Here is a 104,705-nt window from a genome sequence, read left to right on the forward strand (position 1 = left end):
TTGCCTGATTCTGATTTGCTTCAAATTTGGAAGGAAATTGCTCGGTTGGAGTCCGCTGACCACATTTAATCTTACATCTATACACGACTGAAAATATACCCTTTGAAGGCCTATCAATCTTTATGCTGTAAACATGGACGCAATGTTTTACGTGGCACATTGCAAAACTCAAAGAATGAGATAGAAATGAATTAAAGTTTAGCAAACTACGGATGGAAATAATGAAAAAATTGACCACAACATTGTTAAAAAGGCAAATGAGTCATTTGAAACAATGGTAATGTCATAATACATAGTTAGCAAGAGACGCGACAAAAGGCTAGTTAGCAATGACAGTATAAATGGCGAAACAAAGTACTATGAAAGATGTGATAAATTTGTATGTTTTACGGTATATCTTTTTATAAACAAACGTTCAACAAAATCAATAGCTGATCATTTATTTTACTCGTTTAGGTACTGTAGGTTATGTATAGTACAGACTGTGATAGTTTCTGGCCTACCGCCATTTTTGGTTTAATTTGGGGGTGGGGGTGGGGGGTGGGAACTAAATGGTAGAAGATATGTGTGTACATTTTTTTAAATTTTCGCAAATACGAATTCACAGTTTATGTACTATTTCATCTCTGACGTAAACTGTTCTTACAACACAAAAGCTTAAACGATATGTTTCCAATCGCATATACAAATTGCAAAGTCGTGGGGATGGACTGTCTACCAGTGTACGAATAGAGATATATATTTTTTTTTTATAAAGACCCCAGAGCCCTCTGTGTCAGCGTTGGGCGATTCCCCATTTCCCACAAACACCCTCTTGTTTAATTAAGATTTCAATGTCTCCGGGGAATTGATGAAAACAAGATAAGACAGACTGTGTGATATGCACACACATCGTAAGCTACACAGATCTATACATATATACATGATATTGACATTCACGTGAATTTCGTGTTTGCACTTGTACTGGTTACAAAATCAAGCGAATCAAATTTTACATAGTGTAGGAAAGCATACGGAAGAAAGCTGCAGATAACATATAAGTTCAGGTCTACTTTTGAGTAGATGATTACATGAAGAGATTCTCGTGTGTATTTATGCTGTTTATTTGCCTTTCACGCAGAATGTATTGTCTTATCATCAGTGCAAAAATAACAGCGTCTATAAATTTATATAGATTTTGTTTCTGAAATAAAGGTTTCACTTTTATAATTAGTGACAAATGGGTTTGCATTAACTTTGTGTATATACTGAAAATTTACAGCACAATGTTGGTAAAATGTCACAAATGTATCACCATATAAACTTGTATATTGCAATAGATACGCGCATGTTACTCTATGTCTATGATGATATGCTGACTGATTATCAGGCATCGGGCCAGAATGTGAACGTGCCTGTAATTATGTAACGCTCACACCTTTACTTCAGAGAGCCACTTTGGGTAAGTTGGTAGAGCGTCGGATTCGTAAATCTAAGGGTCGCGTATTTAATACACATCTAGAGCAGCCCGGGCCATCTGCCTATGTGCGAACATTGTGACAGCCACTTAGTTCACATTGCCTCCGCAGGATATAGCCAATAATGTGTTGTAGTGCCGTTCAAAACAAGAAACCAACAATCCATATGTAACAGAAAATGTTAGAATTTTGTTGACGTATTGCGATAGGTAGATTGATGCAGCTAGTAAATTGCAAATTGTCAAAAGCAGAATATATTTTCTCCAGAAATTAGCAATTTTTGCCCATAACTGTATCACCGAAGTTCTTCAAGATATTAACCAATTTTTTTTCTTTACGGCTCCTAAAACCTTACTACTCCATAAAATCACGAAACAAAGATGCTCTTTGCACTACGAGAAAATCACGTAAACCAAATTTAGAACATTTATTCCTATGTTTTTAAAGTTTTTTTTTTCTCCTCAAATAACTGGGAAAATTCCAAAGATGAGAATTTTTATACGGTAGTTTTGAAAACGTTCGAGTAAAATGAATGTATTCACTGCAACGAAAAAAAAAGAGCTCTATCCTGTATGTTTAAATATGGAATTTATGGACTGAATCGTCTCCATTACCCGGCAAATACCAAACAAATTTTGTACTACAAAACAGTTTTAAGCAGAATGCAGTTAACTTTTAGATTGATTGTAATTACGGGTAATTACAGCAGTTTGATCAGTGGTTCAGTATAAGTTCATACGTTCCCTTGATTGTAAGCATTCAGACGTGAGATAATCGGTATGTCTTTTTAAACGGTGAGACTACAAACCAGTGGTTCCCAACGTGGGCGGTGGAATTACCGATGGGGGCGCTAATGCTGAATAATGATTGTTACGGGGTAAGGTAGGGGGCGCTGAGGATAACCAAAGAGGAGGTAGCCCGAACAAATTTGGGAACCCCTGTTATAAACCATATAAAATGCTTTGTGCACACAATAATGATGGACAAATCACTGGAACGGAGACTGTCGTTTCTTTTTTCTAAATGTATTTATTTATTCACTCTTTTTTGCAAGTTGCCAACGAACCCAGCCGATCTTTAAAGCACTCCCAGGGTTTTCGGAAACACGTTCCTTGTAAACGATCTCAATGTCGTAGAAAATGCTTCCTTTTTGACATTATATTTACCGCGATTACATTTAAGTGACATCAAAATAACAAAAGCTATACTGTCTGAAAATACTACTCACATCGACCAAAACATTCTTTAATTGGAAGATTTCCGGCATTATATTTTTGTCATACTTGGTTTAAACTTGGGTTGTAACACACACACACACACACACACACAGAGTAATAAAAAAAAATTTGAGTGATGCTTCCATAAAGGTTGCTTGTAACAGACGATTTCACAAAAATCTGCAATACAAACGTTCTGCCTATCTGCAGAAGAAAAACACGCCTGTTCTTGGGGCAAATAAATATTTCTTTTAAAAATTATATTCTTCTGTCAAACGTTTCATCCTACAAAAAATAGGTGGGAAATGCGTGGGGCGGGGTCAAAGAGTAAGAGTGTAGAAACTTAATGTCTTACACTATTGTAAGTAAGTCTGTATATCTGTCCCCACCCCATAACAAAGAAAAAGAGAAAAGAATGAAACAGCTTGAATTTGATGATTTTGTGTGTACTGAAACCGTTATGTATCGTAGATAGACACCCTTAACTGTCTCATTTTCATTTTCATTGTTACTAAAGGTGTTTCACTGAATGCAACTCCAGTAACAGACAGTGGCATTAAGTGTATAATTAAATTCCTTATTTTAGTAGTTTATGATCTTTAAGAAAACTTAGGCATATACAGTGGAAATAATGCAATATATGGAGTTGAAGCAGAAACACGAGAGCTATGTAAAGTTATTCACCTCCACCCCCACCATTATAAATGCATTATAATAATATCAATATTTGTCTACTGATTTAAAGTACATAAATCACTTACAAATATAAATATATACATATATATCAATTACTGTACATTTATATGTAATTTTCTTTGGGGTTCCTGGGTGTCCGAAATTGTATTAACGGTTTAAAGCGCTCGCCTTTACCTATCACTGCCATGTCACCTGTCTGTCCGCGCTGGTGCAAGTTTCGGATTTGGCCAATGTGAGTGTGAGAAAGCTTGCACGTAGCTTCCGTGGGTAGGTGGTTCATACCGGTGTTTTCCCAGAGTGTTCCTCCGCCACTTATACTGTCCTCCTTGTATAGCCTGTCGTGTGCTGGAAAATGGATTTAAACCCTAAACAACAATAATTATGATTGATACTCATATAATAAGAAAAGATAAGGGTGGTTGTAATCCAGGTTTTAAAAAACAAAAACAAAAGGAAACCCCCCAAAAAGCAATAAACAAACATAAAATCGTTTAGAAAATTTTACGTTAGATGCGAAATCAAGTAAATTAAACCATGTTCTGTTTATGCATTTTTAAAAGGGTTGCATTATAATCAATCTAGGTGGGTATAGTGCAATTCAATTGAAGACAGGAAAACAAAAAAGTTTAAGATTGTATCCGATATTGCAAATAAGTAACCGTTAATATAAATGAAAGTCATAAATTATTTACCAACTGATGATGCTTTTTTGTTGTTGTTGTTGTGGGGTTTAACGCCATTTTTCAGCACACGATAGGCTATACATGGCGGACAGTATTAATGGTGGAGGAAGAACCCGGGAAAACTCCGGGAAGAACCACCGACCCACGAGAAGCTACTGGCAAGCTTTCTCACATACCCACATTGGCCGAATCCTGGACTCGAACCCACGCAGACAGAGGTGAGATGGCAGTGATCCGTAACGGAGAGCGCTTTAGACCACTCGGCCACTCGGGGCCTCAATTGATGATGCTAATAATAATAATAATAATGGTAGGCCTAAAAAGAATAGCGATAACTGTGACGAAATACCGCAATGAGCACTAGGACGCATTTCGTATGTCCATCGCCACAGTACATAAGTGACGGTATAGATCTCCCATTATATTAATTAAACCTTTAATTTCGATACAAAAAATAGCCCTGTTTCTCCGTGTGGGGTTGTACTAATCCAGATTTAGTGAACAGTTAAACGACTCTGCGATAAGTCAATTTAATTACTGATAAAATCCAATCGTCGTCATTATATTTGAACTAAATAAACGGTGTATATAGATATATTATGTTTAGCTTACGGTCTGTATTATATTTTTTCAGCATTTAATACCTTCTACCTGACATGCCATACTAGACTTGCTGTCGTCCTTACGACAATATATTTTATTAAAATTACTGGCTTTCTTTCTATTAGGCAAACATTTCGTAACACCCAGTCTAAATAATACCATACCTGAAGTGCCTTAGGTGCGACAGTGACTCACTTAGTGTAAACGTGTAAGAGGTAAATACACCGAACTAAAATCTACTCCATTCCTTTACTAGATGCGTCAATCCTGCAGATTAGACTAAGATATTCTTGTATGTCGAGGAGCTTGTCCTAAGTGAAGTAGCCATTATTGTGATTCATTCTGATCGAATTCAAACAAGATTAGATAGCGCAACTTGATAAACTCTAACGTGAATACTCAATGGTTTTACTCTGGTTGGACTAACATACGTTTTAATGTTGCTAAACTCTCTCTCTCTCTCTCTCACACACACACACACACACACACACACACACACACACACATCACATCACAGTATTGATGAAAAAGAATTGTTTCAAGATTTCCAGCATATTACTTTTGCCTCTCTTTGACTTTTGACCCATCATATATATATAATGTTCATTTTAACACTCATAAGCAGACCAAATCCTATCGTAGTAGTCCGTGTCCAACAGAAGTATGGAGTTTCCCATGCATCTGGTTTAGGAGTGAAAGAATAAGACAGAAGAGACAATCTTTTATTTCACTCATATCCTCTTTTGACAAACGAAGAAAATATATTTATGAAATCTGAATAGTTATATCTATCTGCATGTATATATGTCTGTCTGTCGAGATATATATTTATAAGATGAATGGCTATCTGTGTGTATTAAAGTCGTGCTGTAAATACACAACTAGTGGCAAGAAGTACCAAGTATACACAGTAAGAAACTCAAATCTGGATAACACTGGACAACAAATTTTTACAAAAGTCATGTTACTGAAATAAAATTAGTCAATTCTTATCAATTTTTATGTGCTGAACACGAATATGACAGTCAAATTGCAAAATTGGCTCTAGTTTTTTTGTAATCTGCAAGAAATTAATGTTTACATAACGAAATGCATTCCAATAGTAAAAGGTCAGCTGTAATAGCCTACCTATAAAAAATCAAGTCATTGACTACATCTTAGATTTCTTCGCCTGTCTCTTGTACAGCTGTTCGGGAGCATCTCTGAGGAGTGTCCAGCAGTAGTCAGCCAGCATTGTAGTGGACCGTTTTCCCTGGTATCTTTGTTCCATTGTTGCGATATCTTGATGAAAACGTTCGCCGTGTTCATCACTAACAATACCACAGTTGCTAGGAAAGAAATCCAAATGGGAATGAAGGAAGTGAATCTTTAGAGACATATTGCAGCCAAGTTTCTTATACTTCATCAACATGTCTTCTACTAGTTCCTTATAGTTTTCTGCCTTAACATTTCCGAGGAAGTTTGTAGAAACTAGGCGAAAAGCATTCCATGCTTGTTTCGCGTCACCTTCCAGCAAGTTGTTGAACCGGTCATCTTTGAAAAGCTCTCGAATCTGAGGACCCACAAAAACTCCCTCTTTAATCTTTGCTTCGCTGAGTCGAGGGAATTTTTCATGCAGGTATCGGAATGCTGGCAAAGTCCGGTCAATGGCTTTCACGAAGTTCTTCATCAAACCTAGTTTGATGTGAAGGGGTGGTAGCAAGATTTTCTGAGCCTCAACCAGAGCTGGGTGTTGGATATTCTTCTCTCCAATGGCTACATTCTGCCTGTGAGTCCATTCCTTCCTCATGTAGTGCATTTCCCTTGCTCGGCTATCCCACTCGCATAAGAAACACATGTATTTTGTATATCCTTGCTGCAGTCCCATTAAAAGGGCAACTACCTTCAAATCACCACAGAGGTGCCAGCTGTACTTGTTATACTCAATGGAATTCAGTAGCTGCCTTAAGTTATCGTATGTCTCTTTCATGTGGACAGCATACGCTACTGGAATAGATGGAAGAATGTTTCCATTGTGCAAAAGCACAGCCTTGAGACTCAGTTTCGAAGAGTCCACAAATAGTCTCCATTCTTGTGGGTCATGAGTGATTTTTAAAGCATTCATGAGGCCCTCAATATCGGAACAGAATATCAGATTACTTTCCTTTCTGAAGAAAGGCTCCAATTGCTGGTGGCGCTTTTGATATGCAGTAATTGTGACATCTTCTTCTAGAAGATTCCATTGTTGGAGTCTTGATCCTAGCAATTCTGCCTTGTTCTTTGATAAGTCCAAATCACGAATCAGGTCATTTAGTTCTTCCTGTGTTATTCTGTGTGGGGTTGATGATGCACCACAGTGAAAATCTGGATCACTGCATGCTGATGGACCAGGAGAAGAACAGGTCGACTCACCTTTGTCTTCGTCAGATGAATCAAGAGAATATTCTGCTGGAGGTTCTGGAATAGGAAGTCCCTCACCATGTGGAACTGGTCTCAATGCAGACGGAATGTTTGGGTAGACTATTCTCGACTTCTTTCGCTTCGTTATTCCGCCGGAAAGAGGAGGAACCAAGCAGAAGTAACAGTCATTTAGGTGGTTGCTTGGCTCTCTCCACACCATTGGGACTGCAAACGGCATTGATGACCTTTTGCAATTCAACCACTGTGAAAGCTGTGTTGTACATGTAGCACAGCATATATGCGGAGCCCAAGGCTTGTCTTGGTCACCAACCTTGCATCCGAAGTAAAGATGATATGCCTTCTTCACTTGAGAATTGATACTTTTCTTCTGGTTGGCAAATGTCACTTCCCCACAAATATAGCAAAAATTGTCCGCGGTATTAACACACTTTCGAGGCATTACTGTTCTTTATTGTACGTAAATGGATAAAATAATAAGTTATATGTAACAGTAGCTTGAACTGTCTCGCACAACGTCTAAAATATTTTAAATGCTGAACCTATCTGATTGGGCTTTATATAGTACACTGCTTACGTCAGCTTCAGCAGCCGCCTGGCATTAGTATAATAGGCCTACACATGTATAGTACACTGCTGACGTCAACTTACTTCAGCAGCCGCATGGCATTAGTATTGCATTACATCAGAAAATGATGCAATCAACTGTGGATGATGTGAGCATGATGGTATTATGCAATGTTACATCATTATTCCGGATGTTGCTGCAGTCCTACTGGAGAAATTTACACAGTGAAACATAGAAAATGAGGTATATGAATATCTTCAAAACGAGAGCCAATACAAATTTTTCACGGTTATATTCGTGTTCGGCACACCAAAATACTACAGATTAGGGCCTTTTCAAGTCAGTAATGATTTCACTGTTGACCAGTGTAATAAGCCACCCTCCTGGTCCTCTCTCTCTCTCTCTCTCTCTCTCTCTCTCTCACACACACACACACACACACACATATGCATAATCAATTATAGTATATACAATAGCAACAGAAAGTTTTATAAAAAGAAAATGTATGCATGGTAAGGTTTGCACTGCCATAAATGCCCGTGTAATTCTTTTATCCGAGTACATCGGCATGCCAAAAAAGGTCCAAATTGTAATATTTTAACGTGAAGGGAACCTAATTATTCAGCTTATTCCATATTCCTGCATGTACTGTACATTTTGTGTTGGAAATATGAGTTAAGAATAAATCATTTTTTAAACTCATACATTTGGTTCAAAGTCTTTATGCGTGACTTGAATCACCCGATAACCAGCCTCATAAAAGGAAGGAGTGAAATGTATACTCACTCGATTCAAGTAGAACAAAGAAACGCATTTTGATACGAAACTGTTCCATACAAAGGTATTTGAAAAGCATATGAGGAAATTGTGGTGCATTACTCCATGTTAGCAACAATGTGTAATATTATATCATATAAGTATTCGTGAGCAAGACCGTAATTCATTTTAAACAACTGAATTAGTTTATGCTCTGCAAAGTTGATAACCCAATTTCTGAATTGTGACCGGGATGCATTCTTGGAAGAAGCTTTTAACTAGTCGCATAGCTTAAGTTATTTTTTATTTCAGGGATTCTTTTTCTCGCTAACCGCAGTTATCCCAGTATAATCTGTACAGTCAAACAAGAAATGTATATAAAATGTATGCATTTTTTCTAAGGAATAACTATCCAATAGATATTTCAATTTTTCAAATTAACTACTCTTGGACATTTTCGGACAAAAACTTAAGATGAATGTCAGTAAAAAGTTATACCGTAATTATTATGTTGCCATTGTTCTTGACCCATGCCATGTATATGCAGTGTATGGTAGCCATCTGAATTGCGTTTTCGCGTTTAATCTGTGACAGGGATCCATGCAAGTTTTTAATATCCGAATTTAGAATTTCGTCTACTTGATTTGCATTTGCAGCTATAATATATGGGATAGTCAAGCTTAATTCATGTTGTTGTTTTTTTCGTGTACAATGTTTGTATACCAAAAACAATAACTGTCTTTGGACTGATCCATGGGGAGGATAGCTTCTGTCATAATGTACTGAAAGTCTGAAAATCAGGAATTCATAATTCGTTGCTTGTAATGATACATAAGTTTTTAACCAATACAAGAAATTACATTAAATACCAGTATTTCTACGCGTAATAATCAGTTATGCTCATGAATACTATCAAGTGCTTTACGTATATCGAAGAAAACAGCCAAACTTTCATTCATTTGTCCAAACCCAATCAAATCATATAATAAATATATAACATCCAATAGGTTGTAGAGTTTATTTAGTACAACAAATGAAAATTATGCTGAAGAATATAATTATACAAACATTTACATTTTGGCTTTAATATGAAACAATTGTTCCACAACCTTTTCATAATTCTACGACCACTTTTGCAAGAGTCCAAGTTTTGAAAGCTAAGAGAAATATGAAATATTCGACACCGTGGGTACGTGACTGCACATGTAGACCGTTCCGGTGGCCTAGTTGTTAGAGCGTCCGCCTCGGATGCGGGAGGTCGTGGGTTCTATCCCCGGCCTTGTAATACCAAAGACTTATAAAAATGGTACTAACAACTGCCTCGCTTGGTGCTCAACATTAATAGGTTAGTGTTAGGACTGTTCGGCCTGGTGTCATGATGATCTGACTGGGTGGGACATCATGCTAGATGTCTGCGGCATGATGCCCCAGTGCTAACATCACTATAAACTGCCACAGTACAGACATCGTAGTTAAAGCTACGTTAAAAATCCAAATCACACTCACGCTCACTGCACATGTACTTCTGAGTATTTTGAAATTCAGTCAATCCTGACCATGCGTCTTTAATCTAAGCCGATTAGGGCGTTGTATACGTCGCCTTCACTAATATTAAATTGTATCAAGAGTGTGGTACGTCATTTGACGTATGACTGTTTAAGAAATTTGACATATTAATTTGTATGCTTTTCTTTATAAAAAAAAGAAGTAATGAAAAGTCTAGCCCCATTCACAATCAGTGATTCATAAAATATCTTCTTGGATTTATTTAACAAGATTCAACTATGACCTAGATAGGGTTATAAGAAAAATGTTAAATTTGTCTGTCAACCGTTGATCACGAAAACAGTTTTATTCACCCGTTTCGCTATTCATCGTATTTCTTTTCTGACTGTATACAAAATATCCAATGCTGAGGGACTTTTTTTTTTTTACTCGAGCGTTTCGTTCGTCAGTAAAACCATTTGTTTTCTAATTCAGTGAATGTTCATGGCAGATTTTTATTAACCGTATTGCGTGGCACATATTTGCTTACTGCATCCTAAATTAACTTTGTACATTTCTGTACGATTTAATTATATCATCAACTATTGTATTCCATAAAATATATTGGAAAAGTGTATGTGGTCTTGCTTTTTAAAGTAACAATTGAACAATATTAGCTGACTTCATTAGAATGAAATGGGACCAGAATATCAGCACCTAGTAAGAACTCGGCATGACACCAGTTTTATATAAATCAAAATCTCAAGTATTTTCTAAAATTAGTTGCTTCTGGTACAAATCAGTGTAAGATACAACTGTGTACATTATTATCAAGAAAAATAACCTTTTCATTAAAATCTCACATATGGACTTCGTAATCCTGGTAAGTGTTCGGAACACTCTCCATGCTTAATTCAATACTATCCCAGACGATCGATACTTGCATCCTCTTTAAATTTATCTATACACGTTCCTGTCTTTTTTCAGGTGTTTTAAAATAATTTAAGCATATGTATACATATGGATGTTTGTGCTTGGTCTTTATGTTTGTTTGTTTGTCTTGAGACAAAAATCGAAAGATCTTGTATTCTTAACGCGTTGATATTTAACTTTGCCATAAAATAAAAATGCATGTATAGGAATTTTTGTTCTTGTTGAGTTCCGCATTGGCTTTCTGTATTGGTCTTCCACAATCGCATACATGTTAGCATATACTATCATACAGGGTTCATTTTCACATTTGCTGATGCCTTTAATATCCCTTGGACAGATACTAAACCATTTAGTAGGCTTAGTTAGGTTGTATTTTGCTGGCTTAGAATGAGAGTCTAAAATGTATTCCACAACATGGAGCAACATAAATTATTATCGTTGTTTTTCAGATGTAAGTAAGCATTCAATTCAATTAATTCGTCCTCAAGCCTTCGGGTTAATGGGCCACTCTTGTTAACATTCATATAAAAGGCCTAATTGTGATCGAAAAACCGTTTGTTGAAATCAGTAAATTTAAGTCCAGCTGATAAGATCAACCTACATAACATTCAGCATTGTAAATATTTTAAGATTTATCCGTAATAGCTTTATAGCTGTGTGCGTGCGTGATTTGGATTTTTAACGAAGCTTTAACAATTTAGCCCTATCATTACGATGTCTGCAGTGTGGCAATTTATAATGATGTATAGCACTGGGGCATCATTTTGCAAACATTCAGCATCATGTCCCACACAGTCATATTATCCTGACACAGCTGCTAGTACCATTTTTGTAAGTCTTTTGTATGACCCGGCCGAGGTTCGAACCTGCGACCTCTGCATCCGCTTTAGAACTTGTGTATTAAAAATTGTTTAGTTTCCTCTATCCCCGTGTACTTGATCAACATCAGCTTTCTAAGTCTGACTTTAAGATTGAATCAACAATATTACAAAACATTATATTGAGACAGTGAATACATTGACCGAATATAACAATGTTTGCAGAACCTTCCTTTCAACCGCTCCGGTGGCCTAGTGGTTAGAGCGTCCGCCTCGGATGAGGGAGGTCGTGGGTTCGATCCCCGGCCGAGTCATACCAAAGACTTACAAAAATGGTACTAACAAATGCCTCGCTTGGCGCTCAGCATAAAGAGGTTAGTGTTAGGACTGGTCGGCCTGGTGTCAGGATAATGTGACTGGGTGGGACATCATGCTACATGTCTGCGGCATGATGCCCCAGTGCTAGACATCACTATAAACTGGCATATTGCAGACATTGTAGCGATATGAGTGAAAAATTGTTAAAGCTACGTTAAAAATCCAAATCACATCACATCACCTTCATTTCCTTCATATCATGTGGAATAAATTTATAAATTTGTATTACGATGACTCTTTTGTTACTTTATAAGGAAGTCATACATTTATCGGCATGCGGGTTTATATATTCCAAAATATTTATTGATTTTGAACACGCAGTTCAATGAATGTTCGACAGCTGAGAATGAGCTGATATTTTTTTTTAAACACTGATCTCACAAAAATGGACGGGTTCTATTTTCATATAGTACTGGTTCTATGTTCATATAGAACTGAGGTCACAAAATAACAGATTATTTATTTTATATAGTACTGTTTTTGTAAAAATGAGATGATGTTGTTGTTGTTGTAGGGTTTAACGCTATTTTTCAGCACAAGATAGGCTATACATGGCGGCCAGTATTAATGGTGGAGGAAGAACCCGGGAAAACCCCGGAAAGAACCATCGACCCACGAGAAGCTACCGGCAAGCTTTCTCACATATCCACATTGAACGAGCCCGAGACTCGAACCCACGCAGACAGAGGTGAGATGGCAGTGATCCGTGACGGAAAACGCTTTAGACCACTCGGCCACTCGGGGTCCCTAAAAATGAGATGATAAAATGGACAGATTCTATTCTTAAATAGCACGGTGTTTTGTAACACCGAGATGACAAAATGGACATATTCTATTTTTATATGGTACTGTTTTTGTAACAATGAGGTCGCATAATGGACAGATTATATTTTTAATCAGTACATTTTCAAGGCGTCATGAAATGACTCAGAATTCTTCTTATAATGTTCAAAGACTGTTCTTGTCAAAAGCGCCATATCAAAGAAAGCAATTATTCTTATATATACCCTCACCCCCCCTCCAATGCATAGCTGTATAAAAGCGTTTAAACCCTATTAGCCTAGATAGAAGTATGTGTAACAGAACCATTAATACATAACATTTGTATTTTTTAAGGCTTTGTAATCGGCTATCAGGCATAGTTAGTGTCTTCAACTAATATTGTACAGGTCTGCCTTCAGCATTTTACCCAAGTCATTAAAGCAGACAGCTAATAAAACGACTTCAGTATTTTACCCAAGTCACTGAAGCAGACAGCTACAAAAAAGACTTCATTATTTTACCCAAGTCACTAAAGCAGATATCTATAAAAAAAAGAAACAACACAGTAAACCACAAAAATACTCCAACACAAATCATTACAGCAGCTGCTACAAGAAAACAAAAAGACCAAACTATGTGCAGCCGTCACCGCCAAAATTACATTAATCAAGTGATGTCGTATGAAATCAAATGATTTAACCCAGCAAATGAAACGATAAATCCAGATTCAAAATTATGTGGTGTCACATGAAATGACTTAACGAACAAAACCGAATGATGAATTTAGATTCCAAATGACGTGTTATTAAATGAAATGATGTTGTGACATTTTATGATTTAACCCAACAAATTTGAACGATGAATTCAGATTCCAAATGCTGTTTTGTGATATGAAATGATGTAGCATGAAATGAAATGATTGAACCCCAAAATGAACAAATGAATTCAGATTCCAAATGACGGGGTATTAAATGAAATGACTTAGTATAAAACTAAATGATTTAAGAAAGAAAAAAAAAAAATTGATGATATCTGCTTCAAAGTGACATGGTATTAAATAAAATGATTTAGTCTAACATGAAATGATTTAATCTAATAAATGCAATGATGAATTTAGATTCCAAATTTTTTGGTACTGAATAAAATAGTCCGAAGAACTGACTGGAATAATACATTCAGATTCCAAACGATGTCGTATTAAATGAAATGTGTGGAAAATAAACAGTATGACTGGGAACAGCACTACATTGTAAGGTCAAACTGCAAATCAACTAACGTAAATCCAAACATACACAGGGGGCGCTGTTATCCATGATGTATGGAGTTAGCACGCCTAAATGTATAAGCTAGAGAAGTATGTTCAACATTCGTTCAGATTTTTGCAGACGAAACTTGGACAGCCAGGGTGTTTCCATTCATATGATATAAACAAGACCTATATTTTCCAATCAACATCAATTGATTTGATCCACATTTACGAATGTGCGTGTGTTCTTTAACATTTCACCGCCTTGTCCTGCGCTAGCTTCAAAGGTTTCCAAAAGCCTAGATATATTAATTAAGGAGTTTAAAATTTTGATCTTATTTGATCAATAGTAATTAACATATTTGATGACCTGACCTAGCATAGACACAAAACTAACAAGTTGTTTCTCGACACTTTGGAAGCTATAGTCCGGAACAATGGTGAGACATTAGATCCCTTTCCTGTCTCAAACGGAGTGAAGCAGGGCTGTGTACTGACCTAAACACTTTTCAGTCTCATATTCTCAGCCATGCTCTTTGCGGCCTTCAGAGATGGTGATGTGGGAATCGCATCATATACCGAATTGATGGCAAACTGTTCAACCTCAGGAGGCTCCAAGCAAAAACTAAGATCACAACAGACATCATCAGAGACATTCTATTTGCTGATGACTGCGCGCTCAACGTTGGCTCTGAAGCTGACATGCAAAGCAGCGTCGACAAGTTCTCTGATGCTTTGCCAAAGTTCAGCCTTACGATCCATACAAAGAAGACTGAAGTAATGTATCAGCCAGCCCCAGGAAAACCGTATGCTAAGCCAAATATCACAGTCAACGGCTACAAACTGAGCACAGTGAGCAGGTTCACCTATCTTGGCAGCACTCTGTCTCAGAATGTCGTAATAGAAGTTAATGCCAGGATTGCAAAGGCCAGCACAGCATTCGGTAGACTACACACCAAGGTCTGGAACAGAAAAGGCATTAGTCTTCAGACAAAGTTGAAGGTGTACAGAGCGATAATACTCCCTGTACTATTATACGCCTGCGAAACCTGGACAATGTACCAGCGCCATGCAAAGAAGTCGAACCACTTCCACACTACCTGTCTCAGAAGACTCCTAGAAAATAAGTGCCAAGAGAGGATCCCGGATCCTGAGGTCCTTGCCCAAGCAAGCCTTCCCAGTATCTACACCATCTTGATGCAATCACAGTTGCGATGGGCAGGCCATGCAGTTTGCATGCCAGACCGCCGGTTTCCTCCTCCCCCCCTCCAAAAAAAGCAGCTCGTTTATGGCGAGTTTGAACAAGGAAAACACAACAAAGGAGGCCAGAGAAAACGATATAAACACACTCTGAAGACGTCATTGAAGAACTATCTCTTTAGCTATGACCCGTGGGCGCAGACTGCAAAGGACAGGGTCGTGTGGTGCTCTTCAATCACTAAAGGTGTTGCAGCTTGCGAGGCCAACAGGAGAGCCTCGGCAGAACAACGGAGACAGGCCAGGAAATCCCGATCCAGTAAGCCCACGATCAGCGTTGCTAGCATTCCCATGTCCACAATGCCACAGAACATTCAGGGCGCACATAGGCCTCATCGGCCACCTACGCACCCTCAGATCATTTGTTCCCGATAAAACACTGGATGACTAATGTGGTCCTCATCGACTTGATGGACGAGCTACACCCTACATTTTCCAAGCCAAAAATGAACCTTTTAAATGGCTTTATGAACAGTTTTTAAAAATGTTGGTATCCTTACCAGTTTCTAATTTGCTGGTGTCATAGAATGATGTACCTATATTTTTGTAATTTCAAAGGATTTGCATTTTAAAAACAAAAGAATACGTAACAGTTTTAGAAACTCTGACATAGTAGACAAATGAAGTTATAAAATAAACCCGTTTTGAATGCCATCATTTTTACAGCTGTTCTAACGGTATACGTGTATACCAAAGATATAATATTATCTATTGCAGACTAACTAACAACAGTGGTATATGGGGGCGATATCAGGACAATGGGAAAATACATTACAGAACCGTCTGGGCCTGTATACGGACAAGATTTATACGGACAAGGAAAATCCAAGTCAAAAAGGTCTTGGGTCTGTATAGGGACAATGGGGCTTACCAGTAATATAGGGACAATATGAATGGAACAGGAAAAGTGACGTCACGGTACTGAAGATTGGTAACAATGTAGCAAGGGGCTGACCTCAATCAGCCCAAAGAGCGGGAAGAAAACCTAGAACGCTTGGCGGGACACAGACATACATGACCCAAACAACATACAACATACAAACACAAACAACTATACAACCGACTAAAAAAAATATGCAAGAAAGCAAGTTTTTTTCGAGATATATAACACATACATCATATAACATACAAACACAAACAACTATACAACTAACTAAAAAAATATATGCAAGAAAGTTAATCTTTTCGAGGCATATGAGTGGCCCTGAAAAGGACCTTTGGCTTTCTTCTTCTAATTTCTTTTATTCCTCCGCCATCTTATTTTCTTCCCTGCACTATTTGTCTTCTTTTTTCATGGTTTTCCTCCTCCTCCTGTTTCTCCTTCTCTTCTTTCTTCCTCTTCTCATTTTCTTCTTTCTTTTCTATTTTTCATTCCATTCTTTCGTCCTCTTTTTGTTCTCTTCATCCACCTTCTCCTCCTCTGCTTCTTTTATCATCTCCGACAACATTTCCTTACACTTCCTCAAGTTGTTGATTTCCAGCTTCACTCGATGGGGAGAATAAGAGTAATGATCTTCATCCAGTTTTGTTAACATTTGCTCTATGATCCCCGTATGTCTAGAACGTCTTGTACCTTCTTCATTTCGTCAAGTACGGTTTGAAGCCATCATGGTTTATTCAATGTTAAATGGCGCGAATTGATTGATTGATTACTTGGATTTACGTCGCGTGCGACCAAAAGGGCATGTGTGACGGGTTTATTCCCTCACAGCGGAATGCTAAATGTTCCTGGGGTAAGGAATTAGTGTCACATCCCACAGGCGTTTATGTGCTCAAGGAGAACTGCTAATTTAGCCGTCAGGTCGTAGGACTATATGTCCCTAACGGCCTGAATGAAGGGCTTTCATGAGTGGGAATGGGCCCAACACACACTCATGTTAACAAAGAGTTGATTTCAGTCCGTTATTGACTGTACTAGGTGTCAACCCAAGTAGTATGCAACTCCCGTTGCGACTGGCCTCAACGATTACATCACATCGGGACACCTAGCTTTAGGCGGGTGGAAGTTGTTCCACATCTCCGCCGTTATGCAATGTTCGAGAGAGGCAAGAGGGCAAGGAACTCGGCAAGCCAGCCATGGATGTCGTGCACTCACACCAGCCCGTACTTAGTCAAATTTAGTCTGAATGAAGAACGCTTCCCTTCATCTCCTTCAAGCACGGACGTGAAGGAAAACATCCATTACACTCACATCACATATTATTTAATATCCACACACGGGAAGGAGAAAAAACAAAACAAATAAAATTATCCACACACGGGAAGAGGAAAAACAAGCCCAAAATATACTTTCTAAAACCCCATTATATACTATCCACACACGGGAAGAAGAGATAAAAAAAAACCAAAATATACTATCCACACACGGGAAGAGAAAAAACAAACCCAAAATATACTATCAAAACCCCATTATCTACTATCCACACACGGGAAGGAGAAGAAGAAAAAAATATACTATCCACACACGGGAAGAGGAAAAAGAAACCCAAAATATACTATCAAAAACCCTATTATTTACTATCCACACACGGGAAGGAGAAAAAAAACAAACAACCAAATATACTAACCACACACGGGAAGGAGAAAAAGACACCCCAAAATATACTATCCAAACACGGAAAGGAGCAAAACCCAAACCCCAATTATACTATCCACACAAATGTACGCGAACGCTTACAAACACACAAATATACTATTCTCAAACCCCAAATATGCTATCCACACAAACGTACGCGAACGCTTACAAATTAAAAATATACTATTCACAAATCCCAAAATATACTATCCACACACGGGAAGGAGCAAAACCCAAACCCCAATTATAATCTCCATACAAATGTAGGCGTACGCTTAGAAACCAAAAATATACTATTCACAAAACCCAAATATAATATCCATAGAAACGTACGCAAACGTTTACATACCCAAAATATACTATTCATAAATCCCAAACTGTACTATCAACACACGGGAAGGAGCAAAGCAAACCCACCCCAAACATACTATCGACACAGAGGGAAGAAGAACAAACTATTATATGCTATCCACAAACCCCAAATTTACTATCCAAACATGGGAAGGTGAAAAAAAAAACAAATACCAAATATACTGTCAACCCAGAAGGGAGGGAAAACAAACCCCAGATAGTCTATCTACACAAAAAGAAGGGTGCAAAAACCCAAATTCCATATATACTATCTACACAGAGGTGAGAAGTAAACAAACAAGCCGCTGCTATCTACTATCCACACAGAGGGAAGAAGACGAAATAACCCAATCTACACTATCAACACAGAAGGAAGAAAAAAATCCGTAATATGCTAACCATACAGAGGGAAGAAAAACACATTATATACTGTCAACACAGAGTGAAGAAATAACCTATTATGCATATACTATCAACACAGAGTGAAGAAAATAACCCATTATATGCTATCAACAGAGTGAAGAAAACTAGTTTTTTGAAAGCACCTAAGCCCTCACCTACAATAACCAACTCTACCAAACACCCACCCACCCCCCACACACTCCAAAATTCATTGAACCCATTATACTATGGCGTCAGTGTGTGATTTTAGAAACAATCAAGACACAAAATGATAGATGTACAGACTGACTATAGTTGACCCACTTGCATGCCTGAAGTGCGTGCGTCCATTTCAATTCTAACTAAAACATGACCCAGAGGGATAGAGAGAGGTGAAAAAGCACATATTCATGCAGTGTCAATAAAAACAAAATATACCATCCTTATTATAAAAACTCAAGACCAAGGGACACTTACGTTTTTTTTTTCTGTCTGGTCCATTCTATTTACAAGTCAGTATGATATGTCACGTCAGGACCAACGTATCAGCTCAAATTGTCAATTTTTCCATTTCCATCTCTTCGCTGGCATGAGTTCTTTCTCATTTTCAATTTCTTTTTCTTCTGATCCCCTGTCCTCTTTCTCCTCTTGTTTATGTTTCTTGTCTTTTCTCTTAGGGCACTCTGAAGCCCAGTGTCCTTTCTCCTGAAAATGATAACAGGTATCTTGACTTTTGTCTCTCTTTCTTGGACGAAGCAGGTATTCTGGAGACAAATACCCATTTACCTTGCAGATATAGCAAACTCCATCAGCACTAATACTTTCATTTGACTCTCATCCAATCAACGACCAGAAGGGTAAGTTTTGTTGCCACATTCGCCTGTGAATTATGCTTTCTTATGACTCTTAGCAAATCTTTGACCAGCAGGTCGATCTGTGCTGACTCTTCTATCTTCTTGATCGTTTGAGAGTTGAATGAACAATCTTCTGACTCTAAGACACTCTCCCCATATGCAGGGACCTGCTGCGTGTGGAACCTAGTCATATTTTAGTTAGAACTGAAATGGAAGAAGTGTTTTCATTCACGCACGCACTTTAGGCACGCAAGTGAGTAAAATATAGTCAGTCTGTTCATCTGTCATTTTGTGTCTTGATTGTTTCTAAAATCACACACTGGCGCCATAGAATAATGGGTTAAATAGATTATGGAGTGTGTGTGGGGGGGGGTTGGGGGTTGGTAGAGTTGGTTATTGTAGATGAGGGCTTAGGTGCTTTCAAAAAACATTTTCTTCTTCTCTCTGTTGATAGTATATAATGGGTATTTCTTCCCTGTGTAGGGTTAGTATATTATGGTTTCTTTCTCCTTCTTCCCTCTGTGTTGATGGTGTATACTGGATTATTTTGTATTCTTCCCTCTGTGTGGATAGTATATAGTAGGGGTTTGGTTATTTACTTCTCACCTCTGTGTGGAGAGTAGATTTGAGATTTGGTTTTTGTCCCCTCTTCTCTGTGTAAATACTATATCTGGGGTATGTTTTCTCTCCCTTTAGTGTGGATAGTATATTTGCTGTTGTTTTATCTTCTTTCCGTGTGTGGATAGTAAATATGGGGTTTGTGGATAGTGTATAATAGTTTTTTCTTCTTCTCTCTCTGTGGATAGAATATATGTTGAGATTTTTTGTGTTCCTTCCTGTGTGTGGATCCAGCAAGATCTGTACCACGTCTTCCTGGATTTCAAGAAGACATTTGACAAGGTAGGGCATGCAGCCTTGTGGGCGACCATGAGACTGTACAGCATCAATGCCAACCTCATCACAGTAATATAGCACCTCTACGACAAGGCCACCAGTGCAGTATATTTCAACGGCATCATAGGGGACTGGTTCAGAACGACAGTCGGAGTCAGACAAGGCTGTCTGCTGTCTCCCACATTATTCAACATCTTTCTGGAGAGAATCATGGCAGACGCGCTTGATAAGCATACGGGGACAGACAGCATCGGAGGTAGAACAATCACCAACTTACGTTTTGCTGATGACATTGATGGACTAGCAGAATTAGCTAGCTTAGTAGAGAGCCTTGACAAATCCTCTGCAGCCTATGGCATGGAAATTAGTGCAGAGAAGACCAAAATGATGACCAACAAATCAAAGGCATCGGCAGTGACATCAGGGTCCAAGGTACAAAGCTAGAAACAGTCCACAGCTTCAAGTATTAGGGGGCAACTGTAACAGATGAAGGATCGAAGCTTGAAATACTCTCCATGATTGCACAGACAACAGCAGCGCTGACAAAACTGAAGCCCATCTGCAAGGACATGAACATCTCACTCAGCTCAAAAGTCAGACTGATGCACTCACTGGTGATCTCCATATTTCTCTACGCCTGCGAATCATGGACCATAACAGCGGACTTGGAGAAAAGGATACAGGCTACAGAGATGAGATGTTTCCGAAAGATCCTTGGCGTCACATATAAAGACCATATCACCAATGAAAGAGAGACAGGCAAAGAACGAGGTGGGAAGATAACATTTGAGAGTGGACATGCTTGACACTGAGCAACTCACTGAGAAAGACGGAAAATCGAGAGGAATGGAGGAAGCTGGTTTCTAGGTCTTGTGCGGTGCCCCAACGGTCTTCCAGACTACGGGACTGATGATAATGATGATGATGTGCTTAGATAGTGTAGTTTGGGATTTGTGAATAGTATATTTTGGGTTTGTAAGTAATCGTGTACGTTTGCGTGGATAGTATATTTGGCGTTTGTGAATATTATATTTTGTTTTTGTAAGCGTTCGCGTACGTTTGTGATGTGATGTGATGTGATTTGGATTTTTAATGTAGCTTTCTATCACTACGATGTCTGCAATGTGGCAGTTTTTAGTGATGTCTAGCAATGGGGCATCATGCCGCAGACATGTAGCATGATGTCTCACCCAGTCACATCATCCTGACACCAGGCCGACCAGCCCTAACACTAACCTCTTAATGCTGAGCGCCAAGAGTGGCAGCTGTTAGTACCATTTTTGTAAGTCTTTGGTATGACTCGGCCGGTTATCGAACCCACGATCTCGCGCATCCGATGCTGACGCTCTAACCACTAGGCCAACGGAGCGGTGCCGTACGTTTGTGTGGATAGTATATCTGGGGTTTGTGAATAATATATTTTGAGTTTGTAAGCGTTCGCGTACGTTTGTGTGGATAGTATGATTGGGGGTTGTTATTTTGCTCCTTTCCGTGTGTGAGTAGTATATTTTGGGATTTGTGAATAGTATATTTCGGGTTTGTAAGCGTTCGCGTACGTTTGTGTGATAGTATATTTGGGGTTTGTTTTTCTCCTTTCCGTTTGTGGATAGTATATTTTGGGGTTTGTTTTTCTCCTTCCCGTGTGTGGATAGTATATTTGGGTTTTGTTTTTGTTTTTCTCCTTCCCGTGTGTGGATAGTAGATAATGGAGTTTTCGATGTTATATGTAGTTTTTTTTCCTATTGCCGCGTGTGGATAGTATAATTGTTGTTTTTTTTCTCCTTCCCGTGTGTGGATAGTAAATAATATGTGAAGTGAGTGTAATGGAAGTTTTTCTTCACGTCCGTACTTGAAGGATATAAAGGGAAACGTTCTTCATTCGCGCCATTCAACCAAGAAACTTTAGCTCACAGTCTATAGAGCACACATCAAATTTAATCTAGACTATGGTTGCCAAATATACAATTCTGCAAAACAAACACTCCTGAACAAACTTGATGCTATCCAAAGAAAAGCCCTAACCGTCTGCACCGGTACCCTCCCCTCAAGATACTCACTGGAGAGCTTCCACTAAATCTGAGAAGACAGGAAATGCTACTAAGATATGCAATACGATTAGACAAACACCCCAATACGCATCCCACCAAAATTGCCATTGACAAATGTATCACTAATTTTAGCCAGAAACTAGTTCCAAACCCACCAGGTGGAAAACAAATCATAGAACTTAAAAGGTCTTTGCCAATCCCAGAACAACAGGAGGAATTCATTAAAACACCTGACCCAGTCCCCTGGCTACAAGCCAAACCATGGATAAACACCAAAGCAACCTAATACGGGAACAAATTAGAACAAGAAATTATACTAAAATTCATCATTGCAAAGGATATTCAGGACACCTACCCTGGTTTCGTAAAAATATTCACAGGCGGCTCAAAAACAGCTCCCAGAACGGCAGTTGCATTAGTTATCCCAGAATACAGTATCCAAATGTGAACGAGACTACCAGATCATTGCTCTGTATTCACTACAGAGTTCTGGGCAATTATTGACTCGTCGCAATGGATTAAAGAAAATAACATTCAAAAAGCCGTAATTATCAGCGACTCCCTTAGTGTAATAAACTCAATCAAAACTCATAACACTAAATCAGGAGAACTGTTCCTTGCCAGGACCTACCATATACTTAAAGAATTATCCACAAAATAATCAGAAGGTCGAATTCATGTGGATACCTTCGCACATAGGAATTCTTGGCAATGCACAAGCTGGCCGATTCGCCAAAAGCAAGTTAGAGACCCAGTTCATGCCCAACTTAAATATAGCATTACAGAAGGTCAAAGCGTCACAAAAACCTATATTGAAAAAATGGCAGGTACACTGGAACTCCACCCCCAAAAGCAGAAAACTTTACTCAGTTCTAAAAACAGTCTACAGGTCCATTAAACCACCCAAAGTTAAAAGTGTGGACCAAAAATTAATCAGTCGTATAATGACAGGAAAAACAAAATTAGCTGCCAGTTTTGGTAAATTCTTAGGACCCCAACCAGCTAACGTCAACTGTTATCAGTGTCATGCAATTGAGGACATACAACACGTATTCAAAAATTGTAATAAATATTAACTGACAAAAGCAAAATTCATTACAGCCGAAAAAGCAATTGCAGCCACTTATACCTACCCAGACATACTAGACAATAGCAATCCCACTTAAAATTTGACATTCTGTATCGCCCTAAATTACCTAGAAACAACAGAGTTCAAACATAAAATATAAAACCTCAACCTTCCCTGCCAGGCATCTAGCATATCATACCATACCATACCAAACTACTAAACCTAGCACACACACACACATTAAACTAGGTTACAACCCAGAAGACGGGTACCTTTAAAATGTCAATCGTGACCTAAATACTCAGCAAAGGTGACTCGTCTTCTCAAATAAACAAAAACTACCCCACTCAGAAAAAATTAAAAATTATACCACTACTAACCCCCCCCCCCCCAACAAATTCTAGGTCTCAAATCCAGTAGACGGGCGCCTTTGATATGTCAATCGAAACCTGAATATTCAGCAAAGGTGACCTGTCTACTCAAACTATGCCCCCCTCCCCCATTTATTTAAAAAAATCTCTCATCTACCCTATTCAAACTAACCATGTTTCCTTTTCATCACTAAAAACATTAAACAGCAGAGAGCCTCTCTCAATTCAGCAAATTATTAGAACCTTTCTGAATTAACTTCGCTCATTTCACTCATTCTAAATTCAAAATTCGTGCAAGACGTCAACTTCAGATCAACACCCTGGACTCGTCAACGGACACCTTCCTGTGGATCGGTGCCTGCCCTCCCGCCCACCTCCTCTCATGCATATGCCGGACAACAATTATCAGCGTGCAGTGCGCGTATTAATTCCTACCAACAAAAATCATGAGTGAGTGTCGGTTCTAATCTCAGTCATCCACACAACTGGTACTAACTTACTTAAACATGAGTGCGTATTGGGTCCATTTCCACTCACGACAGCCCACCATTCAGATAGCATGGGACAATATGTCTCGCTAACTTACGGCTTAATTAGCAGCACTCCTTGAGTGCATAACCTCCTGGGGAATGTGGCTTTAATTCCTCTCCCCAGGAACAATTAGCATCGTGTTGTGCAGGAATAAACCAGAGGCACATGCACTCCGTGCGAACTATAATCCAAGAAATTAATCAATCAAAATTCGCGCCATTCATTCATTCATTCCATTCAGGCAGTGGACACGGAGGAATCAGGACCGGCTTACCAGGAGTGTTGTCAGGGCGGGAAAAGCAGGAACAACGTGCATTCAGGAACACATAACAAAGAATGTGTCCATAGCACATAATAAGTACAAAAGAACAAGTATTATTCTGCTCGAGTACGACCTAAACGCTGCTGTTAAGAATTCACCGAAACGGACAGAGAGAGAGACGGGAGGAAGCAGTCAACACGTGGCAGCTCACAAAATTGTAGGGCAACCAGTGATTAGATGCGCCACCCGAACCATGTCTGCAACTGTGGAGAAAAATAGTAGCTGTACCGAAGAAAGAAGTAGCACCATAGACGTTTTAAGGGACGGCAGTACACCTGGTAGTCCGCTAAAAAGAAAGGAGATGTAATTCCAGTGATGCCACCGAAGAAACAAGCTATGGAAGTCCTCTTATACCGGAGCTGCCAACCAACTTTCCGGAATAAGCCTGATCCATAATAGCAGTCACAGTGAAAAACCTGGAAGAAAGAAAGATTGCTAGCATTGCCTGAATCTATACGGTTTTCATTTGGCTGAAACCCATTTTTGATAATATCTTTTTATAGTATCCTAATTTGATCTGTTTCGACACCGATATCAAAATTACTATTTTCTTATTTTCTACTATGCGTGATACAAACTATCGCTGATTGATATTAACTAGTTATTGTATGTAACCGCTGTAAACAAAATTCCAACTTTATTAACGAATCATCTTCAAAAAATGTAAGGTGGCTTACACATTATTGGCAGTTTTATTGTCAATTTGTATAACTGGACTAGATTTGAAATAAGTACGAGCTGGGCTTTTTGGAGAGTACACGACAGCAATGGCCTGCTTGCCGAGTCCCTTGCCTCTGGCTTCTCTCGGGGATTCGTACATGGACGGAGATGTGGAACAGTTTCCACCCGTCTGAAGCTTGGTGTCCCGATGTGATGTCATAGTGGCAACCAATCGCTACTGGCGTCACATACTACCTTGGCTGACACTTGTGTTTAGTGTGGCAGACTGAAATTAATTTCTAAACATGAGTGCGTGTTAGGTTCATTCCCACTCATGACGGCCCTTCATTCAGGTCGTTAGGGACTTATTAGTCCTACGACCTGACGGCCTAATTAAACAGTGTTCTGTGAACACATAAATACCTGGGGGATGAGGCACTAATTCCTTCCCCCATGTATAATTAAACAGCCAGCCTTGCTGGCATAAAACCGTCGTACATGCTCTATTCGGCTGAAAACAACGTTAATTTAATTAGTCAGTCAGTCATTCGTGCCATTCAACATTGAAAAACCCAAGATGGCTTCAAACCATACTTGACAAAATGAAGAAGGTACAAGACGTTCTAGACATACGGAGATCATAGAGCAAATGTTAACAAAACTGGATGAAGATCATTACTCTTATTCTCCCCATCGAGTGAAGCTGGAAATCAACAACTTGAGGAAGTGTAAGAAAATGTTGAGGGGGATGATAAAAGAAGAACAGGAGGATGAAGAGGACAAAAAGAGGTAGAAAGAATGGAATGAAAAAAAATAAAAAGAACAAGAAAATGAGAAGAGGAAGAAAGAGGATGAGAAAGAGAAACAGGAGGAGGTGGAAAACCATGTAAAAAGAAGACAAAGAGTGTAGGGGAGAAAATAAGAAGATGGTGGAGAAGAAGAAAAAAAACAAAGGCCCTTTTCAGGGTCACTCATATGCTTCGAAAATATTAGCTTTCTTGTCTAGATTATTTTTAGTTAGTTGTATAGTTGTTTGTGTTTGTATGATATATGTGTTATATATCTCGAAAAGACTTGCTTTTGTATGTTGTTTGTTGTTTGTGTTAAATATGTCTATGTCCCGCCAAGCGTTATAGGGTTTTCTTTTCCTCGCTCTTTGGGCCGTTTGAGGTCATCCCCTTGCTACATTGTTACCAATCTTCAGTACCGTGATGGCACCTTACCTGTTCCATTCCTACTGTCGCTATATTAATGGTAAGTCCCATTGTCCCTATACAGGCCCAAGACCTTTTTGACTGGGATTTTCCTTGTCCATATAGAGCCCCAAGGAGGTTCTGTAATGTATGTTCCCATTGTCCGTATATCGCCCCCATATGCTAGTAACAACTGAAGATTAAAAAAACAAAATACTTTATATTGGTCTTCCTATGTATGATATGTACATTTAAAGAGTTTTCCAAATTAACATAAATAAATTTCTTATTTTATGAAATCCAAGTCACACTCAAATCAAGTTAATTACATGCAAACAAACACATTCTTGTAAAACCAACAAAAACAGTGACATATGATTTTTACCATCAAAACAGGGACAGTTTGTTTTATAAAACATTTGGCAATAAAGATCTGTTTTACAATGCCCTTTATATATACACGTCTTTTGCAATTTATCTGTGGTTCCAAAAAATGTATACGAATTTTTACCATCAAAACGGGGAATCACAAAAATGTACAGTGTCAGACAGTATACAATGAAATTGGGGACATTCCATAAGTATGTAATGTAATTCTAAGTAACTATCAAATTTAACCAAATGCCCCAGCAATCTTTTCACATAGTTCCCTTTCATTTTAACAAACTAAATTTAAATATCAAGTTGATTTTTTTAATATGTTTTATGCAACTATAAGTAAAAATGAATCATCGTAATTACGTGCATTTGAAACATCACACACTCTATTACAAACGTATTAAAATTTCGGTCGTGGATGTGGGTGCTTAGTTATAGATTTCGAAAGAAATAAATACGTGAATAATAAACAGTTCCCTCCCGTTGAGTGTATTATAACGAAAAAAAAAGCACAGATCATGCTTGTCTGTATTACTCCAGTATCATGTAACGGTAATTTGCAAATTATTTTTTGTCTTCACAATTGTTTATTGTCATGAATCGAATGATAAGAATAAAGAAATTTTACAAAAATCATGTATGACTATGAAAGTTCTATCTTCATTTTTTTTTAAATGTAGACACAGTAGAAGTAATATGTAGGTGGAAAACCGTTGAATGAAATTATTTAATTATCTGATTCAGTTAAGTTAGACATTCATAAAAAATACAAAGTTATTATTTCGGTATTAGGTTTAATATATTGGGGACAAAAGACTACAGGTATAGCTGATGAAAAGGATGTGGTATGGACAGAAATTTAAACTACAAAAATAATAATTTGACTATTATTCCAATTGCTTCAACTTGTTGCACGAATGCCGTTTGCGCAAGGATCGAGTCAATTTTTATCTTATTTGTGCTAAAAATGCGTTAATAAATATCCATGGTAATGTTCACTTCCCAAAATATATATTCTAACGACCGTAGTCTCGATCAGTGTTACTTCTAATATAATTTAGCCTTATATTATTATTACCGTTTACTGATCATACACTTTTAAAATATACCCAATGACAATGTCATGCCTTATACACTATTCCCTTTATGTACTTTTACCAATAAATGACCAACATATGAGAAATAAAGCAATATATATACTGTTTTCTTGATTTTTTGAGGCATTGGAAACTGACAGGATTAGATTTTTGGAGACAGTCCTCTTATTAGTTGATTTAAAACCGAGTCAGTACTGAAAAGTTAGAAGCTACTATATAAATAATAATAATAATAATAATAATAATAATAATAATAATAAATCGTTCTATGTCGGAGAGAGAGAGAGTATCCGAAACTGTCTTTACCCCAAGCGTTTACGTGCTATCACTTAGAACTCGCTATGCTGGTTTTATGGGTCTTTCTTTTTACAAACCCTGATGAAATCTATCAAAGATACCTTTCCTTGGTATTTTCACACATCATTGCTAAATATGGGTTTATTCAAGTATATCTGTGCACGTTTTCGTCACAAAACACTCCAAAGGAGGCAACTGTATTTTATTAAAGTATTCATTTCTTTGAAAGAGAAAAATAATCCCCACAGTAATATGTCGCTGAAAACTGGGATTCAATGGCGAAAAAGGAAGAATTATTACATATAGGACTTCGACGAACAATGAGTATGTACGTAATCCAGCAATGTCAGCGAGAAACAACTTGTTTGTTTAGTGTGCATGTTATGTGAGGGTATCAAACATGGTAATTACTTTTGATCAAAAAGATAAAAACTTGTATCTCGTTAATTGATAAATCTAGGTTTGTTGAAGCCTTAATTGGAAGCTCGCGCAGCGCAAGGCGGAGATATGTCAAAGAACACACGCGCATTCGTTAATGTAGATCAAATCACTTGATGCTGATTGGAAAATATAGTTCTTGTTTATATCATATGAATGGAAACACCCTGGTTGTCCAAGTTTCGTCTGCAAAAATCTGAACTGAATGTTGAACATATTTCTCTAGATTATAAATATGGGCGTGCTGCTGTTCCCAGTCAGACCGTTTACTTTCTATACATTTCATTTATTACGACATCTTTTGGAATCTGAATGCATTATTACATTCGGTTCTTCAGACCATTGTATTCAATACCAAATCATTTGGAATCTAAATTCATCATTTCATTTGTTGGATTAAATCATTCATTTTAGATTACATCATTTTATTTAATACCATGTCATTTGGAAACATATTTCATCATTCAATTTTCTTCTTTAAAACTTTTTATTTAATATCACGTCATTTGGAATCTGAATTCATCATTTCATGTATGAGTTTAAATCAATTGATTTTATGTTATGTAAATTAAATTAATAAAACTTTATTTGGAATCAGAATTCATCATTCCTTTTTGTTGTTTTAATCATTTTATGTAATACCAGATCATTTTGAATTTAAATTCATGATTTCATTTGTTGAGTTAAATCATTTCATTTTAGACTACATCATTTTATTTAATACCACGTCATTTTGAAGCAGATATCATCATTTTGTTTTGTTCTATAAATCTTTTAATTTCATACTAAGTCATTTTATTTAATACCATGTCATTTTGAAATCTGAATTCATTATTTCATTTTTGGGGTTCAATCATTTCATTTCATGCTACATCACTTCATATCACACAAAATCATTTGGAATCTGAAATCATAATTCCATTTGTTGGGTTAAATCATTTCATTTCACGCTACACCTTTTCATTTAATACCACGTTATTTAGAATCTAAATTCATCATTCGGTTTTATTCGTTAAATCATTTCATGTGAAACTACATCCTTTGGTATCTGGTTTTATCGTTTCATTTGCTGGGATAAATCTTTTGATTTCATGCTACATCATTTGAAAAATGTAATTTGCGAATTTTGGCGATGACGGCCGTCCATACCAAACTGAGATAAACCATGTACAGCTGTGCTATGAAGAAAAAAAAAAGAAACGGACTGCATATGTGCATTATCGATCTCTGGCTGTAATTCTGTAATGAAGCTGGTCTTCTGACAAATTTGTAATCGAATTGTCCAATCATCTAGCTAAGCCTGTTATTATATGAGTGTCAAGTTCTACAAATCACCACAACCATACCACGGAATTAATAGTGGTACAGGATTCACATCACCTTCAGTTTGAAAATGTTTAATTCCAAAAGGCTCAAACGATGAAAAGCCTGTGCTACAAAGAGTTGTTATACCCTACCTATACATCCCTTGCTGATGTCTTAACTTAAATTCAACAATAAAGAAGAACACAGAGGATAGACCACAAGCGAATGCACCCAGCATAGGTTGGGGGGGGGGGGTTTGCGTGACCCTCCCCTGAAAATTATACTGCATATGTATATATATATATATATATATATATATATATATATATATATATATATATATATATATATATTAGACAAGTTTAATCATGCAAATGAAGCTGAAAATATGTCACAAGATTCTGTACAAAACGCGTAGTAAATATTAGCTTTGGTTTCAGAATGCTTACTATACTAGCTATGCAACTAACCCTCCCGATTGTGACTGACTGACCCGCCCCCTGCAAAAAGATTCTGCGGGCGCCCATGCCCATACTAGATGTAAAACTGATGCAACCTTAACTTTAGTGATCATGCATATAGCCATATTAGCATCCACTGATGACGACAAAACTAATCCTGAAAGTTGTTACATTTATGCGCGAGGAAAGAATTCAGTATGTTTATAAGCTTTAAAGTAACTTTCAGCTTGACTGCATTATAATGCCGGGCAAAATGGGAATAAAGTGCTTGTTCCAAATGCACGCTGATGTAGCCGAGCCTGGCTAGCCTGTGCGGGTATCGAACAGCGACCCACTGATTACCTGTCTGACGCATTACCATCTTAGCTACCGCGGCTGTCAAAAGTATTTTCCAAAAATGAGGGAAAATGATATTATTCTCACAATAATGCTAACCCTTAAATATCTTCAAGCAACTCAGTCACAGGGAAATCCAAGTCCGCGCGCGCGCGAGAGAGAGAGAGAGAGAGAGAGAGAGAGAGGTGGGAGGGGGTGGAGCGGGGATGAGCAGCAATAGAGTGCGAATATGTGTTTGCAATAGAGAACTGGAAAGGAGAAAAGAAGTGATGCACTTCATTCAGTGAGCACAACGAAATAAGATAGGAATAATGGCACTCGGATTAGGGAAGGCACTACGATAGTACATTTTACTAACTATATCTGAGACAGCTAAAGACGTGTGAAGATCAAAATTAAATGTACTGACTGTTGTAGGCGTATCTAATTCAGTTCACGGACAACAATTTCATATATATATATATATATATATATATATATATATATATATATATATATATATATATATATATATATATATATATCGCTGATTTTGGCTATCCTCTTGGAAACAATCCTGGTGGCTCCCATGACGCCTGTAGCATTTCATTTGGTTCTAACTTGCAGCTGTTGCTTTCATTCTTCCAGACTGGTCAAGCCGAACAAGGTCAAACCGAACAGATACAATTATCACGCCATAAATACCTGACGTACTCTCCTGGCGTTTATTTCTTAACTGTGCAACTTTACTAATATCATATTTCAAGACACTGGGGCAAGCTTTTGATTAGAGCAATCTCCCTTATCTTCCATTAATCTGTGTTTGCTGGGAATGCACCTGTGTGAAATTTGTATCAGAAAACCACAGTAGATCACTCATTAAGTTATAAGCCAACGGTTCTTAACCTATGGCTCGTGACCCGAAACTGGGTCACCTTGCTGTTTTGAGTGGGTCGCTGAGCCTCAATAATTTGAACTTTCCTAACCAAGTGGGTTTGTTTATTTTTTTTAAGCAATCGATTGGTCACCAGATAAACACCACTAACCTAATATGGGTCGCCGTCCCCACAAAAAGAATAAGAAATGCTATATGCACTTTAGACTCTACTGATAGTGTGTACTGCAGAAAAGCTGTATTGTAAATTATATTTACTTTAGGCACGATATTTCTAGCTACACAGAAAATAGATGCCAAGAAATATCACCAGACGGAAGAGCTACACTAATAAAATTAATACACATAGAATCGTGCTGTTTTTCTTTTCTTTATTAACAACTAGACTACTTTTATTAACCTCAAAAAATTTAATGATGACTATTTATGTGTTTCTGAATTGATAACTAGGTTTTCAGTAACAAATTACATTGAAAACATACAATTTTATGTCTTTATTTTGAAAATAAAAAATATATAACGAATTTATCAATTGTGGAATTGGAAAAGTTTCCTGATACTTTACAGACTTGGTATTTGTTTGGAATTAGACACAAGTTTCCTGGTATACCTAACATTGGAACGTGTAAGTTCACTGAATCGCAATTAAGACTGTTCATTCATTTTGCTTACACAGTGTTAGTGATATTTTAAAACATCTCGTACCAGTCACGATGTGGAATATAGATGAGTTTGACAGTGATCAGAGTGTTAAGGCCGTACGTTGTGAATACAATCGTAATGTCCCTACAGGAGACTCGTCATTATAAACGTAATGTTGATGTTGAAACAGTTCGGCTCTTACATCAAACACAGTAATACAAATGCAGGAGGAACGTCGTGGGAGGAGTAGAGAGGGGGCATAAGGTTTGGGCGGGTGGTACTGCTGCCGCTATAGCGACAGCTTATATCCGTGTACAACAATGTTAGAAACAAGCAATCCATACAACCTCAAAGTCAATCTACAAGATTTGCTATTTTGGGTGGGGCATCGATGATTACCTGTGTACATATTATAATCCACCATATGACTCAATCTATTTTTACGACCAGTTTGAGACAGTTGAGCAAGAAATTGTAAAAATCATCTAATATAGGTTAAGGGTGTATTATGGGTGACTACAACGTGATATTTGTCTTAATATACAATGCTTTAGACAGCCCTTTCCCCTTTCTCCGATACATAGGCGGTTGCAGTGTAGATGCAAAGTGTATGATGATAACGTCACGCGATGATAGGGAAAAACTTAATGACACATTTTCTGATGGCTATATGTGTCAGCTCACAAATTCTCAGTTGTAGATCACTTGCTGGATTACATTATTAAGTTTACATAATCATATCACCGTTCTGGTAAAAGTGCTTCGACCATGCAATAGTCAAAAGGTTTTTGTTGTTGTTGTTTTCTTTTTTCTTTTTTTAATATACCCATGTATTGCATAAGCGTCTCAGAGTACAGTAGTGAAAAACCTAAGTTGACGAGCTGCATCACCCAATTTTCCTTGCAGTTTTCCTTCTGACGGGATCTGAAATGTAGCCATTTTCTGTTTTCTTTTACAGTTATTTCTGTCCTTTTCGTCTTCTTGGGGTTAATCTGAGAAGAATATGGCATTCTGATATGCTGAAATTGCATGGGAGTTGTAGCAACTTGATACTATTAAACCAAACTGGTGTTGACAATCACGGTAATTTTCGTTCATTTTTTCTTTAATGTTTAGCACACTAAATTGAAAATAAATAATAATGTAGCCGTTTACTGAAACTAACTTTTTATAACATTACTTAAATATAATTTTCCTGTCTCGTGCATGTCCCTGTTGTACCCACTGTGATGTATCGGACTTAAACTAACAAATATATGATTATTTGAAATGTAACCAAACTACGGAGGTGGTTGTTGTTGTAGGGTTTAACGCCATTTTTCAGCACACGATAGGCTATACATGGCGGCCAGTATTAATGGTGGAGGAAGAATCCGGGAAAACCCCGAAAAGAACCACCGACCCACGAGAAGCTACTGGCAAGCTTTCTCACATACCCACATTGGTCGAATCTGAGACTCGAACCCACGCAGATAGAGGTGAGATGGGAGTGATCCGTAATGGAGAGCGCGTTACACCACTCGGCTACTCGGGGCCCCTCATGGAGGTGGTAATTTCTATACAAGTTAAATTTTCTTCATCCAATTATTTTGTCATTATATTTAATCGTAAGTTTTCAAAGCTACTTTAAATGACTGTTCCTGTTATGCTTATCCTTTGGGTCTTACTGAATCAAATATTTTTCTTTAAAATTGTTTATTAAGGCATTTTGAACATATTTTTGAAATCAAAGACTACAAATATTTTACAGGAAAATTATGTCTTTAAAACAATGAAACTTGTTTTTTTTATAATGTCTGACCAATTCTTTAAAACTTCTTTCATTGTTGTAAATGTTTGAATCAAAGTTTGGGAGATATTATTACTGTAATGACGTCAAACAGTATATTAATTTACTTATTTTTGAGACGGCGTAAAAGAAGAAAAAAAATGGGGTATTCATACACGTTCTTCTATAACCAAGGAGGTGTAGGTTGTGTTTAAATGTATTATAAATTACACAATCGAGTAATAGACTTTGCAATAATGGCTAAATGAGGAATATTAACCCTTATGGTGTAAAAAAGGCAACAATGTCCATTGTAATTGCGCAGTATGAATAGGGTCTACCCCGATCCTTTCTCAAAATTACCCTTTGAACCAGAGATGGACTAATCCAAGCGTAATCTTAATTGTTTAAAATAATTATGATAATTGATTTCTTTGTTAAATTTTTAGAGAATTTGTTTTTCGGAAATTTATGCCTTAACACTTATTATTAGCGAATGATTACATAACGAGTCACGATATTTATTACGGTCTCATTTCTGAACACAAGAATGGATTCAGAAGCTCGGTATAGCCGAATATCCTGTATTTTCACGTGTAGCATCTTCACCGAAATATCGTGGATCATGGCATCGTACGTCATTCACACGTGTAGTATATTCACAGTGATATTAGATCATGGATGGCATCATTCATATGTGTACTATATTCACAGTGATAATAGATTATGGCATCATGTGTCATTCTGATTTAGAACTGTATCTTCAAGAGCGGATTACAGCATAAAATGCATTCACATCTAATGCAATACTACACATAAAGAAGATTGTTCCAAGCCAAGCAAAATGTAATGGCTGCTATATGCAGTATAAACGGCTATATCATTGGTGTACCACGAAATCCATACTTGTTTCAGTAAAAGGAAACGAGCATTACGATTTACAATTACTTGCAATTACAGTTGACTACAGACAACTGTGTATTGACGGAATAAGTGAACTCGCTGAAACCCAGGCCGATAAATCAGCCACAAACCTGTATTGATACCAGTTGCCAAAATTAGGATTTGCTCCGGAAATGTTATGTACATATCGCCAAAAGAACCCTACAGCCGACGGTAGCTCAAAAGCCGCGAGAACTACTACTATGGAAGAATGTGAACCAGTCTACAAATGGATGAACACAAAATAAGAGTGTATATGGAATGTAGTTCTAGTATATTTTTAGAACATTTTTTCCTCTCTCATTTTGGTGGTGATAGAAGAGTTTTATTTATGCATTTTTGGTAGGGATTTAAAGGTAATTGTTTATTCTTGAGAATATGAGCTCAGTGTGTAGTTGTTCATGTGTATTTCGGCGAAAGTGCACAGTGAGTAATAAGGCTTTTGTGATGATCCGGAAGTGAAATCTGTGTTCTGTTTACATGCTGCTCTGTTGACAGTCCAGCATCTCAAAAAAGAGCAGGTCAACCTTTGACAAGAACTTCACCGTGAAGTCATCTTTGAAGGTATTTTAGATTAACATATGATTTGTATTGATTGTCACACAGTGGAAAGGTCAGTACTAAGAAACAAATGTAGAGAACATATAGTAAAATTAATTGTGTTCTATGGCCATATGGGTTTGGCTGACTGGATTGATAAGGAAAGTAAGTTAAGCAGGTCTGAAAGGTGCTATGGTACTTTTCGACCAGGAAAAAGCGTGTGACAGATTAGAGCATAACTACATACAAAAAGTATTGGAGAAATTTGGATTTGGAAATTTTTTCCAAAACTGGACTAAAATCCTGTATAACCAAATCACTGCAAGGGTACAGGTAAATGGTGCTAACACTGGGAAAATCGACATGCAAAGATCAGTGAGGCAAGGCTGCCCACTATCAATGCTATGATATGTAATAGCGATTGAAATTCTAAGCATTAAAATAAGACTCAACAAAAATATAGAAGGTATTAAAATCCCAAATATAATAGATGAAATATAAATGTTACAACATGCAAACGATTGCACAAACTTTATAAAATACCCGAATTCCTTCAAACATCTAGAAAAGGAATTTGACAAACTTGGTAGAGCTTCAGGGTCTAAAATGAATCACGATAAAACCGAAATATTTAAAATAGGAAACTGGTGGGGCTATCATTTAGGATTATCCCCACACTTAATCAAGGATCGAGTAAAAGCCTTAGGAATTTTTTTTGGGGGGGGGGAAAGGAGAAGAAAGGGAAAACTACACACTTATGGAAAAAACAAATAGAGAGTAACGTTAATATCTGGGCACTTACGCCACTATGTCTAATGGAAAGGGCCCAAGTGGCCATGACATATATGTACTCCAATATTAATTATATTTTAAAATCCATCGATATAGAAAATAAAATACTACATAAAATAGATAATGATATTATTAATTATATATGGGGTTATAAGACCCATTATAAAAACAAAGAAACTTTATATAGAGCTAATGAAAAAGGGGGGGGGGGAACTAGCATTACTTAGTCCTATCATAATTAAATGTGCAAATATCTTGAATAGAATAAAGAAAATCAACTCGGAGCCTAAATCACCGTGGGAGGGATTATACATTTGTTGGTTCGGGTTTTCAATGAGGAATGGGGGGGGGGGTATATTTACAAAAATAAAAAGTTAACAAAAAAACCAGAGGCTCCGAGAAATTCAAATATATAAAGGATTTATTGGGCAAATATAGAGAGAAGAAAGAACTATGGGAACAGGATAGCAAAAAAACGTACAACTGGATAAGGGAGGATATAACCAAACGCATAAGATGTCAAGTAGAGCAGGAATATATACAGGTAAACTGGGATTGGGCATGGGGGCAGTGGTTAAATTAAGCTCCCTGAAGATACAAAGCTTCGTTTATAAATATATGCATGACACGTGGCTAACGGGAGAGGTAGCCGTTAGGAGGCATATGATTAGGATATCACCAAAATGCCCGCTTTGCAAAAAGGCAAATTTTAGTCAGTATCACACAATGGTAGAGTGTGACAAAACGAAGGAAGAAAGGATAAAAATGATAATATAAATCAGATAGAAAGAGAGATACCGGAGGGATAATATATTATATTTAGATGGAAACTTTGATATAAAAATAATTATATATAAAATCACAGATTATATTACGTGCACTATGCTAGCCTGTGGGCAGGTTATCACAAATGGACGAAACCCTGCCCCTCACAACTATAAACCAGGGAGGGGAGGTGGGAAAGAGGCTTCGGTTTCCCGCCCGCGGGGGCATCTGTCTGGTGCCCAACACCCACCCACCCCAAAAAAAGATAAGGAAAGTAAGATTTTAGTGAAAAGACTAATTTGAGAGCTATACTCTCACAGTAGTAACATTGCTTTTATCGATGGAATTTCAGTCCTTTTACAGACTTGAGTCACTTTGGTACGAAAGTGAAAACACATGTACCAAGCACATGTAGGTCCAGAAAATGCCGCGGCTCATGTGGTTTTCTCTGCACAAAAACCTCATAAAGCATGTGTCTCTAGATATAAATACAGATTTGATCATGAGCATTCATAAATTTAGAATTATTGAGTTTTAATATCACGGTGTTTGCGAGGGTTAATACGGGAAATGAAATTAATACCGTGAGTCCTGAACGTGCAGGTGGGGTGGGTGTTTGATGTAGACTTATCGTAATATTTTTTTTTTGTTGTTGTTGCTATCCTTATATTTCTCTTTTGGTCGATTAGTCTGCTGCCTGACCAACTAACAGAAGAGAGATTAGGAGAGCGGCCTTAGGATACTTTAATATTTAAAAAATAGTCAGTTTTTAAAACTTTATTATAGGTTAAAATATATTTAAAAAACACAAAACATTATATATATTACAGCATGAGTGTGCTTCCTAACGATACAATTTCTGTACGATCTCAACAGGCTGTTGCGACTGTGTATCATTGGTATTGTGAACACTGTAGATAAATCCCATGGAAAGTGTACACATACCATAATGACAACCCAAGTTCTTGTAGGTTACTAGTTAATTCAGTGTCAATAGCATTTTCAAGCACACTTTTTTTCTCTCTTTCGCTACGCAAATTTCAACGTACAGGTTTTATCCATCGCTAAGTTACTGTGATTTAGAAGAGAAACTTTCATTAGATTATTGAATGTTTTGTTTTGTTTCGTTTTTCTTTTCTTTTTTTTTTTGGCTCTAGTGACAAGTGTTCTCAGATACGTTGGCCGAGCCTAGACCTGAACAACGCGGACGTAAGTGAGGATATCACTGATTTGTAAAGGCGCGCGCCTTAGACCACACGGCCACATTCAAATAGCGCGAAAGATTATGTCGTGTCACTATGGCAAGAAAAACTTATTCGCGCTCGAAGTGACTGGTGCAGATAAGTTTGTGCATATTCATAAGAAACGATGAAATCTTATAGGTTATAAAGGAGCCTACCGGATTATCGCCCGTGGCTTGCGATGATGGATTCGGATATATTTTCAGAGACACTTGATGGTGTGGAAAATGTTTGGACACAAAAAGTACTCCCAGAATTGTCACATTAACGTGAAGATTAACAAATATAAGATATTAGTTATTCAGAAAGGTAATAAAGTAGGATATATCGCATATTCTAACTCCAATGACCTTGCTTTAACATATGCGTGTATCTAGGTCATATTATTAATTATAAGGGTATATTCAACTATAAGCGAAACAACCTTTTAAAAAGGACTCGGAAATGCTTTTTACATGAAACATTTTATGGCGTGCTGTCTACATAATAACTATATTACAAACTACTGGACACTGTTGTCAAATTAATAGTATTATATGACTATAAAATATGGGGTGCAGGCTTTATTTCAAGATATATTCTTTGATTTGAGCGTGAAAGAAACTCTTGAAAAACAAATATCTGTAAAGGAAATGCTGCTAATAAAGCCTATAAAAGGCAATTATTGCGCGATATCTCTTCATAAATGATATTAACCTGAGAATGGCTAAATATTGTCAACACCGGAATAATCTACCACCCAACAGAATTATTCTTAAACATTCTTATATCTATGCAATATGAAAATACATTATAGGAATGAGAATTCATGGATATCGGTATGAGAATTCATGGATATCATTTACAGAAAACATGCCTCAAAAATTAAATATTGACAAAAATGAAATGCATAACCATGTTTCGCAATCAAATGTAAAACACACTCTGTTGGGAAATTTTGATAAGCTTTGATGGAATCGAGACTGCACATGTGCCACATATCGAGAGAGCGCTACGCTAATCCATACAAAAGCCACACGGGTCACGCTCTGATTGAACATAATGAAAGCTGTACTTTGTCGCAACGAGTCAGTTTTACCAGAGGCGTATATAACACAGCGTTATATATGTCTTAGTTTTCACAAAAGGAAAACAGTGTCTGTTTGTAAGTCAACTTAGCAAATATATAAACAGATTTTCATGCTCTTAATAACTCCGCGAAAATATTTCTCTTATTTATTGATTGTTTAAATTACCCACTTTCTACTGGGTTGTCTGTAGTCTTAAACACGTAATTAATGTATATATAGTGACAGCCAATAGTTTGCATTTTGAACTTGTGTGTCGAAGAATGAATATTGGCGAATGGATCTTAGGTCGAATCGTTATTTTTCACCGAATGCCATTAATCCGCTAGGGTGTAGTGACTAAATTCCATTTTGAGCACAGTTCACTGAACACAGATTAAACCAGTTGCTATGGAATTTATCTCAGGGATGATGAACACAATTTTGGCATAGTTATCTGGATACGAGATTTGTTACATCCTCGTACAATGGATTTAATTAGTTCCTCCAATGTACATTTCAAGTCCAAAATAAATAAATAAATAAATAAATAAATAAATAAATAAAGTTGATGAGAGAACTGTGAAACACATCTTAACTGTACAAACGGATTTTCATTCGGTTTAAGAGGTCTAATGTATAAATAATCCAAATCTTGTCTTTAATATATATATATATATATATATATATATATATATATATATATATATATATATATAATTTCATATGTATTGAGTTTTGACCAAAAGTTGTATTTGCCACGTATTTTTCAAGTTAAAAACAATTCGTCTCGTTTCTGCTGCATATACCAGTAAATACTATTAATGTGGAGTAGTCCCACAAATTATACACCCCACCCCCATATATATATATATATATATATATATATATATATATATATATATATAAACACATTTTTGTTACTACTATAACTAACCGTATCGGTGGCCTTGTGGTTAAAGCGTTCGCCTCGGATGCGGGAGGTCGTTGGTTCGATCCCCGGCCGAGTCATACCGAAAATGGTACTAACAGTTGCCTTGCTAAGCGCTCAGCATTAAGAGATTAGTGTTAGGACTGGTCGGCCTTGTGTCAGGATAATGTGACTGGGTGGGACATCATGCTACATGTCTGCGGCATGATGCCCCATAGTACTAATATTAGTACCCTTACTCCTACCTCGTGGACGGATACTAACATGAGCATATACGTGTCAATGGAGCAAGCATATAACCCAATAAATTGAGTAGTCCTCTTATTTAATACCGAAGTATCGAAAATCATTGTAGAAATAGTTGTAAAACCTCGTTACCTTTTTTATCCGATATTTTCGTTTAGATCGTCCGCCATATTAGTTCAAATAATCATTACTTCCGTTCTCAGCCTCGTTTGTTTGTTTGCCATATAAGGACATTGAGGCCTTATTATGAAAGGTAAACAAATCGTGGTAAAGATTTGGCGCGGTTTGAGTCAGAAATTCTGCGCATTAAAAGTAAATACGGTTTATCGGCAACTTTGAAATTCCACCAAGAAGCCATTATTCGCCACTTGATTGATATAACATAGCGTAGAATATCCAAATATGGTCTGGCAAGCCTTACGTTGAAAAGGGGTCACGACGAGAGTTTCGCGTAATCTGTCATGGCGGACACGGTGAGGTTAGTGTAACCATGCCAATTTATTTTATCGTGTAACCATGCCAATTTATTTGATCGTGTGAGGGCTTAATAAATTCAAAATAAGCCTAACTTCTTTCACAGCATGATTATACTTATGTAGTAGATTTCTACACTGTTTTTCTGACTTTAGTGATGATTTTTTTTGGTGCTCCATAACATATGGGATCAGTTCGTAGCTTCACCACAACAAATCAAGTTGAGGCTACGACATCGTAGCTATATGCCCCAGTGCTTGACATCACTATAAACTTGCCACACTGCAGATATCGTAGCTATATGACTAAAAAATTGTTAAAGCTACGTTAAAAATCCGAATCACACACACACTATTATAGCTCAGATGAAGATTATACACAATCTCAAAATGATGTGCTACTCTCCATTATCAAAACGCACGCATACACGAGAAAGGGATATTGAGTATAATAGCCACTGGAGGAGGCGGAAGAAGAGAAGGATCATTTGGTTGAGAAGCAGCACTTGACATAAACCAATGGTGGCAATATGAGACAAAGTGACAAAGTGCATATTTACAAGATATAAATAACAATAAATCCAAATATAGTTGCAGCAGAGATATTTTATCAAAATACAAGGCCCATCTGCTTCCAGATATTTACCATTTTATGTTAAAATAGACATCACGTAGTGGATGTTGGTTCAATCTAATAAAAATTCCATTGAACAAACAACAGAAATTTTAAATGAAATTAATAATATTAAAAATCCTCTTCTGATGTGTCATCAACTTCAATATTTAATGCTGAAAGCAAAGTTTATTATTATTATTCGAAAAATGAAAGTAATTAATTACTTAAGTACAGTACTTAGAATTATTTTGTATGGAAATTGAACCATTGTATGACGATGCTTCTCACCGATATGGGGTCGGATTCGGAAGTTTCACAACGAGGATTCAGTTTTCTTTAAAATTGCATCCCTTTTGTTTGTTTGTATTCTTTTTTTTTGTTGATCCTTTTTGTGTGTGCTGAAAAGTGACGTATTCCAAATGGAAAGCTGGGTGGTGGGGGAATCCCTCTATAAATTTGCCACTATCGTGGACAAGTATGAATGGCCGTTCGTCACTAAAGTTTTGATTTATTCGGAACAAAGCTTTCAGGAAAAGATGAAGCGTCTGGTGAAAAAGTTGATTTTTCACGAATTTTTTGTCCGGCATATCATGTCAAAATGTTCATGTAAAAGAGATCCCATTTTCATGTAGAAAATGTTTCAGCTGGCAGAACGTGTGAGCACCAAGATATTTTCCAAGAATAAACTTGTCTAAACGCGTCCTTTCTTCGCGAGAAATGACAGAACTACATGATTTGTATTCTTTTTTTTTTTTTTTGAGTTTGAGAAATTTGGAATTTGTAAAAAAGTGAAATATTTGCATCGACGTGTACAGCCAGTTTTTCGTTGATTCGTTACATTCGTTGTTGCATCCATCTACAAGGTACGTTTTTATTTTAAAAAGTGACGTTCTTCATTAGCATTCAAATTCTTCGTTAAACGAGTGCTAATTTTGTCACTTTTCACGAAAGAGTTACGTTTATTTAACCTTTATTAGTCTTCACCAATGGCATTGCACATTCGGGCAAGTATTCTCCCAAAAGGAGGGTATTCGTCAAAAATGTGTAATTTTCTTCACAAAAAGTGTCTTTACTTGGCGATGTAGGTAAGTTTTTAATGCGATTTTTTTTTCAAGAGACTGATCTTGTTTGAACTATTTTGTCCCCATACAAAAACGCTTAATTTGTTTTACATTTTTTTTTTTAACCGAGTATATACTTTGTATGTGCAACTGGCAACAAAAATCTCCACGAGAGAAAATTGTATACAAACTGCCATTGATAACCATGACTCAACCTGCTACATATGGATTTGTTGTGAAACGTTGATAAATGTTGAATATTCGTTATTGACTCTGTGAGTTTGTTATGGCGGTGCTCATATGTCAAGTTAACCTAACCTATACGAGTCTTCCCCTCAATAACTGTCCTTTGTTGATGCACGCCATGGCAATATGGGTTAAAACTTGGCAGGAAAGAACCGGTTCTATGCTGTTGAGCGGTTACAACTACACAAGGAACTAGACGAACTGTGGGAGCACGTGACATTCAAATGACTCAATACGCAAGAAGGCGGTAGCCAATGAAAATTGGCTTGACAACGATAGACCTCGATCAAAGATAATAAATTGGACTGGTTTACTAATAATTAGCTATTTTAGATCTTAACTGTTTAGTCAGTTTCGAGAACCCGCTCATTCATATATATATCTATATAATGCACTGCGCATGAGCTTTACAATCATATCGGCCACCGAGAACATTTAATTTAGACGTAAAAAGTGTACACAGGAAATTTATTAATGATTTTTGTAAGTTTTACCATTAATCTGCAAAAATTACGTCAACAAGGGAAAGAAGAACAAAGGGCTTAATTGGGCGGACACAGGTAAATTACGCTGAATTTAAAAGACCGCGAGTGTGAAAACATTTAATAATGATGTACCGGGCACGTTGCTTGCTGTCTTGGCGTGGCCATTTTTGAACCAAATCAGCCGACTTTATAACCTTGTCAGTTTTCACGAGAAAACCACCTCCATTCAATACGTTTATATACATTTAATATCGTGTATAATTATTATTTGACTCAATATTATAAAAGAAGGGAACACTCACTGAAATGGTTTTAGGCTGAATCCTCACTCTGGGTGAGTTCCATGGCCTTGCATGTGGGACGTAATTATTTTGGCGCACCTTTAATAATACGTCATACAGTATGAAAACTTTGTTATAGGGTAGATGGTTACACTAATTTTCAACAGGAGTCCGTAAATGACGCCATTTTCAATGAAATTTAAATTTCAACTGGCGTGAAGGAATCGGTTCAGTGAAGTGATCTGCTTATCGGACCTAAAACTGTCATATATAGTGTATATATCAGTGGACTAGCCGGCTGTGATTTTTCCCCGTTTTTTTTTTTACATAGATATCTTTAAAGAAATTAAGTAGTTTTATGTAATACCAGTGTGGATGGACAGACTTCACTGTAGAAACATGGGCAAGTATAATCTAAGTTTACTTGGACCCCATTTTTGATGTTGGGACATTCTGCTCTTGTTGTAGAGCTTGAGACCATTGAGATGTTTGAATTTGCCATCATTATGAGTGGTGCATAAGGTAGCTCACAGGGGTTTGTTACAAAGAAAATTTGGAGTATCCATCCTTGCATCAAGGGATGGGGTTCTAACCTGTAACAATATAGCACAAAGGAAGACACCAGTCCGCATTGCTCAGTAGTTCCAACACTGCTAGTTTATCATAATTGCGTCTAATTTCCAATTTAAGCCAGCCATAATCACGAATAGTTCAATTTTCATAACAGCTCGACACAATTTGTTCAGTCTGTGACATAATGGAGAAAATGCAATTATTCGCTGATTTGGACTTTTGGACAGATGCTGTCTAGAAGTGCCGTTTTGCATTCGGATAGTCTTGGATTTCACCATTGACTGAAAGGTCAGATCCAAACAACCTCAAGCATGTAGTTCAACAATAAGTATGTTTTCAGAATTAACATTGCACTGTGCAACAATGTAACCAGCAATCAGCACCAGATTTACCAAAATCAGTATTTGTTTTTGCCACCAAAATTGAAATGCATCACAGTGTACATTAAAGATATTTACTGCAGACTCTAGGTTGTTCGGATCTTTCCTTTCGGTCAGTGGTGAAATCCAAGACTATCCGAAAAAATATGTCGTGAATCACCATGAACAAAAATACTGCATTTAACTACTCTACTGGTAATCCATGCACTTCTAGTTTTGATGCAGTGCTCCAGGTATTTCACAGTGAAGCTTTTTTGATTGGCAGTAGTTTTACCCTGGACTTAAACCAAACACAACCAACATTCAGAATTTAATCTAACCTATTTTGCTGCATAACTGGATGTGCATACTTATAATTCAAATGAAGATGAGATCTGAAACGGTAGAGAAACTCTGCATAAAAATGGTTGTTAAATTATCAGTCAAGTACTTGAATTACACAAGAACAAGTCTGGAACATCTTATGTTGATGCTGTCAGTGGCCGAACACATAGACCAGATGAAATAATTGGCACAGAATTGGCATTTGGAGGGCGAGATTTCAGACCTCGCGAGTTTGGAGGAAACAAATGATTGTTAATGGTTTCTTCTTTTTTGATCTGACAGAAATATGTGCATATGTCTGTCACAGCTTCTCATTAATCCTGAACTTAAAGAATATAAAGTCGAACAAATAATTAATTATTCAAGATTGAAGAAGATTAAAGTCATATAGCATACAGACCCTTTTGTATAAATTCATTGGCTCTTCTATCCCAGTGGGTATTGATATGGAAAGAGTATTGATGCATCAGTTAATCATTTCACCTCAACCCATTTGTTACTCTTGAATGGAATCGTAATCCAGATTTGCCAGAAGACTGAATCCTATTTGGTCCTAAATGAAAATAGTGCCAATCTGATTCTTGGTTTTATTGGTTTGAGGAGCACTTTTGACATAATTTTCTATATTATGGCAAGAAAATGGGAGGTAAGTGCCTTTCTCTGGACATGTGGATGTGGAGGCAGCTGACCTGGGTTGGTTTAGAACCCACAGCCTGTCCAACACTTGGGTATTAAGGTGCAGTAAAAAGATTAAAGATGTTTCATAGTAGCATATCAGAATATAATTTGATTACAGTGCATGATCATTGTGGACCAAATGTTAAGATCAGCAGTGTGACAGCATATCAGTTATCTTGCTGCCTTGTCAACATTAGGTTAGCTTTTATGTTTACAGTGTCTACACAAAGTTCATGTTTACAAACACTGGCATCTAAGGTCAGCATGGCTATAGGTCATGTGTTGAGGTCAGCATGGCTATAGGTCACGTGTTGAGGTGAATGACCTTTGATTGGAGTGTGGCAATAGCACATTGATATTCACTTGGTAGCTTGTTCAGCAAGGATAATTAAAACACACAAGAAGCAGCTTACAATGTAAATTGCACATTTTGCCGACTTGCTGTTTTACATTAATGTACAAAATCAGGTAGGAAACGAGTTCTGTCTGTGTGGTATCATTTTATAGTGACCATGTTTCGTGTGGATTTTGTAGATTCATTAATCTGGTTTTCATCTGTTTTGCAATAATAATGTAATGATTCATTTGAAGTGAAATGATGCTTCTGTGTAATGTGTAGACAATATAATGCGCAATTTGTATGATACATGCACTTGAATAATAAAGGAACAGATGGCTAATACAACTTATTCATTGCCATTGAAAATTGAACTGATTTTTTGCATTGATTCGGGTATTGAAATGCAGTCTTTGTGAAGCAGCTGGCTCATGTATACAGCACAAGGCTAAGACAATCCACAAATATAATAAAATAAATGGTGGTGGTGTAAATATGGACATTTAGCTGGCAGCTGGTTGTTGTCAGGTCTGCAAATGAAAACTTACTGATGCATCAGTGTATTGTTTAATATTTGTTTGCTTTTGCAGCATATTTACTGATTTACCATAATGACAAAATTGTGGAACACCTAATTTTTTAAAAGTGATTTATGACCTATAAATTTTGGGGACATGACATTACACAAAAATTTTCTTCAAAATTGATCAATGTTTTCTATTTTAATATTTTATGTATTCTTATTTTATGACCAAAAAAATCGCTTTATGGTTGTTGACGACTGTTAACATGGCAATGTTGAAAGTTAAACTAATTTGTTGCAAACATCACCCACTTTATGCTCAGTAAATCAATAAACATTCTTGAAGTAAAAATGTTTTAAAAAACCTCTTATTTGTGTGGAAAACCATTGTACTTGTAAAATTAATGAACAAACTGAACATGTGAACAGTTATGTTTATATATGCAGGTTACGTGCTTTTTCCAATTAAACATGTGCATTTTCATAAAGTACAATCACAATGTTGGATCATTTATATTGTCGAAAAACAGTAACTTTTGAGCGCCTTCATAAAAGTAAATGAAATGGTTATGGATGTTTAGAATGCAATTTGTAAAAAATAGTGATGCACCGTGCAAGATCTGTACGTTATTGGAATACCATGTAAACTCCAACTGTCCCTTCAGTGATTTGAGGTCTCTAGTTGATTTAATTTCATCTTGGAAAATATGCACATGCAAATGAGTAACAAATACATTCATAGTGGTTTAGAACAGTTTATTGATGTTACTTAAAGAGTTAGTTGGTCACTGCTGTGATATGTGCTGATTGTGCCAAGTTGTATTGGCTTTTTGTGACCAAAAAATTGTCCCTATATTAACAGCCAAGGTAATGCTCATTTTCTGCTAAATTCGGATAGTAGTGTGAAGATTTTTATTGAACAAAATTATTTTAAAATGTTTTATTTTCCACTGAAGGGTGGTCGACCACCCAGTCACTATAACAGAAACCCGGAGGGCTGCTTGCTTTTGAAGCGCAAGTTTAACTTCAACGCAGAGCCGCCTTGGGAGCCAAGATAGCATCGGCGGGAAGCAGGTGTTCACACGGGTCAGGTAAGAATTTTTTGTCTTATTTTTTAGCTCTGTTCCGCAGAGTAGCATAAATGCCAACCATTACACTTTGCCATATACAGCATGCTTTTTTCACTAATTTACGCCTTACACGTATCTATGCGTTTTCTGTATATCCCCCTCCCAAACGAATTATCTCAAGATTTTAAAGCACATAAAAAACTCTTCCATGAAAAATAATTACACAGCTATAACGATAGGACTTGATGAAATATGGTTCAAATTGCTGATAACTGTAATATACACTACACTGCTTAACAGTTAACAGACAGGCATATGTGTATGGAGTCGAATAGGCAACAGGTGTTCTATTTATAGCACACTGCACTGGGTAACTTGTCTACATGTGTATCAAAGAGCTAACAAGCCATACACTCTGTACAATCTGTGTAAGAGACTTTGACATTGAACAGGGCTAAGTTGGAGCACTCTTCTTTCATTACCAGAATTAACAGTAGATTCCACTGGAGAAAACATTTTTTTATTTGCTTGATAATGCTTTGAATAAACATAATTGAGAGAGATTGTTAAGTATTGTTAGCAAAAAATAAAAATGAATTCAGATCCAGGCTCAGTAACCCAACACTTAGTGCATTACTAGTTTGCAAAGCAATCATCATCTCAGCTGGTACAAAGTGTTTTGAAATGCAATACGAGTCCATTGTTTTTTTAAAGTACAAAGTGTTATATATGAAAACTTGGAAGCAGTAATTGATAAAAGTCAGAGGGATAAATAAATCATTTTGCACATGTGCTCATTAAATTTTTGCCATGTTATTTGTGGATTACTCTTTTTGTCCACTTGGATTACTTTTTCCTCGCCAGGGAGTTGGCGTGTATGGAGTAGTGGAGAGCTACTATACTAACCCAGTGTTAGTATTGTTGTAATAGGTCCTGTGCAGTAGAGAGATTGGAGGGGGTGAAGTGTGTTGAAGAAGTCAACCGTGTAATTGGAGGGGGTGAAGTGTGTTGAAGAAGTCAACCGTGTACTTGTAACTTAGTGGTAGTTTTATGGTCAATATTTTGCACTTGGCTCCAGATTTTTGCACACAAGAGAAATATTGTTGTGTGGGACAATGGATCTTTGTGATGGGATGCAATTTGGCTAATAAGTTTTTTTCACAGATTTGTTTTTGCTACAATAGTCAACCTGGATGCATGTTAGAAACACACCAAAACGCAAAGTACTGTGACCTACATTTAACATTGTAACTGTTTGTAATAGTTATGTTTAGCTCATGACCAAGTAGATTTTTTCTGCCATATTTACTAGGGGTGAAATGATTCATCAGTATATCGATGCATCAGTACTTTTGCTGAAACAATACACACATCGAGACTGGAGATGGAGAATCGATACAAAACGATACTTACCATATGCATCTTATTTTAATATTCAGCAATCATGAACAATTATTCAGTGTCCCCTCAGGGGTGTAAAATTGAGGGTTAAAACAAACCCTATTGGTGTCACAACTGCAGGTCAAATAAAAAATGTGAGGGTAAAAATGTACTAACAATCTCACCTGTACTTTCTCAGCTTGAAATAGGATATAGCAACTTGCACAACATACTCTTGCTCAAAAAATACAAATAAACCAACAAGCACAATTAACAAACCAATGCATTGTCCACTCAGTAATTTAATTCTTTTTTCTTTTAGTTTAAAGTTGTACTTTTAAGTCAGCTTGTCTTTTTGTAGCAATATTATAGACCAACACATTATGTACAAGCCAATACAAAAAGCCAATTAAATCTTTTTAACCAAATGGCAGTTAATTTACTGCCTGTCATAAAATGTATACTGTCATTGGTTTCGTTGTACTTTGTCCTAGAAAACATTTATCCAAAAATCAAAGAGGCTCATGATTAATCTTCTTCCTGATAAGTTCACTTGAATGTTGAGATTTCTCTTTTATTGCAGCAAGTTAAAAACCAACAAAATCTGCAAATGGCCTAAAATTTTAGATAAAACTGTTTGAAAGTATTGTTTGTATTTTCTCATCAATGAGAATTGCATATAAATATATAACTATGTCTATTTGTGATTGGCATATGGAAATATGACCAGAATGTCCACATACACCTACCTTCCAAAGATGGAAAGAATATCAAGTTTATGTGTATCGATATGAATTGTATTGATATGTGGCACAGGTGTATCGTTTCACCCCTAATATTTATTGTTACTCTTAGAATCATGCATGATTAGAGAAAGATTTTCGGCATCCCCCCATTATGAAGGGGTAGAGGACACTGTCAACATTTCACTTTAAGGAAGTGTGAAGTTTACCTATTGGGGCCTATTTAAATTAAATCACTGACTGTGGTGACTATTTCACTTGGTTGAACTCATGTGTGGACCCTGTAGATATTGCAGTTCTGCTGTATACATTCATGTTCAAAAGTTAACAAGAGAGCAGATCTGTATGTATTTTTCCAGAATTAGAAATTGTTGATGAGATCTTAGTATAATTTACACTACGTATTGGTACTGGTTGATGCACACACTGTACTTTAAATTGCTTAAATACAATACCTGGTTTGCGATGCATATGCCAAGATGTGGTGGTTGTATGAATTTGAAACACTAAATGACTCTTGAATACTTGTATGTATCCAAATCATGATATGACAGTGTAATCCAGTTTTTAACAGTTTAGTATTCTTGTTTGTAAACTTTTGTCTGCTTCGTAAATGTTTCAAGGATTCCTATGCTTTTAAAAGAGAACAATAATTTGATGTGGAACTAATATTGCCATATGATCAAAGGGCATTTTTACTCTAGTAACACTGGTAAGCAACAGACACTTAGTATAATTTGTGTTTTAATGTATGTTTCATGAATAAACAAATTTCTTTCATATGGAATTGGCATACCCCCACCCCCTTATTTTGCAATTAATAAGAACACGGCAGCAGCAACTTCTACAACTATTTTAAAGGTAACTTCTGCAAAACTAGAACAAAATTAGGTAGTTGGTAATTCCTATTTTATAATATTACTTCTTTATATGCACTTAAAACATATGAAAATAGACTGCAACAAAAAAGATGCATGTTTAGGTTTAGGAGGTTACAAGCCATGAGCCTATCAGGCTCAAAATTCCAAAAGATAATGAGAAATCTACTAAATCTAATGTTGGGGGCCCCAGAATTTTATTGCTGGAATCATCTATACTTGGTGATTTATGAAGATAATCCACTTTGCATCAGTTGGCTAAGGGCTTGCTGTTTTCAGGTCAGTTAGTCTTTAACCGATTCGGACCTGATCCCGTCTGTAGGTGTGATGAGGCTGTACCCTATTTCCAAGCTCTGCAGCATCAAGGTCATTTAAGATAAACCAACGTTTGTGGTATTACAAAAAAGCAGACAGATACAGCTCTGCAATGATGCCAAATAATCTGGACATTCTAGTTGCACTACAAAATACAGAGGGAAAAACCTTTTTTTTTTTGGACATGGTTTTTTTTTCTCACCCAAAATTTGCTCATGGTCGGAATGCAATTTTTTGTCTGGATTTTAGACCTTTTGGCCTCAGAACTAAGGCAGACCGGTCTGAACTGCACACAAGACAGGTGATCCTTTGCAAAACCTAGGATAAGGTGGGCATTTGGAATAAAGATAAAGAACTCCCAACTTTTACCCTTCTGCTCATGTGCAAGCAAAATAGCCAATGGAAGATGATACTTCTGATACAACTAGGCATTAGTCTCATGGAAAATCTGTTGAAAGCTGATGTATTCAGAAATAGCCCCCCAAATGTCTTTCCTACACACATTTTGGGTGAAAACGACAAAAACCTCTGGGGCCGAATGGGTTAAGTGATGCTACTTCTCATTCTTCTCCTGTTTTGTTTTTTTTTAAAAATTGAGGAATTTCCTGAGCAGACATGTTACTAGTCCGATATCAAAACACAATGGGCACTTAATTACGTTCTCAGAGAAACGCTCGCAGACATAGCTGTTGTTATAGATTGACACATTTTATGTTTAATTACAAGAGGACACATTGCATTTATGATGATTACACTTTTAAAAAAATTAAAAGATAAACCTAGGACACAAATTTCAATGGATTAAATTTTATTTAATTGGTATTTATTAAAGTACTGCCTCCACTAAGCGTAAGTGACTTTTTCATTGATCGAAATGTCCTTGAATAATAATTGTGATATACTAAGAATGCCGTTTGAAAAGAAAATATATTATACGACTTCTGACTGAAAGTTGATATTTCATAATGTTGATTAAAATTTCCAGGTCCAATCTACCATTTTTGATGATAAAACGATTAATATATAAAAGTTTCTCTTACCAATTTTGATCGCGATTGTCTTCAAGTTCAACATATAGGAATCCATTTTTGGGGTATTTTCTGGTTTTAAAAATGGGATCCATGCCTGACCCTGCATTGAATGTAGGTTCATGAGTTGTCAGGGTGCGAGCTGTCGATTGAGTGGTGTACTTGGATTGTTCCATAAGTCGTTAAATGTGGTATACCAATCACATGGAACTTGACCACTATTAGCAAGCATCTTTTTTACTGGTGATTTTTATGCCTATTTGCAGTCTTAATTATATTAGTGAAATTAAGCTCCTTTGCTTGTAAATGCATTGCAAATCATTAGATGTCCCAAATTTTGAAATAGAATTAATAAGAATGAATCTGTAGTTTTGAACCACACCACAAAATTTGAAACCTATGAACCTAAGTTGATATTACTGTTTCTAAATACATGGAATTGGGAATACAATGCTAAATTAAGGTGATTACATTTCATTTTCTTTTTCAGTTTGTCTGTACAGTCGCTCATCAACATCATTTTAAAACCTTACAATGAAAACTTACATTGGGAACAATTGTGTAGTTGATCTTCTTCCTTTTGAAAAGACATGCAAAACCCTTGTAGAGGAGAAAATTGCTCTTCATGAAAGAGAGGTAAGTTACTATATTTGATTGACAGATACCTTTCATACTTTTCAGGAAACAAAATCTCTTCCTATGTTATTTTTCTGATGCTGAAGAGAAATTGTTCTTCCCAGCAATAAACATGACATGCAAGAAATCTGGAAGAGGTTTACCCTTTTGCTTATGTCCATCGGTTGTGCCATCTCACCTCAACTGATAGAAATTAGCATTGGGCCATTGGTCATTACCAACACAACATTTAGACAGGCAAGTGGAATTTGAAGTGGACCAAATGACCAATGCAGAATTTCAAGCATAAACTTGTGTAAGGTATTCCTTTAGGTACTTTAACATTTTCATCTGATTAATATTTGTAGGAACTAAACTGGTCGACTTGATGATTGTGTTCTTGAGCTCAGAGCAAGGCAAAACCATACTGGATAGTTTATTAAAAACATTGTATTCTCGTGGGTCGGTGGTTCTTCCCTGGGTTTTCCAGGGTTCTTCCTCCACCAGTTATACTGGCCACCATGTATAGCCTATCTTGTGCTGAAAAATGGTGTTAAACCCTAGAACAACATCAACAAAAAAAACATTGTATGAAATTGTATGAAAATACCTCCTGTATGCTGATTTTTTAACTTTATGATGCATTGTGTTGAGACATTGTCATTTGAAAGCATAGATTTGTATGTTAGTAACTATCATATTGCAAAGGATGCTCGTAAAACAGGTGCTCTGTAAACAGATTTCTTAATCTGTGTTGCATGGATGGTCCTGGCTTGTAAAAAGTTGTCGCAAAGAAACCCTTCAACATCAGTATTTTGTTGCCAATTTTCAAATAAATGTTGCACCAATATTTACCAAGGATTGTTTGATATCTGTCAAAGCCTATATGCAGACTCTTTTTTTTGTTAGACTTTGAAATTGGTTCAATTTCACGTTTTAGAAAACTTTTATTATCATCCTCCTTTGCTTCTGCAGCATAATTTTACAAAGGAATATTAGATTTCACCCAAATTTCTTGTGTATCTTTGAATTGCCAGCATTTCATCTCGTTATTTAGGGGAATAGTTACCATTTCTCAATTTCCCAAAACAAGTTTCCTTAGGGAAGAAAGTTTATCATTGCTAATACAAGCACTCCTCCCACCATTATCAATTTTTTTTAAAAAAAAATTAAAAATTATTGTTCTGGGGTTTAATGCCATTTTTCAGTACACAATAGGCTATACATGGGGGCCAGTATTATTGGTGGAGAAAGAACCCAGGAAAACCCTGGAATCAACCACCGACCCACAATAAGCTATTGGGAAACTTTCTCACATACACACGTTGGCCGAATCCTATACTTGAACCCACATGGACAGAGGTGAGATGGCAGTGATCTGTAACGGAGATCACTTTAGAACACTTGGTCACTCGGGCCCAAAATTAAAATAAAAATCACATTAAATATGTTTAAATAGAAAGACTGACTTGTCTATCCTAATTTTGAAACCATTGCAAATGGAGACTTATTCTTTCCTTTGTTTTTTCTTATTGAAGGGAACCGCTCCAGTTGCCTGGTGGTTAGAGCGTCTGCCTCAGATGCAGGATGTTGTGTGTTCAATCCCTGGCTGAGTCATGCCAAAGACTTACAAAAATGGTATTAGCAGCTGTCTCGCTTGGCACTTGGCATTAAGAGATTAGTGTTAGGACAGGTCTGCCTGGTGTCTGGATAATGTGACTGGGAGGGACATCATACTACATGTCGGTGGGGCATGCTGCCACACTGCAGACATCGTAGTGATATGACTGAAAATTTTTTAAAGCTATGTTAAAAGTCCAAATCACACACTTTATTGAAGGGTCCATGAAGCAAATTGTAGAGAGCGTTCTTTGTGATGCACACATTGCAAATATATCTTGACTTTATGCATATATAATTATAAATGAAAGTATGACCATAGTTGCATGTTTTTTGTAATTACAGGGCAAAGAAGAAGCCTTTCTGGTTGGTGATTTGGGGGACATCATCAGCAAATTCAACCGCTGGGTTAAAAAGCTTCCAAGAGTAGAGCCATTTTATGGTACGTTACTTGTCTCTGTTTTGCTATCATCACACATCAGGGTGAAAAAATGCTGCTTTTGGATGGGTGGTGGTGGGTGCATAGCTGCCAACCCTCACGAATTTGGTGTGAATTTTACGACTTTTTCAGCAATTCATGGATTCACGCCGTAAGACAAAGATTAACGAATTTTCCGATCCTCAATTATTTTAAATCTTTAATAAAATAACCGATTTCCCATTAAGCGCTAGTCGTGATATTCGTAGTTGCCGAAACGGTCCGGTACCGCTGGTCACGATATTAGTAGATCTACAGCTGATTAGTACAGTTGGCCCGGTCGCAAGCATTTTAGCCTATTTTAATCTATATGTATAAGAGTAGTTTTACAAGTGCTTTTGAGAGAAACTAGGGCCTAACCGGAAATTCGCTCCGCGCATGCGTCAAAAACACTGATTCGAGATACCGTTCAGCATCGCATGTAAGATTTTGAAAATGTCTTCACCACCAAGGAGAAAGAAATGTATTACTCAAAAAAGTGAAGTTTAATTTGGAATATATCAAAAATTGGCTGTGCATTCTGCCATTAAACATTGATATTCATTTATGCTTTTTGCGCTCAGTGTGCCATCGCAGAGACGATGTGAGGAAGAATGTCAGTTGCAAAAACCACGTAGAAGTTGGGAAAATTAAGAATTCGCAGATTTCAGCTCAGGAATATTTTAAACTATTGGCGGAAGACCCGCAGGCTACCAACGCTTAAGCATTATTTGTGAGTTTTCTTGTGTCGAACACAATCTACATTTATCAGCTGGAGACCATGCTAAACATTTGTTCTGACACATGTTCCCGGACTCGAAAATCGCTTCCAAATTTTCCTGTGGAAGAACCAAAAATGCTGCAGCTCCTGTGCATTCCTCACAGCAACAGTGACAGCGAAAGAGTATTTTCTTTAGTGAGGAATAAAAAGACTTTTGGGCCTCCTTAGCTGCAGAAAATTTGTCAACAGTTTTAGTCCCAAAGATCTACCAGCAGGCAAGAAGTCAGAGCTGTTTAGAAAACAAATTTACGATCAAGCAGTTGAGGAAGTTCAAGTCTGCCACAGGAATATGTTTTGATAAATAAATATTTCTGCATATATGTAGTGTTTTATTTTTATTTTGCGAACTTGATATAGTGTAGTATTGACGGTCAGAGTAGTCAGAGTGGATGGAGTTATTGTCATGGTATTTTTCACGAATTCCAAATTCACGACTTTTTATCCCTATTTTCACTAATTGTGAGCCTGGAGGGTTGGCAGCTATGTGGGTGTCATTGAATGCCATATATTGGGTAAAGGTCCATTCAGTAGAAGCAAAACCCAGGCATTAATGATACATTTTCTTGTGGTAATGTTCTCAGGAGTGTGCTTTTCTGTCCAGTATTGCTTATGTACTTTTGTGATTAAGGTGTTTGTGTTTAATCTTGCAACTACTTGTATATTAAGACTGGGAAAGACTTCAGACATGTAGATTCAAGGTGTGAGGAAATGTTGATTTTGAGCTTCACATAAACTGTCAATAGCATCAGGGTAAGTATGTTGCATCATACAGTATTTTCAAGAATGTGTGATAAAAAGTGCTAAATTAATGTCAGTGCCATATAGTTCTTGATATATAGCGTTCTTTAAGCCCCAAGGTGTAACCTGATTTAATGTCAAAACTAATAGAACTGAATGATGAAAGTATCAGTTGTTTCCCGATGTCAAAGACGTAGCATGGTTGTAAATTAATCTGTAGAAATTATGAAGATTACATCGCTGATTAAAGTTTGTTCACTTTTAACTGCAACTCGGACAAATACGATGATGCATATTATTGCAAGAAATATACTAATTGTTTACTGTGATGTAGGGAATTTATAGCAACATCGTTCAGACCTTGTTACAGCCACCTGTAGTTAGTCCCATTGAAGGGGTATTGAAAAATGGCTTTGCCAATGGAATATTGCATTCAAGGGTTTTATGAGGCAAATTGATTTGACAAAACGGGACTAATTTTTTAAGATCCGAGGTATTCTGAATTGGGCAAGTTGTTTCCTGCTTAGAAGGCTTGAAAGTAAATGGGTTACAAACCTGAGTGAGCTTGCTAACAAGCGAATAAACAAATTACTTTTGCAGAGGTTTTTAAAGAACTATTGCCTTTAAATTGTCTCGATGTGGTAGCTGTAGATACTGCTGTGATTACTTCAGCAGGGTCCTTTGAAGGTCTTTCACAGTTTGGGAAAAAATGAGGCCTCGAAAATCAGGGAAAATCAAGCAGATTACCCCCAAACATTTTAATTTCTTTCATAATCACAAATAAACTTGTGCAAGGTTTTTAGATTTGGATGTAGTTTAGTTTTCCTGGTTTCTTTTGATTAATTATAGTTTGAATTTCATCAATATTGTAGTATTTTGCATTCGTTGTTTTCTTGTATACAAAATGTTAGCGAAAATAGGTCTTGGAAATCTGTTTGCTGCCTTGGAAAGTTTGGGAAGTCTTTGAATTTATCATTCAGAATTCTTTATGAACCCTGTTCATTTTGTCACCCCTAACAGGAACAACTTTTTTAAAAAACATTTTATTACAAGATAGGCTATACATGATGGCCAGCATCAATAATGGAGGAAGAACCTGGGGAAAACCCCAGGGAAAAGCCACCAACCCACAAGAAACTACTGGCAAGCTTTCTCACATACCAACATTGGCCGAACCAGTGACTCAAACCCATGCAGACTGGTGAGATTGCAATGATCTGTAATGGAGAGCAATTTTCAGACCTGCCAACTCTTATGATTTTGCCATAAGTCTTACAAAAATTACCCTTAAAATACGGACTTGGGCATGCTAGCAATGACTTCAGAAAATTATCATTGCCAATAGATGTTGATAGTTGGTTCATTTGTTTTATTTCGATCTGGCTTTCATGTCAGAATTGGTGAAATTAGGGAACCAGATTTACAGCAGCAGCCCAGATGCTTTAAACTGCACCGATTTGTTCACGTGTGTCTGGATGATCAAACTGTTGATTAGATTTTTTTAAAAATGGCATCCAGAAAGCAATGCATGTTTAAGATGAAAGGGAAATTAAGCTTCTAAAAAGTGTTTATAATCACATGCATATAAAGGAGTCTTCAGATTCTTGTGAATAAAAGCTGGAAAGGACACAATTACATTTATTGGACATCACATGCTCATTTGAGTATGTCTTGTGGCAAGAGATCTGATTACTGTCATCACATGAAATGGAAAAGAATTACCAATAATGTCAGGTTGAGAGATAGCAATAAGCCATTGAGCTGCATAGCGTTGGGAACTAGAGTTTGTGCAACTGTACTAGTAGTAAATAAAGTCTGTGCATACTTTACAAACTTTTCATTTGAACATGTTTATGTTTATCGTCGATGCGTGGAACTTTTAATTATGTTTTCCAGCTTTACCATAGCAGTTGTTCATATTTTGTTGCACCTTACTGAAAACATGGTCTAACTTATGGAAAAAAATAAACTGCCTTACTGAGATGGACTTGTCAGTATTGGCAGGTCTGAATTTAGGCCACTTGGCCCTTCTGTGTCCCGAGAGTTAATGTATAGTTTGATCCCTGGTATGTATCATGCATTGACTGTAAGAATCGGATGCTCTTGTGATACAACCTACTGTATATTATAAAAGTAAATGTTATTTTTCTTTCAGCTGTGAAATGCAATGATGATCATGCTGTGCTGAAAGTCCTGTCAGACCTTGGAGCTAGCTTTGACTGTGCCAGCAAGGTAAGAAACCTGTAATGTGTCACATAATTGTTAATTTTCAGAGAATAATCTGGCATGACACAACCAAGTTCATATTGTTACAAATTTTGGATTCCTGGATGTAAACAAAATGAACCGAACAATTTAAATTTAGCCAGTTGTTAGAATTTGTCATAGTTACATTCATTGTACCCTTTGTCTTCCTGCATGTTTGTGTACAACAGTTATTCTTAATTTTATTAATTGATTGTATACAAAATATAAATTTAATTATGATATTCACAACATGCATAATAAGTATTAATGTGTATTGGGTGTTTATCTAGATTTTGATCCTTCTATTAGACTTTATCTATCGAACATTGAGAATGAATACAGTTTCGGGTTTGGGACAGTTGTAAAGAACATACCACATCAATCATAAATAAAACTAGTTTCTATCTGGTGCTTGCTGAAGAGCTGACAAAATTAAACTAGATACAAGAACTTTAGAGCTTGAGAGTTGTTTTTCCTGCCATAAACATAATGTTTATTTACTGCATCCACAAAGTTTCATTGTTGCTACTAGAAGATGGCTCAAATTGAATAAACCAGTGTGCAGAGGGTTCTGCAGTTCATTTGATGCTGGCACAAATTCTCTATTCAGATGCAAGATGTTTTATGTTTGTATTTTGTTTATGAAAAGGGAATGATTTTGGATAGAATGGTACAGAAAAGCAGATATTTATGTTGCAGCACATAGTAACTTCTTTCAACAGGAATATCCCCATCCCCCCTTGGTAAAGATTGTCTACAATAATAATGAGCTTGTCCGGGTTTTTGAAATATCAGTATTATATTTATATCCTTTTGAACTTCAGACTTTATCCTCTTTCCCCAAACATATTAAGCTGAAAGCAGTTAGATGCACAGTACAATGGCAGGGTTCGTACGGTCTTTGAAGGTCTTTGAGAGTTTGGGGAAAATGAGGTAGCATTTTCAAGGCCTTGAAAGTTTGGGAAAATCAAGCAGATTACCCTGAGGTCTTTGAAAGTCTTTGAAAATTGAATTACCCCAAAATTTTAATTTCTTTCCATCATCACAAATAAAATTGTCCAAGTTTGTTAGATTCGGATTTATAGTCTGACTATACAAGCCCGTTTGTTTGTAACCCCTCTACTGAATTCAATAATGGAAACCTTTAATGTGATAAAAAGTGCACCGAACTTAGTCCATTCATTATTTAATTTATAATTTCTAACCTGTCTGTGAGTATAGTGGCCATAACACTGCCATAGTCTGCGTGTTTCATGCTTAATGGAAGATGTTTTCAATATAATAGATGGACATGCTCGCGATCCAGTTCTTGGATAAGTCCATTTTCAGCAAAGGGGGTGTGTGCACGACTACAAATGTACATACATATGTCGTCTGCTTCTGATATTTACTATGTAGAATCAAGCAAAGGAAAAAAATGAAAACAAAACAACTTTCACGAGGATTTAACAAGCGGTTTAACTTCTCTTGTTCATGTGTGCAAAGGGTTATAATTCCAAACTCTCAAGGTAATGTCAATTTATGGGATTATCCGGCTGTTACTGAATAGAATAAACTACGTCATTATGTTGTCTGATGGAAATAATCTAGCCCATAGTGTACACAATATGGCGCCATGTTAGTTTGGAAAGTCCGTTAAGCATGAAAGGTGCAGGGGATGCCAGTATTAGTGTCATACTGGTCACAGGTTATAAATTAAATCAATGATTCAATTCACTTAGTTCTGTGCACTTTTTATCACATTAAACGTTTTCGTTATTGAAGTCGGAAGCAGGGTACAAACAAACGTGGATGTATATTCAGACTATTGTTGAGTTTTCCTGGTTTCTTTCTTTTGATGACCCGTTCAGTTTCATTGCCACCACAATAACAAACGAGTATTTGTTTGGCCATCTAAAGTTGGCCTTGGCGGCGACTTCAGTAAACATGCACTCTTCACCAAGCAAGCTGGCTACACCTTTCATCAAAGGAAGTCAGCGCCATAACTATTTTCAGCACTTTTTTTGCCTGATTTCATGGTGTTTATTTTTCTTAATCACATCATTATATATGTTTTTAGGTGTTATCTACTAATGTTGTGAAGCGATTAGAGCTTCTAAAGATTAGGCGCTATACAAAATCCTCAGTATTATTATTATTATTATTATTGTTATCACAAATAAAATTGTTTTAGGTTGTTATATTCGGATGTAGTCGGTTTTCCTGGCTTCTTTCTTTTGATGAATCGTTCAAATTGATTAGACGAGTTCATCAGCTTTGGCCAATCAAAATGTTAATTACACTAATTCACGACTTTGATTTTAAAAAGACTGTTCAACCAAGTGAATTTTGGTTGCATTGAATAAGCGCTTACTCTGTGTAGAAAGTGCACAAAAATAACATGCGCTCGAGGATTCAAATTTTGTTCAGTCGATTTGCATCTTCACTGTTGTTTCACCTCATGTTTACAAATACCAGGTCTTTGCTCTTTCAATGATATCTGGCTTGAACAAGAGAAATACAAGGAATGGCTGAAAAAGGATAAAACATTCAAAAGAAAGGTGTTTTGTACATTGTGTAAAAAGACATCAACTTAGCGTCGATTAGAAGGAGCCCTTCCAAATCATGCCAAAGGTAAGATGCAAATTAGTACACAGTAACTACACACTGTTATGAAATATGTGTGAGGCAGGAAGAAAAGTAGAGTCCCGATATGATTTAGCGTTGACTCAGTATGGAAAATTAGTGGATGAAGTTATTTAATCGGACAATCATCCCTTGAAACGCTTCAATAGAACAGATGACAGCCTTGATGAAGTGTTTTATTCCGTCCTTTCCATAAGAAAGGAATATGTTAAACTTTGGAATGTTCTCCAGAAAATGTTGTTCTCAAATGGGCAGGCAACAGTGGAGAGAGGATTTTCTGTCAACAAACAGGTATCTGTGAGAACCTCAGCAGAGAAAACCTCAAAGCTCAAAAGCTGATCATTGACACAATGAGAAAAGCAGGTGGACGTTAGGAAATCATCGTTAGCAATGAAATGATGACAAATGCCTTATCTGTAAGACGCATGTACCATGCCTATCTGGATAAAGAAGAAAGCAGAGGAGGAGCATGAGGAGAAAAACAGAAAAGGAAAGAAACACGAGTTAACCATGGATGAAGTGAAAGAACTTAAGCCAAAAAGCTGTGTCTTGAAGCTTACATTGCCAGTCTACATGCTTCCTTGGTTCAGAAAGCAGAAGAAGCATATTTAAAAGAACTCATTGTGCTTGTAACAGAGTCAAATGCTGTTAGAAGAAGAGCAGATGAAAAGAATACAGCGGTGGCTTATCTTTCCAAAATGATTGAAGAGAAAATAACAGCAACTATAATAATACATTTAAGGCAGTGTTGGTGTCTGTTAAAGAGAACAATTTATTTTGTATTAAATCTGATGCATAAGTTACATATTTCTAAAATAACGATGAATGCTAACATATCTTCCATATCATTATAAAGCAATTTTAGAAAGTAATTCTACTTTGAATTTCATCATTAAACAATATTGTAGTATTTTGCACTCGTTTTCTCATATAACCTGTATACAAAATGTTAGTGAAAATAGGTCTTGGAAATCTATGTTTGTGGTCTTTGAAAGTTTGGGAAAAGTCTTTGAATTTATCATTCATAGTTCAGTATGAACTCTGAATGATATAAAAAAAGATTTAATTCCTTTGTTTGTCATAGACAAGCTGAACCTTAAAAAATGTTTTTTATGTTCTTGCATTTTTTCCACTCCAATGAGCCTTACGATGAAAGATACAAATCCTAATTTACCAATCACAGCAGCCAATGAGACCTCATGTGGCTGTTGAACTTTCAGCATACACATTACAGGGATGGGACTGGCTTTTAAAAAGTTGTTGCCAAAAGAAAATCAATCTCAATATTTTGTTGCCAATTTTCCAAAAATGTCGGCAGAATAAGTAGTGAATATTTTTCAGAGACTTAATATAATAGGCAATGAAAATTGACAAAGATGGGATAGCTATTACTTTATTGACAACAAGCAATACAGCAATAATATTAGAAAATAAATCATTAAATGACAGTTTTGCACTACTTTCATTATTAAATGTAAAATATGTACTCTCCTACAGTCTTTTTATAATAGAAACATCGGGTATTAGGCAAATCTATATTATGTATATTATTTTCCAAATAATAGGTTTGTAAGAAACTTTATTTAGATAATGACATTTTAATACTAAAACCCTATGATCGTACTTTGCAATCTCAGATAAGTGACGTATAATGCGACTGTCGATTTTACACATTCAGGAATTAAATGACCCCCCCCCCTTTTTTTTTATAAATATTTTTTATGGCTAGCTTTACAAAGTACATCTCCGTCAACCAGGAGTTCAGAAATTTATTTTTGCCACACTTTACATGCTTTGCTTGTTTTGAATGAATTGCTTCCTAATTCCCAGGAATGATCACTGAATACTCTAACATGCACATCAAATAGAATAAATCCGACTTTAAGTACCAAATACCTACAGACAGTTAGAAAACCAGTCTGTTCTCTGCTCACTAAGCCATACAGCAGCTATAAACAGAAATCAAGGTTATAAGTTTTAAAGTAGAAATAGGGCAACTGCTATAAATAGAGCATAATACTGTTAGGAAACTGCTTGCAAGTCTACGGACAAGCATACTCTTATGTCGTAATTTTACCTATATTTTATGTTTGTATTCTGGTTCTACTTCATATGGATGTTACTCTTTGTGACAAGAATTTTGACTATCTGCAGAGCCAGGTAAGTCACAAAAATGTATCTTTTTCATCCATGCTGTAATAATATAGCTTACACTTTTGTACTAATTTGCCACTTATAATAGCAATAATTATGCTTCTGTCTCTAGGCAGGTTGGCATGTATGCATTATTGAAGTACATTAACAAGATGTTCTTACATCATATTGGCTGAACTTATTACCACTATGGTTGCTGTATTGGCCAGATTTAAATCCCAACTTTGTATGCTTCTGCCCTCAAGATCTTGGACTAGTTTGAACATCAGCTTAACAAAAATGTATATTATTGAAGTATTCTGACATCTTCTTTGCTTGCTAAGAGGGTAACTTTTTTTTCAGGCTGAAATTGAGAAGGTCCTGAAACTTGGGGTGCAGCCATCACGTATTATCTACGCCAATCCATGCAAGCAGACTTCCTACATTCGCTATGCTGCCAAACATCATGTCAGTCTCATGACCTTTGACAATGAAGGTGAATTGCACAAGGTCAAGAACAGCTATCCAGACGCAAAGTAAGTTTATTTTTAACTTGACTACTAAGACAAGACAGTTTTTCAGCTCTCTTGGTGATAACGGTAATGATGGTTTATGGTTTGGTGTTGCCTCCATTGTCAAGTGTTGGTCGCCAAATAGTTTAAATTTCTCAGGAAAAGAACATCTTGACTCTAAAGGCTTTAAATTAGTATGAATATTATGTGGATTGACCTTCATTTATGACTACCATTACTAAAGAAACTTTTAATTATGTTTTCCAGCTTAACAATAGCAGTTATTGATATTTTGTTACACCTTACTGATAACGTCTATCTTATGAAAAAATCAAGTGCCTTACTGAGATTTAGTCAGGTTGGTAGGTCTGTACATGATAGCATTTCAGCATGTTACTTGTTTGCATGTCATTTTGATGCATACATTACTACATTGTTTGCAACTTTTCAGACTTGTGCTGAGGATTCTTCCTCCAAACAACTTCAAGGTCCAGTGTGAACTGGGCATGAAGTTTGGCTGCCAACCATCCAAGGCACGTCCACTCCTCGAGGCTGCTCGAAACCTGGGATTGGATGTCGTAGGTGTCAGGTTAGTATGAGAATGGTTCCAATGATATACTTGTAACTCCATCGCAGTCCAAGGAAATGGTTATTTAAAAAAAGAATGGGTGCTTGTCTCATGAGTTAAGAATTCAAAATTGAAATTTATGAAGCTTCATTTTCTCCCAAAAGAATATTTTTCTAGAAAGGGAGGGCATCAAAACGTTGAAAAATTTATATGCACTTGTCCAGTATAGGAAGGTTCTTTACTCTAATTTCATGAAGACTTAAAATCTTTCCCCAATCATACTTGAAGAGTATTACTCGCTCTTTTAATTGCCAAATTAAAAAACTTTTGTTCCTCGATTTTGTCTTAACCCTTAAAGTGCTAGTTGCTATTGAGCATGTGGTACCTGAAAAAAATTAAAATGGCTGATGCTGAATACAATGGTGATTTCTATCAACAAAGACTGAATTCTGATGGTGATGACGACAATGATTTTGAAGCATTTGAGGAGGATGAAATTATTGGAGCTGGCGAAGTGTTGATGGAAATACCCATGAGTGATTTTGAGTCAGGAATTGATGTGGAACTGGAGTTGGATGTACATGCTGGCTGGACACGAAAAGATGGCACGCCTGTCAACTCCCATTCACTGGTACTTCAAAATTAAATGTTGAAATGGCAAATAGTGAACCTCTCGACTACTTAAGACTTTTTTTTGATGACATGTTATTGCATTTGATAGTAGATCAAACAAATCGTTATGCAGATCAGAGAGTTCATGGGGCAGACTTGAAGGAGAACAGTCGCATACAAAAATGGCAGCCTGTCACACCTTGTCAACTAAAACTTTTTCTCAATGATTATAACAATGGGTTTGGTACATAAATCTGATATTCATTCATACTGGGCTACTGATGATGTGATATCAACCCCATACTTCAGCAAAAAAATGAGTAGGGATAGATTTCTGGCTATTTTAAGCAATTTACACCTGGCAGACGAGAACAATCAACGTGACACTTTACACAAGATCCGCCCAATGATTGAAAAACTGAAGCATTTGCTGAGGTTTATTCACCAGATATGAACCTCAGTTTTGATGAAGCTACCTGCCCTTGGAAAGGTGGTCTGAAATTTCGAGTTTATAACCTTGCCAAACCTAACAAGTTTGGCATAAAGCTGTTCCAGGTGTGCGAGGCAAGCAGTGGATATTGTATTGGCTACCACATTTATGCTGGTAAAACAGGTGGAGACCTTGACAGTTATTGTGAAGGACTAGAACTAAACACCGTTGAGCTGAGTAAAACAACAAAAACTGTGATTGGTTTGCTTTGCAAGTTTAGTCTTTTGAATAAAGGACACGGAGTATATATGGATAACTATTACTCATCACCTGAACTTTTTAATGAACTTGAGTTGCTAAATACCTCTGCATGTGGAACCTTGTGAACAAATAGAGTAGTTGTTGCAGAGGCAATGAAGGTTAAAAAAAAAACTAAACCAGGGTGAGTGTATTTTTCGCAGAAAGGACAATTTGCTACTGGTGAAATATCATGACAAACGAGATGTAAATATGATCACAAGTTTTCATGAAGCTAAGGTAGCAGTGATTAGGAAAACAAATTTTGGTACAAACACACCTGTGATGAAACCTACATGTATTGTGGATTATGTGAAAAACATGGGAGGAGTAGATTTAAGTGACCAATTTAACCAGTACAATCATTTTGTAAGGAAATCCCAAAAATGGTGGAGAAAACTATTTTTTTTCCATCTGCTGAATGTATGTATTGTAAATGCCTATCAGTTGTACCTGAAATTCTTACCTGTGCAGAAGAAACTAAGTCACCATGATTTCTGTGTCTCAGTAGTGAAGTCATTGGTTCTGGAAGCAGATGTGTCAGAACCTACTAGGAGAGGACGAAAATTTGCTGGTGAGCAACCTGAACACCTCGTTGGGAGGCATTTCCCTGAATTTATTCCAACTACACCTGGAGCTAAACGAGCACACCCTGCATGTGATTGTGTTGCTTGTAATAAGAAAAGAAAGGTCCGTGAGGGATTCAAAAGAAAGCGAACATCTTTCAGATGTGAGACATGCCAAGTGGCACTTTGTGTACCTGATTGTTTCAGGTTATTCCACACTCGTGTAAATTACCAACAGAGTGAATGTAGTAGTTCAGATGAGCTAGAATAATACCTGAACAGGTAATAAACACAATGGGTGACTCTTTTAAGTGCACAAGTTGACATGAAATATATCAGAATAAACAAGGGAAAAATTTTCATGAACATTTACTACTGACTCTGGGGGTCTAAATTTACCTCTGACATTCATGGATTGCATGTTTACAAAACTGTTACCTTTTCTTTACCTGTGATTTTCACAATTTAGATATAACATTGTGACAGACATAACATGTACGTGTACATGGTTGAACTACAAAAGAATATAACATTTCTTGGATATATTGGAGCTTTTTCATTAATAAACAAACAAAAATACAGATGAAGTACAGTCAAAACTTGTAATTTTACCTGTATTTGCACCTGTACATGCAAATATGTTGAACTTTGCATGTACCTTGATGCTAATCTTAAAGTTTATACATCCACCATCATTTTTCATATAGGGTTTGTGTATCTATTGTGTATATTTATTGAAATGCATGCAGTTTAAAAACTGTGCAGTTTTCTTCCTTTTTTTTCCTCAAACAATTCAGCACTGAGGGATCTTGTGCTGTAAAACAATATAGCACTTTAAGGGTTAATGATCACTTTGTGTGCATCGTGTCCAATAAGCATAGTTGTGAAGTGCAAGACAGACATAGCAGGGATAATAGCTTATAGTTTATGATGCAAGGTATTGATATGTGTAATCTTTGTTTCAGTTTCCATGTAGGAAGTGGTTGTCGGGAAGCCAGAGCGTTTGCAGTAGCCATCCAGCAAGCCCGTCAGGTGTTTGACATTGGGCTCGATCTTGGTTTCAACATGAACCTTCTGGATATTGGGGGTGGATTTCCAGGTCAGAGATCAGCCCCCATCTCATTTGATGAGGTAGGACATCTGAAATAGAGAGAATTAAAGCAAGAATTTTTTTTTTAGTGTGTCCAACTTGTCTCGATATTATTTTTTCATGCATGAACAGCTGTTTCCAAGACAAACTTGTACTGCTTGGCTGACCAAAGAGAGTCTTGTTTTATAGTATTTTCTGCTGTCCATTAGTAGTGAAATTATATTGTCACAATATTAAGATCGACAATTATTACGTTTTAAGTCCATGATGATGTAAATTATAAGACAGATTGAAGTGAGCAGGATACTATAATCTATTTCAAACATAAATTTTGAGGATAACCATGTATACATGCTTTTTAAGATTTTGTTAAACTGCACCAAACAGGTGATAACAATTTTAAAATAATACTTGGTGCACTATATTTGTTCAGATTAAAAGGTAAACCTATGTATAAAGGCTAATTATGCCATAGCATAGGTTGCTGCTGTTTGATTCTGTTTAAGTGGCCTGGATAATGCGGCAATAATTAAAATTCCTTTCCACCTCTGTGATCCCAGGTTTGATTCCCGCATAGTTCATACAAACTTGAAAAATTCTTGAATTTAGGGGCTGCATAGGGAAAAAAGTTGGTTTTATCTTTGAAACGTCCATGAGTTTATTTGAGGGCACTCAGAAAGTTCAAACTGAACAAGATTTAACTTTTTACATTTACAAATATTTTCTTTCTAAACAAAAAAAAAATTTGTACAATTGGGTGGATCAAATGACACAACATGGTTAGTTGCCAGACAGAGCATCCCTTTGCTGCAAGTTTTATAGGTCTTCTAGCCATAGTCAAGAGCATATTGGATTGTCTTTCATTCTTAGTCCACTTATTAGAACAAGTTGTCTCTACTTCATATCAGCTACTTGGCAGATTGCCTTGAAGCTTTACAGGATGGTCAAAATGAAAATGGTGCCGCTTGGACATCCAATATGGCACCAGCAGCTATCTTTAAAATCGAACGCTACTCCTCTTGAATGGATGGTCATATCAGCATCGGGTTTTACGGTGAAATACTTCCTGTTGGTCCAAAATATAAATGATGACCATACTTGATGATTCCAATGAAACTTGACATGTTCATTCCAGGGCAGAGTTTGTCCTGATTGAAAATGGTGTGGCTAATAAGACTTCTACAATAGCCACCACATTAGCCATCTCGAAAATAATATTGCTACTTCTCCTGTGATGCCTACTTAGTTCTGAATGAAAATGCTGCCGATATCTTAGCCACCAGTAGCCATTTTGAGGTTCTTGTTGTCACTGATTCATGAGTGGGAAGTCTTGTCTACTTAGTGAGTTTTCACCAGAAGACTTGTTACGATGTTCGAATAACTGGTATGGCCACCTTGCCTCTTTGTCATGGTTTCCTGAATGGAAAGTCATATCAATTTTTGCGAGTTTTCACTAGAAGACTTGTTATAGTTGCTCATTGGTCCTGAATGAAAATAACCACCATGGCATCTTGTCATGGTTCCCTGAACAGTAAGTTGTATCAACAGAACTGTCACCAGAAGACTTTCTGTGATTGCCCATTGGTCCTTAATGAAAATGGAGTTGCTTGTATATCCAGTATGACCACCACCGCTCCCATTTTGAAAATCTTCTTGTTACTCCTCAGAATGGAAATTGTAGGACTTGTTGTGGTGTGTAGATCTTTAATATAAAAATTGTCAATCTGATATGCAATATGGCTACTGCATTGGTCTGTTTTGATAATCTGGAATTTCTGAAATTTGTTTTTAGACAGAAAAGGATCAGTGTATTGACCATCAGCAAAGGTGTCAAATGTTGTGGGTTGTGATAGCTTCATTATTGCAAGTATGTGGGTGTTCCACAAAATACTTGGTCTAATCATTTGCCTTTGAAATTTTAAAGAACTTTATCATTTGAAAATGTCTTCTGTTGAATCTAAAGGCACCTCAATAGACCTGCCAACCCTTAGGATTTTGCCAGAAGTGACTCTTAAAATACGAACTTGTGTAATAAAAGCAAAAACTATGGAAAATCAGACAATTGACTCATCCATGTTTGATTTGGATCAGTGTTTCATATTAGAATTGGTCGAGCTAGTCATGGAACCAGACCATCTTTACAGCAGTACCTCAGGCACTCTAAACTGCTCATGTTTTTTTTATATAAAAAATGCACCTATCTTTCATTTTCTGCATGATCAAATTGCTTATTATATAATTTTTAAAAATTGCATCCAGCAAGCAATGCATGTTGAAAACAAAATGGAAAGTTAGCCTCTTTTGTTAATAATCAGCACAGAAAAATAATAAAGAATACTCAAGGTTCTTGTGAATAAAAGCAGGAAGGGACTCGATTAAGTTTATTGAATATCGTCAATTTGAGTATGTCTCATGGCAGGAGATATGATTGCCTTCATGTGAAACATAAAATTTCCAAGAATTATGTTGAGAGATACCAACAACCCTTTGAGCTGCGTATGGTTTGGAACTGGAGTTTCTGTACAACTGACGCTACATGTTTAGAATACCGAACTTTTAAATACATTTTCCAGCTTCACAATTGTAGTTTTGTACGAGTTGGCAGGTTTGAAATACCTTGATTGGTTTGATGGTTGTGTTCAGAATCAAACTTGTTGACAGTTTGGGTGGTCATAGTAATGGCTTAATCCTACATAGTGATATGTATCTCCCCCCCCCCCCCCCACTGCAGTATATTTGAAATCTTTCCTGAATTTCCTTCCAGATTGTAGAGGTTCTGAATGAGGCCCTGGAGCTTCATTTTCCATCCCATGAAGGTGTCAGAATCATAGCTGAGCCAGGACGCTACATGGTTGCTTCAGCCTTCACCTTGGGTGCCAATGTTATTGCCAAACGCGTGGTTGCCAGAGACCAACATGGAGAAAGTAAGAATACCCTTTTGAAAATCTTTTCAAGTGCACATAATATTGTATGTAGCTTTATATGTATCTGTAGGTAAATGATTAATATATAATGTCATAAATATAGCCAAGATTATGGAATAATTGTACAGAACCAGTGAATAGAGTAGTTAATGACATTCTACCTTTCCTTCAGTGATGTGGTTATGATAGCATTAGTGGAGCACAGAGTTTTTTTCATGGCTGCTAAAACCCACAATTTTGGATCCACCAAAAGGATTGTTAGAAAAAGTCCTCCATTCGAATGTTCACCAATGAACATGTTTTTTGTAAAAGCCATGTAAGTTTTAGTGCTGAAACAACTACTTAGCCAATCAACCAAAAAATAAGTAGGAACTTAGTTGACTACAGTATATGGGTATGTGCAAGCTTGCCAGTAGCTTCCCATGGGTCAGTGGTTCTTCCAGTTTTACTTGGTTTTTCCTCCATCAGTTTCACTGGCCACCTTGTATAGCTATCATGTGCTGCAAAATGGTGTTTAAACCCAACTAGTGATAACACATATCACCATCATGAGGCATCTTCACTGGATTCAGCGCAACAATATTGGGTGGGGTGATAGATTGTCAGTGTATAGATTTGTGATCTATCCATATTCAGAGTTTTTGTTCACATAATGTCTAGAACATAACAAGATGTATTTAATGGAGCTCAGTAATTGAAAGGGTTGCAACATTTCACAACAGAAGAAAATTGTCATGTTCAAATGACCAATAATCCATGAGATTAGTATAGTCATCAAAATAAAGGACTGTGGACTGCTTTAGTACTTAAAATTGCTATACAACTTTCCATATATTCATGAAGAAAATCTACAATTGCTTCACAGATGCATTTGTACCCTGAAAACGTGGTATGGTTTAGTTGCCAACAGTCTTGAATACATATGTCAACTTCAGACGAGTTCTATATTTGGCCATCATGGCATGTTCATGGGTATGGTACTTGCCTAGACAAGATATAACCTTCAGTGTTACTATGCTGTAAACCAAACCAAATATAAAAATTGTAAAGAAATTGTTGAAAGGTTTACATTTTTAAGTGACCAACATTTTTCTAAACAAGAAAACCTCCCCAAGAGTTGAATGCATTTCACAAGAGCTGAATACTTCCAATCCAGTACTATTACTTATCTATAAGTATTTGATACAGGAAGAAGTGCATGAAGAATGATAGTTGTAGACAGAGTGATAATAGTATAATTGTTACATAACATTTTAAATTTAAATTATTGGCTTTTAGTTATAGAAATGACTAGGCTGGCCTTGAGAAATCCTGGTGCAAAGTCCTCGAAATTTGTCATGTAATTCCTGTACAACTATTATGCAACTTCTCATTGTGCCTGCAATATTGCAACTGCAATTGACCTCTATGGAAAAGTTTTGCAATGTCCTGTGGTGGTATCCAGGAGCCATTAGTTTTGCTATTAGTGAATGTTTGTTCATTGCAGTAAGTTTTACTTTGAAATGGAAGATGTGAACATGTTTTGTTGCTGCAGTCTTCTCAGCATTGGATGCATTTTTAGGCATATGTTTCAGAGTCTAGCTAAGTCTAACATGGTATTTGGGCATGTTTTTTTTTTTATTTTAAAAAATTATAGCAGGGATTATTTGACTGGGTATAAGCAATAGTTGTTTCAGCACTAGAAAATAAATGCATTCCTTGGATTCAGTTCAAGTTTATGCAGCACAAGTTAAAAACTGGTTAGAATGCTAGTAGTCCTAAAGTGTAAGGCATCCATCCTGATGTTTATGATATGTAGATGTGATGTCCAACTTTACTGCAACAGTATTGTGTAGCAAAAATGACAAGCATATTAGTGTTAACTATAGCAATTAGATAGCATCGTTTCATGAAAGAAACTTAATCCTACTTCACACGACTTCGGCATCCTTTGGCTACGATCATTGCATTTTATTTTTTTTAAACGAGGATTTAAACAGATGTTGATCCCTGCCAGATGTGCAGTACTTCATTGGTGTTGTCAATAAACTTCTTTGTTTTATATTGCTGCTAGAATCCTGAATTGGATAATTTATATTATCTGATTCTGAACACAATTTATGTTGTGGTCAGGTTGGTTATATCATTTAGATGCTGGTGTCTGCTTATTTTGGATATTCCTAAGGTGTTATTTTCTTCTTAAAATTTCCTTTTAGTCTCACCTATGTATTGTTTGCCACAGAAGTGGCAGGTGAGTAAATAAATTGTGTAGTACAGTGACATCTTAACTTGGAAGTAAATTTAATGGTTGTAAATGTGCTTTTAAATATTTGATTTATCCATTTTGATGCAGATGGTGCAATTAAGTTTTGTAATGCAGTAATTTTTTGTGAATGATTGTGGAACCCAGGTGTTTACATACATAGTGGCATAGTTAAAAACATGTTCTTTGTGCAAAAATGAGAGGACATTGGAAAGTATCAGGTTGACAGTTGGCCTGAGATCTAATTACAGGTTGTAGAAGATAATTATCTTATGTAAAAATTGACAGTATTACACTACTAGATTTATTAACCTTCAGAGTAGGTTCAGTAGCTCTGAATGGTTTTTATATCTTGGTTTTATTTAAGCTTCAGTTAGAGATTGTGGAGGATTGTCTTTGGAAGAGATCTTCAACTTAGTACACCTTGGTAAAGATATGACTGTCCAGACCACAACACAATACTGCTAGAAGCAAGATGTTGCATCCTCACATGAAAATATCAGGATGTCTTGCATTATAGGACTAAAGTGTTGGGTGACAGAGAACTAGTATGATGAAAAAACATAGGCAAATTTTTAAAAGAATGATTAACCACCTGCCTGTTGTACATCGGGGTTAGAAATAACTGCAGAGTAGCAAGAATCGAATTTTGGCTACCCACATCTTAATTTTGCCACAAACGGCTTAGTGGCATAATATTTTACTTAACAACTGTGAATTCCCTCATGATGCCATCACTTGGTCATGGTGTATGTTGTCTGCTGTGACTTTTTGGTAACAATTACACTGAATTGTGCACACACTCACCAGACCGATATTTTAAGGATACTTTTCGACAATACTAACTGGAGACATGCTGCCAGGCCATGGGATGCTTACCAAAAAAATATCGCAACTTCTCAAAATCAGTGGGGGGAAAGGTCACACATATTGTGGTTTCTGCAATTTGTTGTATCCAATGCATGCTTTTCTTTTTTTAAAGATTAAAAAATAACGGTTTGTCGTATGAAGTATTAGACGATCATTTTTGCCAGTGATCTCGGTCAGGCTATAATAAAGTAGATTTACTGTTTGAATACAGGTATTTGTATGATGGAGATATGTTGCAGAAACCATCAAGGGCTTCCAATTAAATTGTCTTTTGAGGGGTATAGCAAACTGATTCGTTGATCAGCTGTAACTGAATTGTGTAGTGTAACAAGCTGTGAATTTTATGAATGTCTAAACAAAAGATCAACAATTTCTTTACGTTAAGATCGTCAGCTAGTCAGTATTATAGAATAAAAGGAAAGCTCTTGCATTCTAACATGAACTGAAGATGTCACACAAACCAGTGACATGGAAATAGTACCACAGTACTTGGACCTGGAAGCTGAGAAAAGGCACCAAAATTCCAAGACCTAACAAATAGGGAAGAGAAGCAGAGAAGAATATTTACCAGCATAGCAAACTAAATTCTGTATATTTGTCAGAGAAGTAATATAAAGCCATTAAATGCTCCTGTTCGACGTTACCTCTTCTCCCTCCCAGATGTTGTATGGTATCTCCCTCACTAATGAAAATTCCTGGCAGCATCTTTTTAACTGTATTTGTACTTCATTGCAATGATTGCGATTTCTTCTGTATTTTACACCGTGGCAGCCAGGTCTTTTAAAGTGTCACTCTTAATCCAAGAGTTTCCTTGTTGTTTCGTTGGGAAAGGCATTTTGGCTCCCATTTGCTTGGCACGAGATACTCTATACTGAGCTAAAAGTGCTGTTAATATCTGTTGAAATTATGACAGAGAAGTACACTAGTTTTTAAAACCATGTTAAAAAGTCACAAATTCGTTTCTTGCTGCCATGTATTGTGCACTTTATAGGAGGCACAAGTTGTCAAACTTAAGTTTGTATGCTAGAGGAATGTCTGAATCTTTTCACTTCCACACTGGAGGAAAGGTGGCTTTTTTTTACTAGAGTTTCAAATATTTGTTTCTCACACTAATTGTGAGAACTTATATTTGATGCCCATATTTATTGTCTTTTTTTTTTTGGACATGATCCTATGTGAGATATATTTTGAAGAAAGCTGTCACAGGACCTCACTGGAAGCATTGGCTTGGATAGCTCAGGTGATAGATGGCATAACTAGCATTAGGAAGGTCCTGTATTCAAGCCCTCATCCAGTCAAGCCCCCTGTTACACCTGCTGCTGCAAGAAAGATTCCGTGTTTTGACACCTGCAACAAAAGAGGGAAGGTGTCTGGAGAATTAATGGAGGAATAGGAATGTGTTTCTGAAAATGCAGTGGAAGAGAGTAGCAAGTAACAGCTTGGAGTGTCTGCTCAGATAGCTGAACTGGTAGAGTGCCCGGCTAGCGTAAGAGGTCTCAGGTTTGAGCCATGGTCTAGCCGTGTATTTTTTACCCGTTACAAATTTGTTACTCTCATTGAAGATCTTAATACTAAAGTTGATTCATCAGACCATTTTAGAGTAAGAATTATATTCATTCAGTTGTACATGTGCCTAATCATGTTAATTCGTTAATTTCTTTGGTAGAAGTTTTTATGATTTTTACAAAATATTTTTTAAATATTGAAATCAGATGAAACACCTCTGTTGAGGTATAGGGTTTTATTTGTATAAATTAATCATTCTTCCAGGGGGTCTTTAAAGTACATTCAGTGGCAAACATGAAATTCAAGAAAATTTATCCTAAGGGAATAAATTTACAGCAGTTAACAAAATGGGTAACTTGCCTTGCCAAATCACATATGGAACAATTGTTTAACCCAGTAAAATTTACTTTATTGGAAAAGTGTTTATAAAAAATCCATTTATGAAGAACATGTTCATAGCTGCCAACCCTCACAAATTTGGTGTGAATTTCACTTTTTCAGCGATTCACGGATTCACGCCGCAAGCCAAAAATTCACAAATTCTCCAATCAATTTTTAAAAAATCTTTAATAAAATAACCGATTTCCTGTTAGGCACTAGTCATGATATTCGCAGTTGCCAAAACTGTCCGGTACTGCTGGTCACCATATGAGTAGATCTACAGCCGATTAGTACAGTTGGCCCGGTAGCAAGCATTTTAGCCTATTTTGATCTATATGTATGAGTAGTTTTACAAATGCTTTTGAGAGACACCGGGGCCTGACCAGAATTTTGCTCCACGCATGTGTCACCAACACTGATTTGAGTTACCATTCAATTAACAAAATTCAAAAATTGGCCGTGCATTCTACCATTAAACATTGGTATTCATCATGCTTTTTGCACTCAGTGTGCCATCGCAGAGACGATGTGAGGAAGCACGTCGGTTGCAAAAAAACACGTAGAAGTTGGGAAAATTAAGAATTCAGTTTCAGCTCTGGAATATTTTAAGCCATCGGCGGAAGACCTGCATGCTACCAACGCTGAACCATTATTTGTGAGTTTTCTTGTCAAATACAATCTACCTTTATCAGCTGGAGACCATGCTAAACATTTGTTCTGACAAATGTTCCCAGACTCGAAAATCGCTTCCAAATTTTCCTGTGGAAGAACCAAATGTGCTCCAGCTCCTGTGCATTCCTCACAGCAACAGTGACAGCGAAAGAGTATTTTCTCTAGTGAGGAAAAATAAGACAGACTTTAGGGCCTCCTTAGCTGCAGAAAATTTGTCAGCAGTTTTAGTCACAAAGATCAACCAGCAGTCAAGAAGTCTGAACTGGTTAGAAAACAAATTTACAATCAAGCAGTTGAGGAAGTTCAAGTCTGCCACAGTATCATGTCTTGATAAATAAATATTTCTGCATATATGTAGTGTTTTAGTTTTATTTTGCAAACTTGATATAGTGTAGTATTGATGGTCAGAGTGGATGGAGTTATTGTCATGGTATTTTTCACTAATTCATGTCCAAATTCATGAATTTTTATCCCTATTCTCACTAATTGTGAGTCTGGAAGGTTGACAGCTATGCATGTTCATCAGAATTTTGGCAAAACTTTCAGTGCACCACTGAAACGAACAGTCATTTTATGCCCATTGCAAAATGTATCAATGCATTCAAGATACCAAATATCTTTAATATCATAATCTGTGGCACCTGAACTGGAGTTTATATTGCCTGCCTACTGAAGGGGTAGGTACATATATGCCAACCATGACACTTTTAAATTATGCTTTTTTTAACAAATTACATTTTACACTAGACTATATGGATTACACTTATTTAGTGTATTTAAACAAAAATTAAAATAAAGCAATAAAAGTTGTTTTTGTCACTTTTATCGTCTCTAATTCACTCGTATACATTTGAGAATATTCTTAAAAAGGTGACCTGCATATGAATAGTATTTTCCTTACTTGCTATATATAGCAACTGTATATGACCCATTTCCAAGAAAACTGAAGGTTTCTTAAGACGGAACTTTGCTCAACAGATTCATTTTATGAGCTAGTTAGTGAACCATCAAGACATTTAAAGATAATGATACCAGGTGTTAAGTGAAATGCTTCATGATGTGATTTATGGATGTTATATGATGGAAAATGTTTGAGCAGATGGATGTTTTCAAAACTTAAAAACTTGTCAGATAAGAAAAAAAGGACAAGTCAGCACCACTTTACAAATTTAAAAGGATAGAAGAAAAATACAGCACCTGATCATGATCATTGCAGAATTCCACTTCACAATCATGCAGTAGAAGTTGCACCTGTACACTAATTGAAGTGAGTGCTGAATATAAATATTTCAGTGTATTTTGTGTTGCATTCTGGTTCTAAACCATAAGGGGTTGGCCCTTTGTTGGGAGTGTTTTGATGAGATGCAGAATCAGGCTAGTAGTAAAAAATGTTTTTATACATGCTGTAATTCAGGCATGTAATATATAGACTACACATTTTATGCTCAATTTACTCTTCTTTGCCACTTATAATAGCAATAACTAAGGCTTACTGGGGGTGGGGGTTGGCATGTATGTAGGTACTGTAAGTCATTTTTGGTCCATAATCTGATCCATATGAAATTTGTACAGATAAAAGATGTCCCCCTAGCTGCTTTAAATATGGATGGGATCTTTATCCCAGTTGTCTTTTAACAAAGGAAAGCAAACATTAAATATTCGGTGGTTTTCTTCCGCTGTGGTACCTGTGTCTGTGAATTACATAATTTGACTACAAAAAAACTCAGGGATTGTTAACCCTTTACCTCATGCAAGCCCCTTTTGATGCCTGCTGTAAACATGGGCCATTTTTAGCTGGTTTTCGTAGCGCCACCTTCCGGGAAAATCCCCTTTTAGATAACTCATTCATTGCTGTGAAAGATCATTACGTCAGATCACATGGTTGCTGTTTATGCTCTGGTCAAAATCTGGTGTTTAAAATAACTGGGTCGCAGATTTTGTACACTTTTTATGATAAGAATCACAACTATGAAAGCTTTAGTACCTTGGGTAAAGGCTTTGATGTTGATGTAGGCAGCAATTAGTTTTTATAAATTGTCAAATTCAGATGACTTAGTGATGTAGATGCAGACCAAGAACTTGTAAATTTTGAGTATGAGAAATGGCAGCTACGGTTGGTCATGCGACTTCACTGACTTGATGGTGAACGACTTCTCTCAAGATTTTAAAGAACGTAAAAAATTATTCTGTGAAAAATAATTAGTTTGTAACAATCGGACTTTACTCTTAAATTTTTCCATACATGTGTACCAAAAATGTGAAATGGTTAAAATTGCTGTTAAATGTAACATACACTACACTGCTTAACATTTAACAGGCAGGCCTATGTGTGTGGAGTCGAATTAGGTAGCACACCGCACTGGGTAACTTTGCTACATGTGTATTGGAGGGCTAAAATGCCATACACTCTGAGGTAAAAGGTTAATAGAGGCTGTTTACTCAAGAATACAGAAAACTTTGTACCAGATGTGAGACAGCAGTCAAACTGTTAATTTATAATTTGATTTGCAAACAATTGGAGCAGCTATAGTCTATCATCGTGACCGATTTTCATAATCCACAAAATGCATATTAATAAGTTTAAAGATGAATGAAAATCTGTACATTATAGCTCGTCTGTCTGTCCGTTTCTTGCACATATGTATGAATAGTGACCAGAAAAATGTACTCGTCAGCTTCAAGAAACCTGAGAACGATAAAAATGAGATGGAGCAAAATGGAAGCAACCAGTTGAAATAAAAGTATTTAAAAAGAAATTGCTTTCTGGGTTATTTTTAAACTAATTCAGATCTTATAGACAACGGTTTAAGTTATTATATATTTAAAAAAAACATGACAGATGGGAATAAAGAAATAGTGCTTGAGACAGAAGGAAGAAATAATTTTTTTATATTTATATAAATTAAAACCCCCAAAATAGTGCTCTGTGAGGCTCAGCTGCTGATTTAACATTTTGTGATTTGTAGTCGTCTGTCTACTACACCGGCTTTATAAAATGTCAAAAGGCAAATTGATATATAGTTGGTGTGTTGCTGTGTGAGGTTCCTTTCGGTAATATCATTTGTCACTCAAATTCTCTTTGCTTTTAGAAGAAAAACTTTTACGTGTCTCTGCATTAAAATTCATACCTTAATATTATCTTTTTTCAATAAATACTTTTTTCAGACCTAATGCAATCAATTTTATATTGGTTTGTCAGTCTGCTGGAGACTAAAATCATCTCCATTTGGTTTTGTTTTTAGGCTTATTTTGTCTCTATTGCAGAAGATACTGTAAAGTTGAGTATTGAAGTAATTCATCAGAAGGGGAAACAAATGAATAATAATTCTAACACATTGCATTTTTATTTTGTTAAGTGCTGATGTCAGTCCTTTCATACCCACTATGTACATGATTCATGTTATTATTTCATACTCCAAAGAGGTTTGCCAGGGTTCAAATTTGAAGTTGTGCAAAGGAAGAATATAGTTACAAAATGAATAATAAATGCTACTTAAAACGGTCATGGTAAGGAAATGATACATGGCAATCAGTTTCATCATGTTTGTAAAATTTTACTTTTTTTTATTGTTGTTGTGGGTCAACTTTCTTCATGTACCTGTTCTGTACTAGCTTCACTGCTTTCCAATACTCAGAACTGTACTAAAAATATACCAATATGCAATCAGAAAAAAGACAAAAGCATATGAATAATATTTAAATGTAATTTTTTAGGGGTGGGGGCATGCATTTTTGTTAACTTGTTGAAGTTTAGGCTCATGGTGACTGACATGAAGGGATTAGCTACGAATATAGTTTGTGTTAAATTTTGTTTTCATTCAGGAGTAGTGGAAACAAGAATATGTATGAATTTATTCATGTTTGGAATGTTTTAAAAATGTCTTCTTTCAAAAAAATGTATTAGATTGTGTTGATAGTTTTTAAAGTCTTTCAAGATGCAAAAATAGTGCAATTTTTTTTAATGAACATGCACACATTTAGTGACAAAGTTGAATGCTTATTTCAGTGTTTCACTGACCCATACGTACAGTAAATGTAGTCACTGTGGTATAACCATCACAAATGCTGTTAGTCACTTAAATATTGTTGCTAATCATGTGGTCCAACATCAGCCTGTATCCAATCTTGTCCTGTATATTTTGACAGAATGATTATAAATTATGCAACTACTTTAGTCTCCATGCAGTCCTTAAAATTTTGGAAAACATTCTTATAACAAAGTCCTCATTTATAATGCTGGTTATTTCATAACAATGTTTTGTGTGAAAACGTCTAAATTGTAGCAGAACATCAGTTTGGATATGTTAAATACTTGATCATTATAGAGATAACAGTGAACACTAACAGACTCTAGTTCTTATTTTTCACATGGTCCACAACTGGCAAAACCTTATTCTAGGTTATTTACACGTACCTTTAAATTCTTTAAAAATATTAAATGGGTTGTCACATGTTACTACCAGAATTTGTTATGCAGAATGGTTATTTTACAGCCAAATGTGACATCATGATGCGTAAAAGCAGACGTGCCAACCCTTTTGATTTTGACCATGTCTTACAAAAATAACCTTTAAAATTTTGGAATAATAGCATAAAATAAGATTGTGGTGGTACAATTCAGATCATGGCTTGTTCATGTTTGATTTGGATCCAGGTTTCTTGTTGGATTTAATGAAGGTTGTAAGGGGATATGACTAATTTTATCTGATAGCTGTATGATCAAGCTGCTGAGCATAGAATTTTCAAAAAAATGGCGTACATGTTCACTAGGAAAGGGACAATATGCCTCATAAAAACATGGAAATAGCATAAAAGATCTGAAACAGAATATTCTGATTATTGTGGGGGGGAGGAGGGAGGGAAACAACTACGTTTATTGGACTTGTTGATCAGAGTGCCTTGTGGCAGGTGACATTATTGGCATCACCATGTGAAATTGAAAAATAGCCAAAAAGTTAAAATCTAGTTGAGATAGCCAGAAGCCATTGTGCTTCATAGGGTTTGGAACTGCAGTTTGTGAAGCTGTGCTGGGTTTTGTTAAGGTCCAAATGTACTTTACAAACATTTTAGTTGAACATAATGAATAGTGCGAACTGTGTGACTGGATCAGTCTCTGATCACTTTTTAAATACATCCAACTTAACAATAGCAGATATTTTGATGCATCTTAATGCAAATTATTGACTTTCATACTGAAAAGACCTTGTTGGAGTTGGCAGGTCTGCGTATGAGGTAATTTCTAAATAATTTTCAAGCATTGATTGCAATTTAAAGATTTAAAATTTTTTACAAATGTTTTGCCCATGCTGTGCTGTTCTTAAACTTTCTTTTGTAATGTTGGGGCTAGAAAGAGGCCTGTATAGTACCTACCCCTTCAAATGATTAAAGCAAATGCAAAGATTATAATCAATGTTCTGGTGATAAAATGCATCTTCAATAATGGCAGTCATGGGGTTGAACAATTTAGGTGCTTATGTGAGATGATAAAAGGTAAATTAAGTGAAGAGATTTGGAAGGAATGCAAGTAACTGAAAGAGTGGGTTGCAGTTTTAAGATGGTTTCTGTAATGGAAAGAAATTATGTTTACTAAATTCATTAAATGATATATTTAAAAACAATTATGATAGATTTTGAATCTGTTTACATTAAAAGTTAAAAAATTAAATCTTAATATCCTAATTCAGATGAAAACAAATTTTAGTTAAATTAGATTTATGCCAAGTAAATGTAATTATATTTATTGAGAAAAGTTCCTTCAGCACTGATCCTGATTATGAATAAATTGTTTCTTTCAGAAGGAGAACCTATCGTTCTTTCAAGTGCCTCAGATGAGCCTGCCATGATGTACTACATTAATGATGGGGTGTATGGATCATTCAATTGCCTTCTGTATGACCATGCTCATGTTGAGGTCTCTCTTCCAGGGGTAGGTTGACATCACAGATGAATTGGGATATAGATAGGATACCAGTGATATGTGAATACTGTAATATTAGTACAGTGCACAATGTTCTTTTAAAATATATTTGCTTTGAATTAAACAGAAAAATGATTTTTGTTTGCAAGACGTAGGTCTAGAACAAACTTGAAAAACAAATGTTCAAAAATTTGAAATTTATTTTGGTGTCATCAAAAATATAATTGGGGCATGCAAATATAATTACAAAATTGCATACCAAATTTAATTTCGTCTGCTTTAGAGTTTATTTTGCTAAATTTTGTAATTGGTTTTTGTCTCATAGAACAGAAACTAAAAAGAAAATGTAGAATTATAAATTGTGGTATTAACCTGGAAATCAAATAAGGCCACCACATACAAACACATGACTTTCAAATTTTTGTTTTTGTTTTCAGTCATATTAGGGTATATTTTTCGAATGTTAGAAGCAAAATAACTCTTTCCCCACCCCCACCCCTTCTGCTACTATAGTTGTGACATTGAGCGATGTACAAAAAAATTCATTTATGGTTCTTTTTTCTTGGGCAATGACTGCCAGCATATTTTTTGTTGCCAATCACCACATGAGCCACATATGCCACCATAAAAAAGTTGAAGAAAAAATGAAATTTTCTCTTCAGCCACTATATTGATCTATGATGATTTCAGATCTAAACATTAGTTGATATTTCCTATCAATAACAGGAGTAAAGTATCGTCTTTCATTAGGCTACACGTGTTGGGTACAGTTTTTGGCTATACTGGTCATTGACCGGAAGAGCTTATAAATGATCTGTTGGCTATTGTCTGTCCATTCATTAGCACAGCTTTAATATGATAAATTATAATGGCACTTTTTAATTGTATATGAAACCGAAACAATAATGACTTGTTGCAGTAATTTTTTTTTTTTTTTAGTTCTTTCAGTTGTATATTTTAGAAATGTTGATGGAAATGTGGTAAACTTGGTATAGAAGTGTACAAATTTGAAGATTGTACATAGTCTTTAAAATAATAAAATAGACCAAAGGAAAAGTTGTCAAACAAAATGCTTTGCAATTAGAACTTAATTTGTTTCTGTTCACAACAGGAACCAGAGATGGACCTTACATACGAGTGCAGCCTGTGGGGTCCGACCTGTGATGGCCTAGATTGCATCCTGTCAAAGACCCATCTTCCGGAGCTGAAAATTGGAGACTGGCTGTATTTCCTGGACATGGGTGCATACACCATGGCTGCTGCCTCAACCTTCAATGGGATGCCACCACCAATTCGCTATTACTACTGCCTTGCTGATGATTGGTAAGGAGAAGCCATTTCTCAAATGAATGTTATCTTTAAGGACATTAGAAATGGTGTCGAGGTGCAATAGTTAGCTACTACAAAATGGTTCAATGTAGTCAAGTGTACGACGTACCTGAGAACTTGTTCCTGCGTTGTTGGGCACATTCAGTACAAAATTTTATTGAGGTGTATTTTACGAGAAACCCAAATTTTGATTGTGACACTACGTAAACCAAACTTTCACCAACCACAATTGATCATAATGTTTTTAGTCACTTGCAGCACCTGTTAATCTCAGGGTTCCCACGCTACCGGGAAATCGTGAAAAAGTCTGGTGAAATGATATTCAAAAAAAATTGCAACCATGAACAGTCCCAGGACTAGATTTCGCAAATATTGATGAAAGTTGGGAAAACCCCAGGAATTTTCCACCACCACATGACACCCGAAACAATGACATAACTAAACTGATCGGGAGTTAAATTTATGGAGTTCTAATCAGAATATTCAGAGGGTGCAGTATGTATCGTTTGGGTGCTTGCAGTAAACGTATAGCTGAGTCAATCCAAACGACCAGTGGAATAGATTCGTCTAGTAGACTTTTATTTTCAAAGTCAGCTCTTTCCATAACATGGAAGTTATGAAAACCAATCTAGCATCAAAAGAGGCCAACATGGTGGCAAAGCGTAGCTGCTTACCGGATGGCCTAGCAAACTTCAAACATTTCTAGATAGAGTGATACATGCATGAAATCGATATGAAAATTACTTATTTTCTCCAAAATTGTGAGTATTAAAATCGTTATGTCTTTAATCTGCTGAAAGACAAGATTAAACCACGTCGTTGATGAAATGTGACCGGGTGCTCGCGATTTGCATTGCTAGTTGCATGAGCGCTGTACACAAATCTAACAACCCACCTTTTCAAATTGTTGTAGAGGAAAAAATATAAAAAATATTAAATGAAAGTAGTATTCTGGTGGTAATAAGAATACAAAAACGAAACAACACAAAAGTTTTCCATCTTTATATATTCTGAGGACAATTTGTGGAGTTCTGTTGCATCATGGGACAACCGCGTTGACATGTACTCCATGCTTGATATATCCGACTGGCCAGATTGCTGGTTTTTACAAAATGTATCTGACTTTCATTTAATATAATTGAATTTCTCTACAACAACATTAAAATGGAGTTTGTTGATATGACGTGACTAATAGACTTCCAATGTTGTTGAGATTCGTGAAGTGACTAGTAATGCAAATGGCGAGTACCAGGGCAGGTTTCATCAGTGCTGTAGTTTGGTCTAGTTGTCAGCAGAATAAAGACATAACAAGGAAATAAATCGTTTTTCTATCGATTTCATGCAGCTATAAGTTACTGCAGCATGGGGGCGAATTCCAAATTTTCGATATGCAATTGCAACGACCCCACACTCCAACCTAAATGTCCAAATATGAAAAATGGGGTGGGAATATTTGGAGGAAACATGGATTAGAAAATTGCCGAATCTCAAAGCTGAAATGAGAAATTGTCATCCCTTGTATTATATATTGAAAACTATTCGAGCCCCTGTATCAATACTGGTTTGGGGACTGGTTTAACGTATTACAAGAAAAGTTGATTTTACAGAAAATTCAGTCCTTTTTTATACAACATTATATAATTTTGAAAGTCTTTTGTCAAAATTTAAATCGACCCTTTTGAAAATAATTTTTAAATGAAGGATTTTGAACCAGCTCTTAAGGAGCTTAGGGTGTTTGATAAATCTTGCTTGGGATTTTATTGGCACAGATAAATTCAGGGTTAAACTCTGCTACAAGACAAGATTCTAATTATTTGTGTTTATTTTTTTAATACTGTAATAGGAAATGTTTACTTTCTGTAAGATGCATATATATTTTGCTATATAATTCTTTGGAATTAAAGGTTTGAAAGGAAAGGAAAATCATGTATGGTCATTATGTTGTTCCCACTTAGCAACATAATGCAGGTCAGCAAAATAAAGTTAGAATTTTTATTTTGTACATTGAAATGACTTTCATGTCACTTTAATGGAATATATTCAAACTTGTTTCATGTGACACATTTTGTGGTTTAGTACATGATCATTTTTTCTGGCTTTGATGTTTTGGAGAGTCTTAGAGAACCATCTTTAGGTTTAGAAAGTGCATGTTTTATAATCTAAAATGTTCTTTAATCCCATTCAGTAATGGTCACATATGAACCTTGAAAAAAAATTAATTTCTTCTTGGAAAAACCAGGAAATGACCTGGAAATTTATCATTAGAAAAGCTTGGGAACCATGTACTCTTGATTCTTTAGTTCTAATGACACTATCTGATTTTGTGTTGGCATCATTGAATGTAGAAATGGAGCAGTTTTATATAGTCAGAATTGGAACAATGTTTAGTGTTATAGTCCAGTTGAAACAGTTAAGTCTTTTATAAAGAATCATGGTTTCTGCTTTCCTTGTATTTTATAATTGACAATTCTGCAGAATTTATTGTAAATTTGTACCAAACTTTAGTATTAAAGGTGGGCCAGTTCAGTAGACTTACTGGCCAGCCAAAAATATATTCATCCCATCTACAAAGGTAAAGATGGTGGGTTGTGTAAGATAGTCATATCCCAAGGTGATGGTTATGATGAGAAACTTTACAGCACTAATTTGTCTGTGTCCTTTGTATAATGAAACCAATATTTTAATTAAACTTGCTCAGTTATATATGATGTATAGGTTGGTGAAAGTACACCAGTCATGCCCCATTTTGACACAGCCTCCCTTAGCCAGAAAGGCGCTTGTACATTTTACCTCTATGAAACGTTGCACAGTGATATCATTCTCTAAAAATAGCCAGCAGCCCACTTTTGGACAAAGGCTAACCAGTGTAACGGCGATCTGCGATCTATTCCGTGTTATTGTTCTTACAGAAAACCATGTACAAGTTGCTAATTTGTTCATCTGAATATCGATGTTCATTCCAATATTTAATTACAAGGGGGTTTAAAGCAGTAGACAATATAAATTTTATAGAACAATATAGTACACAAATTGCTTACATTTCATCACCGATACATATACCCTGAATATTTTGAAATGAAAATTTCAAGGGAGCTTCCCCTAATTAAATAATGTTGATGCAGTATTCTTGTGATTCGTGTTTTTTAACATAAATTGAGAGGGATGTATGTATGAAAGTGACTATTTCTTGTATTTTACTTTGTGTATAAAATTAAATTATCGAATGTAGAATCGAGAAATTTTGCATATATATTCCGTATATTTGAACATACAAGAATAATGTATTTATTAGTTATGGTATTGAAAAGAGCAGTACTGGTTGATTAAATTTATACTACATGCATAATATATTTAGTATGTTTACTTCTTTAAAAGAAATTTAAAAAATCCATTTTGTGAGGAAGTATAATGGTATGCATGTAGTGATGGAAACAGGAATACAGAAACTATTCTCTCTAAAGATTACAGCCACCCTTAAAATAATACACATTTTACACATAAAAACTAACGGAAAAGGGAAACAGAATAGATATCAATGAATATTATTGGTTGCAACACATTCATTTGGGGGACACACACACACATTCCTTTAATGTGTACATAAGTTTTGTTAACGTAGATTTGAAAACAATACAAAACAATGACAAAGAAATAAAATCTTCAAACTTGTTACTGTACAGATATTTTTAAAGTGATTATATCAACATTACATTGTGAGAGAAGTGCACATGAAAACTATTTTGCATATATATCATGAATTACAATTTGTTACTAAGTGTCCCTCTGTGCTTTGTCTGAAAACAATTTGGCGGCATTGGGCACAGTGACATCATGTTCTGTTTTTAGCACAGTTGATTTCAGTACAAACGCCATGTTAAAGTAGGGAAAAAGACAAATCTATGACCTATCCATGGAAGCTTCTGAACCAATAAAAAATATTTTACTGAAGATCTCAAGGTTAAGGTTATCAGTAGGATAAATGTCACATGATGGATTATTGTGTGACAATACTCTTGTTGTATCAGATATACCCACAATTTGAAGAAAGGAAAAATTGGATGAAAATGTTGATGAATAAGACATTAGGCCTTGAGAGTATGTTTCAGTGAAGTTGTTTAACCGTGTATGACAGAACTATAAAAAAACCCAACTATATCAGCATGTTTCTTTTATTTCTTTTACGTATTTTTTTTTAAGTAACTGGAGACATCTCTGTATTATGTTTTTATAAATTGTAATTTATATTTTAATAATACCCCAGATCAAATAGCATTGAAGATGGCATATTGGAATTTCGAAAGTGATGCATAAATTTTAGATGATGGATCTTGACATACCAATACATATTCTAGAGAATATTATAATTTTTAAATTAAGAGAGCCAGAAAAAATATGGTAATACAATATTTTATGAATTTAAAACAATAATGTAAAAATAAGTAAAAGAAAATACACAAGTAAGGAAATTAAGAAAATCTACGGTAAGATTTAAAAAGTTTTTTCAGTCCAAAAACAAGTGGTTTTGAGTATTGTGAAGTTTTATAAACTAAATCTTGAAAAAAATATATTTAAAATGAAAACAAAAAGATGCATTTGTTTAATTTTATAAAAATGAAAAAAAAATGATCTTGTTACTTATGATTTAATTTCCTTGGCACATTACACATGAATTTGGGATGATTCTGTTTCTATTTTCCATTACTTTTTTTTAGTCTGCAAGAGGAAGTTTGTAGACTAGGGTTTTTATACAGTCATGATTGAATTTGCTTAAAAAGTTGACCATTTCACCACTTTCTATGCATCAATGAGTCACCTTTAGTTGAGTGACTATTTTAACATTAAAGCCTACTGCAAGAGTGCTGATATGTTATGATATCACTGGGTAAACATTTTGAGTATGTATGGGTATAAAATGCATGTTGCAAGTTAGATGGCTTTTAACGGACTTAAACCTAGTTATGTAAAAGAAAACAAGCTGTGCTGTTCTAGAAATTCAAGAATCAGTCTTCTGATTGGCACTGATGAAAATCAATATCAATTTTTAAAAAATTGATGATACAAGCAGGAAGAGTGCTAAATAAACTGATGTTATTTGGGAAACAAATTATTAAAATTGAGGCATATGTGCATGGGCGTAGTCAAAAATGCCCAGGGGCATATAATAAGATCATAAGGGCACAGGAGTGAAGGGGGGCAAAAGTGTGGTGATAAAGGGCATACAGGACAGGGCTAACCTGTTATGCTGCTATTAGAAAAAAAATACATTCTATATGCTACATTGTACCTTGCTAAATTGCTTATTTTTAATCCATTCTTACAAGTAGAAGTTTTTGTATGCACAGAAATTGCAAAAAGTTGTGAGCATTATCATATTTATAGTAACAGAATGTATGTGATCCCAATGAACAAATTACCAGAATGTTAAGCATGTAATTTCAGAATGAAAAACATTTTTATGTCCTATAAAATTCTTTACTGAATATTTTTCCAGGTATGAAGTTTACCCAAAACAACAGAGGAAGGAGAAAGCCTCCATCAGGCAAATGCCAAAGCATCTGAAGTCAGGTCATACCCTTCAGGAGGCCACAGCCACCCACGACTTCGAGAATTTACTTGACACCTCCCCAGCCATTGATGGCTTCATGTTTGGAACTGTATTTGATGCTGTCGAGCACTAAATATTAATTCATTTTATTTGTAGAATGCTTTCACTTTTCTTTAATGCTTTCCCCTATATTGTTCCCGTAAGATATAAATTATCCAAGTAGTCACATAAGTGCCAGTTGAATCAGAAATTGTGTTGCATGTATTGATTTGATATAAAGATAAAATAGATATTTTTTAAAAATATATTTTAGCAGAAAGTTGACAGTACATGAAATTGTTAAGGCCAAAGTGGACATCAGAAGTTTGAAAGCATACTGGTACATTAAAGACTGCTTACAGTGATGTATTGTGTAACAGTGCATATGAACAATATTTGGTATTTTATATTTACTGATGTTTACTGTGAAACTTGTACTAGACGTCATTATTTTTTTTCTATTTAAGAAGACAACAACAGGACAATATAAAGCAAAGCATTTTGAAGACTTTAAAATGCTTGTATGTGATGCATTCATTTTTCAAAATGTTGATTTTTTCTTAATTACATTTTGATGTTCATAATTAAATTTTAAATGCTTCATCCTTTAACATTTCTGTATTTTCTAATTTTAGTTCTTGATACTTTGACCACCAATTCTAATTTTCCTTTGAAAATAATTTATAGTTGCATAATACACAAAATATGTTATGTTAAAATCTCGTGCTTCAAGCAAATATCTGAATGTTGGAAATAAACTGCAAAATGAAATTTGACATGCATAATGTAGCTTCATGAATACAAAGTCTACTTCATATTAAACCAACAAAGAAATTTCCACATCCTGTGAGCATGCAGTTTGTTCCATCCTACATAAACAAAATGACCAAAGATATTATTTTGGTTTATATACAAGGTATCAGGATTTTGTCATCAAAAGTAAGATGCTAAAGTCACACCTCGAATACTTCTGTTCTGAATCATGTGTTCATGTGAATTTGTCTGTAATGACCTCATATTTAAAGGACCAAGCTATTATAATGTCCAAATACACATAAATACATGATGTCATGACCTACGGCTTGTTCTTTTGTCAATAAACATGGGGACAAATTTCCATTCACAGAATGAAAGGAAATGCTGCCAAATGTGATGCTCATACAAAGCCATTTTACAAGTTGCTGAATTGTGTGCATCATATAAACACATTTGTCCACAGAATAATGCCCTTTTCATCCCCTTAAATTCAATTTCAGTACAGTGTGTAGGACCAGGCATCTTACTTGTTGATAATGTATTTTCAGATATGAGCAGAATGATGAGCTAAACAAACAGAACATATTCAGCCAGTTTATATAGTAACATAATGTGTACACAATCATCCCTAAGTATTTTTGTAATTTTCATGCAGTTTGAATGAGGACATGCCAAAGAATTGTAATTTTCCATGTTTTTTGAAGATATTTGTAACAAGTCTCCTAGAACCATTTAGAATAATATTTTAAACTGAAATTTATAATGTATATGAACTGGTGCATGTACATATCATCTGGGGAAAGGCAAATTATTGATGTCCTTTGAAATTATGAAAAATTTGTTGCAAATATAAAATAGCATTTTATGTATGTTTTTTCTCCTGCAGTGTAATGGATAGTATTGAGTGATTATTGTAGTGTTTCATAATTGTTTGCTTTCTTAATTAATTGCTTACTTTTTGTGAAAGTTTAACATTTTTCATTTCTAGTAGTAACCAGATGGCCTTAGTTTTTGAGTGGGGGAAAAAAGAAATTTTGTGCCATTTTAACTTGTATGTAGGCTTTATGTGTAAAGGAACAGTGGTCCCTCTGTTTTTAGTATTGACTGGATATAGCAATACATTGTTCCACCTTTAACCTGAAAAAAGGTACTATTCACATTGCAATCTCGTGATTACAAATGACTTGCTTAAATAGTGTTATGGCTGTTTTTCCATCTGTAGTGAAGGAAGCTACAAAAATGCTTTGAGCAACAACCATACATGTTAATTGTAGGCCTAGATCTTGAACAGTTTGAGTATGCTTTGAATTTTCTCTTGGAAAAAGCTCAAACTACATTTCAGCTTATAAATGATGTTGATGACCGAGCTGTACAGACACCGTGAACACCTGCTGTTTTACTTGACTGACCAGCAAAACCTAGTCTTGACCTGTGTCCCGTCAGGTTCACTGGCTAGATGATGCTTTTAAATAAAGTTTTTAAGTCAAACACGACTTGTTATTATTTTAACTGAATTTCCTTATTGATAAAAATGAATTTTTATGGATTTTTTTTGTCAGTTATTGTATTTGATGTTTTAACAGGATTCTACTAGTAGTGTCTCTTTACATTCACAACTGAAGGCATCCCGATATAATGGGGATGGTAAATGAACATGACTTTACATTCAAGTTATGTTTATTTATCATCCCAGATATCTGTATCAATTATCGGTTAGTCATTGACCAACCCAATAATTTTGTTCATACATTTCTCTGCCTACCTACTTTCATACAAGTCTTATTCCTTGGCCATCCAGAATTGGTAAGTCCTTGAATTTTGCAAATATTGACGAAAACCCGGGTATTTTCCTCCACAACTTGACACCCGAAACAATTATTGAATCGCCGAGCCGGTGGCATAGTGGTTAGAGCGTCTGTCTCAGATGCGGGAGGTCGTAGGTCCGATCTCCGGCCGAGTCGTACCAAAGACGTACAAAAATGGTACAAACAGCTGCCTCGCTTTGTGCTAAACATCAAGATGTTAGTGTTAGGACTGGTCGGCCTGGTGTCTGGATAATTTGACTGGCAGGGACATCATGCTAGTGCATGATGCCCCAGTGATAGACACTATAAACTGCCACACTGCAGACATCGTAGTGATATGACTGAAAAATTGTTAAAGCTACATTAAAAATCCAAATCACATCACAACACAATTATTGAGTCGTTTCTAAACTGGTTGTGAGTTAAATTTATCGAGTTCTAACCAGAATATGTGGAGGTTGCAGTATGGATTATTAATCCAAACGCTCAGTGGATTAGAATCGTCTGGTAGAATTTCTGTTTCAGGCTTTTAGATATCAGTATCTTTTTTTTTTATTATATAGAAGGTGTAAAAACGAGTCTAAAGTCACAAGAGGCCAGTATGGTGGTGTTAAAGCATAGTCTCTTTGCGGATGGGCTAGCAAACATGAACATTGTTAAATCGAGTTATATCGGCATGAAATCAATACGAAAATTATTTTCCTAGAAATTGCAAGTATTAAAATTGTTAGGTCTTTAATCTGCTGAAAGACGATAAAGGTAATGCGTCGGTGAAATTTGAGCTGGTATTAGTGATTTTGATTGCTAGTAGCATGAATACACAGAATCTCACAACCGTCATTTTCAAATCTTATAAAAAATACTAGAAGTCGTTAACTGATTGTAATAAAAATACTAAAACGAAAAGGCACAAAATGCTCTATATTTATTCTGAAACCAACTTCCGGAGTATGGTTCTATAACGTGACTAACACGACGCGCTCACACGCAGGGAGCATACAAAGCAGGGAACTAGACTACTCTGCTTGATGAATCAGAGGCCAAATTTCTTATAGTTCTCGAAAATAAATATGTTGAGAATTACATGTTCTTTCTGGTTTTTACAAAAGGTATAATCAGACTTTCATTTAATATAATTTAAATTTTGTACAACGGCATTTAAAAGTTGTTATCACATTACTATTGGACTTTTGCTGTCATTTGAGAGTTGTAATGTCGTGTGACTATTAACGCCAATGACGATAACCGGGTTAGGTTTCATCTATGCCAAGTTTCGTCTAGTCTGTCAGTGGATTAAAGACAACGATTATAATACTTGCCATTTTTATAGAAAATAATTTTCCTATCAATTTCATGCAGGTATAAGTTGATATAACATAGTTTAAATTTGCTAGGCTCTCTGGTAAGCTATCTTAAGGGGGCGGCAGATTCCAATTTTTATATGTAACTGCTCTGAACACACACTCCATCCTAAATGTGAAAAGCGGGGTTGGACTATTTGGAGGAAACCCGGATTAGAAAAATGTAGAGTTTCTGAGCTGAACTTCAGTGCAAAACTATTTCACAGTGACGTAGTTTGAAGCATTGGTTTCGGATCTTAAATAGAACTTGGGTGACATGGGAAATTGTCGTCCCTTTTATATATCAAGGAACGATAAGTGCCAATGTATCAATACAGATTTTGGGACTGGTTGATTGAACTACAATTGATCTTACAGAAAATTCAGTCCTCGTTATACAACAATATATACTTTTGAAGGTCAAAATTTAAATGAAACCTTTTGTAAATGTCTTTAAAATATGGAATTTTTAACCAAATTGTCTTAAGGAGTTTAAGTTGGTTGAAAAATCGTTTGAGATTTTATTGGCACACAAGTACATTATAACACTTGCCATTAACTTCCCATGGGTTAGTGCTTCTTTCTAGTTAATTCCCGTCATGTATAGCAGCCTATCATATGCTGACAAACAGCATTAAAACCACAAATCCTGACCATGTGGGGATGCTCAGTACATCTAGTTAAGTTGCTTTTTCGCTTAGGGGCCATCCATTTAGTACTCAAGCAAAAATCTGGCAGATCTTGACCCCCTTCCTATACACGTGCGTACTTTTTACACACACACCCACCTGCGTACGTACGCTTGACGCACCCCCCACCCCCCGAGTTATATAGAACGGCCGATATTTTTCCACACAGAAACGATCAAGGATTAATATTAAAAGGTTACGTATTAGACAAATTATTATCGTTGTTTTACACACCCACCCCTCCGTTTGCTATGCGTACGTACATGATCAGTAGACATCCCCTCCCCTGATGCATGCGTATGCATTTGGGTTATATAAAAAAAAAAAAAACCTCCATGCGTGCGTACTACTACTTTGGATTAAAGTCCCGTGCACCATTTGGTATGTGCGCCTGGTTAATTTGTACACGTTTGTGTACAATTTGATTTATGCGATTCACCACTATTAGTATAATGCCTCCCAAGCAAGCAACAGAGCATGGCTCGAAGAAGGCTCCCCTACTGCTTCCAAGACTGCCACCAAGTATACTTTACGATGAATAATATTTAAAATGCCCAGTTTCCTAATTTGCGGGGCGGTCCCTAACTTAATGCCAAGCATGTGAAAGTCACATCTAAGCCAGATATTCCCGAGTTATGAATTTGCCTATTGTTCAGTTATGTAATTTTCGTTTTCTATGCGTATTTGTATTTTCCCAATTTTTTTTAAACCAATCATTTTGGTCTAAAGTAGCCATAAAATGTGATCTTCATTAGGGTCGCGATTTCATTAGTTATTCAGCAGCTTATCAATCAGTATCTTTTCAGAGTTTTTGCGTAAAAGGGCTTTCGGGAGTCCGAATGAAAGCCCTACCCTTCATTCTGACAATCTCAGTGGGATATTGGATCTCTTCACCCCTTGTTCCAACTGGGATCTTCTTTGGTCGTCGGTCGTACATCTGGGCTGCATTTTTTGGGGTCGGCTATATTCCTCGGTCTTCACGTCATTCTCCGGTATTTCTAAGGAGTAATTCCTACCCGTGTGGCCATCGGAATTCACGCTGGCCCTTCCATGCAGTTATCTTCGGTCGGTTTTCTTTCCGCTTTCTTGATGTGAACGCCTCATACCCATGGAATTTGCCAAGGAATTCTGTGGCATCTAGCAGAGTTGATATCGGGTGTTTTGAGTATGCAGTGTTGAATCTTTTCCGTAGGATGTGTATCCCGGCATGCCATTGTTGTGATGTGGGTTTCTTGCTCTTTAGTGACCTCCAGGCTATGAAAGCAGTTGATTTAATAAAATCATTAGCTAACCTTAGGTCTGCTGGTGCCATTTGAAGTCCCAGTGCATTCAGCCTTTTACTGTCTGGGTCGCTGTCCTCGTGTGCTGCTACTGTCCCCTCTGCTAACTCTTCACCGGTCGTAATGTGAAATGTTTTATCCGGCAAGGGAATACTCGGTTGTTGTGGTGACTGCAGGATCAGTTTAATGTATTCTAAAACCTGTTCTGGTATTACCTGTTGGTGTCTGGTAGAGTGAATATGCGTACTTGTTTTAGGTGGCGTCCTATTCCTTGGTGGTGGAGGCGGTGGTGGTGGTGGTGGGGTTGTACTCTTAGGAGATTTTGAGACGATGGTTGCAAATGTCTCGTTTACCTTGGGTTTCTGGGCTGGAACGTGGTCCGGCGAGTCCTGGGCAGTCCGAGTTATAGGCTTGCTGACCCCTGGAGTTGATGTGAATGGCCCACCCAACTGCTGAGGTTTGACTTGTTGAGGGAGCGTGCTAGGTTGGCTGCTACCTGTCTGGGTTCTGCGTGTTATGCTCCCTCTGCTGTCGCACTTTTCCACCTCTACGTCTCCTGGGTTGTAAATTCATTTCTTTTTCTAAGTTGTTGCTTTTCCATATCAGCAGCAACGTAGTACGTTTATTGTGTGCTCTGAGGGTCCATCCTGCTGCTACCAAGTGGCATAGACCCCTTAGTGCATTCAATGTGTGGGCGGGAATAACATCCGTCGCTAGTTTCATAATAATGAGTGCTGCTTCTTCTCTGTTAATTGCCGACTGCTTCACATATTATATACTATCCACACATGGGGAGGAGAAAAAGCCACAATATCTACTATCCACACAAACGTACACGAACGCTTACAATCCCAAAATCTACTATCCACACAAGGGAAGGAGAAAGAAAGAGAAAAACCCAAAATATACTACCCACATACGGAAAGTAGAAAAACAAACCCTCGTTAAAATATCCACAAAACAAATATAATATCCACACAAGGGAAGGAGAACAAAACAAAGTCAAAATATACTATCCACACACACGGAAAGTAGAAAAACAAACCCTTATTATATTATCCACAAAATCCAAAGATGCTATCCAAACAAGGCTATGAGAAAGAAAAAAAATGCTATCCACACACGGGAAGGAGAAAAAATAAACCCTTATTATACTATCCACAAAACAAATACACTATCCACACTAGGGAAGGAAAAAAAAAATATATACCATCCACACAGGGGAAAGAGAAAAAACACCCTTATTATACTATCCACAAAATTTAAATATACTATCCACGCACGGGAAGGAGAAGAAACAAAACCCAAATATACTATCCACACACGGGAAGGAGAGAAAAGCACACAATATCTACTATCCATACAAACGTACGCGAAAGCTTACAACCCCCTAAAATCTACTATCCCCACAAGGGAAGGAGAAAAAACAAACCCAAATATACTATCTAAACACGGGAAGCAGAGAGAAAAAAACAAAATCACAAACCCCAAATATACTATCCACACACGGGAAGGAAAAAAAAACCTATATATAACATCCACACACACGAAGAAGAAAAAACCCAATATACTGTCCACACTAACGTACCCTAACTCATACAAATTATTACAAACACACACTCTACTATCCACACAAACGTACGCTAACTCATACATAAAAAAACCCACACACAGAGCGGGAAGGAGAAAAAAAAAACATTTACTGTCCACACAGGGGAAGAGGAAAAAAAAAAAACAAAATTAACTATCCACTCAGATGTGAGAAGAAAAAACAAACATTATTTATTATCCATACAGAGGGAAGCAGAAACAAAACATAATATACTAACCACACCGAGAGAAGAAAAAAAAACATTATATACTATTGACACAGAATGAAGAAAATAACTCACTATATACTATCAACACAGAGTGAAGAAGAAAAAGATTTTTTGAAAGCACCTAAGCCCTCACCTAAAATGACTTACTTTACCAAACACCCCCACCACCACCCCACACACTCAAAACCCATTTAACTCATTATTATATAGCGTCAGTGTGCGATTTTAGAAACAATCAAGACAAAATATTGAATGAACAGGTTGATTATATTTTACCCATTTGCATGCCTAAGGTGCGTACGTGAAGGACCCCCCCCCCCCTTTCCATTTCAATTCTAACTAAAATATGACCCAGAGGGATAGAAAGTGGTGAAAGAGCACATATTCATGCAGTGTCAATAAAAACAAAACATACCATACTTATTATAAAAACTAAAGAACAAGAGACAGTTACGCTTTCTTTCTGGTCGATTCTCTTTTAGATGTTAGTATGAAATTTCACATCAGGGCCAACGCATCGTCTCAAATTATATTTTTTTCCTTCTCATTTCCATCTCTTCATTGGCACAAGTTCTTCCTCAGCTTCAATATCTTTCTCTTGTGAACCCCTCTTTCTCTTGTTTCTGTTTCTTCTGTTTTGTCCTAAGAAACTCGGAAGCCCAGTGTCGTTTCTCTTGGCAACGATAACAAATATCTAGACTTTTGTCTCTCCTTTTTGGACGAAGCAGGTATCCTGGAGACAAATACCCATTTATCTTGCAGATATAGCAAACTTCATCAGCACTTATACACTTTCGTATGACTCTCATCAAATCAACGAACAGAAGGGTAAGTTTTGTTGCCACTTTCGCCTGTGAATTATGCTTTCTTATGACTCTTAGCAAATCTTTGACTAGCAGGTCGATCTGTGCCGACTCTTCCATTTTCTTGATCGTTTGAGTGTTGAATGAATACTCTTCTGACTATAAGACAATCTCCCCATATGCAGGGACCTGCTGCGTGTGAAACCTAGTCAAATGAAATTTTGCAATAAGATTAAACAATTTTTTTTTGGAGAAAGTAAGAGTCAAAGACGTGCCATATCGTCTTCACACAAGAGCTGAATTGTTAGCTCAAATCCGTGCCAGCAATCTCGAAGACGACAAAAGTGAGCTTGAATCAATGCTCTCCACTTATGCCACAAAAAGAGTCCTGATTCACGCCAGAAGAAATTCTTTCCGTCCATAAAAGATATTACCACATTTGAGAAACACAAAAACAAACTTCCAGAAAATTGAGAATGACGGCTTACACCTACAACGTGAAATGTTTCGAGTTCAAGTAGTGTGTCAAATTGATTTTTTTATAATGAAGACGAAACGATCTATTTTCCAAGGAGAAAGCAGACACCAAGCGACAATGGCGATCCGTGTCTCACACCACTTTTCAAAATGTGTTGGTAGAGATTTGTGCTAGCGGTCTTGAAGATGATATAATTATCTCTGATTCAAAAACCATTTGCATCCACTACATAATGAAATCAAGAGGTTGAGAACAACGGTGGTAAATCCAGAAGAATGACAGAACCAACAAGACCAGTGAAGAAATAAATTTGTTTGTTACCTCTTGAAGATTATTTCTTATAATCTAGTAGCCCCAAAAGTGAGTTGTAGAAAAATTTGGAACGATGTCATACACCTACAAGGTTAAATTAAATGGTTTACTTCAATGGCTGCTATTTCTTTGTTATTAAATGTTCGTACAAACGATATGTGCTTAATCGGAAGATAAGACACACGCACGCACACAAGTTTTAATGCATTGGGTGACAGTAGAAGGGACAGTACTTTAGTTTAGAGTGTTTTGAGAGATGGACAGATAGACCTAACATAACATTGGAGAGAGAAAGAAAGAATTGATAAAGAAAAAAACAACGTGGGACACCATTTTTGGTTCTGTTGTTTTTGCGGTATTATAGAACAAAGATAATTGAGACAACCAGATTTCTATGCGAGATATGTTCATTGTTTTCATCCATTCATCAATTTCATACAAAGGTAGTGTGAGATTTATTGTCGACCGACTGCTTAACATTTGCTTAATGTAACTCAAAAAAAAGATATGCCCTGTGTTTCGCAGCACACTCTACAAACAGTGTTGCAAAGTTTCCACAAATCTAAGGCCGGGGAAAAAATAATAATAAAATAAGCAGCACCAAAACGCATCCTGTTCTATCGACAGTCTAAAGTGAGAGAAAATAGGTCGAACATTGTTACATTTTTCCGGACGTGTGGTTTGGTTTTAGAATTCAGATTTAACCATGGGCGGGGTTATACAGTGCAATGTCACTCGCGTCATTCTTGAACATTGTTACATTTTTTCCGAACTTGTTTTTCGGTTTTAGAATTCAGAGTTAACTATAGACAGGGTTATACAGTGCAATGTCACTCCAGTCATTCTTGAAAAAGCCTCGTGTTTGTTTCCTTTCTTAAAAAAAACTGTACATCCAATGTTAGAAATATTTTGCGTAACACATTGCAGAGCCAAAATAAGGACAAAGCTAGATACCTGAATTGTACAAGCTCGTCCGCTCAAGATTTTACTGCATCGAACGATTTACTGATTTACATTTTGTAAGAGTGTAAGTGCTTGGGAAAAAAATTACATGACAAACGGAACAGTTCACATGATTATGGTGACTACTGATCACAATTTTGAAGAGGTATCTTCAAACGGGAACATATAACATTAGGATTTCAATCAAAACTACTGTGACGGAGAGAGAGAGAGAGAGAGAGAGAGAGAGAGAGAGAGAGAGAGAGAGAGAGAGAGAATGTTATTCCTACTGTACAAAATGTCACGTTTGTTTTTACAGTAAATATTCCTTAAGAAAGATTCAAAGAAACACACATTCCACTTAGATAATTACATCCATAGAACAAATACATCATTATTAAATATCATAAAAGTGAACTGAAAATGTAGGCAACTAAAAATTCCCTTTTTGATGACGTGGATGTAAAATTTTCACAGAATAGCTCATCCAAATATGCTGTTATGTATTTGACTATAAAACTGACACAATTTCCGTGGGACCGCCCAGGGTACGATTGTTCTTGCGTTAGTTTACTTTCTTTTATATTCTTTTATAAATCGCCTAGCGGTGAGACACTGTGTGAAGAGCTACTGAAGTTAGTTCGAAGTGAACGCGGTAAGAAAATCTAGTCTAGCCAATGAAATCGTTTATGATGAGTGATGCATTGTTTTGTTCGAAGGTAGTATGGCAAAACAATGCCTTCGCTCTTGCACTGTTAATATTGCAGTGCAGACGGATTGGAATATGAACTTAAATCGCTCTGTTGTGTATTGTACAATTTCATCTTAACACATCAACTACTGAACGATCACACAGGCTCACATATGCAGAGTCAGAAGTGTTATAGTACTGTGTGGCATGGCAAAAAAATTGTTTTTGTTTTTTGTTTTTAAAATTCTTTACTCTGGGGTTTGTATGAAGTAAAGAAGCGAAAGTACAGTGAACTTAAGGATGATGGCCAAAACTGTCTATTGATGCGTGTATTTACTTAAGAAGAAATATGACCTCTAAAATACAAAGATACACGGCAAGCATGACTAGAATGAACACAACGACAGCTAAATGCATAACAAAGGGGGTGTTTTCCTTCACGTCCGTGTAACTTAGAGTTTAGGGCGTACAGCTTTCCTGTGGCGTTTCGCGCCCCGCGGGCCCCTTGCCTCCTTTCCTCGGGCGGACATGTTCATGAATTAAAAAGTGCGACATTCGCAAATAAAAGCGAGACTGTAGTAGCTCCATTCCTACAGTCCCGATCAATTGAAAATCTCGACCTTCGAGACTTAACCAGTCGCGAAAGCACTAGTTGCGTAGGCTACTTAAATCCTTTAATTGATTGATTGACAAATTTGGTATCCTTTTGTAGGGCTTAAAATAAAAAACTGAACAAACTTAAACACTTTGCTATAGATAATTTCAGTAACAGATTAAACAACATAATTACCGCTACAACAATAGAAAACCTTAAATATTTTATCAAAAAGAAATGCATCAAAAATAAAATTACAGATTAACAATGACTTACCAATAAAACCGAATTTAAGAAAAGTAATGACTTGTGTAGAAATGTCTCTCTCTTTGGGCAGGTATGCGGATGTGATCTGCCATGCACCAACAACTTGAAAGAAAAATGTATAAACAGAGAAACCTCAATTCAATTTTTTTTTCTTAAAATTGTTTCTGTTTCTTTTTTATTTTTTTATTTTTGGAACATACTTAAGCACTAATCAAGGGTAGAAGAGGGAAAATACACATAAAAGCCGTGATATTTCTGAAACATTGAGGGGATATTCCTAGCGTTCTTAACCAGTACTGTATATTGGGACGGGTTTGTGGGATATCCACAAATAAAAGAAATACAGATTTCTATTAAAGCTGCAAGTGTGTGCGTGTTTTGGAAAATGGTAAAAAAAAATTGGATATATATTTTTTCCGTGACACTTGTAAAGTGAAGAGTCTGTTCAAGTGTCTAAGCTAAAGTCATGTAACTTTTGTACGGTTTGTAGACTATCACTTTGTAAAATGTGAAGTATCGTTAGTTATTATCACAAACAGAACTGGAACACAGGGGACTTGACAGGTGTTGTTTAGATACATCCACCAAACTTCACAACTTACTTGCTCTGCCTCATAGTTTGGTCTTAGGAAAGACCACCTTTGTAGGTGCAGCAATAGTGGTAAGATCAGGAGGACACATTAAAGCTGTTGTTGTAAAAAGGTAGTTCTTTTAAAAATGGGTTTAGTATTTTTTAATATCAAATGAAGGAAAACGTGTGTTAAATCAGGGTTAGTAGACATCGTGGTCAACGACAAAAGTACAAGTGACAGAGAGAATGAGCCATCTTAGTCGTGTAGCGTGGTTTTCTGGAGTACGTACGTGTCCTAACGGCACAGTACCGCCTCTAGCGCTTTTGATGACACCAACTGTCTGTTTTTATTTTCTTGCAGCCTTTCTCTTTCGTGGTAGGTTTTGAATGAAAGGGATGTCAACTTCCAATTCAAAGAAGATAGAAAGACACAGAAAAAGACAGAGATATTTCGAAGAAAGACTCACAGAACGTGTAGTGACTCCAAAAAGAAAATTATCTTGTATAAGTACAGACAGTTATTCAATTACATACGCGAGCTCTACGACCTGTGCTTTGGTCTAAGCATTATCCATTTAATACCTAACAATTGGACATGTAACAAACATATTTACAAGTTATGCACATATTCATCTGTATATCCCAATGCAAAGTACTTTACACATTTCTCGTTCCTCAACACGTTTAATTTTATAAAGCCCCCAGATCCCATCTACACCATGATCTTTCACTACTTCAGAGTCCTTATACAAATCATAAGTATCATGCATATATTCCTCACGTTTTCCGTTTAAAGTATGTGCATATTTCCTTTCCATGTACTAATTTTAGCCACATGTAAAGCCATAAACTTTCGCTGTCTTTACTCTTCCATCTCTCAATTTAAAACCCTTTAAGTTCACTCCGCTTCACATCACAAACGGTACTGTTAAACTCTGACACAGTTACTGAATTAACCTGAGATTCTAACTTCTACTTCTCCATCTTCTTCAGAAAACAAATACTCAGCCTGATTCTTTATAGTGATAGTATCATTACGTGATATTAATGTAACTAGTGATATCAAGAGCTTACCAATGGAAATACAAGAACATATCTACGAGTTTCATTACAAGTCAAGTGGAGAGGAGAAGTCCAATGTAGTGAACACAGATGATCTTGGCCAAGAGTTGCATAGCAGGAAAGTAGATCAAGATAACAAATATATTCGATTCATATTTGTTAGAACTTTCTGTTGGAGCCTGTACATGTCAAGAACAGATTTGACAGCTCAACAACAACATGATAATCTCTCCAGGTATCCTATTGAATTTACTGGAGAAGTTTGTAGATATATTCTGTTCTTTGAAGATTTACTACAACGTACGCGTAATGAAGTAGAAACAGAATGAGGCTGAAGAAGAAATTGCAGATGAGGAAGAACTTGTGCCACTGAAGAGATGGAAATCGAAAAATTAACAATTTCAGCCGATGCGTTGGCCCTGATATGAAATTTCATACTAACTTCTAAAAGGGAATGGACCAAAAAGAAAACGTAATCGTCTTTTGTTCTTGAGTTTTTATAATAAGGATGGTATGTTTTGTTTTTATTGACACTGCATGATCATGTGCTCTTTCACCTCTCTCTCTCTATCCCTCTGGGTCATCTTTTAGTTAGAAATGAAATGGAAGGGGTGTTTTCCTTCAAGTACGCACTTTAGGCAGGCAAACGGGTAAAATATAGCCAGCCTGTTCATCCATCATTTTGTGTCTTGATTGTTTCTAAAATCACACACTGACGCGTTGGAATAATAGGTTAAATGGGTTTTGGAGTGTGTGGTGTGGGTGTGTGGGTGTTTGGTAGAGTTGGTTATTGTAGGTTAGGGCTTAGGTGCTTTCAAAAAATAATTTTCTTCTTCACTCTGTGTTGATAGTATATACTAGATTATTTTCTTCACTCTGCGTCGATAGTAAATAGTGGTTTTTTCTTTCCTCTGTGTGTTTAGTATATTGTTTTTTTTTCCTTCTTCACTCTGTATGGATAGTGTATAATTGTCTTGTTCTTCTCACATCTGAGTGGATAGTATATTTGGGGTTTGTTTTTTTTCCCTCTTCCCCTGTGTGGATAGTAGATATGGGATTTGTTTTTTCTCATTCCCCCTGTGTGTGTGTGTGTGTGTGCGTGCGTGTGTGTGTGTGTGTGTGTGTGAGTGAGAGAGAGAGAGAGAGTTAGCGTACGTTTGTGTGGATAGTAAAGTGTGTGTGTTTGTAATAATTTGTATGAGTTAGGGTACGTTTGTGTGGATAATATGTTTGTTTTTTCTCCTTCCCGTATGTGGATAGAATATTTAGTTTTTTTCTTCTTTTTTCTTCCTGTGTGTAGATAGTATATTTGGGTTTGTTTTTTCTCCTTTCCGTATGTGGATAGTATATTTTTTTCTCCTTCCCTTGTGTGGATAGTATATTTGGTTTTGTGGATAGTATACTAAGGGTTTGTTTTTCTCCTTCCCGTGTGTAGATATTATATTATGGTTTTGGTTTTTGTCCTTCCCCTGTGTGGATAGCATATTTGGGTTTTGTGGATAGTATAATAAGGGTTTGTTTTTTATCCTTCCCGTGTGTAGATAGATATTTTGTTTTTGTTTTTTCTCCTTCCCTTGCGTGGATAGTATATTTGGGTTTTGTGGATAGTATAATAAGGGTTGTTTTTCTCCTTCCCGTGTGTGTGGATAGTATTTTTTTTTCTCATTCCCTTGTGTGGATAGTATATATTGTGGTTTTATTTTCTTCTCCTTCTCGTGTGTGGGTAGTATATAATATGTGAAGTGAGTATACAAACGGATGTTTTCCTTCACATCCGTGACACATATAGAGTTAAAGCGTTAGTCGTTCCAATGCCCGATATAATTTGCATACGAGAAAGCAAGATGTCTAATAAAACTAGACATTTACCAACACTGCCAGGATACTCCCCAGGTTACTTTAAAAATCGCAACATCGGACAGGGAGGAGGATTCGCAATTTTTATCCTAGACAATCTACCAAATATAATACCAGTTGATATAACACCAACACCAGGTAGCAATGAGGCATTTCAAATTCAGTCCTTAATAGTCCAAACGGGAAGTGGTAATATTCAAATCTTTAATATTTACCACGGGGGGGGGGGGGGAACACTAATGTATCCAATCTGGCCACCTATAGGCAAATAACTAAACACCAATTAGAAGATCATATCATCATCTGCGGAGACTTTAATGCTCACAACGAGCTGGAGGGGGGTAGGACGGACAAAAGAGGCGGGTTGGTTGAGGCATGGACTGCCGAATCCAACCTGACCATCTTCAATGATGGGGCAAGTGCACGTTTCAACCCGGTGGATGGAACCCTGTCTGCTATCTACCTAACCATATACTCGCCAAATTTAGCACAAATGATTGACTGGGGAGTGGATCAAACTGACTCGCTTGGCAGTGAGCACTTTCCAATTGTTATAACTCTGCAGAAAACGGTCCAACATTATCCCATCAAAAAACACCCACAATGGAAATATGACAGTGCAGATTGGGGAACATTTAGGGAACAATTAACCAAAACAAACACCAATAACTTAGAAAATGAGGATATAAATACTTTCTACGAAAACCTCCTTAATACTATACAAAC

The 104,705-nt window shown here is 36.3% G+C and overlaps 1 protein-coding gene across 1 annotated transcript; it reads left to right on the forward strand.

Moving 5' to 3' along the window:
* The first annotated feature begins 43,396 nt into the window (after positions 1-43,396).
* LOC149806904 (ornithine decarboxylase-like) lies at positions 43,397-90,955 on the forward strand. The gene is made up of 12 exons (XM_089959424.1): positions 43,397-43,560; positions 47,538-47,672; positions 52,486-52,631; positions 54,576-54,672; positions 58,362-58,438; positions 63,575-63,747; positions 64,175-64,312; positions 67,162-67,327; positions 70,051-70,210; positions 81,677-81,807; positions 82,910-83,121; positions 88,619-90,955. Exons 3-12 carry the CDS (start codon positions 52,530-52,532, stop codon positions 88,803-88,805), a joined length of 1,443 nt encoding a protein of 480 aa, XP_089815550.1. The 5' UTR covers positions 43,397-43,560; positions 47,538-47,672; positions 52,486-52,529; the 3' UTR covers positions 88,806-90,955.
* The last annotated feature ends 13,750 nt before the right edge of the window (positions 90,956-104,705 follow it).

The sequence above is a fragment of the Sinohyriopsis cumingii genome, chromosome 1 (assembly GCF_028554795.1).
Source record: "Sinohyriopsis cumingii isolate HCF-2022 chromosome 1, ASM2855479v2, whole genome shotgun sequence".
NCBI lineage: Eukaryota > Metazoa > Mollusca > Bivalvia > Unionida > Unionidae > Sinohyriopsis > Sinohyriopsis cumingii.

What these genes read in the sequence shown, in the direction of transcription:
- LOC149806904 (XM_089959424.1), top strand. Translation starts at nt 52,530, where the DNA reads ATGAAAACTTACATTGGGAACAATTGTGTAGTTGATCTTCTTCCTTTT. An exon ending in AACAGCTATCCAGACGCAAA is followed by an intron (nt 63,748 to 64,174) that starts GTAAGTTTATTT and finishes GCAACTTTTCAG; the next exon opens with ACTTGTGCTGAGGATTCTTC. An exon ending in TTGAGGTCTCTCTTCCAGGG is followed by an intron (nt 81,808 to 82,909) that starts GTAGGTTGACAT and finishes TGTTCACAACAG; the next exon opens with GAACCAGAGATGGACCTTAC.